The sequence below is a fragment of the Thunnus maccoyii genome, chromosome 12, assembly GCF_910596095.1.
Source record: "Thunnus maccoyii chromosome 12, fThuMac1.1, whole genome shotgun sequence".
Lineage (NCBI taxonomy): Eukaryota > Metazoa > Chordata > Actinopteri > Scombriformes > Scombridae > Thunnus > Thunnus maccoyii.
The window spans coordinates 2,962,274-3,106,452 of NC_056544.1; the positions used below are offsets into that span (position 1 = coordinate 2,962,274).

Genomic DNA, 144,179 nt, shown 5'->3' on the forward strand with positions numbered 1-144,179 from the left:
TATTTATTTGGATCCAGACCAGAGTCTGCCTATTAAGTATGTTTGATATACCCATTCTCACAGATTTTAGACTCAAAATCAAATTCAGTTCAGAGCTGGTAATTCCTGAACACCTGAAATGACTTTTCTTTGCAAGTTCCTGCAGGCAATGACTTTATACACCTGTTGTCAGGACTGTGTGCCATGCTGCCCCCCAAGGTACCATCATTGACTTCACCTAACATATACACAGTACCAGTCAAAAGTTTGGACACAAATTTCCATTCATTTAAATGAGAAAGTATGTCCAAACTGGTAAGTGGTAATTTATGTACATATATATATATATGTGTGTGTGTGTGTGTGTGTGTGTGTGTATGTACACTGTATATACATCTCCTGTTAGTGTTTTTGTTTGCTGACTCTTGAGATTGCCTTTCATGCATGCATATATCAGAGAAGATTTATCTTAGTTCTCTTTGTTGTTTTCTGCACCTTAGATTGACGGCCGCCAAGGGAGATTAGTTAGATAGCCTTGTTGGCTGTGGTATTTTTTGTTTTGCCAAGACAATAAATTCTTTAAAAGCGTCTTCAGTCTCCTGCCTCTCACTGCACTTGGGTCCTCACTTCATCCTCCCATCTATCCACATCCTGTTACTTTTCTGTTCTATCAACTATTTATTATGGCCTTTTCATGCTACATGTATATAGTAAAACCTTGGTGCTGTACCTTTAATTTATTAGACTGTGTGTTGTGGCATGGTTAATTATCAGTTAGAGTAATTTTACACAGCTAATGAACATGAGATTTAATATGATCTATGCCAGGATCAGATCACACAATATTTCTAGACATTTAAGACTGTCATAGATCAGACCAGAGGATCAACTCTTGACATGTTGACATCTTCACATGTTTGACACAACTGTAGAGAGTAAAGAAAAGAGAATTTTGGGGAAATGGAACCAACACATCCTCATAATTAAACAATCAAATAGGTTGAGCGTTGTCTAATATGCCGCCTCTATTGGCAGCTTTCCAAAACCATTACAAATCACTATTTAAAAATAATGATGCTTTATGATGTGACAACACATCATAAAGTGGTGTGGTTAAAGTCTCATTAGGTTCAGGCACAAAAACCACTTGGTTAGGGTTGGGGAAAGATCGAGGTTTGGATTGAAATGATCACTTGAAATGTGGTGTGGGTTAGAGTTACTACTTCCTTAAAGTTAGGCAACCTTCGTCATCATGGCAACAGCAAACACCACCTTGCCCCGCCTCATGGTTGGAAACGGGAAGTCTCCTGCAGCTAAGTCCACTTTTTGCCATCTATTTCTCTAGCCATCCACCCAACCCACCACCTCCGATATAGAAGTTTGTCATCTAATATAGACGTCATCTGAACTGCGTCACTTCTCCAGGTCATAATTACTATGGCCGCTACATGGCGTCTGTCACTCAAACATAACTATATAATATGCCATTTTTCTTGGGAGGACAGGTTAAATGGACCGCCATCAAGGAACACGAAACACTGTCAGTTCACAGTTTTCCTGGAGAAAAACACAGAAAATAGCCGTGAGAAGGATGATCACACACCTCTCTTTCTTTCTTTTTCTCTCCATGTTTTCTCACTTACTCTCCGTCTCTCTCTCTCTCCATCTTTCTTTCCCTTTTTTTCTCTCCTCCTGCCCACCCACCACAGTCTAGCAACACATCTTTCACATTTTCTTTTCTACTTCTTATCTGTGACCTCATCCACCCCCCCCCCCCCCCCCCCCCTCCATCCACCCACACACACAGACACGGATACAAAAAAACACAACAAGTGTGTTTAAATAAAGGTGGATTGCTCAGCGCTCCATTGTTGTGGCCAAGTAGGTGAGATAAAGCAGAGCTATTCTAATCAATATACTGTTAAAACAGAGAAAAGCTGCATATTTTTTACTTTCAAATGGACATTGACTGGTTCAACTAAAAATGGCCAGATGGCTTATATTATCCTGATTATGAATAATAATAGAATGATAACTTTTCCTAACAAAGTTACATACAGTGGTGCTTGGACAAGAAATAAAAAAGACTGGAGGACTTAATTGTATAATAAGATAATTGTATAATAAAACATAAACAAGTGGACATATGGAAATATAACCTAGTGCTAATCAATTTAATGTTTTATAAGCAATCAACACAATCTTGAGGAGTAAGGCTGTTATTCCATATCTTTCTGCTTTACAACAAATCTCATGAAAGGACTAAAGCATTGTTAGTCTTTTCTCTCAATACTGTCTGACTTCCTTACCCTGTCTGTGGCTCTCAGCCCATTGGTTCCTACTGAAGACGTAAATCTTTATAGACAGCTCACAAATATAAAGTTTAATTTTAATTAAATAAAAGTGTCCTTCCCAATACTCCACACTTGCAGTATTTGCAAGTAGTGAAGTGGCTACTTGTGTGACGTATTTACCGTCACAGTGCACAAGTACCTGATAAGACTGCGTGTGTGTGGAGGTTTATCAGAGCTCACAGTCTAGGACACTTAAATAAGGACATCACGTCACTCACGCAAATACAAATACTGTACATGGCCCAATCGAGCTCAGATGATTTATTGGAACAAATGAATTGGATCAAGCAGACAGTGTAACAGTCACAGTTAGATGGAGCTGAGAGGACAAAGCAATTAAAATAAGACACAAAACACAATATTATTTAGAATGATTTCTGTCTGATAATGTCTTTAACATAAACAATGGAACATATTTCTCAAAATCTTTAATAATGGATGATATTTAATATTTATCTTGACACTGTCAAATATGCAGTATTATTAAGTATAAGTATTAGTCTTATGAGCCTGATCAAGAAGAATAGATTAATTATAAATTAATTATATTAATTATATTAATAATATTTTTTACACAGAATCCAACTTTCATAAACTTCAACTTTTTATTGTCTGTTGATTATTGTCAGTCCTAAACCCAGCCTGTTGCACAACAACTGGACTGGTGTAGCGCAATATACCGCAGTGAATGTGGGATACACCTGGCTCTAAATATAACCTCAAAGCACTGTTAGAGGTGTGTGTCAAGTGTGGGTTAAGTGCTGTGTGTGTTGGTATATTTCAGACATGGGACACACTTGTCTACTACCTGGTGGTGCATGAACATGCATTTAAGTGCTCAAGACTGCAGGTGTGGGTGTTGGGACGGCACAGTGGTGCTTCCAGCTAAGTGCTAATGACAATGACATTTCACAAAAATATCAACCTGCTGATTACACTACAGGAAGAGCATCATGAATGTCTGTATCAAATTTAATGGTGATCCATCTGATAGTTGACATATTTCAGACTGCACTGAATTGGTGGACCAACATCGCTAACATTGCTATGCTGTGACACCACCAGCACAGCTAACAAGGCTAAAGGTATCAGTATGCTTCAAACTAAGTGGTTGTGTGATGTGTATGATTGAACAGCATATGAAACCCCCTCCCCCTACATACTTCTGACATTGGAATTTGGGGAGCATTCATCCAACAAATTTTGTAACTCTCACTGGCAATCTGTTCAGGTTAAAACTGAACGTACCGGAGACTGAGAAGCTCAGTTTAACATTCAAACTTCTGTGACAAATTGAGACTGGGTGATCTAATTTTTATCAGCCTTGAAGCACCATCATTGTTTATTTTGTGGAATCTAACTGTGTTTTGGTCAGATGTCACTGGTCAGAGTTGATGCTCACAAATACACAGTGAGCATTTGAGCTGCTGTGAAAGCTGTGGGGAACAAATTTAAAAGGGCCTGGATAACTCCCTGCTGACTGTCTGACTCCTCTTCACCTCACTTGGTGCTGCCAGCAGAGAAGCTACATCTCCCTCAGTTTGCCTCCGTCCATTACATTTACATGCAATCAGCCGAAAAGTATTTTGTTTATGCTCTCTGTCAGAAAACAGGGTAAAAGGGCATCATAAACAAGCCAACATACAGAGTCTGAAGTAGAATGTCCTGCTGTTTATCATACAGTGTAGCTGACAGTGCTGCTGCTTTTCAGACGGTTCCACTGGTTCCACAGATTAAACCAGTCTCTTCATCTTTCATCAGGGAGCTCCCCCTTCCTATTGTGCTTTCTGAGAACTCCACTGATAGCTTCAGTTAACACACTCACACATACACATCTGAGTATTCATCTGATCTGAACTAGCAAACCTCATTTGCCTTTGTCGATCACATTTTTGAAATCTTTTAAAAGAAAAACTTTAAAGATTTTAAAACTTGTGCACTAATGTCATGTTATTATTGTTAGTTAATATTAAATGTAGTCTGTCAGTCTAAGTCTAAGTCCTGAGACCAAAAGTCTGTGTGAGTTTTAAGGTGTCAGTATGCTTCATCAGAGGGGCTTATCAGATGGTCAAGCCACATCTGAAAGTCCCCCCCACACCTTTCCAGTGTCAGAATTGGAGGGGTGGGTGGCACATCCGACAATCTCTGTAACTCTTCAAAAACTAACAACCCGACAACCACGCCCACTTCAGGCAGCGATTGGCCAGCTGTGTGGACAAGTGAAAGTAATGAAAGTAAGGTATTATCTGAATAATGACATCCAATCCATGAGCCCATTGACATCTGTTATTCATAAGAGTTCTTGTTATCACCATTCTGCCTACATTATTATAAGATTTCCATATGCAAATTAGCTGGACGGGCAGACTTGTCAACAAACATGGCGCATCCCAGGAGAGGGGAAGCAATGCCGTGGACAGACATCATTCCTTTATTGCAAGGCTTGCTAGCTATTACTATTATGACTTGTTTGCTACAGCCACTATTACTTGTAGCTTTTGCCAGGCTTGCTTAAGATAGCAGGAAGAGATGGAGTTAAGTGACCTTTCAACCAACTGGGTGGATTTTCTTCTCATGATTGTGGTCAGGCTGTACATACTGCATTAACACCTGGCTGAGACCACCTCCAGATGTGGTCTGGCTCATCTGATTGCATTCCAATCACAATGCATACTGTGTGCATTTACACCTTGCATTAACTAGCATACCTCAGCCTTTTGACATACAGTATGTAGTCGACTTTATCCTTCTTTTTAGTCAACTTCGTATCTACGAAACTCACCATTTTAGCCCTCTCTCAGTCAAAGAAAACAGTAAACATCTAGCCTACTTTAAGTAGATAAAAACACTTGACTTACTAGTCTAGTTTTAGTACAACTTGAACAAACTGCTTCCAGGTTAGAATCCATCTGACTGATTTTGGTCTAAAGAACAGGTACAAATAATTGGCCACATAAAAGAAAGTATGAATTTGGATTCTCCCTTTTTGTCATTTAACACACAAACATCAAACATAACACCTCTCTAAAATACAGTATATTAAAGTTTTATCAAAGTTTTTATTTTCAAATTCCACTGAAGTCAACTTTTTTGTCAACGCTATTATATGAAGATTTAGTCCATTTTTGTTTCATCTCTTCAGTATTCCATCGACATTGTGGAAAACGGTCATAGAGGAATATTTTTCATAGCAGCTTTCATCAACATTCTACTGTACTGGCAGTGTGCAGAAGTATGAGTATGAGTATGACAAACATCGTAGGTATTTACTGCTTAGGCGAGGCACACATTACCGTAAAAACCCTCCACTTTAGTAAGAAGTAAGTCTTTAGTACTGAGACAAACAGTCCTGTGTTGTTTTGAGAGAACACTGTTTTCAGGAAGGATGAGTGACAGGGTGTGGTAATAAATCCAAGCAGACAGGATGTTGGGTACAGGAAAAGGAAATGGTCATGGTTCAAGGTGATTGGCAGAGCAGGAGGATGGAAGCACATCCAGGTGGTTTGGACTGATAGGAGAGTTTTATGACTGCTCAAACTATTTGCACACGCGCCCATGACTTAACATCTTCAAATAACAACAATAATCATCATCATTACCATTATCATCATTAAATGTAAATGTATTTAACAAATGAGATGTGACAACTAGCTAGCTGGTAGACACAGCAACGCAGCTGCTTTTCACTGACAATCATGTTAAAACATTAGTGTTAACATTTTTATAACCTGTATTTCTTCTAAGACATTTCAAGAAGTTCATCCTTGACCTTGACATCAGTGAGATCCATGGATTAGCTTTTTCAGAGCCTTTAATCACATCTCACAGTCATGGGACATGGGATATATTTCATTTGAATTAGGTCATCTCACTGAGATCAAGATGTCTGATTCAAGAGAGAGTAAAGCTGAGAAAATACACAGCAGCAGCACAGTGCAGTTTGTCTCTTCAATCAATGAACATACACAGAAAATATCAAAATCAATACAGACATATGTAATGTGGTCCTTAATTAAAAGGGAACTCCACTGATTTTACACATCAGCGTGTTTCCAGGTGTTGGGGAGCACTACTGCATATGTGTAAAAAGTAGCATAAAGTCCTTTGTGTCTGCAGACGAAGCTGTGTGAAATCTGATAAATTGCCTCAAGTGATGTCACTTGAGTCAGTGTTGGTTGGGTCTAGGTCTGTCTGAGAAATGAGAAGCCTTAGATACATGCCAAAATAGAAAAGCAACAAAAGAATAGTAGGAAATCATCAGTTACTGTGTTGAACCACCACTACTAGTAGTAGTAGTACTACTAATAATAATAATTATAATAACAATAATACTAATGACAATAATAATGTATGAAAATGATACATAGAAAAACAATTATGATAAAGAAATTGAATAATCAAATTTTTAAAAATCTACTTAATTTACAACTAAGAGCAGAGTTTACAAAGTGCTTTACAGCTAAATAAAGAAAAACTAACACTTTGAGAAGATAAAAGAAACAAAGGTTGAAAATAATAATTAAACCCATAAATTCAATTACAGAAATAAATCAAAAGTGAAACATTGAAAGTGAGCACAATCAAAAGCAATTCCATGTAAACAAGATGATTACATCGAAATGTAAAAGCTGCTGCTGAATTGGCAGCCTAACATCTTGTCTACACAGAAAGCGTAGCGTTAGCATAGCAGCAGCAGCAGCAAGTGCTCCGTCTGTGTGTAGGTCAACCGTAGAGCCTAATACACTATGACTGTAGTTACACATGTATAACAGAGGAAAATAGACTTGAAGACTCTTCAGGTTGTCGTTACTTGCGTGTGGTGGTGTAGACAGTTTTATTGGTTAACATAGAAGCGTACTGCTCCGTCAGACGTGCGTGACAGATGACTAAAAAAATGTAGCAGAAAGGGGTTTTTTTTAGGATGTTCTCCAAGCTACGGATGTGACAATAAAATCATCTTTGAAGTTGAAGGTAGAGAGAAGACACTTAGGGCCAAATCCACAAAAGGATTATGTAGCTTTTGCGTCCGCTAAACAAGTGCAAATGAGACAAAAAGATAGCACGTAGTTCACAAAGCAACCTGCGCTGCCAAGCAAATAATGTCATGGTGGGCATGTGCCATTTGCATGAATGGTAATAAGGTAATAATCATACATTTGATGCATAATTGGCCCCTTTCTGTGCAAATAAGCCTCAGTGCAAGAACAGTATAATTCACAAAGACTAATTGCCTCATACAGTTAGGGTATAGATATTAGCGTCCTCAGAGAGTGGTGGTAACTGTGAGCACACTCACTCTCTCTCTCTCTCTCTCTTCACATCTACTTGAGGCTTGAATGATATCAAATTGATAAATTGATATTGAATGATATCAAGGGCAAAATCTTCAGTCATACATTGGGGGGATCAGGTGAGTACGGGGTGGCAGGCTTATCTCAGACTTTCAGCTACTTAAAAATAAAAATATCCTGACAGCTCTGATGGAGCTCAGGATTCATCCATAAGTGCTGCTTTATTACAAACCATTCCACTGTATAAACATGAAATCTGTGTGTAACAGCTGATCTGTAGATGTGTAGCAAAACACAGAACATTAATTACCATCAGATCCTGACCGATCTGATGTTAATGAAGTTACTGCTGCTGTGCCACGTGCGTAAATGCACACAGCCTCTTTCTCAGTTAAGAGACGCACTTATTGTTTCAGCTGCTGTGCGATGCTGCAGCCAGCTGTGGGTAACAAACAAAACATCAGTACTGATGTTTTTGATACATTCACTGACACCTGAATAATATTTTTGTGAGATTCAGACATTAATCTAACACATTTCAGACCTGCCTGAGTCACATTAATAGCTGTAGACTATTTTGATGGACATTTCAGTAGATTATGTTATAGATGCGAAACACTAGAAAAGTAAAAGAAGCAAAACTTATGAAAGTTGGTTTGTGATTGTGGACACCTGTGTGTGTGCACACCTCTGTTAATTAAAAACACAGAATTTGAGGCTTTTGTGCTCTCTGCAGTTCTCATTATGGACCAACCTGTGTGCTGAAATGTGGAGAAAAGCCTGAAACACTGGAAACCTCTCTGCTCACTCAAACAGACACAAAACAAGAGCAAATTGCACTCAGCTGCAAAACTTTACGGGTGTGTTTGTGCCGGCATATCATTAATGCAAAATCTTTTGTGAATAGGACCTTAAAATTGGGCAGATTGCGGGTGCAAATGCTATGTAATTCAGAGTGCTTTTAGCAGGCGCAATCCATTCCCTTAGTCTTTGTCTGGAGACATTTACTCACATTTAGTCCTAGCAGGGACACATACTGCATTCCTTAAAATATTAAGGCTTTTCCTTGATTCTTTGGGAAAAAACAGAAATATCCAATAAATCTACAACTATAACCATTCTGTACATTGTTGACTGACTTGTTTATTGGGTTGATGCCTAGTGGTATTTGCCCTGTTTTTAACTTTTATATTAAAAAAGCTTATAAATAGAATTAATAAAAAGCCTCGGCCACCTTCTGTTCTGTGATTGTGTGGCATGCGGTGACACCATAGCAGTGCACGACAGGGAAGTATCAGTACAAGGTGGACAGCATACCGTGCAGTTGTGATTCTAATGTGATTAAGACAGAGGTCGTGTCCCAATTCTTCATGTTAATAATATTTTGAATAATTTAAAAATTGCCACATATCGACATTTTTTATGACCAAGTACCTGCAAAACTACCTTTTTGAAATGAAATGACCTTGATTATAAAACAGAAAAATTTTGTCTCAGTCAATTTCAACCTCAGCTGTTCTTTGTGTGTAGTGCTAATGAGCAAATCACCCAACTAAGATGATGTGACCATGATAAATATTATACCTGCTAAAAATGAGCATTCATTGCAAGTATGCTAATGTTAGCATTTGGCTCAAAGCACCGTTGTGCTTTGCAGACTGTGAGTAGCTCTTTTAAGTCCTTTGTGCATTGCATTGCTTACAGGACATTGAATACTACTTAGTCATATACCTAATAAGTAAGTCGTATGGAATGGCGATACAGCTAGAGTCACTAATGGGATGGATTAAAGAATTGCATATGTGCTTGAACTGGCAGGAATCAAGTGATGATGAATCACTGGACTTCCCCGGATTAGTGTGAAAGGGCTTTAACACTGTTTAACCCTATCAGTGTGGATGACAATGTCAAAGTGACCAGAAAGTGGATTTAAATCAATCAGACTCATTTTGAATACATTTCTTTGCCCATTTACTGGACCTGGTGTTGGTTGTATGTCATAGTAGGATGATGACTTTTCACTTTTTACTATGTGTAAAAGATTTTTGTAAGTTACAATAGCACTGAAGCCAAGAAGAAACCTCTGCCTTGTAACCCTTCTATTAACTTCATTGTTTCTCTTGTCTGCTGAGCTTTGCTGTTAGGTGTGAAAAAAGTACAGAGGAAGCATTCCTGTCTGTAAATTGCTGTCCCTCCCCTGTCAGTCTAATGAAACAATGACAAAAGAATGGAAAGAATGGGGTAAAAGGAGCGAAGGAGGCGGTAGGAGGGAAAGGCAACTGGGGAGAGGGATGACTGGAGGGCGTCACGGAGGGGGGAGAAAGAGGGGAAAGCTCTGGAGATAGAGGGAGGAAGGAAAAGACGGCTGGAGGAAAAGAGAAAAGAAGGTAGGGGGTTAATACTGGGGTCTGAATAGGGGATTAACCCCCTCTCTACATACACACACTTAAGGGTGTACACCTGAAGGGCCCCACTAGACTCTTAACGACACACCGGTCATATACATATTCTCATGCTTCCTCTATTCTCAGGAATTTCAGGGATCTATTCATTTTCTATTCCATGTAATGAATCAAATCTCGTGTCACACTTGTCCAGGTCAGAGGATTTTCCAAAGATAGACAAGGCAGACAAAGAGAGAGGATTCTACTCATTGCCACTGTGAAAATTCCCCATTAACTTGGGAATAATATTACTTGGCAGTCTTGGAAATGGTGTCAGCCAGCATCATGTTTGATGAAAAGCATGACTGGATTTTCTGTCTTTGTTTTTTTTTTCTATTTTTTCTTTGAGAAATGCCCCATGGGTGACTTGCAGTGTGGCCTCTCTTGGAAAAAATTTTCAGAGGTAATCTGTGCCTGGCAGGGCTGAAAGATTAATGGCTGAAACCCAGATACTGAACAGTCATTCAATGCCAAAACTATTAAATACCGGATAATTTAATTATTGGTCAAAATGTGAGTAACTGTAATAGCAATAACATGTAATAGAATTTCCTGATGATGCAATAAAAGACTGGGAGCCACACAGCGGGTGCTTCTTTGTGAATATGTTATTTCTGTCATGTTGCTATAACTGTAATGTGTGGACAGAGTGCAGACATCTCCAATTTCAACATATCCCCAATTTATAAAATGTTACATCAAAAATTATATTACATATTTCAAAATCTGTTTTTCAAAACTAAAGGTTGAATTGCAAAAATATTCAGCAGTTAGCTAGTGGCTATTTAGACAAAGAACACAACATAAGACAAATTAAATATTAAAAGCTCCTGTAGTTAGGATACCCAGGAATGTACAATTAGGTCACTTTGAAAAGTTAATGAAAAGTTGAATTCCTAAGCAATAACACACTTGCTCAGTTCTGTATGGTCAGTGGTTTTACTGTTACAGGCTAACTCAGTAGCTTTAGCTGATGTTGGCTAATGTTTTCACACTTTAGGTATTTATAGATATTACTATATAATTGTCCAATTGTCCAAATCAGTTTATTGACTTAACAACTCTTCTCTACTTGTTCTACCATTATGCTACATTTTATCATTCCCCATTATCCTCTAATTACCTCTTGTGACCACAGTAGCCGCTGCATAGCGAAATTTACATTATCCTGGTTTGCTTTGAAGGATAGGTTAAGTCTAGCATAATACTCACATGTTATATGTGAATTGAAAGATTTATTATTTTCTGTAATTATTCCCCCTCTCTAGACTGGCTGTGAATCATACTTTTGTAGCTTGACTCATAGCCAGATTGATTGGGTATCTTTGTCATGGTGTTGCGAGTAGGTTTGTTGATGGTGTTTTGTCCCAGCAACAAACCTACATGGCTCTCTGTGAGTGCTGATCACTCCACTGTTCACTGTCAACAACACTGTTCAGAGAAACACAAAGTGAGTACTTTGTATTAAAATAGTAGGATCCAAGAATACCAATCTATCAAAAATGAATAGTCTTCATTAAATTCTAAATTTAAAATAGCACGTATTCACCAACATGTATTTTTTCACTGGATTCCAGCTGTAATATGGCTCCACTACTAGCCACCCCCGGACTGGTTTACAGCTCTGCTTTATGGACAAAAAGAGTAGTGTGTGATCTGAGAGGAATTTAATGGCAGAGGGATGGCAGCGTCCATCTGTGGAGTCAGAGGGGGGTCTCTAATCTCCATCTCTGAACCCCCCACCCATCCACCCACCTACAGCTGAGATGGACAGAGGAAATACTGTAAAATGGGAAGAAGAGAGGGGCTATTATACTCCAGCCGAGAGCCTGTTTTGATGGCTCAGAGTTATTACCAGAGCTTAAGGATCAGGGTGGGTGTGTTTCTGGATGCCTGACTGGTGTGCAGAGATGGGAAAATGGAAATGGCATATGGAGCTCACCTAGAATATATATTCAAGATGTACTGACAGGCTACAAAAGATGTGATGTAACTACACCAGCTAATATAAGTATCTAAATAGAAAATAATTTGCATTATTTTTTTCTCTTGTTTTACATCATATACAACAAGTGAGTCTCTAGAGATTTGAATGGCATAACCCCACTCTCATACCTCACACTCATCCCAGTTCTGTTTTGTACAGTTTGCATGAAACATGTTGAGGTGTATTGTCATCTTGGTAATACCTGCAAGGAGGAATAGTCACCTAACACGTATTATCATTTGCATTTTATTGAGGTTGCAAATAAAATGTTTTTTCACCTATCGATACTAGTTTGCATGAGCCATCTGCATGAACAAATAGTAAGGTTATGACAGTCAGCACAAGTCTAATTTACAGCAATCCTGTACTTCTATTACCATGACATGTGACATGTCAAAATGAAAAGGCCAAGGTGTCCTCACTGAGAGAAAGTGGAATGGAACCACAAGCAGGAAACAACAAAAATGTCTCCTACTGAGGTACGGTGTGATTTACTGACAGCTCAGACTTTGACAGAACTCATCTGACAGGAAGAAGCACAAACGTTTTGTTCAGGGTGGGACATTTCTCTTGTGGATGCATGTTTGCTTTATTTCGTGCCATCTGGAGCGAATATGAGTCTATTCACATCTACACACATCATTGCATTGACTTAGCACTGACTCAATGGTCACACAGCTGATTGGTCTTTAGTACATGTTTCAGTCTGGTCTTGAATCCATTGATAGAACTGCAGTTCTTCATATCATCAGGTAGGGCATTCCACTGAGTTGTGGTCTGGTACAATCTTTTATGGAGGATATTCTGGAGGATCTAATAGAACTTACTGAGCGTGTGTACACAAAGTCACGTAGTGGAGGAGGGGCCAAACCATTTAAAATTTTATAAACTAGGCACAAATTTGAGAATAATCTAAAATTCTCAAAGCTCAGTAAATTGTATCTCTCCAGTACCCTACAGTGATGGAAATGCATTGGCTTTTTGTCCAGAGTTTTTAGTGTTTGTTTGCATAAGGACTCAAGAGGTTTTATGGCTGTTTCTCCAGCCTGCCCCCAACATGTGATGCAATAAGACGTATGGGAAAGAATCATAGCATGCAATAAATATCTTGGCTGCGTCCAAAGGGAGATAGTTTCTAATATGTCTAAAATTTGCCAAGTTGTACATTATGGTTTTGTTAATGTCAGTTTCCCTGCAATATCTAAAGTAGCTAACATTATACACTACAAGCTACTCGTCATACCAGACCAAGTACCAGCAAAATCCCAGAATCTGGTGGTGGAGATGTTTATTGTTTATGATTTTTTTTAATTTTATTCATTAATTTCAAGAAAAAGTACATGTAATTTTTTAATTTAGATGTTCTATAGTCTTGCTTTAAGTAGTGGAATTTGTGGCAGAGAGAGCTACAAGTCACCAACAATATCTCCTGTAGTCTTACAGTAATTCTTTAATAACCTTTTGATGAACTTATAGTTATTATAGAAGCATGTGTTCACCCTTTGATACTACAGCAGTGTCAGAGCCTCATTAAACCCCGGTCAGGTGCAGGGTCACAAAGCCAGGTCTTATTGAGCTATTCAGACCAACAGCTAACATGGGTTATCCCGGGTCACTGCACTGCTGAGTGAAAGGGGTTTTAACTGGATGAAACAATGTATGACTAATGTTTACTACCCTCGGGCTAAAGACCCGTGTTGAGACCAGATGTGCATGAGGGGGAATGAAATATTACTTATCAAAAACAGTTGCAAAATTAGCATGTAATTTAAAGTCCCCCCGTGCAGGCGTTTGACACCAGAAGATTGTTTTCACATTCATCTTAAGGAGCAGGATTTGTGACAATATTCAATTTACACAGGTGTGATGAGGAAACTTGAAGCCTCCAGTGCACAAAAACTGAGAATGAACTTAATAGTGAAGTAGGAGACATCTTGTGTCCAACAGTTAAATTTCTGACATGAAATATATTTACATATTTAGAGATTCTAGATTTTTTTTTGATGAAGGAGAAGGAGTAGGTGTAATTTTAAAGATTTTAACATGGTAATTATACTTTTTTTGTGGAAAAACCATATCACACACACTATATTGTTCAAAGCAGAGTATTTTTGAATGTCTTAATACATGTCTGCAGGGGATATTTAAGTTATAAAGGGAAGTTAATACTGCAAAAACATTATTACCATTTAAATATGGTGGAAATGGAAAGCTGCAAAGACATTATTTTCCATCAAACCCCAAACTAGCATGCATCTCCATTGAGAAAACAGTTCAAAGTGTTAGACATTAAATTAATCCTGTTGTATCATTCAACCATCTGTGTGTAAACACTCCTGTATTTAAACTGTTTTCTCTCAGGAGAAATAGAGATGGGGGTTAGAAGCACAATACAAAGGAGTTTCTTTCTTCTTCTTCTTCTTCTTCTTCTCCCGTGGCCTCAGGCAGTTCAGCTCCCCTGGACACTGTGTGTGTGTGTGTGTGTGTGTGTGTGTTTGTTGGGAATCTCACAGGATATCAGAAGGCTCCAAGATGCACCACTCAGTGATTAGCTGTGCTCAGCAAGCTCCATAGAGAGCAGCTCAGACACACTCAGCCCCCCCCCCCCCCCCCAAACACACACACATTCACACACACACACACACACACACACGCACGCACACACACAGTTTGTCAGGCTGACAGAGACAGACAGACTGGCAGGCCCACTTGTCACTGGCTAAGCTGATGAACTGACAAGCGTGTGTGTGTGTGTCTGTTGTGTGTATGAATAGGGGTGGATGCATTTTGTGTATCTATGTACTGTCTGTTTTTATTCATGTGTACATATTGAATGCCAGTGTGTGCACGTTGACTGCATGGATAATAGCATGTACTGTATGCATCGTTGTGACTGTGGACATGAACAGCGGGGGTCTGGTCGTGCTTGTTTAGAGACTGGCATTGACTAAGCCGCAGCCTGAGCAGGATCTCAGGGTGGTGACTGATGCTGACAGGCAGACTGGGGACATGATGAAAGTCTCAGTATCACAGTCCAACATTTTCAACATAAATATCCTGTCACAGGGCTGCGACAAGCCTTTTTGGGAACCTAAGCAGGATTTGAGTAGCCCCCCCTCCCCCACCACCCAGCACATTTATCAGCAACATGCTGGTGCTGGTGAATCCTTCCCAGGTTGCAGTCGTCATCAAAAACCTGGCTGCTGTATTTTCTGTACTTTCAACAGACGAGTTGAAAGTACTCGTCGAATAGCTTCAAAGGAATTCAAACTGCCAGTATTCGACATAAAATCAGTCTTTATGTTGACATCTTACTCTCTTTACAAGGCCCTCGTAAATCCCTGCAAGAAGATATTAAACTTACATATTCTCAGCTCGTCAATGAATCAGGCCACATCACCAACTGCACACAGCTCACACACCACGTCATCCACAGGCAGCTTTAGGTATTTAAAACATTACCACCAAGCTGTCAGAGCCTCAGAGTCTCAAGTTCTGCTTATTATTCACATGACTCAAGCTGACTTAAACTGTCACATCCTTTTCTGATATGCTACACTTGTCCATTTGTATCAATGAACTTATCATTTGCCCATTTCATTTAAGTGATCATTAGCTGTAGAAGGGAGGTAGTTCTGAGTTTCTCTGTCCCTTTGAAAAGGGTCATTTTTAACCACAGTAGTGGCAGGGCTTTAATGCATTAGTATGCTACCAGCAAAGTGATTGTTGAATTGTCAAATTGTCAGCAACTGAAACCCCATCTTCCTACACACTTCCCAATTGGAGGGGCTGCATTGAGAAATGTGCAGGGGGTAGCATGTAACATTTCAAAAGTGACAATCAGAAAATCATGCCCACTTCATACAGCCAGGTAAAAAAATAAGGCAAGAAATACATTTTTCTCAGGTATAAACACATGACACTGACACTTTGTACGAACAAATTTGGGACGGCAATGTTAGTCAGTTGGTCCACCACTTTGATCTAGAGTGATATATCTCAACAACTACTGGATCATTTACCATGAAATTCTGTACAGACATCTGTGGTCATAAAATGAATCCTAATGACTTTGGTGATCTGAAGTTCCAATTTGTCCAATACATCAATTTGTGATCAAATACCTACAGAACTAATGATATTCCCTCAGATGTACTTGTGTTTTTTGACCTTTATTTATTCAGGGAAGTTTCACTGAGAGCCAGGCTCTCTCTTTTGCAGGAACTCCTTGATCACACTCACACTCACACAGTTTAAGTTCATTCATAGTTTCCACATCTGCGTGGGTCTACATAGCAGCGTTGGTCTGTGTGACGTCAATTTTGTCATTTGCCCTTATCTGCAAGGGCCTGCATGCAACCAAAAATTTGTGGCAGCACGGATCGTCTGCACTGCAAGTGTGCCAACTGCACATGCACTAGAAAAACCATCTCAAAGCTTGTTTTGTGTATTCCCCATCTATGGTCCTGTTCTCATAAAGTGGTCACACACACCATTTTCCATTTTGCGATTTTTCTTGTCTGCCAAATAAAATAATCTTGATGTCGTGAGATAGCTACCTTGTCTTCTAGGGCACATGCGTGGAATGCACATGCATCTGAAAACCCCTGATTGTAGTATGTATAGAAGCATGTCCACTGTCTGCATGCAAGCCCATGTACACGGATGCAGCAACCATGGTCTTTAGTGCTAATTAGCAAATGTTAGCATGCTCAACTAAGATGGTGACCATCGTAAACATTATACCGGCTACACTCAGCATGTTAGCATTGCCATTTTCAGTTGTAATTAACTGTAACCTCTAAGATTATTGTTAAGCATTTATTCAAAAAATGAATTTAGTAGATATTCTGTCCATGACAGTAAGCAACCAATTCATCTACTTCTCATGTTGCCACTTCTACCAAGTGATAAATTGTGTTGATTCTTATCATCAGTCTCAACCAATAACCAAATTATTCTGAGAAGTTAAGTGCTATGTGGACCTACAGCACAACATGTCTGTGCTTTCTGGTAAATTATTTATATTTCATTCTTTACTGGATTCATTCTAACCTGAATAAAAAGGAAATCAATATCTCTGTCCAACCATTTCTCACATCTTTTATGAAATCACACAAATGCTTCAAAAGCAGAACCATTTCAACAAATCTGAAAGCTTCGTGAAGTTTTTAAAATCACTTACTCCACTGCGAGACACTGTATACTAGGGCTGGGTGATATGGCAAAAAATATGATCACAATCATTTTTTCCATATTGATCAATATTGATATTTATCATGATATATAAACTGATAATGCTGCCAGTTTGAAGAGTATACTGATAATGACTGATAATGACTGAATGACTTAAACTTCAGAGTCTCAGTTCACTTCAGTTTATTAACATAAAAAATATAACAACGTAATGTAATATTTAACTGTGCAAACATGGTTTGGTTTAGAATATATTTTGTGATAAAAGAATATATCGAATAATATCTAAATGTAAACATTTAACTTTGAAAACATGCTTTATCTGCCATAACAAAACAAGTTAGCTTGCCTTTCAACTTTATTAATTAAATTAAAATTAATTAAAATAATGCCAATAAAACTAAAAGCTACCTTTGCATTAAATTCCTTTGACAGGGCATCAAACATCTCAAATGTTTAAAGGTTCAACCAAGACAAAAAAAAACTGCTCTTTGTGCGTGGACCCCATTCATTACTGCTTGCAGCTATATTTTATCTTTTCTTTTCTCAAAGTGACTTCTTGTTTATTTTGACAGTTACTGCACCTGAATGGCAACATGACATGCAACCATCCCAGTGTCAGAGTCAAGCCTGCAGGAGTAGGACTCCTGGCCAATGAAGAAGCCAAAGGTGGCAATGAGGGAGTTAATTTAGCAATATTGTTCCCCAGAATACAAGGGTGAATGATGTATGAGCACAAATCTGAAAGCTGGAGTATGCAGTGTGAATAATGCTTGAGTGGTTCGGTTTGTACAGACATTCTGATATTCTTTTGTTATTGTTAAGGACTTTGGAGCAGTCCCTGAATATCAAACTCTCGATCACAAGGTGACTCTGTGTGTCCAGTATGAAAACAAAGATGGATGACTGTAAAGTGACTCCTGCCTATAAACAGCACGAGCAGTGAGTGTGAGAAAGATGATCTCAGTATATGTGCACAACAATGTTTTAAAGTCTAGACTAGACTAGAGAGTCATACACATACATATTGATTAAGTAGTATGCAATTAGATATGTCCATAATTTAAATGAAGCAGAAAATCAGCATCAAATTTGCATTTGACATTCTGTGGGTGAGCCAAAAATAACCTGGAAAAAAAGAGAAAGAAATAGAAAAGAATACTTGTTGGTCATTTGATTGCAAGAAGTCTTGCTGCCTTTAGTCCATCTTGAACAGCACAATGAAAGTTCCATAGAGCATGTAACAATATTAAGAGGGCCCTGTGGTGGAAATATCAGTGCAGAGATTATGACCCCATTTCCATCTGGTATTAATATGTGGCCCGTAGTCAGATATCTTATCTGGATAAGCAATTGGTATGATTTCAGATCATACAAGACCACATCTTGAGGTGGTCTGGCTCACACTGTGATTGGATCTCAGCCTGGTATAAATGACATCTGTAAAGTGTGGATATATTATTAAAGCTGCATCAATCAATATTTTTATAAAAATAATGGATCAAATGACCACGTGTCATGTGAATTGTGTCACTCAGAGTGACCCATAGAGGATTATCACCCAACTCTACAGTTGTACTGTCTCAGCGCTACGGAGCTTTTTAGTGTCTTTCAGCTCGTTGTTTGTTGTTTTAGTCCAGTCAGTGCTCTCACCAACCTAATGTCCAGCCACTGCAGGCTGCCGTTTCCAAAATCTCAGATAAACCCACTGTACACTACCTGCTCAGCACCAAAAATTATACAGACAAATCTACCGACTAGCTGGTGAACATAATGGAACTCTCACAATATTCACTCTTCTTTTTGTTCTGTTTTGCTTTCCATCAGCTCGTACCTACCATAAGCGGCCAGAACCATGATTCCAAATGAATACTAATGTTGCCCTGTCATTGCTGAAAGTGTAACCGTTACATATTTAGTTTGTAAAACACATTCACCATAACAACTTTATAAGGTGAAAATATGTCAGTGTTGTGTTTACAGCTTGTTTTGTTGCCCCTAAGTGGCCCGAAAAAGTCAAGGTATTTTGACCGCTTATTTTATCAGATGGACACAAATGCAACTAAAAACGAATGCTAATGTTGCCTTAAAGGCCGCTGGATGTGTAGATAGGCAACACATTAAAACACAAGTTCACAATTTTCCTGTGAAGTCCTGTTCATACTGACCATTAGAAGATCCCTTCATGATGCACTTACAATGTAAGTGATGGAGGACAAAATCCACAGTCCTCCTTCTGTGCAAAAATGTATTTAAAAATTTATCTGAAGCTAATATGAAGCTTCAGCGTCCAAATGAGTCAAATCAAGTACATATCTTTCAACGTCACAGTCTTTTTAGTGCCAAAATCCCTCTTTTTGTTACTATACTTCCACTGCAGCTCAACAGGGAAACACTGTCAGGCAGTGCTTGAAATGGAAAAAAAATAAATGCCAGTACTCCCTTTATTCACATGTTGGCGAGTGTATCTGCCGGCATCAATTTTACATTATGAATTTCTACAGTGAATAAAAGACACTAGGCGGGGGTGGAGCTAGACTCTCAGCACAAAGCATTCTCAAGTACTTCATGTAAAGTCATTTAAAAATTCACACCTGTAAAATAGCTGATATAACCTATCCATAATCACAAATTGTCACTTATTGAGCCAAGCAAGCCTATGTCTAAGAAAACATACAGTGAAGCCACTTTGTCAGACAAGCTTGTTCTGAAGAACAAAAAAAGAAAACAGGTTGCCAGTCGCATTCAAATGTTTCACCGAGGACAGCGTGCAGCACTCTATGTGCATCGGTTGACAAATGGTTCAGCACCACTGCTGATAGACAGCATCTGTCTCAGTACCATGTCTTTCTTACACAGGAATAACTTAAACATAAAATAGACACGGCGGTCTACAACACTGCAAGGCCTATTCAAATACAAAGTGGACACAGGCAGTGACACAGACGGGTGTCAAGATGCAGTAAGCATGGAGTTAAACAACAGATTAATATTCTGACTGATTTCTTCATAACCAAAATGTTAGTTAATAAAGACTAAGGTCCAAATCCACAAAGAATGGATTGCGCTCACTAATAGCACCATATATTGCCATGAATTGCCATGAATTGCGCAGCATTTGCACCCGTAATCTGCCCTGTTTTAAGGTCCTATTCACAAAAGATTTTGCATTAATGATATGCCGGCACAAACACAACCGTAAAGTTTTGCAGCTGAGTGCAATTTGCTCTTGTTTTGTGTCTGTTTGAGTGAGCAGAGAGGTTTCCAGTGTTTCAGGCTTTTCTCCACATTTCAGCACACAGGTTGGTCCATAATGAGAACTGCAGAGAGCACAAAAGCCTCAAATTCTGTGTTTTTAATTAACAGAGGTGTGCACACCCACAGGTCTCCACAATCACAAACCAACTTTCATATATTTTACTTCTTTTACTTCTCTAGTATTTCACATCTATAGCATAATCTACTGAAATGTCCATCAAAATAGGCTACAGCTATTAATGTGACTCAGGCAGGTCTGAAATGTGTTAGATTAATGTCTGAATCTTCTTCTCTCAATGTCTGAATCTTCTGTTGTTTAGGTGTCACTGAATGCATCCTGGATTTTGCAGAAACATCAGTACTGATGTTCTGTTTGTTACCCACAGCTGGCTGCGGCATCACACAGCAGCTGAAACAATAGGTGCGTCTCTAAACTGAGAAAGAGGCTGTGTGCATTTACACATGCAGCACAGCAGCAGTAACTTTATTTACACTGGATCGATCAGGATCTGATGGTAATTAATGTTCTATGTTCTGCTACACATCTACAGGTCAGCTGTTACACACAGATTCAGGTTTATACATTTATACACGTTATATGTTTATGGATGAATCCTGAGCTCCATCAGAGCTGTCAGGACAAGTAGCTGAAAGTCCAAGATAAGCCTACTACCTCATACAAACCCCCCACCCCCACCCCTCCTCATCTCCGGCCTGCACACCAAACTATAATAGGCAGTAGACCCTTCTCAGCCTGCGGTAGTTTAGTGTAGTCCATTTGTGTATTTCACCATCCTCCATAGAACAAAATATGTGCTTTTCATGGCAAAGGGTTTGGAAGCTATGCTTTGGTTGATGCTAGCCTCGTTATTAACCACAGTCAGGCTAGTAGTGCTAGGAGTAATGTTAGCTTTATCCTTTCCATCATCATCGCGGTTGTGTTGAAAGGATGAGCAAGACAAAAAGAAGATGTAAGGAGTTAAACTTTTCTAATTCTCTCGATTCTTGCAGACATTCAAATTGTACTTTCTCTCCATTTTACTGCCTAGCTACATTAAAAACAAAAACACATAAGTCACGTGACATTCACCAACCAATGGTGTAACTTCATCACTCATTCAGTCAGTCAATCAGTCAGTCAGGGACAGACATTTGTGGCTGGCTTGCTGTTTTGGGTGGTGGGGGCCCGATGAAGGGGGTACCAAGAGGGAGGAATCAAACAATACAAACAGGCCACAGTGCCCCCGCTGGTGCTGTTTGCTGCATAAGACGAGAACCCCTTGGCAGTGGTGGGGGCTCGTCTCTGCTCTGCAGAAGACAAAGATGTGGTCTGACTCTGACTTTTTATACTTTTTAACCAATAAACAAATAGTGCAAGCTTAACAAAAAAAATCTGTCCTAATATTTTGATTGGTCACCTAACTCTCTTACTGCTATCTCATGTTGTCCCTTAAGTTACAGATGACCCCTTCCTTGGCAAATGAATAATAAATAGAGGCCATATGGCAGCACTACTTGGTCAGTCTCTCCATTATAACTTGTACAATGGGAGTCACATGACCGATGGAGGTAGCCAAGCAAGCACTAGTGCTAGCAAGCTTCTCCACTGGCTTTGATTTCCTTTTAACTGGGCACTCACACCAAGAGCTTCATGAGCAGCAGCAGGCGCTCTGCTCGCTGGCTGCTTGCTGCCAGCCCTCTAGCAGACGCTGGCAGGGTTCAAGTTTGTAGTAGAGCTATTTGGCAGGCCGGCCGTGAACTTGACAAGGATGATAAAATTTACTATTTTTCTTGCTTCCACTATGTAGTATTTAGTAAGAAAATTGTATCTAGTCTATATTTCTATCATTTAAAAAATAAAAATAAAAATCACGTTGTTGACCGAGTAGCCTATGGAATAAAGCATTATAGGCTACTTATAGAATACATCTAGAACAATAATTGTAGAAGTAGCCTAATATTAATACATTAGTAATAATAATAATAAAAGGCTGTCTATACATACATTATTAAAGAATAGCATATTCCTATGGCTATTCAGTTTCTAATATTTATTAGGCCTAATATAAGCCAATTTCTACAATTATTATTTAAGGTTTATTCTATTGCCCCTCTGAGGTTTCTTCCATTTTTTTACTTTCTTTCTTTCTTTCTTTCTTCCTTTCTTTCTTTCTGTATTGGGAGTTATCTTTATGAAGGTTTAGGTCAGGGGGTGTTGTAATGTGGACGTGTAAAGCCTGTTGAGACATGATGTTTGCCAGGAACTTTAGTACAGCAGTTGCTGTGGAAAGAAAATCAAATCCCGATCTGCAATTGGTTGCTGCTTCAGCAGCGTCGCTGCTAATTTGCATAAAGTTAAATTCTGGTCAACTTCAACTGGTCAGCACTGGCACTGGCATTACACAGCTTGCTGCTACCAAGGCATCTGAAGCCTTTGATCACCAGCTTTCATTGGAAATGAATGACTGCTGGCTGCTTTTGTCACTTATGAATCTTGGGTGTGAGTGCACGGTTAGTAACATAAGCCTAGTTAGCAAGGCTACCAAAAAGTAGCCTTAGGATGCCCTCAGCTGTTGCCGTCTGTCACATGACCACCACCTTGCAGAACATAGTGGTCCCCACAGAGGAGAAGATGTTCTTCAACAACTTTCCTAACTGAATAAAATGAAAAAAACAAAGAATGAATGGGTATCGATGGATACCAACAGTGTCACAATTCTCAATTTAATTTTTAAGGAAAAGATTTACTGAAAGTGTGCCATCATGCTGTGGAAAATGCCCACCCCCATGTTCATATATCCACTGAAAGAGCCCAATTGAACAGCAAATTTTCCTGCCTCAATCCCAAGATCCTTATGCAGTCATAGCTCCAGTTTTTCACTTTGTCTTGGCAAGCCACAGTAAACAGCACTGCCAGAGCCAGCCAGCCAATATGGTGTAACTGATTTAAGGCGGATTAGAGATTCCTGCGCTAAGCCTGAGAGAATCCTCTCAAATATTCACAGACGGACTGAATTAGTGAAAGAAACAATAGCCATTTTCAATGCATCTTATGTAAAATGTTTACGTCCTGTGATACTTGCAGCCACTGTAGGTGGCTGGCTTTAACTCACAAAAACATGTGACATGATTAAATTTTAAAGCCACTCAAAGCCTGACATTGCTTTATAATATTCTAAAGCCTCTGAAAATTTTGCTTGAAATAGTAAAAATGCATATATGACATGAAAGTTGAATGTCTGATTAAGCATCCACACAAATCTGAGTGAAAATAAACATTAACTATTAGAAAACCTAGTTAAAAAAAAAACAGCTAATTTTGTTGTTTAGACCATTTCTCAAAACTGTGTAGGCATGGCAGATCACGTTTTGATTGACTGCTGGGGCTGGCTAACTACAGTAGCTAATGACTGGGTTTCCATGGTGCGGAACTCATTGAGCCTCACCTCCAACACAGAAAATATACTACATTTCTTACATTACCAATATCACTAAATGAGGCAGAGGAGTAGCTGAACATAAGACACACCAAGCAAGAGAGAGCAGGAGAGGGAAGCCATCGCTAACTGCTAAGCTAAAGTAACTAGCCGATCTGAAAAGTGTGTAAACAACTGTGTGATTAGCAAGAAAGTCACTACAGGAAGGAGAGAGCTAAGAGTGCTTGAGCAGAACTAGTGTACATTTAAATGTACAGCAGGTAATTACCTGCAGTAATGAAGAATATAGCTAAATTAACTGGGTTGAGATGCAGAAATGCTACCAATGACACAGAAACTCAGACAATACGCTTACATCAGCACGTTGCGTCATTTATAATTGGTTTGTGGAATTTATTGTGGAATTTTCATAATAAATGTCCGAGCATAACCACGCCCAATTCAAACCCAATATCAGGAAGGTTTTCAAAAACGTATTTTAGTAATACATTACTATATTAGCAAAATAATATTTCAAGTTTGGATTGAAACTAATCTCTAATACTTTTGAGATGCTCACTATTATTTACATAAGACCATAAAGGACACAGTTAGAAGGCTGTTGTAGATTTGGGTTTCCAGTGGCTTTAACAGAAACAGAATTTAAAAATACACATAGTTGGCTTTACAAGGCAAAAAAAACATGGTGTTTTTCCTCAAACCTGAAGTTCTTGCTCTTTAGGTTTGCTCCTGCTTTTCCTTCACTTTGGCATTAACTAATAAATAATAATAATAACTATTTTCAGATAAGCCTTTCAGATATGAAAACAGATCAAATCCCATTTTATTGTTTGTTGGGTCTGTGGTATACCCAGTGTTGTCTGTCTTCCATCTGGACAGGAAGTCTCAGAAGAAAACAATTGACCAATTAGTAGATGTGTATTAGACAGACAGACTTCTTCTGCTAAATACAAGAAAAAAGTAAGTCATCATTTCAATTTCTGGAGAACATGTATGAAACGTGTCCACATATAGTGTGTGGACACCAAATGTAGTAAGTCCCCATCTCCAGCTGTCAAGACTCTCACTATGTGTTCAGTGGAAAACAACGCAAATTTTAGAAGCAGCGCAAATGCATATAAAGTCAAAGGAAAGACGTGAGTAAAAGAGAATTTGGTTTGGAAAAAAATTATATGTTATTATATTATACATGTATTTTTACCAAAGCCCTTAAATTAACATCTGAAAAGACGCAGAAAGAAAATACAAAGAAAAAGCAAATGATTTACAAAATCCATCACAAAAATTGAGCATTTTTGGCTGTGATGATGGCAAAAATCATGCTGAAGGCACTGCTTTGAATCAGTGTTGTTTTAGGGTTATGAATATTTCTCAGAGGCAGAGCTTGTCATGCGGCAGTAAGTGATGTCAGTGGTTGAGCCAAACCATGTCATTATTCAGAGAGCAAGTGAGACAACTGGCAAGACTGCATGGCAGAAATAGAACTCTAATCAAAATTTAGATAACACATATGACTGGTGTGACCCAGAGTATTGTTTCTTTCTGTGATTTGTTAGTTTTTTTGTAATTAGTGCCAACTGCATCATCAGGAAGAGTTAGAAGAATGTAAGTATTAGACAGTTTTACAGGAGGCTTACCATCATTTCAGACTGTAGTTTTAGTTGGTCTTTGCGTTGGCCTTCACGCACTCAGTATACACTCAAAACTAGAGCAACAGATGTACCGTTTTGTCCTGAAAAGTCTATTTCTTCACAGATGTACAGGCACATAATGGTCCTCGTGAGAGCAGATGTGTACCTTGTGATTAATGTACTTTTAAGGTAGAAATGGTAAATACAAAAAATGTCGTGCAAAAAAGAGCACTTAAGCAATTATACTCCAGATTCTACTATTCCTCATTCAATGTCAGTAAACCAGGAAGGACAGGAAAATATTATGTTACTCTGACTTTGGAGTTTTCACGCATTATTCCCAGAAAGTACCCGAGTGCTTGAGTCACACCATTTAAATAGCCTTAGAAAGCATTTACACTTCAGCATCTAACTTTGAAAATGCCTTTTTGGTTGCATCCACACTTTTTTCAAGTCATTTCAGTTGAGAGCTGTGCCCACAGTAAAACACCTTACATAACAACATATGATGCCTAAATCTCTTCTTCTTCACATTCTTTAAGTTAGCAAACAACAATGACTGCATCAAAGCCAACATTTAGTGAGCAGTTGGACAGTTGGATCAATTCTCGATGTTATATTCACAACTTGGTGACAAAATCAACATAAATACAAGTTAACGACAACAGCTGCATTGTATCATCAGCTACATCTACATTGAAAATGAGAGATCATGAAAATTAGATGACAGAAAGTTGTCTTCTGAACTTTGCTGCCCCACAGCCCCACCTGTGCCGGGCAGCTACAGACAGTCTGTTACTCTTCTCAGTGAGATAGTGATTTAATCACGTCTCATAAATGGTGTTAACCAGAAGTCATATTCAAGCTGCTGCACTGCAGTGATTAAATCATTGTTGTATAATCGCATGTCGTCTTACAAAATCAGCAGAAATCCAGGTTAATAACAAAAGTTGTGCTGTGTTTTCGACTATACTGACATTTAAAATGAACGCTCACATAGACGGGTTGAGGCAACAAGAGTCTTTAACTTTACTGCCACACGGCCCCATGCAAAAGCTCAGTTTTCCCACCAAACACTGAGTCTGTTTTGGAAAAGGTCAGTTTTTATCTAGAAAAACAATCAGTTTATACCAATTTACCTGGCTTAGTATGGACATGAATTAGCTGTTTTTCTTGTATTAAGTATTTGTGGCAGTGAAAGCACAAACAAATAGACAGACAGTGTAAAGCTCCTTTTTAATTAGCTCAAGCGTATGTATTATTACTGTAGCATTAATATTGGATTTTACTTAGATGCAACTGTCAGTGAAGAAGACATTGCAGCCATAGTGCCAGCAGTCTGCTGTTGTTGCTCCTGTAGTTCTTTTCACCAAGTGAAAAATTCTTGATATCTCCTACTTTCAATTACAACTAGGAGGCTGACTTAAACGGTTTTTCTGACTCGGCTGCTCATAATTATGGCCTGAATTAAATGACGTGAATGAAGCATAAATATGTAACAAAGTCATCTAAGCTCAAAAGTTCCACTTAATAGCTTTCTGAGCATTCAAGCATATGTCACTTTTCATCCTGCAAATGAAAACCGAGGATGAAAGCTGAATGAAGCTGCTAGCAAGTAGACCTTTGATCTTATGTTATTTTGTTACATATACTCCCCCGAAAGGTCAAGAATGAACTTCCATGCTCAAATTCTGCAAAACTTTTTTCTACAAATATTCAATTATTAAAGTGATATATTCAAAGATCTTGTCCATCTATTTTCCAACAGAATTTTTTTCCTGTCTTTGTTCAATATTGCTGATGATATTTTTTGTTCCCTGTACAATGACTTTCAATACAACTGCCCCTCAGGATTTAATAAAGATTTAACTAAGCAATCATCCTCATTCACAGATGTTTTCTCTCTTGTATTTGTTCAAAAGAAAATGTAAGTTGAGAAATAAGCAAATCCTACATCTGACTTACAAATTTGTTCATTCCCTCATGAAATCTTATGAATTTGCAAGTCAGTGTTGTTCTTCCATCGGATGTGTGCTCAGGATTTTTTGTCAATAGCATAAGCAGATACCTGTACAATCCATTAGGAGAACAGCAGACTCATAGCTGTGTGCTAACTCTCTGCAGGCTGTTATCTTTGGAAAGATGAACATCCAGACAAAGACACAAAGAGAAAATACCCTAACAACCACCACAACAACAACACAAACCCTTTCACCAGTGCAGTTAATGCAGTATCAACATCAAACTGCAGGAACCGTCTGAGAACTGATTCTGAGGGTGTTCAGGCCACAGGGGCACTGACAGTTGTTAAAGAGCTGAAATGAAAGAGAGTAGTGAATCCATAACTGGAGAGGTTGTGCAGTCTGAAGTGGCACTAGACAGTGAGCTGGATATCATGCCACCAACTCTAGACATTAAGGATCAGGGTCAGGATTGTTTCAGCAATCAAACTCTTTCCTGCCATTTTCTGTGAAGTAGACTGTTGTGTGGCTATTTTATGCCACAAGATATCTAATAGCCATCTATGAAATAAAAAGCTTGTAGGTATGTATCAGTTTGTATCAGTATTGTACTTTTCCTGGCCATGTTATGTAAGGAAACTGTCTATACTTTTCTCTTTCACTAATGTAATTCAGAATAACTATAAGCTACCACAGAGGTCTAGTTGGAGGAGAGTAAACCTTAATATTTATTTCCAGCACAAAAAGGTTAATTTACATAAGTTTGACACCTGCAGCAGTAGGATCTGTGAAGATGGAGTTAACTGACTAAAAATAGTCACTGATGTCAAACTTTATCATAAGCAAAGATAACATTTCAGATAAATAAAGGTTTCAATTCAGTCACCATACTGTTGATGAAAACATGTAATTTTACCCACCATTAGTAACCTGTCTTAAGGGTCTCACTTGATAAACTTTGTGTGCCAAGCATCAGGCTGGGGGAAACATTGTTTGAAGGATACTGGGGGGAATCATAAGAGACACATTTGATGTTGATGAAACAGAGGCTGAGATATCCTGCCTTTTAGTCTCTAGTATGGTTCAAACTCCAAAAAACCCTAAATCCTACACTTCCAATAATGCAACTTGATAGTCTTTTCATTAATCTTTCAAACTCCACATCCCCGGTTTGTAATCCTGGCTTTTTGTTAAAGACATTAAGTTTCCATGTCCTAGCTGTGAAAACCCCGATGACATCACTATGACATCATTAGGGTTATTTTGTCAGAATTGAACAAGCTCCTCCTGAGCTTCAAAAGACATCATACAGCTGAGGAATAAACTAACCTTTGGTGCCCTTTCAACTGTTAGATTTGAAAAATACAGTTTTATTCCAAAACACCACTTTCATTTACGATTTCACTTGAATCCTTGTATTGAATTCTGTATTGTATGCCCTGTAATATACTAATATTCCTATAGGTACTAGTAGTGTCTGTTAATGTATAATGAATTTACATTGTCATGAAAATGGCCGGGGTGGAGTGAATAGAGCTTTTTCACAGCGGTACATGTCAAGCACAAGTGTAACTAATAACATTATTAGGTGCATTGCAACATCATTAGTGTTATTGGCTCTACCTGCCTGCTGTGAAAGACGCCCATGAATCTGATTCATTTGGAAATGATAAAGAAACAAGAGGGCTCTGATGCTGGAAAGGCTATCAAGATTCAGGTTAGCAAGATCTAGTCAGAAAGCAAAACGACACATACAGTACAAGACGGATAGATGTTTTTTACAGCGAAGAAAAGGAAATGCTCACAGAGCAAGCACATCAGTCAAATGCAAAACACAAACAAGTCTGTCTTGCTCTGGTGTTCACTGTCAGTATAGCAGGAGAGCAATGTGTCGTGTGTGTGTAAAAACCAGCAGTTTAGACAAAGTGTCACGTTGACATAAGATTATTTCGATTAAATTCCATTTGGCTCCCTCTTTGAAGTTTCCCCAGTATTGTTACCAGCCAATGCAAATGCAATCTATTTAAATATGCACTTACTAAGGTAAGTTCAGATGCTATATGTCAAAATATTTTTTTACCCAGTGACTTTATCAAACCTATGAACTGCTATACCTTTATATTATATCATATTACATGTTATAGTAGTGTAGAATTTCCTTTGTACTCACCAGTGAGTTTATGGTATTGTTCTCATATAATATCAATATAATAATAGTGTAGGGACTCTTTTGGCCACTTGGAGGCAGCAAAAAAAGCTGTAACCACAACACTGACATATTATCATATTATAAAGTTGTTATGGTGAATGTGATAGTAAACTATAACACATTCAGCAGTTACAGAGCAACATTCATTTGGAGTCATGTTTCTGTTGACCTGGGGCACACAGCCTGCATGAACCTCAGCACTACGTGTGTGTCGCTGAACTGCTGCGTCTCGCATGTTTGCAGCGTCCACACAGACAGCTGCCGGCTCTGTCTTTCTACGTATAGTCATGGGATCAAATAATGATCATTAATATTTTGAGCTTGTGAAATGGTTTGTGAATGTGTAACAAAGTTTTGCAGCTGTAGAAATAATTTGTGTGAAAAAGGTTTGTGCACACATATAATTTGCACATGTGTAAAAAGTTTTTGTAGCTGCAGAAATATTTTGTATATGTCAAATTAAAATTTGTGCAGGAATTTTTTCAATTGTTGAGATTTCACAAAGTCTGATAGACGGACACACAGATTTCCTACCTGTTACCTGTTCCTACCTGAATTTACAAGCCACAAACTACAAGTTAGGAGTACGAATTTTGACCCTGTTTTTACGTCTGAATCTGATTGGTCAAACTCAGAGTCAGTCTGTCCAATCAGAGGGCAGATTGTTCCGTTGGGTTCACCCCCCCTACAGGTCCTAATTTTTAAGATGGACAATGGTGCGGGCTCTCCTGACACCCAGGTGGGTTTATGGTACTTGTGGATGCTGTAGATATTAATGATAAACATTTAACATTTAGCTTGTAGTTAGTTCACTGTTATTGTAAGACAACACAGTTGTCTAAATGCATATTTTAAAGTTGAGGGAGGCTGCTTTATGTAACCAGAATAGAACAATAATGTAGCTTTCTGTTAGCAAATGTCTGCTAGCGTTACCAAAGCTAGCAAGAACTTTCAAGCTGAAGGCAAACCAATCACTCGGCTGTATTACATACTGTTGCTCTGCATTACCATGTTTGATTAAATAATGTAAGCAATGCTAGGCTAACCATTAAAACATGCTTCTGAGAAAAATTGCCCCTAGTTGTATCTCCAGATGGATTAGTAGTTGACGTTACTGTATGACTATAATGTGTTGCTCTGCCATTGATGATGTTGAAACGTTATTTCTAAGATCTTTTTAATATATCCAGTCTTCTCTTGTGCCAATAAGTAAAATAATTAACTTTGTGTGTAGTTGTTGAATACATCAGTGAGAAGCAGTGCTGTATTAGCAGACATATCATTGGTGTGACCTGATAATAACACTTATTTGCCTGTAGACATGAGATCATATTTCAGATACAGAAAGAGGCCAAAGGCTACAACTCCATCCCAAAAGTTCAGAGGGCCATGGTAATAAAATGAGTGTTATCAGGGTTTAGGATGCCACAGCTTTGATCCAGAAGGCCAGATGATCCACATCAACCTGGTTTACAGTCTGCTGTACCAGCCTCGACCACTCAGGAGTCATTGTAGACACAGATCAGCAGGAAGCATGACATGCACTGATTCCACTGCTGTCTAAGTGGTGGTTGTTACACTGAAGTCATACATAGAAATTATGAATATTGTTCATCCAGTTAATCTATTTGACATGAGCGTCAGTTCTGGTCAAACTGTCAGTGCTGCTCTCTGAAAACAGAAAAGTAACAAACTATTTCACAACAATACAGGCAACATCTGTGTATTATTAATGTTTCCAAACAGTCACTTTTTATTTTTCTGTTGGCATGTAAGGATTCAATACGGGGATTTGAGATTTTAAATGTATTTTTTCCAGAGGCCACAGAGACAAAGGATGCCCCTGCATCAGATGAAGACCACCTGTGAAGTATCTACAGTCACCATATCAAACTACATATCTGCCATATTAAATTACTCTCTCTTAAGCTGTTCATTTATATTTGTGACTTGTAATCCAACCTTCTGTATATATTTATTCTTGAGCCAAATAAATTCTTACAACTCTAAAAAGTCATAATTCTTTTTTTTTTTTTAGCTTCATAAAGACTTCATGTGATGATTAATTGTTAATGGATTTGTCCATGGTAATAGTCTAAATGAAGGTGAGGGTCTGGTAAAAACAGACTGTGGTACAATAATGTAACAAACATGTATTTGTTCAGAAACAATTCACTATAGTCACTTTATTGTACAAGAAACAATAACACAAGAGATATTACACTGCAAATAAAACGTAAGTAAATAACATATTTACAGTATAAAGCACCTCAAACTATTTATAATTGAAAAATTGAAATGACAGCTTTAGTTTCTTTAAACTCGTTTTGTTCAGTCATGGAGTAACAGATCAAACCAGCAGGGTTTTAACTGCTGAACGTATGGAAACCTGATCACTGTACTCTCAAAAATGTTAAAGAATATTTGTTAAATATTGTTCAGAAATGAAATCATTAATTTTAATCATGTAAAGAATCATTAACACAGTTATCAGGACTTGATCAGCTCTCTAAGGTTCTGATCCTGCTGCTGGCAGCAGCTAGAAGCTGTGCAGATTTATTTCCTTCCTTAGTTTAATCATTGTTTTCACCTCATTTATTTCCTCGTGTGTTCCTCATGTCATCATGTATTGATGCAGCAGGAAAGTTGATCTGTGTCTGACCCGTTGTTGTCTGTCTGTTGAAATATCTACGTGTTTTGCCACGATTTGGTCAAATAATTAGACAGTTTCATCCATCATCACTGTGATGAGTTAATTCTGATAAATATTATGACTAAGCATTATGACATGTATTTTTTTAAATATGTTGATGGACACAATAATAATCTTTCTCATTGTAATCCTTTTATTTGTAATCTTTTGCATGTTTGTGTGCTGCTGCACATCCGTGTGTGTGGTGCATATTACTGTCTTGATAATGTGCCCTTAAAATAACAGTGAAACACTGCGCCATTGACTTCAGACCAGGTTGTTGTTGGTCAATAGTGCAATCACTCTCTGCTGCCTCAAGATAGCAATGCACCAACAATGCGCCTGACCACACCTCAAAGACCAACACGCCCATGGGTGCTCTGATGGGCGCAAGTGCATTTGCTATTTAAACAACGTGGGTGCTGGACGGGAAAATGACAACTGCGTTGGTCTTAAACTTACAAAGACACTTGCGTTGCACTTGGCGTCGCTTTGTGCCGGGTGTAAGATAGGACCCTTTGTCTTTTGAAACAGAACTAATTGACACTTTGGATTGCAATGACATAATCAACCTTTTCAACAGAAAGCCCAGAAGACTCGGCCTTGTGTAGGAATAGTAGCCTCAGGTAAGCCAATGTTATTTTTATTCTGGCCCGTCGTGGCATGTTATGATTGTGGTTTCTGTGAGGAAGTTCTGAATTGTAACATATTCATTGCTCAATTTGTGTTTGTAGCTGCTCTCGTTACCAGGGTTACGCAGTGTTTATTATTGTGTTGTTTCCTCTTTTATTTATAGATAGCCATTCATCTGACTGACGCATTGATATGGGTGTGGTATTCTGATATGAGTACTAGGCATACTAAAATTCACTACTGGTCCGCCAGTTTTCCCCCCTTATCATTTTTATACAAATCTAAGCTTAAAAAAACTCAGGCCCATCCAGATTTTTCCACGTCCCGTCATTAGCCACATTCTGTATCCGTCAGTGCCTGGAGCCCTTTCACAGTCGAAAGTCGTATTCAGACCAACTCAGGCAGTTGCGGCGGTGTAGGCGTGTTTATTTGTGCTCTAGAAGTTAACTGCTGTGAAACAACCAGAAAATAACATTTTATTGATCTGATTCAACGGCTTTCTCACTACCATTCAATCTCCAGCTCGCTTGACCACAGTTGCTCTCGCTCTCTCTTCCTCTCTCTCTTTCTCTCTCTCTTTCTCTCGCCTTTTTTAAAATGAGTCAGGAAGCCGACAGCAAAGCCTAACTTTACTTACTTACTTAATTACTTTACTTTTAACATTATCAAATGAAGAGAAATGTCTTCCCCTCCTCCTAGCAGCGTCTTTGTGCTCCCTCACGGCAGAGTTTACAGCTCTGATCAGTCTGATTGGCCACTGCAGCCTTCAGCCGCAGTGATGTCGTGTTGCGTTTCTCCAAAAGTTGATTCTGGCTCAACTTTCCGGCTGCAGTGTGGTGCGGCGCCGCAGCTGCCAAAACGCACTAGTGCCGAAATGCACTACCCCCATTCAAATGAATGGGAGGACCAGCGTTTTCGCTGCACCGCCTGATTTGGTCTGAATACGGCCTAATCCGGCCATGATTCTGAGTAGCTACTTGATCCATTGTTGATATAAAATTTTTATTACATTTCAAAATACAAACAGTGAGCTTGGAGACAATTTAGATACGTAGGGTAGTGCAGTTTTAAGTGGCCATATAACTGTGCCACTTTTTAGTATGGCTGTCCTCAAGAGTCTATAGGCCTACTGTAGGCTATAGGCTAGAACAACCACCTTCAGCTGTGACACCTGCAGGCTGTAGGTGTTGGTGGGATCTCTGTGTTAACTCTGATCTCCCTGCCTCTGTTATCACAGTCCAATCAGAAACAACACAGGCTGTATTTCATGTGTTCTTGCTTCTGAAAGGTCCTAAAATAACCCAGAGTTCTCCTTTAAAGAAGCAGCCAATTGGCCTCTGAAAATAAGGGCTGATTGAAATGTGTCTGTTGGGTGGAGCTGGGATGAAGATTGAGTGAACGGTCTATGTGTGTGTGTGTGTGTGTGTGTGTGCGCGTGTGTGTGTGTGTGTGTGTGTGTGTATGTGTGTGTGTGTGGGCGCGCGCGTGTGTCCATTTAATTGCCGACGGTACTGTAATGACCAATCAGCGGCCATTTCAACTCTTCAATTTGTTGATTTGGTGAGGGAGGGGGGCTGTGGGACGGGGGGTTGGTAGAGAGAGGCAGGGATTGCACGAGAGAGAGAGAGAGAGAGAGAGAGAGAGAGAGAGAGAGAGAGAGAGAGAGCGGCGGAGGGAGAGGGGGAGAGAGAGAGGCAGTGAGTACGGGAAAGAGGGGACAGGCAGAGAGAGCAGCAGTCCGTCTCCGTTGGATTCACTGTTGGTTGCTCTTGTTAAAGCTCCGTCCTCAGCACACAGCGGTAAGTGGCTCCACACTGCTTCTACTGTCCTTACCGGCGGTTTTAGACCACAATAAACAACTGTTTAGATGCGCTTTATTATTAAGCTACATGTTTATAGTGTTGAGCGGGAGTCTTCATAATTTCGAAGCTGTTCTGATAGGAGATGCGTAGTTACTAGCAGCCTCAAAGTGGCCAGGTGCTGACAAGAGGGCACGCGGGCACTGAGTTGGGCTATTTTACGGTCAAAGTGAGGAAACATTCGGGTGAGATGCTAGTCAGCAACTTTATTACACACGAGGCTTTCTGCAGCCGCTTCTCGGGTGAGTCTTTAGACATGCGAACCTGTGTGAATTCTTGAAAAAAAAACCCCTAACCCTGAGAAATGAAATGATTCCTAATTAATTTTGTCTTTCCACCGGTGGTTGGTGGATGTGAGGGACTGCAGCATCTTGTCCTCGTGCAGCTGACAGCAGGGAAGCCTGAAACGGAAACTTCAATGGAAGTATAAATATTAGACGTTTTTAGCAGAAATGAGTGACTGGGGGTTTTTTGTAAATAATTTACTCGCTTTTTAATCTTTAGTCAGCCGATATTTGGATTACGGTCACCGCGTAGCCGCTGAAAAACACAACAAAAAACCAACTTGTGTTCAATTTTTAATTGTTGGCAAAGGTTTTCTCTTCTTGTGTGGTGATTTGTCTTTGGTCAAAATGTCATTTTGTGTTCTCATATATCAGTGGCTATCTAGTAAACTTGATGTGTGAATATTTTGGCTTATGTAATAGTATATTGCTGGAGAAAAAAAAAGTTGAAGAATTTATGGCGTGGTGTTAGTGTTCTATTTCAGTCTTTGTGGTTTCTTCATCAGCGCGAAAGAGAGAGGAAGAGGCAAAGAGACCTAGAGAGAGACGGTAGCAGAATGAAGCGATGCTGATCCGTTCCGACTGATTTTCTTCTCTCTCTCTCTCTCTCTCTCTCTCTCTTTCTCTCTGTCTGTCTCTCTCTCTCTCTCTCTCTCTCTCTCTTTCTCTCTGTCTGTCTCCCTCTCTCTCTCTCTCTCTCTCTGGCTCCATCTTGGTCATTTTTTCTCATCCATGTCCCCACATCTCTTGTAGCATCAATCAGAGAACATTTTCAACTCACTTTTTTCTTACTTTACACTACATGTACATGAACAATTCAACATTTTTTTCGCTTCCTTGCTTTGTCTTTGTGTGAATTCAGATTCATTCCTTGTCTGTCGGCCTGCCTGCTGTATTTAGGGGCTGGTAATGAGACCACAGCCTCTGTCAGATTGTGGGTTGAGAGTTTGTCTTTCTAATCTCAGACAGGACAGCTCGTGTGGTCGTGGTGGCAGGTTTGGGTCAAACGGTGGCGGTAAATCAGGCTGTTCAGTGCTGGGTTTGACCTGCATGGAGAGCCAGATGGGTGGGGATTTCCACATCTGGGCAGTTGTATAGCAACAGCGTTGTTACTAGTTTTGATAAAGTGACATGACAGGCCAGTAAAATTGAGTGGGTTTTTTTTTTCTTAAGATTAACAGTATTTTTATTACATTTTGGATTGAATTTAATGAATTTTTCTATATGTTGTTTGACCATCTGATGATTTGATGACCATATAAAGAGCAAAATATGTATAAAGAAATTTCAAATTTACCCCGTGATTTTATTTTTCTTTTGGTGGGAAAAAAGCATTTATCACCATTAAACTCTCTAAAAGAATACTAATGAATTTGTTCAGTTTGAGTCAGCAGCTTTTAATAGCAGGTTTGGCAGCTGATTTAACAGACTGACACCCCTGAAAGTACTCAGTCACAACAACAGGAATATATTTGGTGTTTGACTGAGTTGTTTTTTTTAATTTTAATACCGACAAATTAATATGGGAAGATTTTAGTTGTTAAATTAGTCATTCTTATTCGTTCTGTGGAATAATAAGGAATTGTATTGTGAATTCAATTCTTAACTCCTAAAATTGAAACCGTGGAAACCCTTAACGGACCACTGGAATTCAAACCCCTGGTCGTATCAGACCCCTCGTTGAGATTCCATTGATTTATAGGATTCTGGGATTTCCCAACATGCATGTAAGTGCCACTGAAATGTACTTAGCACTGGCATCCATCATCCCTATTACGAGGCCTGAGTCAGTGCTCACATTAGACGTTCCTCACTGACTCAGATGTGACCTCTACGTAGCCTGACGGCCCATCTGGAGCAAACTCGTTACTTACATTTTTCCTAAAAGCGAGAGTCTAAAACTAGTCTGCCGGCTAGTAGGAATTTTTTGTAACTATTAGCACGAGTTAAGAATCCAATCCCACTGAATAGATTTTTGTTAGTGTGTTATTTTAATAACACTCTGTCAGGCAGCAGTGACCAGCGTGAATTTGCTCAATAGATTATAATTAAATTCAAATAACAGTTATTTTGGTGGATGATAAATATGCTAAATTTTTCTCAATGTTCTTTCCAAAAGGCAGGAATATTAATAGATTATTTTCCTGCTAATTATGTAGACCTCCAGTCAGTCCTGGTGGTCTGTGTAGTCCATTAACAGTACAGGCACTTGGGTGACATTGAAACTGACACAGAACTTGGTTCAGAAAGCTTGTCTCACAGTGCCTGCATGTACCAGGATGTATTGTTTGTGACTATAATAGGCAAATCTCATAATCACAATAGGGGGCTCTGTTTCCCTGAATTTAGCCTCTAAGGCAACACTGCCTCTCAGGCTGGATACAACTCCCAGGGTGGTCCTGACCCTAACCTTACTGTCTTTAGTCTAAAGCTAATCATATCCTGTCATTTGTGGAGCTTGTTGGAGACAGAAATGCTGTTGTAAACTCTGACAGCTGTAGTGAGCTGTAGTGCATGCCCCCAGGCTACCTGGATGTGGAAAAATAAAAAATCAGCTCCATTTAACTGCCCGCATTTGTAGGACTTTCACAGGGTGTGTCCTGTGATTTAACACTTCATCAGCATGTTTTCCAGTTCACAGTTCAACAAGATGCCAAAAATAATGTGAGAGCACGGTAGAAATATCAGAATACGAGTAAAAACTAAGAGCATAAAAAGATTTGTTTGAAACATTACATAAAATAATAAAACAAACACCACTCGGATAAAAAACAGTTATATTCTCCCACTTACTAGTATTTTCCAGAGCTTTCAACTACATCAAAATTCCATCCACTGCAGAAGAGCGTGAAACACGATTGAAAGCTCCCAAAAACATAAGCAGATGTAAGATTATTTTTGTCAAACAACATTTGCAGTGCTTCACTAAAGAGAAATAAAAGATGACATAGATCAATACAAAGGATGAAAGGAGAATAAGAGCGTCTGTAACAAATAATACAAGAAAGAGTGAGTGAAAAAAATAATGTAGGAAGATACAATTAAGTAGCAGACGAGATAACATTATAACACATTAGTAAACAAAAGAAAACAAGATTTCAAGGCTTTCAGATAAAGTAAATGTCAGGTAGAGATTTATAGAGGAAGATAGTGACACTGCCAGCTGTTGTGAGTTGTTCAGGACGGCCAATCCAAAGCCACATGATGGCCAAAGCTCAGTCACCTTTAGTCTTTATCCTGGACACAGTCACAGTCAGGTCAGTCATGCAATATGTAGTCTGTTAAGCAGTCAAAAGTTCAGAGAGATAACCCGGAGCCAAGCCAGGAAAACATTAGCACATAATCACTACAAAAAATCAGTGAAGCCCATCAGTGAAGAGAGGAAGATATTTGGCCTCTCTCTTTGTTGTAGGTAAAAGCCTTGCTTCAGCACTCTCACCACACTGGAGGCGTTCTCTTTTTGGTTAAGGCAAACAAACAGGGCACTGCAGCAGTTAAGGCAAGAAGAGATAAAGGCGTGTAATCCTTTGTATCGCTGAAACTCAGGATGGATCTAAGTTTAGCAATACTCCTGAGATGAGCACAAAAGCCTGAATAAACAAGTATTTTAGTGTGTCATTCTGAATTAGGCCTCAGAAACAAGCTTAATGTGTTAATAAAGTTGAATGAGGGCAACTTCTATTTGGCTGAATTTTTTTTTTTTCAGTTTTTCATGCTAAGAAGACAATTTATAAATATCACTTAGATCTACTGGCAGGGTGAGCTGGATATATATCTATCAAACAAAAACAAGGAGATGCCAGTTATGTACCCCACTCTCTCTACAGTCATTTGATGTCTATTGTTTAATGTGAATGCTCCCATCACATTCTTCATGTAAGTTATCCATCTGTATATAATTCTGTTGTCGTTTGCTATTTTGGTCAATTCTGTACATACAACATCTGTTGCATGTCTGTCTGTCCTGGAAGAGGAATCCCTCCTCTGTTGCTCTTCCTGATGTTTTCTTACTTTTTCTCTATGTTAAAGGTTCTATGGGAGGAGTTTTTTTGTTGTTGTTGCTTATTTTAGATAGAAGGCACCCTAACCCTAATGCCCTAACCCTAACCCTAAACCTAATGATAGAGGATGTTGCTTGTCGACTTCAATTATAGAAAATGGGGGTAAAAGATTAGAAAAACTTCCTTTTACTCTTAATTTGTAAATATGTAAATATCAAATTAGGCATATAATGTACAGTATAATGTATCTGAATACTAGCAGACCTAAAACTGTTGGTATGATGTTAAAATAACTGGAAAACAGTTTGGTACGATGGAAGGATCAGCCTCAACTGGCACAAATATCAATATGAGGACAGGACAAGAGAATTGCAGGGAACTGATGACCTTAATTTGATCAGCAGTCAGTTTTGCAGAAAACAGCAGGGGATGAGGTCTTCCCAGTGCAACTGATAAGTACTAAATAAAAATCTGGGATTATATGGGCTCGCTCAGAGGAGTTCAGAGATATATTTAGGGCTTACATCTTCAGTCTTTTAAATATGAGATCATATGTCTTTCATTAGCTGGTGATTATCAGACACTCTGAAATTCTAGCTTTTTTTTTTTATTTAGCTGTTAAAATGTTTTCTTTCATTCTTGAATTCTTTCATCCTTAAAGAGGACGTACTGATGGCATCTTGTTTTTAGTGGAGGAACGTTATCTAAGACTGAGGAGCTGTTGTTGACAAAGTGTAACAGAACTTGCTGGTGGGAGACCAAAATGTGAATACAATTTACAATTTTTAATGACTTGTAAGAAGTGAAAACAAGTGGATTATTATTGATTGTTAAACCCTTGTGATGTCATTGAACATAACAATTTCAAAGATTTATGACATTGTTGGACTTCCAGGCTGCTTTGAAAATAGGAAGAAACCATATTTTTAAGGTTTCTATTTTCAAATCCTCACACAGTATACAATATTTATCCTGATATAATGTTATGAAACATTAAATATATTATGAAACATTAGTTGAGAAATAGTTTATGAATAAAATAACCAGACAGGTATGTCTGTTTTTACACATTACGCTGTTTCATCACATTGAAATAAAAAATATGGCAATAAAACCATTAACCTTTCCCGCTCTTTGACTTGAAACACTGCACACAGTGGTTTAATACAACCAGAGATGTTAAAAGAAGAGTTACCACGGTATAAACAGTATGACAAAATCTCTGACGGTAGACAAATGTGTACCGTCGATCGTCATATCTCCTACCGTGCTTTGATTATTTTTATGACAGGGACTACAACTAAAAGACGAGTCTCATCTACTGCTACATATTACATGTTCATATTCATGTAACCTTCATTGTAATAGCAGTTCATACTGTGGGCCAAACAGCTAATGATGACTATGTTGACATGCTAACATTTGAACATCACGGCTGGATTACCAACCAGAAAAACTGCTCTTGGGGCCCAAAAGTCACAGGCTGACTATGTGTCAGTTGTTTTAGATAATTTGGTTAATTAAACAGTTGGAAGGGAATTCACACCATTAGTTCATGCTATGTGCTCATGGTGCATATTCCTTAATAATATTGTGTTTAATCGCATTACTGCAATACTACAATACTACCGGTTGTTCATGATTACTCTGTATGTAAAGTCATTAGGGAGTTAACCACACAGAGCTATCTACAGAGAAATGGTGCAAATGCTATTATCACATATCAGTTGTAGTGAATAGTCTTATTAAGGCGATGAGTTTTAAAAACAGTCAGTACATGATGTCATCTGACAGGCCAGCCACTCACACACATTTAATTATAGAAGCTCTGGATGCTAATGAAGCCCTTAAACTGCTCTGTGTGCTAATTTACGTTGATGTCCGACAACTGCCCTGACAATGGTCTTTGTGCTCTGTATGCGTGTGTGTGTGTGTGTGTGTGTGTGTGAGTAGAAGGTGATAACACTGATTTGGTCCAGGTGCATCGTCAGGTACATTAAGTGGATTAAGCAGCAGAAGTGTGGCTGAGGTAAAGTTGTGTGTATATGATTTCCCCATGGAAAGCACATTTACCGTCCATGTTTTCCCAGACGATTTGCTGATTCAAACATGGACCAGGTTTTTTTAACCTGTAGACCTGCATCATCACCAGTGTGTATAATCGCATGGAAAAGCATGGACTGAAGGAATCTGTTAATACAGTATGTGCATGGTTGGGATATTAGACAGCCATAACAGTTAGCTATCACCTCCCTGTCCATAACTCCAGGCAACAGCACATACCAAATTGGTGTGCATGTGAATAGCATCAGCTTTTAACACACTGCAGAAAGCATTCACATCAAATGAACAGTTATCCTCTGACAGGTGTTCAGCTGCATCTGTCTGGAAGAGAGCCGCTAAATTGTTGTTTGAAGACAACTTCAGCCTTCCTCTCGGCTGGCTTGACAGCTTCTCCAATTACAGCTCTCTGGGCCCAATGTGTTGTGTTTGCAAATACACTAGATTGCTGTTCATCAAAGCCGGGTAAGAAAGAATGAAAAGATGTGGCAGCATGTCGAAATGCTGGAGACTGATTTACCATTTTGACTGAAATCAGATGAGACGCTTTTTTTGATCCTACAGCAACTTTCAAGCTGTCTAATTAGTGTTAGATATAGGGTGACTATGTTCAAACCCCCAAACTGGGAGCCTTAAGTGTACCGCACATTCATGCACGTGCACATGTATGTGTTTATGCACGTAGGCATTTTCATCAGGATGGGGGACACTTATTTCAGGGTTTAGCACACCTACCAAGCCTACCTTTCAACACCATGGACAGCACCTCAGCAGATGAAATATTATGTTTTGTCTCCCAAAATCCACCAAGGTATTTGTCAGTTTGCACAAGTGCAGGCTGCTGGCTAAATGGCCGACAGTGACACATTCTGTGTCAACATTTTTTTTTTCCAACAAAACAATCTCTTTGTGTGTCCTATAAATAACTTTTAGGCTATAACATACAAATAACCTTGACTTACATCTTCACAACACTATGCCACCAGCTGATTGCAAGTTTACAAAGATTAAAACATCAGAACCTTAATCACAATTCAAGATTCAAGATTAACTTAACTGTCCCATAGAGTGGGAAATTTGTCTTGGGCTCTTCACCCATGCTGCAGCCATAAAAAGACAAGATTTCATATTCAGAAAAGAATACAAATGAGTTAATAAATAACAAACAAGGTTCTAAAACCACATTTCAAATACAGAAAATAAACAAAAGTGTTAATAAATAACCAAGTTTATTGGTAATAAATACCAAGGTTGTAAAAGTACCAAGGCAAACAGAGAAGACAAACACATCAATCAAAAAAAAAAAAAAATAGAAAATCCATTTTTCATTGAAAATCTCTTACATAAAAGATCTTCCAGTGCACATCCCAGGCTTATCTGCTACTAGTTAAAAGTTTTATTGACACTAGGATAAATTAATTTTTAAATCTATTGTCTTCTACAAGGGACTCTGAACCTTCTACCAGAGGGCAGTAGCTGGTATTCAGTGTGTAGAACATGGGATGGGTCAGTCACTATCCTCTTAGCTTGCCTTAGGTAGTCTGTTCGTAAGTAGACTGCAGGGATGTGTGTTGTTTTACCCCTATAATCTTCCATGCAGTCTGCATCAGTCATCAACATTTTAGGGTTCTACAGATATTTGTTGGGACTCAGGACACCCAGCTTGAAACCGGGACAATCTGGTGACGTCTGGTCACCATAGTTAGATACAGTAGCTGACCCGAGGTAACAAAGAGGAGAACTTTGTTGAAAATAAAATATCAGCAGTGAAGGGAGGAATACTCGCACATGATGAGAACACACTATAATCTCACTCAGGAGCTTTGCCAAGGTAGTTCCTGGTTCAAAGACTGTTGTCACACTGATACAGCTAAAGTGGAGACATTTTAAGCTTTGAGGGCCGCATGCTTCACAAAATGCTGCCACCAAACCTCAAATAAACTGAAATAACTGAAAAAGTGCCTCACCTGGCTTCAAAACCTTGATATTAAGGTCTATTGTGTAACTGCAGTATTGTGTTCTATGTTGAAAGGATAGCTTAAAGGACCACAGCTCAGATTCACAATAGTTACAGTGGATTTCAACAATGACAGTACAAAATAATCAATCATCTTCAAATTCTCTGATTCCAGCCTCTTAAATGGGAATATTTGCTGGTTTCTTTAGTCCTCTATGGCAGTAAACTGAATATCTGTTGGTTGTGGACTGTTGGTCGCGACAAAACAAGACATTTGAGGACATCCGCTTGGGCTGTAGGAAACAGTGATTGATATTGTTCACAATTTCATGGGCCAAACAACAAATCAATTAATCAAGAAAATAATTGACAGATTAATCAATTATGAAAATAATCATTAGTTGCAGGACTAATGCTGATCATATGGAACATACTGAACATAATGGTGGACAAATGGATTATACTGCAGGAGTGGTCTCTTGAAGGTTTGTTTTTTGCTATGACAGGTCTTCATTGGAATCAATCATACCTGCTGCGTCAACAAGCCAACCGTAGCTGCCATCCTTCACATTCGTGCAAGCTTTACACCTTTCAAAGCACCTTTTAAGCCCACAGGCGGTGAAGATTAGTTACTCACAAGATACATTTTTGGGTGCTGTATTCCTCTTTTTTTAGGTTTATGTGATAAGTAACTGTCAACACCCTCATATTTTAAGCGAAGAAAATCTCCAAATAGAAGAGGCAATTTAGATTGAGAGAGTTGGTTAGACTTTGGAAAATGCAAGGGGATGGTATTAAACAGAGTCACCTAAACTTGCACATGTACAGATAAAGGGATTTCTCTGAAAAGAACAATTAATATAGCTGGAGGTGTGGGTACTTGACAGGGCAGCTGTGATAACTTCCATATAGGAAGAGTGAATAGGAAGAATGTGTAATCTCTTAACTCACTTATTTACCCACACCTTGTTTCACAGGTTGTAAAAAACACAAAGGCAAACATGAACTATCTTTCCAAAAGGGACTGTCTTATTTGTTTGGTGTGAAGTGGTTCTCATCAGCCTTTGTCTGCTTTAATTGGAGGTAAAAGGAGAAGCAGAAGCACTTGATACAGAGTATATGTCGGCAAAAAGTAGTTTGAAGTCGAATAGTTAATTAATTGACTCCCTCACAAACCAACCACTGGTGTGAACTGTATTTCACAGAGAACTGCTGAATGGTGTAAGAGTACAAAGACAGAGGCTAAGTTGTTCAATTTTATTAGTTTTTTGATTATGGTTCATTGGATTGAATTGGACAGGACATTCTGCTGTGATAAAACAGTAGAGTAAAAGAGGCTGTATTTCAAAGAGAGATTTTATTGCATTGCTCTAGATGGGTTGTCAGATTTTTTTTTTTTACATGTTTTCTGGCCCAGTTTTTATCTTCAGCGTATTCCTCTGTGAGATGCTTTAAATAGAAAATACTACATATTTTGCCTGGAACAGTAGAAATAGTACCATGAGTCATATATCTGTAATTTGTTAATTATTGACTGGTTAGACTTGTTGTAAGGGAGCTGCAACCCGACTGGCAAGAGCATGACTAGTAAGGTTATTAATGTGAGTTACTGACAGTGCTTCCCTGAGGACAGTAGACCACATAAAACCAAGTGCTCTCCACTCGCCATGCCCTTGTACATCATATATACCGCTCGGTTAGATAATGTACTGTAAAAATGCTCCTTTTTTAGCCACCGCCCACTATCAAGGCTGTGAACTGCTAACACTGAACTTCGGTCCATCCATCCATTTTCTGCAGCCACTGATTGTGTGCAGAGTTACAGGAGGCGGGGTGTCATTGGGTGAAAGGTGGGGGACACCTTGGACAGTTCATCGGGGAGAGCTTGATTTCTTAAAGCTGAAATCAGTGCCATACCATCAGTTGCCCCAACTCATTCTGGAATGTAAAAGATTCTTCTCTCAAGGCAAAAATGATGGATGTAAACGGTTGGTAACCAAGACCTAACCCAAGTCATGTTAGTTCATAATGATAATCAGATTTAAACTAAGTGTCAGTACTTCTAGTGCCACAGTGGATCTGAGCAGATATGTATTGCTGCTTGTTCATTGTTGATGCATCATGTTGTTGCAAGTATTATTGATCTCTGCCTGTTTGGATCTGTTTGGGTTGACCACATTTTGGACCCGGTCCAATTATCTCTGGATGTATTAAGATCATATCTGACTGATCTCTTTCAGATCAGGTTGGTTTTTAAAGTATTTGTTGATCTAGTTGTAGTTTAGATCTAATTGTCAGTTTAGATGATAACTGAGCACACACACATGCTACCAACATCTTTAACAGCCGAAAACAATCATCTTATGACAAACAGTAATTCCTATTATTACATCATTCATTCAAACAGTAGAAAATGAGTGCTTATCATATTATGAATACCTTTTATAATATATATATATGGATTTGTATCTCTGAGCACAGTGTTGAAATGGTTACTTTGTGAATAAAGACTTATACTCCCTCTATCTTTATCAGCTGGAGCTGTAGTTTGAGCCCAAAGAGTGCTGAAATTGGTCACTTTTGGACCTGACATAGAAAAGAGTGATGTGGTAGCTGGAGCTGGCTGAACATAAATATCTGATTGTGGTTTCTGAAACGAGTTGATTTTTCTCACTCGACTCCTAAACTGCTTCCAAATTGGATTCATCCCTTGTAGAAGAGATTAAGATAAGAGGAAGCTACACTGATCCCCACAGTGAGAAGGAGGATGTAATGTATAGAAAAAGGGGGTGAGACAAATGCATGCAATTGGGCAAATTAAAGTGGATGATTAGATCAGGGCTGAGATGTTCATTTCAACAGGAAGCTTTTTATGAACTGAGCTTTGTCTTGTTTGTGTGTTTTTACACTCTTTTAACCATGTCCTTACCCCTTACAAACTCATGTAAACACACACTAGTTTACAAGGGTAGATGTTTGCTGATTTGCATAGTAATGGTCTTCTACATTCCAAAGGCGAGTGACAAAAGCGTTGTCTCTGTCTGTGTGTGTTCCTGCTGTTTCTCAGCTCTCTGGCAGCCATAAAACAGGGGTTCTCATGATAAAATGTCCTTGTGAATGACAGAACTGCAAACAGAGCACCACTACAGACCCCCGTAAACACCGTCACACACAAAGCAGCTTTTACAATGGCAGACAAAGTCAGACTGAAGCCTTTTTCCAGAACAGAGTTGAGTTTTCCTGTTTCAACCTTAACAAGTAAATGTTACTTCTCCATTTGCTTTCTTAAGAAAAACCTTTGTTGAAAATGTTAGTATAACACATGATAAGACTTTTTGTTCTGTTATTGTGTCCAGCAGAGCCCCCACATGCCCAGTTGAGAGTAAAGTTTTATGAACTGAAGCATTGAGCTGGATGAAAATTTTATTTATTTGGGGTCTTTAATGATCCCTGAAAGAGATTGTTGTAGCAGCTGGTACTACTGTAGGATTAGGGCAAAGAAAAGAAGGTATACATCAGAGTAGGGGTTATATAAAAATTATGTGAACACAGCCAACAATCACAGCATGAGAAACATAACTGAAAAAGACTGTAGGAATGGCAAGTAGAAAATATGGAACCCAGTGATCAGGAGAATCCCTGTGACGGTTTGCAAAGACAAGTTAAAGTTCACTTAAGTTACCTTTGTAGGAAAGTACTGTAAGAATTTACTTTTCTTATATGAACACACCCACTTCAATTAAATTAATAGGTATAATTAAAGATATATGATAAATTTATACTTAATGATGCTGGTATGACTGAGCTTTTAAGGATTCTTTAGCCTACACACATTTCCAAGTATTATCTACATGTAAATCTCCACTTAATGCCACTCCTTGAGTCTTTCACTCAGGTATTTTATCCAGTTTAATTCAGTTGTTGGTTTGCCACTTGTGAATGAAATCTAACACTATCTAACTCTGACTGATCCTTTAAGCCATTGATCAAGAAGAAATAACAAACATTTGATAGTTCCGGCTTCTAAAAACGTGAGGATCTGTTGCTTTTCTCTGTTTGTCTGCACTATTACATTTTTAAAAATTACACATGTCTTTCCTGTCTTTTGAGGCTGATTCTGGTATTTCTTAGACTTGGTATCATCAAATCAGATGTTTTACACTAAAATATAAAAATAGAATTAAAGGATTTTTAATTATTCTCCTCCAGAAGTAGAAAAAAACCTTGAAGTAGCATTTAGATAATCATGTAGGAAGATGTTTAAAAAGTAAAATAATTAGATAAACATTCTGGCTTTTTAGTTATTAGTGACTTTTTGTGACTGGTCACATCTGGTCACCTGCTTTGGGAAAACATTATGGACATTCTTCACTATTTCGTGGCAGTTTATAGATTTATTTGACAGATCAATTGTGATGAAAATAATCATTAGTTGCAGCCCTAGAAAAATATAAAAGTGTCCCTCTGTCCCTCTGTCCAGAGAAAGTTGGACCACCAAAGGAAGAGACTGTGACGTTCCCTTGCAGGATTTCAGGTCAATGATTTTATAAAATTTCAAACTGTCTCCCGCTGTGTTTTGGGTCTGCTGGTGTGTGATAAAAGCTGCTCATGTTGTGTCAGGTCTCTCATCTTCCTCAGTCCTGCTGACCCCCCACCCCAAGCCCTCTCTCTCTGGTTACATAACACTGTAAATCCTAAAGTACCATCTGGTACCGACAACACTATCCATCACTAATTGTTGTTGATGTACATGGCAACAGTCATCAGAGCTCACACAAACTGAAACACGAACTGAAACACAAACTGAAACATATTCTTGTGAGGACCTGCCCAACCCAAAGAAAGACAGAAGAGATTAAACGAGCACACTTTACTTTCTCTAAAGATGTTAAACTCAAACTTGGTTTTGAATGATAGTGAAACCAAATGCATATCTCTCACGCACACTCTTACATTCATTTCCTGGAGACTTACCCTAACCCTGACCTTAACCACTCACCCAAAAATCATTTGGGTCCCCAATTGGACAAGCCATCTCCAAGTCTGAAACGTGTCCCCAAAAGTAGGATAAGTCAACGCCCCTCCAGCCCACCCCCCCCCACCCCACCCCCCCACCCCCTCACACACACACACATTTCAACATCTATTATCTCCCCTTTGTTAAGATTAAAGCAGCTCAGGTTGCATGGTGGATTAGGTTGGTTGAGGCTTTGTAATTGCTGGGAATGGGTCGCCCCACTGAGTGTTTGTGTGTATATGTGTGTGTGTTGGGGTCAAGCATAGGGGGCAGGGATTACATGACCTACGATGTATATGTCCTGTTGTGTGCTTTGTCAGTTCCTGTGAACCGTTACACACCACTAAAAGCCTGCTTGTAAATGGCCCCAGTATAATGCAGAAAGAGCTCAGAGCTTTAAATCGTATGTTTACGTCCAATTCAGATCAAAGCCTGGATGTTGTTTAGTTTGCATGTGGTGCAGATCTTAATATGCATTAACTCTCATTGTCCAAACTACTTGACTAAATACCATATATGTAGGTCACTGTAAGGACACACACGGTTGAGAGCTTTTGCATATACAGCCCCGCCCCCACACACGAAATACATTTGTACCAGAGGGGACAGGCTGGACATGGAAGACTAAAGGTCTGCAGGTTTTTATGTAAAATAATGTTACTAAGCTCTGTGCTTGAGGTAGAGACACTAATATAAAACCACATTCAAACACGCTGTAATAACAATTGCAGTGGCTGCCTGGAAATGAGGTGTCAGTGCCAGTCAACTCATTCCAGTCACTAACTCCGCTGTCACATTGTGAGCAACCCCATCAACAAGGTCAATGATTTCCTTAAACACTGAGTGACCTCAAAACGTGGCCTGAACTCTTCATTCTGATGTGGTTTTGTTGGATGAACAGTGGTTTTAGCTAGCGTGAGCTAAATGGACGAGCTGTTTGTTAAAGCTATTCAAAGCTACCAGATTGAAGTATCTGACTGAGATTAAAGCCTTTTCGGCCAATTGGAGGCAGCGGATCAACCTGTAAACATAACATTTGATAGATTACCACCTTACTAAGCAGACAGAGAGGAACATTAACATTCACTTAGTCATGTATGTGTCCACCTGATGAATGGAAGTCCAATGTTCACCCTCATTTTGACTGTGGTTTGATCTCCACCAACCCCTGAGAAGTATAATGGATACCCCTACAGTGTAATGGAAATAGCACAACACCTGTCTGTTTATAAAACTAGTTTGAGAAAAAGGTTTTGTTTGGAAGGTGTGAAAGCATTAAAATGGACGGACAGTCTGTGGAGTGGCTGTTAAGGCTTTACAAATAACCATTTTACTGTTTGAAAAGTGTCTAGGCCCACTCAGCCTTATTAAATGTGCATAAAATTAAATCAAACTTGGTTTGTAGTAGAAAAAGTAAATGTACCAGTTGTCCAGAACACCATCCATTTACAGCTTCTGTCTTTGTATTTGGTTTAAAAAGTTTGCTGCACATTGTTCCACAGGTGATACTTGTTGCTGTTTTGCTGTGTGTTCATGTGTCCTGGGAATAATCCTTGAAGGCTCTCCTTTTTAATTAAATAAAATCCAGTTTTTTACATTTTGCTTGTTTCTTTTCCATGTTTGATTTTCAGACAAGATAACTTGTGAACACAGTGCTTTTTGGTGGCCAAAAATTCAAGTTTAGAGTGTCCACAGTTATACAGCTGCACATATACAGAGCAGCCTGTGTTATTTTTCATACTTTGACTTTGAATATGTTCACAAGTACTATTGCATGACTTGTGGACATGAAGCTAGATGTGAGTGTGACTTGCTCAGCACAGGCTTACTATATACAGTATACTGTATAGGAGTCCAGGCGCTACATGGTGTTTAGAGCAAGTCCTCTGTAGATGTGTCTGCAAGCAACAGATTCTTTGAGATTCAGGGCTGTGTTTAAAGTCAAGTCAGCGACTCCCTAAGCCAAGTGAGAATGTTGTGTTGCTACCAAAAACTGAGACATTTTGAGGTTGCAGTGCTGATGTGCAATATTTGGAGATATCATATGCATAAGACAGTTTGTTTAAATTGGAAGTACTTTGTAATAATCTGCATCTGCAATGAGTTGTGAGCATGTATTTAGGAGAGTCACTTTCAAACCACAGTATAATCATCCTCTGAACACAGAGAAATGATTTCTCCTTGTACAAAATAATTTCAAATGAATATATATATATAAAGTAAAGGTGAAAGAAGTCTGAGCAAAAGAGTAATAACTATAGCCATATCAAAGACATAAATTATGCCATTTTATCAAAATTGTATGTGGCTCCCTGTGTGCACTGGTGCTTTAATGATATAATGACCTGCCTGAACTTTCAGTTTATAAAGAATGAGACAAATATTTCTTTCTTATTACTCTATGCAACATCAAAGCAGTTTAATGTGATACTTTTTAACATTTAATATCATATTTTAAAATGTAATTTGATGTAATGTTTATAACTTTTCTATGTAATTTCAGTTTTTTTCCAGATAGGGGAAGCAACAGAGGCCATTTCTAAGGTGTGTCTACTGCTACATCAAATCTGCATTAGAACTGCAGGCTTTACTAGAAAATTCCCTCAGGTGAAAAACAACATCTACACCTTCTTGATATTACTAGTAGGAAGTAGGTAATGACTTTGCAGTGTAAGGAAGCACTGAGCTTCTTCTTTCTATACTCTGATGTTATATAGTTATACTCAGTGATCTTTTTAAGATGCATTTCTGTTTACACGTCTGTATCTAAAGTATTTTACTTTTATTCAGTTCACATTGGTGCACTCTGTCCTACAGTGAATAAATGACTTTATGGATTAAAGACTTTTAGAACTGAAATCAGGTGATTATATTTCATCTGCAGTTCAGAAAGACCCATGAGCTCATAGCTGCCCCTTGTGGTCAATGGTGGAAAAATGCACTCCAACTGGAGTTCTCAGCAATTACCAGAATCGACAGCCGTTGCAGTGGATGTTTTCCCCCATCGGCAACAGTAATGTCCAGTCCAACTTGGTGCATCAGAATGAGACAGACAGCTTTACTTTGCTTACAGCTACACTCTGAAAACTCATGCAAGAATAACTCCTATGAAACCAGTGCGAACGTGTAGCTTCTTGTGCCTTTTAAATGATAGCAAAATGGGACTCATATTCTGTATTCTGGTTAGAGAACTCTAAGGTGATGTTAATTTAGTCACAGAGGAACTGAGAGACAAGCAATGACCCATTTCCTTCCAATCAAGAGTGTCTGGGAAGTGGATATACATTTTAAAATCTAGAAAACGTTGTTGAAGATGATCTTCTTTACTGCAAATTATGTGACGATAGCAGGAATTCGACATGCCATTCTCTCTGTTTGTAACATAAAACTGTGTGCTAATGGTTAGAGTTTGGTGAATAAAACAAATAAAGCTACAGATAGGTTTAGGGTTCATTGAGGGTTATGCAACTTAAGCAACCTAAATTAAGATCAGTGTTTGAGATTAGTCTCAGATGTTGGTTTCACTGCCCACATCTGAGACTAAGGTTAGGTGCAGTTTCAGTTAGGAAAATATATTACTGTCAGTTTTCTGGACCCATCATGTTATTTTAATTGGAAACCTTTGTTCTCTCACAAAACATTGTGAGACTCAAACTAATGTGGACCCATGAGAATTGTAGGTCTTTGCTTTCGCATTCCCCTCCACAGGTTAATAAACCTGTTTTTGGATTTTTTTTTTTTTTTTAAAGAAAGAATTGATGTGCTGATTTTGTATTCTTTGCTGTATTTGGAAGCATCAGAGAGCCTGGTGATGATAATAAGAGTCTTGATCACAGCAGGAGTGTTGAGAGCAGAGTCAGGATGCTATGTGATGGCCTGCGGACCACACACTGGCTACACACTAGCTGCCCGTCATACACAAAGATCACTGCTCCTGCGTGTGTGTCTATGTGTGTATATTTAAGTCAGTAGTATTGATCCCTGCTTTATAACAAAGGGCTGTCGAACTACCTGGACACATTGAATATTGAATAGCTGAGGTAGCTGGTGCTGTCCTTAGAAAACAGAGACTGGGCCAGTGTGCACCTCATTCATTTCATCAGCATCAGCATTTATAGACACTCTCGCTGAGCCTTGTAGGACTGACTTCAGCCCACACTGGTAAAAAATTTGTCGTTTCCTAGTAACCATTGAAAATGAATCAACCACAACTCTTTAGTAATCTGTGTATGAAATTGACTAGTCAAGTCATGTGTGTGCAGTGTCTCTGAAAATACTGACATGCCATTGGTCTTCTCTTGCCCCCCCATTGTTTTCCTGTTCTCCTGCTGATTAGCTGTAAAAGAAAATAAGAAGCTATACTAAACTGGCCATCAGTAGTTAGTAAACACAAACAGCTTTGTTAAAACGTTGGGTAATATTAACGCATATTCTTGACTATACCTCATTGTGGTTAAGTGGTTTTGTCCATGTGAGAGTAATGATCAATAACAATCAATCATTATTTTCATGTTAACAGCATTTCTCCGTTTTTGCCTGACTAGGAGTGGTTAACTTTAGTAATGTGATGTAAAGAACTGCCGCAGTTACCGGATTACCGTGGTAACGCAATCACATCATGCCAACTGCAGAGTCAAGCTGATCTCTGCTTCACCGCTAAATGAGCAGCTCAAGTGAAGGGACATCAGTTATTCTCTCAAGCTTGACATGAAGAATGATGCCAAATGCCGACCAATATTCCTGCTGCAAAGTTGGCCTTTTAATGACAACTCTGGAATAAAGATAGACATTTAGACTATAGAAGCTATAAAGAATAGACAGGATACAGGAATAAATGCATTTGAAAAGTTTACCGTATTGGTCCAAATATAAGTTTTTCTTGGAAATATGATGAAAAAGCGGGGTTGTCTTATAATATATTATATTATAATATATATTGTAAAACCAACTCCTACACAGAGTGTTGCATTATGGGTTGTTTGTGGCATTAATGTTGCTAGGCTAGCGAGTGTCTTAAAATCTGTTTATAGTGAGTGTGTTAGAGTCAGTCAGCACTAAAAGTGTTTCATTCGTCTAGTTTAACCTGCAGGAGTTTCTGAAGGCTCATGTCATGTGTTTTTCTGCCACGGAAGAAATAAATTAATGAAGCGTGAAAACGAGTCCAAAGCATCTTCCAACGTCTCTACTGCAGTAATGGAATATGTCAAGCTGCCAAATACCACTGAAGCAGATGATATGGAGCTCAAAAAGACAAAAAGGCAGTCTCCCTCAGAGTTAGACGTCCGTCCTCCCTGCTGCTCTCTGCTGTAAACACACGTAACGTTAGCTGTTAGCGAGCAGCTGCTCTTATGTCTCTCCAGGTCTCAGTGCTTGTTTTTGGAAGCTCTCTGACAGTCTCCTCTTGATGTGTCTCTCTCCGGATGGCAGACAGGCTGCCACAGTTCTGGTTTGAAGCAGCGGCCGTCCTCTGGCTCATCCCCGTGTCTGTGTGCGCTGCAGCCCGGCTGTACACAGAGGAGGACCTGCTGGTCATCCAGAGCAGCAGCAGCCTGAAGCCTGCTGTCACAATGACATCAAATCAGGCATTGTGACACCTTCCCACAAGGTTGTGCGGAGGTGATTAGTCTGTTGTTTTTTTTCCCTGCGATTAACTAACCAATGAAAAGTTGGTCGACTAAGACAGTTGGTTGACTAAGAACTATTAGGGGTCAGCCCTACATTAATCAAAGCTTATGCTTAAAGAATAAAGTAAAGTATATCGTATTCTTTTCTTATTGTATAGTTTAGTTGTATAATTTGAGTCAATTATTTGAATCGGTTCTTTCATACAAGTGTCATAAATAGAAGTAATAACAGTAACACTAGCAACATAGCAGTTGTGTACCAACTGTGTATTAATCTGTAGCTGAAAGTAGTCCCCAACAAATGTCCTCCTTTTTTAGTAACATTTGCTAAAAACTAGCTTTGACCAGCTGTTTTAGGAAATTACTGAAACTATAGGTATAAATAAAATAAAATATTTTATAAATATTTCCACTTTTATAACAGTTTCATAAGAGCTAAGACACAGTTTGGGAACAAATTGTTCTCATGAAGTGCTGAAATCAAGCCCAGCCAAACTGCAGCTAGATACAGAGGTTCTCAAGGGTTAGCTGAACACACACACAAACAAGTGATTTTCACCTAAAGCAAGGCCAGACTGACCTTAAGTGTCCACCAGTATATCAAGATAAACTGAGACGGAACAGAAACTCCATCCAAGAACGAAAAAAGGTTACTCCAGTACGTAAAAGTACAGTCAAAAGATGATTGGCAAAGTACAGCCTCAGTGTCACAACTGCAGCTATATTGTGTCTGTTTGAAATCCAAGAAAGAGCAACGAGCACTGACTTGCACGACTTTTAATCCACAAGCCTCAGATTTGAACAGTGAATACCTTTTAGAGAATTCAGAAAGGTTAGAAGTCTGCTTCTGCTGGGAGTCTGAGATGCAGTTGAAATGTGCTGGAATATTACAGAATAATAAGAAAAGTGAATAAGAAATGTTAGAGTGCATGTTGATGAACTCAAGCAAACAGTTCAATAAATACTGTCAGTCTTTTTTAGCCATACTTGCATCATGGCTCCAGGGATAGCAGTGTTGATTGATTGGTTAGTTGGTTGCTTGGTTTTTCCTTTGGTCCCAAATAAAATGGCCTATCTGGAGAATCATTGCATGGATTGCCATAAAGTGTGTGGTCTCTAGACTCTTCATCTAGCATCGACTGTAGACTCTTAAGGTGTCAGTATGCTTCAGAGTGCTTGTGAAGTGTTGGATACCCCCTCTCTCCAAACTGCTAAGACAACAGAATTGGAGAGGGCTGCTTCCAAGCAACTAAGGAAGATTTGAACTTCTTTTTTTCAGTCTTCACACAACTACTTCTGTCCCTTTGTGCAAGCAAGTGCAACACTGCGAACGCTTTTGAGGAAACATGCTTTTTACCTCGTCTTTGAGTGCGGCCATTCAGAGCAGCTACAAACTGTTTGCCTTTGAAGCGATCAAAGGACTGTGAACAAATTGATTTGTTTTGACCTTACTCCAGCTTTTAGCACTTATATTACTAAAAAACTTATGCAGACTTTTGGACCCCATTTTTTTTCCAGCCAATGAAACCAAATGATGAAGCTGGAAAATTTGTGATACAACTTCAAAGTCTCTAACATGTATGTTAATATGTACTGTGAGAAGATATACATTTCTCAACCAACAGGATTTTCATCATGCTTTTTATATTAAGGTAGCTATGCCTTTAACATATTTGGGTATACTGCCATTGTGTTCAATGCTGCAGGTCACTGAGCAGGCCTCTTTTTGGCAGTATTAGATTTTTGTATGATTTTTGGATCAATGTGATGAATTACTGTGATTTATCACATATTTAATTTGCTGGATAAACCAAAAACAGACATCCCTGTTTGGTTACTTTATACATGGTCATTTCACCAGTATTGGTAATATTCAGTTCACATAAAAATGTTTGAATATACAGATATGAAATGTTGGAACAGGAAGTTGTTTCCATGCCACTGTGACTTATTTTAAATGAGAGTTATCTAGGTTTCCCAAACAAATTCTAACCCAGTTATGATGTTTACATCCTAAGCTAAAAACTGGGTTACTTACTGACTGGGCTCTGCATGTTTCCTCAGACTGAATATCTAATGAGACGACTGACAGAATGACTGACTGACTGAGTGACTGGTAGGTGGATTAGGAAGACATGCATACACTGACCGTGGCTGGCTAACAGACTGTCTGACTGACTGACTTCTAATATCTGTTCCGTATGAAAGAGAATGATTCATGGCAATGTCATGTGGATCACAAAAAAAGTTGCTGAAAAAGTTTACTCTTTAAAAACTTGCAGTCAAGTCTCTAAAGTCAAGGTGCAACTTCTGCACCTCGTCTATGGTTTATTCATAATGAGACTCACACTCCCAAGGACCAGGGACTGGACTATCTGACGGCTCTGTGAGAATGTATGTGTGTGTGTGTGTGTGTGTGTGTGTGTTTCACTGTTTGTGTGTGTCTGAGGGAGAGACAGCGAGTGTGAGTTAAAACTGGATAGGCGGTGTGGATGCTGTTGGCTGCCTTCAGATGGCTGGTCTATTCTGATGGAAAGGGGTGGCTGGGTTTGTGCTTCTCTCTCTCTCTCTCTCTCTCTCACACACACACACACACACACACACGCACATAACACGCACACACACATAAGCTGCTCGGTGGCTGACATTCTCCTTTTTTCACCTCTAATTGGTCCTCTGGGAGTTGTCAGAGGTCTCAGTGGCTGTCTGCAAGGTGGTAACACACACACTCTCACACACACACACACACACACACACACACACACAGAGCCATGCTTCAGGAGAAGCGGGAGATGGAGGCGACAAAGGTAGAGAGGCACCGTGATTGTCACCTGAAGGTCATGAACATTTATCACTGTTTGTAAAGACAAAGGAGGGGAGGTGGGAGAGGAAATATCACGTTGGCCTGTGCTGCTGTTCTAAAGTGGGCAAGACTGCTGTATGAGTCCAGACTGCTTTAATAACACTCTCACTACTGTTTTAGGCACACCAACTCATACAGGCCACCTAAATGCATTTTGTGTTTGTGTGAAAAGGCCACCAAGTTTCATCTGTATTGAGTTGGCTCCAGCATATAGAAACTTGCAAGTGATATCTGGCAGCTGTTGAGAGGTGGCAGCATGTCTTGCACAGCTTGAGTCTCAAAATAATTGAACAGTCTCAGTAGTTCATTTCTGTGCTCTTTTTAAAGAGTGTTGGAAGTTGGAAGCCTCATTATATCACATTATGTCATTTAAAGTAGGTTGTAGAATTATGATTGACAGTTCTTTCTCCACAATGCATTCCTACACCAGACTGGACATTATAATGCATCACTCATTTGGTTGCCGTGGCTGGAAAAAAAAATATGGTAGTTGTTTTGGAAGATTTCTCTCTTAACTGCTGATGTGCAGTGTAGTGCAACAGCAGGGAGTCTGACACCTAAACTATACAACAATATCAGTTTCTGAGTAAACTTTAGTTGCAGACATGTGACATAACGGCCTAAATCGCAGGTTCTTCCCAACATCTTTTTTCTTGGGACTCCAATATTAGATCAAAATCTTTGCAATCCCAGTATTTACAATGTAGACATTTGTTTGCTCCTGGATTCTTTAAATGACACAGCAATTTTTGATGAAAAGTTGGGTTTCTACTAGCAATTTCTTTCATTATCAATGCCAGATATTTTCTCATTTTATTGATCGTTTGTAAAATGTAAAAATGTGGATCACAATTTCCAATGTGATGAAATGAAGCTGAACTTAATATAAATTAATTTAAACCTGCAATAAATGATTTTGGCCACTTAGGGGCAGCAGAAACAAGTTGTGAACACAAGTCCAATATTCACTCTGTTTTAGCTCTGTTTTTACTCTCTACCAACTGCTGAGGGAAATATCTGGCTCTTTAGCTGCTAAACAACATCTGCTCTCTGATGTCCAGCTCTTCCTCTCTGCCTCCTCCTGTCATCGACCCTCTTTCTGGGAGCTCGCCATCTCTACTCCATTTTACTGGCGTCAGGCAGAGTCACATTGAGGAAATCCTCAGGAAGATGAAACCCTGTACTTGTGCCCTGGACCCCATTCCCACAACTCCGCTCAAATCATACATCCCCATTCTCATGCCCCTGACCAAACTGTCAACCTCTTCCTTCAAACTAGTAGTGTTCCATCTGTCCTCAAGGTCGCAGTCATCCGCCCCCTCCTCAAGAGGCCCACCCTGGACCCAGAAGTTCTTGCCAGCTACAGACCTATCTCCAACCTCCCTTTACTGTCCAAGGTGTTGGAGAAGGTGCTCTTTACAGGGATCCAGAAGCTCCAGCACATTCAGAACAGCGCTGCCAGGATCCTGATGAGACACAAACATATAATACCAATTCTGTTTTCATTGCACTGGCTGCTTGTCTCCTTCACGACTGACTACAAAATCCTACTACTCACATACAAATCCGTCAACGGACATGCTCCTCCCTACCTACAGGAACTGATCATACCAAAAACCTCCACCCGCATCCTTAGATCTGCCAGCAGCCTGCTCCTACAGGCTCCCAGCGCCAAGCTCTGCACCATGGGGATCAAGCCCTCTACTCTGCTGCATCACGCTTGCGGAACAGCCTCCCTAATTATCTGGGGGCAGCACAGACCCTAGACTCTTTTTAAAAAGGCCTGAAAACCCTTCTATTCACGGAGCATGTAGCAGAGATTCACTACGAATGAAAAGTGTGGTACAAAGATGGTTTAATCAGTTCTTGCCACATTCTTCGTTTAGCTTTTCCTTCTATAATCTTACAGTGAAGGATCACTGTAATATCAGTCTGCTTTGTTTACGTGTAGTTAATGCAATGGCTGCATTTGTGGAGTTAAGCCCTTTGAGCAGATGGTGCTCAAGTTCATCTGCTGGTAGATTTAAACAACTGTCAAGAGTTTGTACAGCAACACCCTTTCAAAGTGTTCAGAAGCTACTCTGGATAAGAGCACACACAAAAGAGTATTTTGGAAAGTTTCTGATCTAGGAACCAATCTGATAATCACACACATTTAGTTAGGGAAATAAGTATGTTACAAGATAAAGTCGATGTTCTGATTTAGCTGCTCCCATATCCAGCACAAGACTTCCACCAGCACTTAAGATTTAAACATTGCAGTCACTCTCTCAGCTCATTCATTTATGAATTAGTGCAAATGAAGTTGTCCTGTTAGTTCTAAACCTGTATTGCTATTCACCCAGTAAATTAAGTTTTGTGATGAAATCCTCCAGTTTTTTAATAAAATATATATATATATATATATATATATATATTTTATTATATATATATATTTTTTTTTTTTTTCTCCCAATACTTTAGAGAACTGTGAGAGCAAAGAAAGACCTCAGTCCCCCGCAGCTTTCTGGCTTGCCTCTGTATGACAGTTTTGGCTTTTGTGTTCACAAAGCACATTACCATTATCAGACTGTCCTTCCTAGGAAATGTATGGCAAGCTGAAATTGCACGGGTTTGTATTCACATTTTGGCTTTGAAAGATTTGAAGTACATGCTTTTCTAAAGAAGCTAATTCACTCAGTAGGGCGTCTTCACCTTTTTCCCCACTTATAGCCCTGGCATATGTTTGATGTCTTGTCTCAAGTCTGCTTATAATCAAATCATGCAAGAATATTGTTCCGGGTGATCGACATGTTGCTCTAGATCTGCAGTTTTTCTGTCCTCTTTGGTAGATGACTTGAGCTTCCAGACCTCCTACATTAGTCCAAGCAGTTTTGCTTGTTGGTTAGCTATCTTACTAAGCTCTTCCAACATCAAGTTAAGAGACTTTCTGATCTCCTCCATCTTGTCCTCGTACACAAGGCACTGAATAGAGAAGTATGTCATAGGTGGCTGATTTTGGTTATAGCTTCTTGAGGGCTTTGACATAGGCTAGCACAACAGTGCTTTAAGCATTTTGGTGACTTTAAACACACTCAGATACTCACTAGAATAACTAGGCGATGGGGGGAAATCCCTTTGAACTGGAAAACTGGAAGGCTCCAGCCACTTTCACTGCACAATAATGGAGCTGTAAGGCTCGTTAAAAACAGAGTAAAGGCGTCCAGCCAGAATCAATAAGTCTCTTGTGTGTTGTTCACCTGATTCAATTAAACCCTTTTCATAAAGCACGAACTTAATGGGACTAATGCAGTACTTGGACAGAGAGGGAGAGGAAACATGAGACAAAGAGACAAGGAAGAGAAGGAGACAGCGAGGTAGAGAAAGGGTGAGGATGCTTTGTGATTCATCAGTTTAGGGTTAGGGTTAGGGTTAAACAGGGAAATATGAAAGTAACGTGAAGTAAGTGTATTTCTAGTGTCGCATGTGTTAAATGTCATGGCTGTTTTGTTCAGGACAGTCATAGGTCTTTGATTTTGACTATGTCAGGATCTCCTAGTCTCTCTACAATGTAGGACATATAGTTTTAATGTCCATTTTCAATGATTAGAATAAGTTGGTTTTATTGTGGTAAAGGAATTGTGCTGTTTCACCAAAGCTAATGAAGCTACCTCCACAGTCATGATGTGATGGCTGATGGTTAGGAACCACTGTTATATGTCAGGGCTGCACCCTAGTGCTGAAAACGTGAATTGATAAGGTGGTTTATCCTTCAAATCAAGCACTGCAAGGCTAGTGCACAATGAGGGTAATTTGTTGATTAGTCACCGAGTCATTTTAATCAGTCTCTTCACGATCACGCCTGCTTTTCCTTGATGAGCAGCCTCAAAGAAGCACATCCTGACTCTTTTTTGTCCTAGAAGTCTTTCAAAAAAAACATCTGACATTGATCTTGTGTGAACAAAATGTTGCCATGCCATGTCTACGGAATGAAATGGGTTACATTTGTATGGAAAGTACCTCAGATAAAAAAGAACACTATTTTTGCTTGTTGCAGCAAGACACTGACCGAGCTGTGTGTGGGAAGATAAAAGCACATTTCCTTTCAGTGTCGTAATTGCTGTGTAAGCGTTCCTTCCAGATCCTTCAACGTGAATGTGTATGGATTTATTGATCCAGTGCAGTTTTTAAGTGCACAAAGACAGTTTTTGGGGACGTGTTTTTTTTTTTTTTTTCCAGATACTACAAGCACTAAGTTAGTAGTCAACTTGATTTTTGAGGGAAATGTTTATTTAAAGCCAAGGCAATTTGTCTTCCTGAAATGATGTCTGCAGGAGAGAGAGGAAGGAGATGTGCTCAGTCTGCGTATGTAGTGAAGGATCTGTGTTGCTGCATTTATATTAGTTCCTGTAGGGACACATACAGTACCTCACATACCACAGGTGTGATTCTCTTCTCCTCCTACACCTATAGACTGCAGACAACCAGTTCACAACAGTAATGACATGTTATTTCTCGTGAGCAGACTTGAAATCTGTAAAGCTCTCTAAAGGTTCTCATGGTTTTACATTTATACCCACCTCAGTCATGATGTTGAGGTGGCGATTAAACACTTAATCATTGAGAGAAAGATGACAGAAAAGGAGAGAAATGTTCTGTTAATGTGGTTTGAACATTACTGCCTGGTTGAACTAATTAAAATGATTAAGTCGGTAAAACTCAACTTAAAACTTTGCTTGCTCATAGTGCCACACAACATGCTAATTATTTAAAGAATTATGTGGGATATTATGTGGGTTTCTCACTACAAGTGACTCCTTTTACATTACACATAGCTGTTTGATCTACTGTTATTACTGAAAACGTCATTTAGTTCAGCTTTAAAGAGAAAGGTATAAAACTGCAGCTATTAAGGAAAAATTGAGGTGAAAGACAGTAGAAGCTTAAAGAAAGAGTTTTATATCCTGACACAGAAGATACAGATTGTGCAAAAAAGGAGGTGTTTGGTTTTACCTTCATCATCACCAGTCAGTGAAAGTACATTCATGAATAATTCATTGCACTCATTGTGTAAACGCATATCTTGATAAAAGGCCTTTTCAAGCATTAGCCTTCAGTAGTCACAGATAGTCAAGATTACATGCCACTTTTTTCATATATCCTCAACCTTGTCAGTGGTTCCAGTAATGCTCTGTCTCTGCTGTTATTACAGTCTCTCTGTGGCCTTTTCAATGGATTCCTGCCTTTGTTGTGTTAATACAAAATGATAGCCTGACTCTATTGCTTTTGCAGAGCTTTCCATAAGAGCCAGCTGACAGCCAAACAGCCAACTACTCATTTAAGCCCAGCCGGCTAGTTTATTATATTCATTTTTGATTCTAATAAAATAGTTTTGATTAAGTTGCAATTAGCTATGCGCCTACATTTACGACCATTAGCCTCCACTTCAAAACAATGCGAGCATGATGATAGAAAGACGTACCTACAAGTCTCTATATGAATGTGTGTGTGTGTGTGTGTTTGCTCTCAGCTGAGAGGTTGCGTCCTGCCGAGCAGAGAGTCGCCTTCAGTGTTTGACAAATATTAGCAAAATAACTGATGACAAAACACATTAAGAATTGCATTGATTGCACAGACAGCGGACATCCTCATTAAACAGGCTACTTCATTAAACAGCAGCAACTTGATGATTGTATAGTAAGTATTAAAAAGTCCAATGAAAGCGCTGCATTTTCCATATACGCCACGTAGATGTTTATGGGCGCTTTTTGCAGCAGAGCCGTCTCTTAAGACGCATTGCAAACAAACAGTAAAACAGGCGACATTGTCAAAGTAACAGGCCTGTGTCATATGAGGAAAATGTAGACTGTGCCTCACACTCAGGATGATAGTGAAGATGAAGATGACTAGAAGTTGAGTTGATTCAGTAGATTCACATGATTTTAGAGTTATTTTTGGCATAGGTGTATTTTTATAAATAATTTAATTTAAAACCAATACATAGGCTAGATAAGATTGGGATTACAAACGTGTTCCCCCTTAAAACAACCTTGTTTACTTTCATTGAATAAGAGTGCATTTATGTTTATAGTAAAACAATACATTAACCATCATTGTGGCATGTCTTGATAAACCTTACAGTGAAGGTGTCGATAAATAAATAAAAAATAATAAATGAGGTTTAATGATTCTTAATTGTTAAAGTTCTGATCAGTCTGGTTTTAAATATTAACAGCTATTTATAGACTGTGTGGGATAAAACACAAAGTGAGTTAATTAAGATCAGTGTATATGATGGAGTAGTTGCATTAGAATGTGCCAGAAGCCACCAACTTTGGGCTTTTACAGCCATAATTTTTCATGCCCCCGGACCCCCCCCCCCCTAGCTGGCTACTTTTTCCCACTGGCTGGCTGCTCCATATCCTGGTGGAAAGGATGCTTTTGTTAAACATCTTTCTCCATGTGTTACTAATGACTGTTCAGCTGGGCGGTGGAAGCGTTGAGTGCATTTATATGCCGCTCTCTTTATGCTAGGCAAAAATAAATCTTTGTTTATCATGAATGGGAATATTCAATGTTGCCAGGGGAAAAATGGTTATGTGTTTATGTAGATACAGATGCATTTATATGTAGATGCAAATGCCTTTGTACAACGTCTTATACTTAACATTGTTCCACAGAATTAGTGTGGAGAGACCTTGAATTAGTTTATGTATGCTAACATGACGTACACAAGTACAGTTCCACTGTCACTGCATGCTTAGCATTTTTAATATACTGATAGTGCAAACCATGAAATACTATGTCAAGTTGAGGTGACTTAAATTTGAAGTTTTTTGATTGGTGAAAGTGGTGTGTATCAGTTACACTTTTATCTCCTGTGACTAGTGCATTTCTCCTTTAAATTAATATGCATGAAGGAAAATGGCGCATTTCACTAATCACACACAAGGCTGGGTGCCTCCTCATCAAGTTACACACAATCTTCACAGAATGCACCAGACAGGAGATGCAAAAGGTTTAGTAAATCATGCAATCATCAATTAGATGAAAATTCTGCACTCCTACATCAAGCAGATCAGTTTCCAAGAAATCACCAAACTGCCCTCACAATGCAGTCTTATTAAATCTTGACTTAAGTGTTGCAATGTTCAGCTGAGCCACGTACTCATCCCTGTTTCTCTGCCTCTTCTACAGCTTCTTTCCCCAGTCAGTCAAAACCTGAAGGACTATGACTGATCGACCCATCTCCCAATTCAAAGAGATCCTACTGGGAAGATAGAACATTTGTGACCAGTACATTATACGCCTCTGCAAAAATGAGGACTATCTTACCGGGCCTTGTATGGTTCTGTCTTGGCCTGTACCTGGATGCATTTTCTCTGACTGGACAGAGGACAAAGACAGAAGGTGGAGGTGGAACTGAAGCAGCAATCGGAGGAGACAAGGTGCTCAAGAGAGTGAGACGAGGCTGGATGTGGAACCAGTTTTTCCTGCAGGAGGAGTATACAGGCAGCGACTACCAGTATATTGGCAAGGTAAGAGCTGTGCCAGTACCTGCAAATTCTTTGTTGCATAGAATGTAGTGCCATATGTTACGAAATGTAATTAAGTTCTTGATTAGGGTTATCAGTCATGTTTGTTCTTCTCTCCTAAATTGCTGGCTTTGTTAATATGAATTTATGCTGAAGTTCACGCTTTACCCATTTTACCCATGACTCCTGTGGCTGCAAGCATAATGAATTACTACTGTTAATGATCATTGCTTAACAAGTGCACTATAATTCAGGGATCATCTACCATTTAATAGTTTCATTACACACAAAAAGCTAACTGTTATCTTTTTGACCTCCATGTGCAGCTACATAAAAACAGTGTAAAGACTCTTCCTCTTACAAACAGAAAGTTAAATACATAACCATTAAACACATCCTCACTTGGTCTGGTATGATCGGTTTTCAGATGGTGGCTAACAATAGCTGATGTTAGCAAACTGCTGTGTAACTGGTATTACTGTGTCAGATTGCTGACTTTATGACTTGCACTACTGGTACACTATGATTTAGCATTAGCATTATCCTATAACTATCAGTTGTAGTCACAGTGGCCGATGTTCAGCAAAGGTTATGTAGGCTAGCTTTAAAGCTGCACTTTAGCATCTTTCAGCTCATTGTTTTGGTTTTACAAGCCCACAACTTTACTTTTCTGGTTTAGTCTCATCACTTTCATTCGCCTCGTTTTCAACCACAGCAGGCAGCTGTTTTTACTGTATGACAACATGTTAGCCATATTAGCTTTATACATTCATAATTTGTCAAATGTGTGTGTGTGATATTTAGCTTGTTGTGAATTTCTCCTGTGGCCATGTTGGAAAAAAAGGTATCTATGGTTGCTGTGGAGCAGAGAAAGTCAGAGCTCTGTAGTGTGGAGTAGAGAAAGCACCGCTGCCGCAGCTCTGGCTCCTCTGTCTGTCACTATGGCAAGCTTTCACAACAGAAATAATGGAATCTCTAAAATTGTTATAGTGTGATATTTTTGCACTTGCAACTGTAAAGACTTGTGTTGATGTTTTGTGGCCCAGTGGCTGCATTGAGCAGTACACATTCAGGACAAAGAGGCAGAAGGGCTGTCAGCAAGGAAATTGCAAGATAGGCATGAAGACAGAATGTGCAAAGTGAAGCGAATATATGAAGAGTGTAGAGTTTTCTCCTCTCGCATGCTAAAAGACATCTGTACGTATGTAGTGACTGCTGTGGTGGATGTGTTGATGCTGATACCATCCTGTTTATCTCTTACATGTGCTCTTTTTTCATAATCATCTCATTGTTATATACAGCCTGTTATATGTTGCATTTACATATCAATACATATCAATCCACCTTTTCCATAATATTCTCTGGTTTGTGTCTCAGTGTGTTCCATTGCAACTTTATGCAACTGCTGCTCCTTTATACCCTGTTATATCCCAGTTCTTGTGTTATGTACTTGTCAGTATATGTAAGACTGAAACATTCACAAAAATAGCAACTTTTCACTGCAGGAATATAATAAGCACTAACCTGAGGTTTCACATAACTCTAATCAACCTTTAAGAACATTGTGAGGCTTTGGCGCAAGGTTCTTCGGTGCATTTCCACTGATTTTTACAAACCAAGATGTTCTGGATAAACAGTATGTCATTAAAAAAAGGCAAAAGCAGGACTGAATATGTCAGTTTTATTCACTGTTTGATACACTGTTGAAATAAGCAGTTGTGGGACAGACAGTAATGCAAGATTTAAGATGATGTTCTTTCACATTTTTGTGAACATGAGATACAAGTTTATACACCTGCAGGAGAATCCAGGACACTGCTGGGCTCAATACAAGCAGGTCAGTGGACCAAAACATCTGTAGCTTTTCAGTTTGTTTTATAACTGCTGATTCAAGCCCCCTCTGATAACCATCTCTATTCAATTCAATTGAATTAGGGCCTTGATATCATCTTAATTTGTCCAACAAGCATTTTATGGAGGATTAGTTGTAAAGATGCAGTAGTGAAATAGTGGTTACTGTGGTGTTTACAGTCAACAACATTTCCAGCAACCCCTGAAAGTACCTAGAAGGTGTAGTATCACCTCTCTTCAGCAGGGTCCAAATATCTCCAAAGCAGGTGGAGAACAGTGGAAACAAAAGTAGAAACTGTGACAATAGCTACACACTACATTATGTTTCAGTGAATTCCTGCAGTGGAAAATGGCCAAAGAATGTGAGTGTGTGAGAACACAAAAGCTCCAGTGTCTGTGCCTGAGGCCATTTTCTTCATATTGACTAAAAGAGCCAAAAAATTACTAAATAAAATTGGTAGTGCAGAATAATCAAAGTTTTGTGAAGTTATATTATCATACGCAGGGTTCAAATTTTAAGCTGGGTCTTACAAGGCCACCTTTCCAAAAACCTGAAGCTACACATATGTGGTTAACAAAACAATCTCTGTTCTGGAGCTTTCAATCATAAGATGACAAATTAAAGAGCACATAAGTAGGCTTTATGCTGTTTTAAAGAACATACTCTTTGCATGTTCAACCTCATTTATAACCTGTAACTGATTTATACCACTGCTGTAGCTGTAAAATAGGATGTCTCAACTAGTTTTCTCACTGACAATTTTTTGCTGGGAAGATTATAAATGTGGGTGTTCTGCTTTGCTGAGGCAGTGTCGTTATGTTAATTAATAGCTGTTACAAATGAATGACTTGGATCCATCAGCATACACAAGTGAATACAATGAACTCAATGTGCCTCATACTAAATGTATGAAGAAACAAACATAGTTATAAAATGACTGTCTTACGTGAGACAAACTCTCAAAGGGCAAAAAAGGTTTCATCCATTCATTCATAAATCAGACCCTCAGTGGAGCTGTACATGAAACATGCTGTTTGCTGATGTATTATTGCACACATAATAAGGTGTTTAATGTCCACTTACCTTGTGCAGAGATAGCAGGGTTATGCAGGGATTTTCAATCTAACTGGCTGCTCTGTTTAATAACTAGAGGAGATTCTCACTCTAAGGCCTATTAGTGAAGTTAATACACAGTGCAGTGTGATGATAGTTGGAGCTGTGCTGTTTGATCAGTAGCCAGATGCCTGGAGGTATTGTGCTGCTCTGTATGAGGCCTGCTGTCTGACAGCAGAAAAACAAAGTAAGCTGTGAAGCAAACAAGAATTTGCCATCATTGAGGTAAACATAGTGAGAAGCAAGACAGTGTCAGCAGACTTTTCCTCCCTGCTGGGGTGTTGTCTTCACAGCAGGGGACCCGCTGGGTGCTTCATATATGCTTTAGTGATAACAGTATGGTTCAGAGACAGATTAGCAGGGACGGGCATGTGTTTGGCAATATGGTCAGACAAACATTAATACCAGGTTTTTACTCCTGATACCATGATGTGCTGAGTCTTCTGATCTAGAATATTTATCCAATCCTGATCTGATTTATTAATATAAAGTTACACAGCCGCACAGTAAGCATTTCCTTTTGGATGCACTCGGATTTACATCATCCTTTTCCATGTGAGAATAAAAACAACAGATAACAAATAAGTTAATCAAACAAGTACGTCGTACACTGACCCAAACCTCAGTATTCAGAGTTTTGAGAATAGCTAAATAACCAAACACCAAGTTTACTGGTGCCAGTGTGTTGTGCTAGAGTGTAATCCTGGACATCCCAAATTGAGTGCCACTTGCTTAAATGCGTAAAGAAATAAAATCTGGGAAGCATAGTCAAGCATAGCCAGAGTCATTGTGGATGCATAATTCATAGAGATGGTGATAATTGGTCATGTAGTAAAGAGACAGAAACAGACCTTTTTTCACAGCAGACATTCTGACATGCAAAAGCAGGAAAAGCACAGTGCAATTAATTATATTAATGATGGCTGATCCCAATTAGTTTTTACAAATTCATGACCCTGTAGTGGTTCACTACTATGGCTTCCTTGGACACTTGAATGGAACTGAGCCATCGTTAATGTTATCAGTCCCACCTGTGCTTTTCCGATAACAAACCTGTCTGCTGTGGAATAGCAGATAGAATAATGTGTGTGTGTGTGTGTGTGTGTGTGTGTGTGTGTGTGTGTGTGTGTGTGTGTGTGTGATATGTATAGACAAACTTTCTCATACAATTGAATGGGAAGGTGTCGTTTGACTGCTACTGTATATACTGTATATTCTGTATATATATACTGTATATATGTATTGTGGCCCCCAGCACTGCTAAAACAAAAGCTACACCCCTGCAAATATCACAGAGTTTGCTTCATTAGCTCCATCTCAACTTTCTCTTCCACAGTCAACTTTTGCAGAGTTTATTCTTTCTCTAATACAAAAAAACAGAAAGGAAAATAACCATACACTATCTATCCCATTTTTCCTAACATGTCATACAGCGTTTAGTGTTTTGTGGACAAATTCTTAAAATCTTTTGTTCACTGACATCACTTTTGTCTTTATCATCCCCAAAGTCAAGTAGACATCCTACAGCCCTCTGGCAGATAGTGAAACATTTCTAACTCCCGGATAGAAGAATAGACATCTCATGCATGATTTATAATGTGTTTTTACAGACATGATACTGTGTCCAGTCCAATGTTTGTGACAAAGAATGCACTTACCCTTGTGTTTGTTTTACAGCTATTGTTCAAATGCCAGTAATGAGTGTAAAATGATACGCTATATGTCTGTTATCATCCAATTCCTAAGAAGAATTACCTGCAAAAATATTCTCCAAAAGGGTTTGGTTAAAAATGCTCAACATGGGACTGTGACTGCAGGAATGTAGGATCATTCATTGTTAATAAATAGCATTTTTTTCTCTACAGTTTAGTCAAAATGCATTCCTGGATCTCTGAATATTACCACTGCAGTAACTGGTGCAGAGATTTTTTATTAAAGGTTTGCAGTAGCAAGGAGCAGGAAAGTCTTTCTTTGGTATCTAATGAAAAGGTTGAGGATGTTTTATCCACATGAGCATTGTCAGCATGGAGGTGATTATACAAAACTCTAAGAGACAGCAGTATGGTGGAGGTATGGTAGTGAAGACAGTGATCTGGGACATATAAGGACTCCAAAAAGCATACTCTGCTCTGGAAATGTGCTGTGGTGAAATGTCTGCAGGCTTCGTCAGCTCGTGTTAGGTGAAAGCATGGAGGTGTTGCAGCCCTGCAGACTGACAGATCAAATCAGACTGAACACCGCTGGAGAGAAAAGGCAGTAAGGATCAAAAGGAGAGAGGGAGAGAGAAATGGATGCACAGAGTGAGGGGGAAGGGAAGAAACAAGCAGATGAGGAAAGAAGGGAAGAAACAAAGGAGAGGTACATCTTATAATGCTAAGAAAATGCAGAGAAAATATGTTTTTGGAAGCAAAATAGAAAAGATAAACAAAACAACAACAAGAAACAATTGGACAAAAAGTCAGCTTTAAGAAGACAAAAAGGTGAGGTGAGTATACTGAGAAGCAGAGAGTAAAAGGTGAAAGACAGCAGGTCGACTCCAGGAGGAAAAGTGAAGGCATAAGCTGAGTTTCCATTCAAATAGAACAACAACAACATTTACTATAGTTTACTCAGTGCTGGACACTGGACAGATGGATGGATGGATGGATAGATGGATGATAAGTATGAATGTAAAAGATGTTTATTGTTGTGTCATACAGGCTTTGGAAGGGAGGGAGTGGTTGTTTTGTGGCCATGAGTTGATGCATAATCAGAATATCTGTGCTGTGTAGTGCTCAAAAGTTATTTGACAAGACTTGGTACGTTAGAATATCATAGAGGTTTCACAAAACAATCCCAAACTCAAACCCCCCCAGAGAGTCTGAGAGTCCACCACAGTCTCAGAAAATCCTCTGGGAAACACCGTGGGGGGATGAGAAAATAACAGTTCAAATCCATTCACTGTGAGCCTGTTTTACAAATGTTTTGTGATTATTATTTCTTTTGGCACACAGTGTGTTTTTTAAATAAATATTGTAATGATAATAGTCCAAAATTATGTGAAAATGCATCATTTTTTGTCAAATAACATCAAATTTTCTTCAGGGAGGACCCCCAAACCTCCCAACCAAAACTCGCTCTCTGCCACACTGCTGCAGATCTATTTAATCAACTGGATAGCATCATAAAACAATAATATCATATCAACAAAATGGCGCAAAACAAGAAAAAATGCTGTCAGTACTCTATTGAAAACCTTATCTATGGATACATATCCTTCTGCTTTTTTCCAGTAGCCTTTTTTGCTCCTATAGACTTTTTTTCTTGGTAGGCTGCTCTTGTTTTCTGTTGGAACAATTAATAAGAACGCTTCTTGTTTGGCACTGGCACCAAATTACCACTTTCTGATTGGTTGCTGTTTGTGATCAATAATGAGATCTAATTAAAGTTTGGCTTTTTTGCTCCCTGGGAAACTAATGATAATGATATTCGAACTGTCCATTTAAACAAACCTGTTATTTGGCATCCAATGACATGTTTTTTTTAAATGATATAACACAGAATTATAATCAACATTAATATTCAGTGGAGACAATTAGCTTACATTTTAATTGATGGGGGGTAGTAGGGACCTGGTTAATAGATAGGAGAAGCTGGCCCAAAAAAGGTTGAGAAACATTGCCTTTTAGTACAACCAAACACTGAACAAGGCTTTTGTAGGCAGCCAAAATGTTACAACTAACTTTCCTGAACTGAAAACACACTGTGAAATAGCAGCAGCTATGCCTATACTCTGTGAATCTGGGGTTACGCCATGGTTACGTTACATAACCAACGTTGTCGCTGTGGTAACAACTTGTCAATCACAAGGTAGCCACGCTCTAAAGCATACCCTGCTTTATTGTCTTTTTTTTTGAAGGCACTTCTGCATTGGCTTCACTTTTTTGACCTGGTAATATATAAGCTTTTTACTGAACTTTCAACCATATCACATGGTCTTCATCAGAGAATGGAATTTGCTCAGTTGTTGTCTGTACTTCATGTACTTTGAGAAGAGATCAATGACATTATCACCTTTATCTTTACGCTTGGTAGTGTTGAATTTTCATGCAGTCCTCATGTAACACTCACCCTGCATTTGTGCTGCATTATCACTGCATCTTTTCAACAATCTCTTCAACAACTCCTTTGGCTCACTGGCTCAGGAAAAAATAACTGCAGAATTTTCCAAAATAATCCCCGTCAGAGGTGGAGCGAGAAAAGCTGCAACAGGGGAGGAAGAGCTGGGAATAATGGACATTGTGAAATATTGTAACTCAACATGTTTTCATGGCACACTACTGGTTTCTGAAGACACAGAAGAAGATTTACATGTTACATTGAGTCGGTGACACAGGCGGACTGAAAAATCCCAAGTTAAACAGATGCTGTTGCTGTGTGGCCTCAGTGACAGAGTTCTTCCTGTGCATACAGCAGAACCAGGCAGATGAAGTGTGACCCATCCCTCCACATTGCTGATTTGCTGTGTTGCATTGTATGTGTGCGTATGGTTAAGTGGGGGGTTATCAGCAGTGAGCCAGGAAGACCCTGAGGAAAAAATAGCTTTTTGCTGTCTTTGAAAAGTGGTGCAAGTGTGGAAGAGTCTAATTATCCCCTCAGTCTCATCAGAGTTGTGCAAAATTTTGTTTAGAGTGGTTTAGTTGTTCCTAGAATCATCTATCACCAGATATTTTTATTAAAATAATTATTTTCCACTGGAGGAATCATTTTAATTCAGTTTTGGGCATCGTTTCAGTATTTGTTTTACACAATTATAATACTGCATTCTCATAGGATTTTTCTCGCTTGAGAAGATGTTTTTTTAGCCTCTACGGCTTTGTAGTAATTTTTTCGTCATACCATCCCTCCTCATTCACAGGGGCACTACACCAGTTTTACACATCAAAGTAAGCTTTCTTGTCTTGGGGAGTGCTACTTAATACTACTCTGTTAAAGTAAGTTGTTCTGGGCTTGGAGATTACACATTTAGAAACTGGGGTCATCATTTAGTAAGATGTAGGGTCTAACAAAAAGACACAATTGTGTTGCATTATGGTAAGTGTAGTAATAGTGTTTTAGGAGCTTCAATTTTGACCTGTCTCGCAAGTCTCCAAACCTTATGGACCAACTTGAAGTGCAGTACTAAATCTTTGGAGTGCCCCTTTAATGTGAGTAGACTGGGTAGACGTGAAGAGGGCATTGAACTTTTTACAAAAGTTACATAGTCTTGCCTAAAAAGGGAAAACCTGACTAAATGAGTATAGAAAGACATTGAAGACAGATGCTTCGATACAGAACACTGAATGGTTTTGAGTATGAAAAGGATGTGAATTATACAGCCTTTACAATCATCACATCTCAACACAACTGGAGAATCTAGCCTGATAATCACTGAATTGTTTTCAGTTCAGTCTGGCAACATGTTAGCTGATTTCTGTGGCCAACTCTCTAGCGAGTGACATATCCATCACATGGACATAATTTTTACTTGACAAGAAAGCTAGAGTAGTATTAGTTTTTAACGTTTTTAAAATTGATTGAAGAAATCCGCAGATTTAAGTTGTTATTTCTGTAAGTTGACCTACAACAAACTGTAAGTCTGCATCTGTCTCATCAATGCTTGTTGCTATATTCTTGAGCTTTTTTCTATCACTTGCTATATGGCTCTAGCACAAGAAGATTACATTGTAAATCTATTACCAGTGCTCTCTTTTTTTCCAACCAAGAAAAGAGTTGTCAATGAGCACAGCACCAAACCAGTTTGAATCACTGAAAACTCAGATGTGGGCAGTGTTTCAGAGGAGCAGGGCTATGTAGAATCCTTGCCAAGGAGCATTTAAACTGTTCTGGCAACTTGTGTTGGTCCAACACTTTACACTTCATGTTTGGTTTTCTTTTCATTTGTCACCCATCTGTTTGGCACATAGGCATAAGCCAACTGAAATCAATGTCCACCAAAGAGGAGGAACGGTGAGGCCAGACATCCAGACAAAAACAGCTAAAATCAATTCTCAGAGAGGTGAAGAGGGGCAAAATTTTGAGGGCGTTTGGTCAGATCACATATTAAGTATGTGGAACAGACAGTCCTGAGCAGAACTGAATTTAGCTACATTTATTTCAGAGGGTTCCTGCATTGTAATAATATCAATATCTTAGGCAGACCTTGGACTTGGCTTTTTTGCTTCAGAGGAGTAGGACTTCTGTGGGGATAGAGATATTAAGTTGAAAGGAAAATCCTCTCATTGACAACCCAGCAAAACTCCAACAGGACAGGTCTGCAGATTTAAATTTTTTTGAAGAGGAAGAAGAAGAAGCTATGAGTCAGCACTCTTGTTTCCCATCAAGGTTCATTGGTATGGGCAGGAAAGTGAGTTTTAAAGGCCAGAAATCTCAGAAACTGACCTAGTCATTGAGTTGTTGGTTATGATAGCAACCCAATGCTGTAGCGCAGTGCAGAGCAGTGCAAGTCCCACATAACAAACTACACATTCTTTAACATGTAAAGTCACTGAATGAATGAAACATGCATCTACTGTTCCCACTGTGTTCAACACACATCATCACAGTGTGTTGGATGATGATCCTGAGATAGGTCTGTAATCCTATTCCACATACAACTACTGCAAAATGTTGAAGTGTTTCAGTATTTGCCAGGTCTCTTTACACCTACAGCACTGTGGAGCAGTAGTGTGTCACCCAAAAGATGCTGCAGGCTGTCTGTCACTGAGGTTTGGTAGAAGAGATGAGTCTCTCTAACTTCACTAATATTGTTGTAGAAACCAGCACTCCCATATGAGATATGAGATGGTTTGTCATGAAACCCACATCATTCATATTCATCTCTGTTTTTAGTACAGAAATCGGTGTGGACTTAGTTTAGCTAGCTTGCCAACCATGGGCTGGCCATGAAGGCTCTCCCTGACTAGTGTAGATGTAGTGACGGATCTCAGAGTTGCTGATAGAAGGATTAAAGACGATTGATGGACCAGTTGCAACCAAATAATGTAGCCACAAGGCTGTAATCAAGATAGTAGATATGCTCAGGTCATGAGTCTAAATCCCCTTTATATTTTATTAATTTAGCTAGCTGTTCAATGTTGTGTGTAAAAATATTTTACCAACATAAGTCCCTGAAAAATTTTGATTTAGTTCCTTTCTTCTTTGAGCTATGCATTCAAATTTTTGACCATAGTTTGCCAAAGTTTTCCGTTCTGTCTTTGAAATGATATATACTAAACAACATGAGCACACACCAGGGTAGCAGGAAAGCTGGACCTGACTGTTTGAGTAAGGGTTACATGCAGTATATTAGACACTGATGGGGTTTTGCCTACACCCAACTACAGTAGGAAGGACTGTCCAAATATGCCAGAAAGCAACAGTCTATAAAGAGTGCAGCTAACAGTTTCACAGTATACTGTACTTCATACACCACTTCGTCTTGAAATCACCAAAAATCTGTTGGTTATACAGTTCCCATCTGAACCATGATTTATGAAAATATGCTCCTAAAACAGGTTGGTATGGAATTTAACCAAAATATCACATTAGGGCTCCTCAAAAGAAGTACTTAGTACATCATCAGATTCTTATCTAATCCGCCATATAACAGGTAGACAACACTTTATGAATAAGGTTTGGATCAGTTGTTTTAGAAAATAATAATATTAGACTCTTATATAAATCTATCCAGAGCCAGTAGGTCACACTTTCCACAGGTAGCGGGAAAGGAAAGGGTAGCAGCTATAATAGCTCTCACTCACACACACGTATAATCAAAGACTTCACCTTAACACCTGGCCTGAAGGAGTAAAGCAGGGATGAAGGGATGAAAGGTGAACAGCGAGCCACTTGAGGTCAAGATATACAGACAAAGACAAGAGGCGAGAGCAAGCGAGCCGGGTTTTTGCTGCAGGTATCAGAGTATAAACAGCAGATCTCACAGCAGATCCGATAGATGTTTACTCCTTCAGGCGCAACACAAACTCTGGCTTTCTGCTGCACTCTCTTCATTTTCAACCGTGTTTTTTTTGCCTTCAGAAGATTCTTGTTTTGTTTCTCAATCTGTATGTGACTCTTGGTCTTTCTTTTGTTTCTGTCTTTGCTCTTCTTTGCTTTTGTCTTATATAAACCTGTCACTATCATCCACTAGCCTGTCCATCCTCTTCTCTGTCTATCCATCTACCAACACTGAGCAGTATCTATAGATAGATAGAAGGACTGCGTATTTGATAGTTTGAACTCAACAAACTGAACAAGTAAAAATATCTGTTTGGTCAGTGTACATGTCCAGAGGTCCAGATGTTTTCTGATCTGCCACCAATTTAGACACAATCCTATTATTGTCAACATAATATCGTTAAAATTGTCTCCTAAAACATCTGGTCATTGTAGTTTTTAGCAAGCATTACTCAAACAGGAAGAAATAGTGCTGGGGACTGTTTTCAGCAGCAGATGAATCTACATTTGGTGCTCTAGTGAGTATTTTTGGCAGCAGGATGGTGTGTGTGGGATTGAGTCAAAATAAACCACAGTGTGTTTGTTCATTGTTACACCCAGTGTAACAATGTGGCTCATTGACATGTTCTTAATAGTTTTTGGACAACAACAGAGCTCTGTAGCACAGAGGAACAAGATATATCACGCTTTGGATACACACACAATACTTGTTAGTAGCTTCATTTATTCTTGGTTTGTGTCTGCACATGGGATTTGTTAACAACAAGAAAAAAATAGAATACCACCAGACACAATATACTTTAAAGTTACGAAAAAATCATGGTAATGGTTAAAATAAACCAACACTGACTGTCACAGGAAACAAAGAACATGCTTTGTTGACCGAACCTTCCACCCTAACCTCCTCCCTTAGATGTTTTGCAGGTCTATGACGTCATTCTATTTCCGAATTAGTTGTCTGATAGACTCACAGTCATAATTCACATGGCCACCAGAGGTTCTTGTCAGGAAAATACAACAAAGGTTATTTTAAGTGTTTGACCAAGCATAGCCAACAACCAACAGTGGTTGGAAAAAGAAAATTACCCATAGACATGGAAAATAAATTAATAGGCACAGTTAATTATGAATAAATAAAGAATATTATACTACATCTCTGCAGCATTCAGAATGATTATTTGGTGTTGCAGGAACAATGGAAACAAATGGGAGTGAAAAATCTTTTTGTCTAGCCATTAATGAGAGAATATAAATTATTTTTTGTTCTGTTAATACAGGGAACATTGAAAATTGGCCTCACATCCATAATACAATGGCTGTGGGTGTAACCTAACGTAATCATCAAATCACTGGGCATTGACATGGACATCAGGCTTTGTGAATACCTTTAAAGGGAGTTTATATTTACTGAAAGAAAAAAAATGTGCAAGAGAATATATATTTAAAGGTTTAGAGATTAAAGTACTGAAGTCTTTGTATCTTACAATGTTATGGTATGTTGAATCTCTGAAATACTGAAGTCTGTTCTAACTTTCAACATGTGTGTTCATCTGCAGCTCCAGTCAGACCAGGACCATGGCAATGGCTTAGTCAAGTACGTTCTCTCTGGTGAGGGGGCCGGCACCATCTTTGTCCTTGACGAGAATAACGGTGACCTGCACGCCACTCGCCGCCTGGATCGTGAGGAGAAGGCTTTCTATATCCTCAGGGCCACAGTCGTCAACAAACGGACAGGTCAAAAGCTGGAGCCAGAGACCGAGTTCACAGTCAAACTCCACGACATCAACGATAACGAGCCTCAGTTCAGCAAAGAAGTTTACACCGGCAGTGTACCTGAGAGGTCTGATATCGGTAAGGACAACTTTTACTGGACTTCTTTGTTTTGATTTTTGTCTTATGCATAATTCTCTTTCATTTTCTTATTGTGACACAAGGTTTAATTTGTCCTTGTCAGTGATAGTCATGTAAATGTGTGTTTCTCAGGTACATCAGTCATCCAGGTGACAGCTACAGACGCTGATGACAGCATGTATGGAAACAGTGCCAAACTGGTCTACAGCATCAGCCAGGGACACCCGTACTTCTCTGTGGATCCAAATACAGGTATTTTTGACAGAATCATCCTTTAAATTCCAATCCCAGTGTTGTACAGTAGTTAATGTTTATCACTTAAAGAGAGAGCAATAAAAGAATAAGAGGCAGTTTTTTAATTATTCAGAAAATGCAGTATCCAAACATACAGAGACAAACCTTTAGGAAATGATTTACGCATTAATACAAACTATGGGCAAAAAAGAAATACTGTTTAGACAAAATTTAAGTTTAGTGTCCAGAGAATACTCCATTTCTCCTCTAAAACATTTGAGTTAATAAGCAAGCAAGCAAAACTTAATGTATATAGCACATTTCATTCCAGGCGGAAGCACAATTAGCTTCACACAGAGCATGAGCTACCATAGAAGTTGCAGCCACAAAAACTATGTGTATAGTGTACAAGATACAACATTAGATATAAATAAACACAATTAAAACAACCACATGAATAATACATGTGAGTTAAAAACCATTAAGAAGGTAGAAATAATAATTTAAAAAAATTAAGACCAGCAGTTGATCAGTAAAAATAGAAAAAAAAATGTAGTAGTAGTAAAATAAAGGAAGAAAGAATCTTAAGAATATACCATAGATTTTAATTACTTATTTATCTCCACCTCAGAGAGAAGCAGGCCTTTATTTGTAACAGGCTTATATTAGAGACATGTCTGCTGTTTCATAAATACATGTAATCATATTTTAGTCAAAAGACTTCCTGTTGCCTGATCTGTTCCTGTTCTAATTTGCTTTTGGTACTTTTTTGCTATTAATGCTCACTGAACAGTTCCTCTGGTTTACAGGTTGTCTTGATTAATTGAGTTTCATGTACATTTCCACAACAACAGAGACATGTCATACTCAGCACTCTGCTGCTCTCAGTTTCTCTCCTCTAATAGAAATACTGTCCTCATTCACTTATTATTTCCAGTTCCTTTCATTTTGCTTTTTTTCAATTATTGTTAAAGGCCCTGAAAACCTATTTTCTCAATGAGCTTCTTCATATGAGTGATGGCGTCTTACATGAAGACACAATTTTCTGCAAAAGTTGTTGCACTTTATTCAGCAACTTCAGTTAATGAAACCTGATCAAACCCCACCCACACAGTACTGAAGAAGCAGATTAGCTGAGCTCTTGACTTTTAAACTCTAAGAAATAATAACTACACATGATTTGTTTTTTTGCTTATTTAATCATGACTATTTAGTGTTGTAGAGAATTTGAAACCAAGGCTCTGGGGCTTTAAGTTATCATCAGTGAAACACAGCACTCCTGGCTCTTAGGTTTCACAGTGCAGAGTGTTAAGTATGATGGGACTGTTGCTGTGTTGATGAAGTGAAGAAGCACATTATACTGAATTTATCATGTGAGCTATTACAGTACCCCTCATCAGTGTTTCATCAGTTTTTTTTAAATGTACATAAGATGGCATCTTCTCAAATATTAAATGTTATCAAAACACAAGCAGACTTACAAGAACTTTGCCTAAAGAAAATATGGTTTAAATTTGATAATTTAAATGTGGATAGTATGAATCTGTGCGTCAGAATGTCCCTTTGAGCTAGCTTTTGCACTAAGCTAGGCTAAACACAGCACGGACCTCTATGCTTGATGCACAGAGATTAAACAGATATTGATATTTTCATCTGACTCTTTGTAAGACAGCAAAGTAACATATTTCCCAAAATGTCAGAACACTATTTTAACAGTGAGTGATCAAAGCAGTTATTGCTGCAGTGCTAGCATGACAAAGCGACTGCTAACACTCAAATACTGTAGGTCACAAAACACCGGATTACTAACTTACAAATTTCAGTTTTCTCAGTTTTTTCTTACTCCCTCATATCAAATTCAATCTATCAGATCCTCAGGGGAGGAAATATCCAAGCAGTGATCATACCACCATCAGAAGTTGGGTAAACAGAGTGAATCTCTTCATTGTTACAGCTCTGCCATTTTAAGCCAATGCACCTGTTCACTTCTTTTACTTAAAAAGTTTGAAAGAACTAGTCATGAAAAGTAAAAACACACTTTTAGGACCTTAACACTGCCCCATTTATGTTCCTTTTAGACTAAAAAAAGAAAGAGAAGAGGGTTTGTTATCTACTATCATAAAATAAAAACACAGCTCATCTCAACCCTTGCCTGATCTTATGTACTATCTCTGTAAATAAAAAAGTCAGCCATCCATTTAGATAATCAGCACAGTAATCTCGCTTTCTCTCTGCTCATCTGTTTGTCTCTAACAAATAGATGAGTCAGGCCCATGGTCAGATTACTGCTGTCTGTCTATTAAGCTGCAATGATAGACCTTGTTTTCTGATGCGGAAAGGGGAATGTGAAGAGAAGCAAAAATACTGAAGGAAATGCGACATTTTGTGAACTAATGGCACGTCAAGGAACAGTTCCGTAATTTGGAGAGCGTGCGTATTTACTTTCTTTCTAAAAGTAAGATTCAAGTCAAGTCAATTTTATTTCCAGTCTTTATGCCGTTTCCAGTCTTACTGCTAAGCTAGGTTAAACATGTCAGAGAGTAAAATCAATTCAGGGTAAATTTCAGTCTTGAGGTATTCCTTTAAGACCAATTTAAGCTCTGTTATGTCAGTCACTTTTGATAGTGTTAGCACCTTGATCATACTGACCAAAAGATATGTAAATTCACTCCTAACTTTCAAGGATTTTATGTGTTTTTGGCATCCTTATCAGGTGTTTTAAAATACCATTGCAGATTTGTCTCATTTTATCTGCAGAACCTGTGTAACAACTTGTGTATTTTTTGGAAAAAGAAAATAGTCTAACAGATGGCAGATTCTTCTTTTAATCAACCATAAAAGAAACTAGAGCAAAATACACCTGTTTTAGTAGAGAGTCAGCTGGCTTTGCCTTGATATCGCTTCAAGATTTTAATTGGAAACAGCAAGTTCAGTGATTCTTCTATGAGCCTATGAAGTTTAGTTTTTATGATGTCACTTTTGTTCAGGTGTGATCCGGACAGCCTTGGGCCCTGGTGACATGGACCGTGAGCAGAGGGAGCACTACCAGGTGGTGATCGAAGCCAAAGATATGGCCGGACAGAGAGGAGGGCTCACTGGGACCACGGTGGTTAACATCAGCCTCACTGATGTCAACGACAACCCTCCCCGCTTCACTCAGAGTAAGACGATGGCACTGAAAGAAGGCAGATTGCATACAAATGATGCAACACTGAGTCACACACACACACACACATTAATTATAGAGTTCAGAAACAGAAAAAGGCAGAATCACTGTTATGTTTTTCCATACCTTGTTAAATAAGAACAATTTATTCAGAAGAATCAAATGCTTGTCGTCGTGTCTGCTAGAGTTTCTCTCTGAGATTGTTTCAGTTAACCTTTAACATCTGCTGTTAACTTTAAATTGAACAACACTTACTTGGCTGCAGAAATAACAGACAGAATGTGGAAACAGAAGTGACAGAATTACCGAAATGTCACAGAGTTGATATTCAGAAATGAAATTCCTCCTCTAGAATCAATAAGATGTTGCATTCAAATGGCAGCACAAGCTACATTATTTTAAAAATGAGCACTAGAGGGTACATCACAAGAAAACACCTTAAACACATAACAGAAAACATTTGATATCTTGCCATTTCATGAGAAAAAATAACATTTTATGGATTTTAGCAGAGCAGCTAATGTGTAGACTCTAATGGAAATCATAGCTAGTTTTAATGACAGTACACTTGTGAGAAAGACAAGTTTATTTACTATTTTTGAAGTGGAGCAAACATTGCTAAGATATTGGTGCATGAGGGAATTTCTCTTTGCTGATTTCACTGATCTAGAACTAGACAGCTGCAGATTGTTTTTTTTTTTGTCATTTACTTTTTATTAGGGTTTCTTTTAAAGAACACATATTAACAAAATATGAGCAAAAAGGACCCTCCAGACACAACACACACGCCTTAACAAAAACAAGGTGAGGATCTCTTAAACAAGTAACAAAATATGTATATGTACATGTGAGTATTTTATTATTACATAAAGTCAGGCCTTATTGTTGACACATGGGTAAGCCGTTTTGACCAATTTTCATCAAAGACATCAATTTGAATTCTTAGTTTAAATGTAGTTCTTTCCATAGTATATATATATTGTGATCTAGGTCAGTCCATTCATTTATGGTTGGTATGTCCTTCTTAAGCCATTTTCTGGCAAAAAGTCTTTTTGCCCGCCACTAACAGCAATCTCAACAGGTATTCATCTCGCAGCACATCCTCATAAAAAAAACACAGTATAAGTCTAAAATTCAGACTGGCAAAACAACCTATAGTTACATTTAAATGTGGAAGTGATTTGCCACAGTACCTCCACAGGACCTGCTGTAGACGGTCTGATTATAGTAGTTAGTCTTCTGATCGGGAGTACAGAAGAACTGAATCACATTCTTCCAGCTGAATTCTCTCCAGGAGCTACAGTCTTTTTAGCCATGTTAGTCCAAAGTTGAAATGGAATCAGCTGCTTTGCTGTCATCACATACTCCCTGAAGCATAAACAGAGAAACAGTCCTTTGCTAATCGCAGTGGGGATGCAAAAGTTCAAGAAGCAAAGTCGGTCCGCCGCGCCTCCAAAAAGTCCATCATCTCTCAAGTGCATGACCTTGGAAATATAAGGCTATCTGCAAGTGAGTGAGTTTCACATCTTAGATAGCAAAACTGACATGCAGGAAAGTTCTCTTCTATTGGTGGATATACCAGGCGCCCTGAAGGTACTTTAGATATACAATATCAAAATCGTATTACATTTTAAATGGTTTTCTAAATAAGCTGGATTGATTTTTGACTGGACAAGCTGTGGTCACTCGCTTGAAATGTGTCTGCTGCAGTACACAGGTTGTAAGAGTTAGCATCAGATCACTGAAATGCTCAGAAACAAGCCCCTAGAAACCTACATGTTAAACATTTGGCATTAATTGTTGATGATTGTGATTGATACCACCAATCACCACCAATTCATGAACTTTAAGGTCAGTCATAAAGCAGTGAGGCATCATGGTAAAGAAACAGAACTTGATTAATCTAGTACATCCTGAGAACTGATTAGACCAGAACCTTATAAAACCAGAACAGGGAATGACTGTGGAGTGACTTTGGGATATAGGGACATTAATGCATAGAGCTAAAAATAAACCCATATAAAATGTTAATAACTTAATGAAAAAAAGTGAAAAAAGTTCCTAACTAACTAACTTGATGTAGATCAGCGGGGGATAGCGTTGGTTAGTTTAATTCTTGTTCTGCAGTTCCTTATTAAACTGATTCAAGTGATGTATCACAGTATGTCTCTCACAAACCTCTTTCATGAATGCCTCATTCAGCATGAACTAAAAGTTTTTACTTACTGCTGACTTTCTTTCTGCTCAGAATTACCACTCACAGAACTGCTACAGATCAGTAAACCATTGTGCTCAGCTGACACATCAGACGTACCAGTAGACTTAATGAAGTTTCTTACAGACTTTACAACTGTCCGTCACAGCAGGAGTGCCATTCATTCCCAGGATGTTGATCCATTCAAAGTCCAGCCCTTTCTGCTGGAGAAATGAAACGCCACTTGTCTGGAAAATGATTTCAGCAGCTGTGAGTGTCCTTCCGGGGGAATTAGTCCAAGTAACATTAATTCTTCCTGAAAGCCTTCTTAATTAATTAAACTTAATTAATCCGTAATCACAGGAACAGTCTCACTGTAAACATGTGGGCTTTGTACCAAGAAGCACGAACTCTCCAAAGATCCCTGCTGTAGAGTGTTAGTTAGAGAGAGACAAGCTGTGGATTCAACATCAGCTCTTTCTATTTATAATACAAACCTGGCTCCCAATCATACTTTAGACTGACACTGTTTTACAATGGGTATTTTCATGATCAATTATTCTGTTTTCTGTCATTTAATGTGTAAGAGGTCAGAAAATAATGAAAAATTTCCCATCACAGTTTCTCAGAGCATAAGGTGACATCTTCAGAATGAGACTGAAATGTTATTCTTGTCCTTGAAAAACAGTTGTTGACAAAATAATTTTACCACAAGGTCCATTTAGTAGCTCTTTCCATTGTATCACACACTATTTTTCAACAGCTGGAATTGTAGATTTTAAATTTTCTTGTCAATCAACCAGAGATATTCAAAAGACAATGATACAAAACAGAGAAAAGCAGCACATTTGAGAGGCTGGAACCAGAGAATGTTCAGCATTTTATAATGATAAATAACCTTAAGTTTCTAGCAATCAATGAAGCAATTAATTGACTAATGATTTCATTGCTATGCTGTTCAAAATTACCTCATAACATGAACTGGAAACATTCTGGTAACTTCTCTATTCTAGAAGATGAATGACTTAGCAGTTAAATATTTTATCCTCCACTGATTCAAGTAACAGGGAGCAAGATTCATTAAAAGATAATATGAAATATAGCAAACTCAAACTAGGTAACTCAAGACCCAAGGGGCCAACGTAGTCACTTCTGACAGCAACACTATTGAAAGGACACTCCAGCAGCTTGTATTGTGTTTAAGTTGGGGAGAAAGCAGCAGAGGCTGAGATATCCTAACTTTTAATAGACTTTTGAATATACTTTCTGGCACTTATATCTATGGTAACAGATCAACGTGGTCTGTGTTAATACATAAATAAATACATTTATGGATCTAACATAGTTCACTAATTAAAACTGGTGGTCATAGTGAGAGCACTGATACAATATGAGCTTGTTAGATGAGTCACAGCTAATCCAGTAATGCAGATAGAATGCTGCAGAGACAATAGGGTTGTCAATAATGACGAGGCATTAGAAATGTGAAGTAGATGTAGCTTGTTGTTGAAATACCAGTTGGTAGGGTTTTCTCCAAATACTCTTTAAAGGGTCATTTTCTCCCTCACTGTACCTCTTATGGTACTTCATACAGCCATGCAATTAGTTTTGGTTTTACCTGCCTGTTTTATTTCCTCTCCTGGTTACACTGAATAATCCACAGACCTCTCTGGTTTTTACTGGAGCTACTTTCAGCTGAAATCCCTATGAAAACTGATAGCATGTTTTATGGATTATCCAGACTAACAAGAGTCTCTGGACAGCAGCTTCCTGTGTTGCAGCTTCATTTTCTGTAAAATTACTAAATTCTATCTCCTTGGTCTTTTAAAGTTATTTGAAATTTTGACCTCTCCTCCAGCCAATCAGAATAGGTGGTCAATAATAATGCAAATGTAAATAGCTTCCAAAACAGCCTACTGGAGGACAGAGGAGAGTCTGGGCTGTAAGGTAAGATGGATTTAGAGATATCTAAACAACATTTGGTGAATAAAATGTCACAGACATGTTGAAAATACACTCAGTATTTATAGAAATGAGTCCAAAAGGCCCATAATATCAGATCTTTAAGTATTACAGAAGGTGTACTGGTTGCTTTCTGGGCTTAAAGGCAACATGATACATACACAATGCAAAGAGAGTGGGATGACCCAGGAGGTAAATAGGAGTCCACTTTTCAATTTTGCCTTGGGCCCCCCTAGCGGGTCAATCTGGCCCTGCTGTGAGCACCACAGATGAAATTCCTCCTTTGTATTGTAGTGGAGGCATAAATCTTAGAGACAAATATCTAAAACCTGAAAAAATAAAACCCAAACTTAGCTGCATGGATAGATACCACTAGATGTCAGTGAGAAAATTAGTTTTTTATTATTATTATTTGGATGAAGCAACACATGGTTGTGTTGTTATTTCATTCTTCTTAGGTGTCAAGATAAAAGAGTTTCATCTGTGACATCCGTCAGAACTAGTTTGTGTGGTGCATCTCAGTGTAATTAAGTTCCAGTCTCTGTTTAGTAGATGCATTATAACAGGGGAAGTTTGAACTTAGCAACAGCTGGTGCGAATATGGCAGCATTTCATCAAGAGGCTGTATTGGAACATGGCAGCATTTGTATGTGTGTGTGTCCATCAGCAGTGTTGTGGTGCCCGTAGCAGTGAGAAAAAAGTGAGTAAATTGCTGCTCTGTTGGCCTCGATCACATCAGTCACATCAGTCATCAGTCGCCTAATCCTTAAGAATTGACATGAAGGCAGAACTTCCTCCCCTTCGTTCTCTCGCTCCCTGGCTTTCTGTATCCATCTCTTCATCTTCTAATTGTTTTTCCTTCTCCCTCTCCATCTCTGCCTTGTTCAATCACACTCACTGTATCTCAGTGTCGGTTTCTCCCTCCTCCTGTCCACCCAGCATTAGCACCCATTCACCCTATGTTTCCGTCTCCAGTGCAGGGTGCAAAATGAGCTCAACCTCAGATCTGTGGAACAGATTGCATGTGGCATTATCATTCTGTTTAAGTCCTCACACTTAACACACATGCTTGTATTTCTACCAATATGTGGGCAATCTGTTGATCACATAGCACTGTGTGTTCCCTGTCAGCTAACACAACCCCCCCCTGTCCTCAGTCTGAAGGTCACGACCTGGTCCTCATAAAGGTAGCTGAACATATACACGGTCACACACACCTTGGTCCACGCATGTCAATTCATTTTTACTTCACACCAGGACTCCAATCAGTGCTGTCAGTGTCAGAGCCAAGAGGCAACATAATCTCCAACCAGCCAGAAAGAAAACTGAGTGGAGATGAAATCTGCTTCTCCTCTTTTTTACCTCCGGGCTCTTCAGGGTTTCACCAGGCTCCCACTTGTTTGTTTTACTATTTTGCTAAGAGACAGGTACTTAATTAGACTACCATAAGTATTCAAATAGTAAAGTAAAATGTTTATTTTAAAACTCTGTGATTACATGGTTTTATATGTTTGCAGGGCTTAAATGTGACAAACGCCAAATGTCAGTCAAATTTGTCTTTGATGAACAAATCGGTGAGGAACAGTGTCATACAGGCTGTAATCTCTAGAGACAATAACACTTGAGGCTGTTGGCTGAGTCTGTGGTCTTCTCCTGCCACTGGACTTCACAGCCTTAAGGAAACCAAATCAAAGCATCAACTAGGCTTCTGACTGGCTGCTTTTTACACCAGTCTGGTGTAAATATATAGACCAGACTAGACCATGTAAATTCACCTGGAAGCATTTCATACAGTAGAAGACACCAGTAGTGTCACACATACTGTAGATATTGTAATACTTTACCCTTTGCTCTTACTTATACATTTGTTTGATTGGTTTACTCTTTTTTGATAGTTTGATTTATTTTAAAGATTTATTTAAATAATTGTATTTCATTTTTTTATGGTGTTGTAGATTTGATTTATTTAATATTTATTTGATATAGAGTTATTTTAATGGCACAATATTGTTTGCAAAATGGATGTCATTTTTTTGTCTATGTGTTTGTTTTTGTCAGTTTTTTGTTTTTACTTGGATTGGTTCGGTTAGTTGGTTTGTTGGGGTTGGCTTAGCTTGGCTTGTTTGGGTTGGTTATCTTTGCTTGACTTTGAATTTTTTGGTTTTGCCTGTTTGGTTTGCTTTAGGTTGAGTTGGTTTTGTTTTCTTTTATTTGATTGGCTTTGGATTGTGTATTTATTGGTTGTTTTTTTTCTTGGTATGGTATGGTATGGTACTTGGTATGGTATGGTATGGTATGGTATGGTATGGTATGGTATGGTATGGTATGGTATGATCTTTGGTTTGGTATGATTTGGTTTGGTTTGGTTTCATATTTTCAGATTACCACTTCATACCAGTCTAATCCATAATGTTTAGCGTGCTGCAAGTATACAAAAAAATCATGTGACGATGTTCTACATTTGTGGCTCACTGATCTGCAACACAATTTTCATGAGTCCATTGTTCCAATATTTTTGTTTCTCACTGTGGACAATCAGCTGGACAGCTAGCTTGATACAGATGTCATGCCCTGTTCTTTCTAATTTCTTAAAAGAAACACCTGAACGCCTCTTGACTCACTTGTTGAACAGTCCAAATCATAACACTGCAATCGCCGATTCTGTTGCATTTATTTGTCTAGATTTATTCTCACTTTTAACAAACAAAGATAAAAAAACATTTCAGAGTCTCACATGAGGTCAAAGATTGTACCGATGCCCCGTTCTACACACATTTCCTGCATGTTTGCTAAAAAAGACTCAGTCCCACCCCTTCCTTCTATCACAGCTGATCATCATTATCTGATTAACCACAATAAATCCAAAAATAACTGCTCAAGATATTAAATTGACATCAATTCATACATGAAAAGAAAAAAAAGTATATTATTTCAATAAATTTGCAAATTGTGAAAAAGTAATTCGCAACTAACAACAGTAAATGACTTTAACAACAGAGATACAGCTAGCTTGATAAGACCTATGTGTTTTGAAGTTTGTGAAATAATCCTTTGTTAAATAAGATAGTGGATTTTGACAGCTGCAGCTTTTGCAGTATGTTGCACCCTCTCCTGATAGTATGTGTGTAGTGTATACACATGAGCACATCCTTTATCTCAATCTCGCTGTGTGTCTACACACACACACAAACAGACATAAATATACCAAAACAGTGGCAGGTTGAGTACTGTCTAGCTGCCAGGGTGCATGACGCCTGCTGTGTCTCAGCAGCATATAATTACTCACTCAAGTGGTTTATACACACCACGAGATCTCTTGAGATGGAGCACACGCACACACACATACACACACACACACACACATCCAGAATAAAGGAGGTATTCTGATATGAAACTGCCTCAGGTTCATATAGCAGAATGATATCTCATTTGCATTAATTTAGGTATGTTTCTGTGCTTGGACTTTAGTCAGTGACTCGGATGAGCAGCTTTTTTTTTTTTTTTCACCCAGGCCGGGGCTGTGTTTGTCTCACAATGAGGAAGAAAAATCTTAGCAATGGCCAGCTCGCCTCTGCAACAAACTGATGGCAAAACACAGTGTTAGCACTTATGTCAGAGAACAAAAGGATACATCACACTCACAAAAAAATACATTGAAATGCTTTTTTTAATGATCGTCAGCATTCTGGCAGAGAGACATTGTTCCAGCGCCTGCCTTCCATCAGCATTTACACTACTTTTTTCAGGCCAAGAACACTTCTTTTGTTCTTGCTGTCTACCTGTCTAACCTTCTTTATGAAGTTTGAAGACTAAGGAAAAGATGTTTCTTCGTTCGGCATTTATGCTGTCATTTTTTTTTTTTTCAAGGAGAGACAAACTTTCCTGATGTCTTTGTTTGAGTTTATGCATTCATTTTCTATGACACTTTAATAGTGTCAAGACTGTACCAGGTCTATCACTGACTCACATTTTATCTGGGCAGATTAAAAGGGTTATTGATCAGTACCAGTTACTCGATGTTTATCTACTGACTCAGGTGGTAACGCTCAGACTTTCATGCTAATTCAGATTTATTTGTGCAGGTCTTAACCCCAGTAAATGTCTCAAAGGGCCTAACAAATAACCTGCCTTAAGTGAACAATGGAAAATATTGCCTACTGGGAAAAAGCAAAGTAACCTTTAGAAGGATTACATAAAACAAACCCCCCCGTCCATTGTTAAGAGGAAGCAATGAGCAAATGACAAGGTTGTGGATCAGTTGTACAAACAGACATTGTTGTATGTCACTAATATAAAATCAACAAAAGCAAGAACATACTGTAAGTTTCAAGGATGGGAAAGAGTCTCTTATGAAGCCAAAGCACAACAGCCTTCAGGGCACCAAGCAGGAAACACAGTCTAATAGAAGATGGAGCTGTTGTCAGTGCAGTGCAGGTCTCAGTGAAGACAATCATGATTCACATAGATTACAATCTAATAGATCAGCATAGGTAGAAAGTAGGAATATAGTGGCATCTATAATGTGCACTTGCTATCAGACAATTGGTTTGTAAGTTCAGTGTCAAAGCATATTTTTATCAGCACAAAGAAGACCCTAGAGTTTATGGAAAAAATGAAAACCAGTGTGTAGCATTTGAAAAATGTCTTACCATCTGGTGGTAGTATTAAGAATGACTGTCAACAGCAATGGTTGTTGCTGTGACTAATGACAACAGAATAATAATTCCACATATAGTGACATTTAAGGTTTACATCACAAATGATCTGATCTACCCACATTAAACACCCATAAGTATGTTGCTGAGTTTGTTAATTACCTCATAAGCATCATATGGATGTGCATAATCTGGCAGATATCATGCAGCTGACTGTCAGCGTTACTTTCTGTGTTGTCAGGTATATACCAGTTCAGAGTTCCTGAATCCTCCAAGTCTGGAACTCAAGTTGGGAGGATTACAGCCACCGACAGAGACATCGGGAAGAACGCTGAGATGTATTTCACCATCGTCAGCGGAGATGGCATGGACATGTTCGACATCTCCACTGACAAAGACACCCAGGAGGGAATCATTACCGTCAGCAAGGTGAGAGGAAACAGGACTCAACTGTGGGCTCGGAGTACTAATTACATTTATAAAATTGATGTGTGGCACTAACCTGAAAGCAAGATTTACAAATTGCTTTTAGTGGAAGGCACAAAACAACAAAATTAGGAGGAGGATGAAATAGAAAACATGTCTAAAAAAAGTTAAAAAAAAAGCAAGTAAGATACATAGCAAGTAGTACATTCCTGTAATGTATATTGAATAGCACAGAATGAAATGCACACATCAAACTGTATCTATTGTAAATAATGTAAAATCTAATGCCCACATTCAAATGAGACTGGCTTTTAATTATCTTGATATTTTTCTCACGGCAGTGGTTAAATCAAATTAATTCTAAAGCAGTGATTCAGCAGATCCCACACTTTCGACTCATAAGGATCCTGCCCACGTAGTCTGTTTTACACGTACTGTTAAATATGCAAAGCCTGGGCATGCTTGACAGATGAAAGAAACCAAATTAAACTTATTCATCTTTACCTTCACAGCCCCCAGTCCTAGCCTCTGCAGCAGGCACAAATACACAGGAACAGAGCTTTTAATGCTGCTGGATTTTTAGAAATTCACTGTCCCCATAGAGTGTGTTTACTGATGTACAATCACAATTGATATTTAGAAATTCTTTTCTTCCTTTCGCTGACACTACCTAAGGAAGTCTGTAAGGTTCAACAAAGAAATAACGACATTCTGTCAGCAGGAAACTAGATGAGGACAATAAATAGACTTCCTTTAACAAAACCCAAGCAGCACATGTAGAGTTGTTCAAGTAAATCTGAAGCTTTGTTCTTCTTACATTGTCACAGCTGATAAGGAACAGATTTCATCAATATCATTTACATTTATAGTTATCTGTCAGCTGCTTTATGTCACATTTTTATCCGTGCTAGACTTTCCTCAGCAACCTTTTCATTCTTTTATCATCCAGACAGTGAATGGAGATGCGTTCTTACATACCATAAATTCTTTGATGCTCGACTTCTCAACTATCAAATTAAATAAGATATGAAATCAAATTCTTCCCTTGCTGGATTACATGTGATGCGCTGCATGGTATCAAGCCTGCTGTCACTATGACTATGTGGGAAATCCTGTGTGGAGCATTTAGCGGCTAGATATTTTTTTCAGGAGTTTGGAAACCAAAACAGATCTACAAGGACAGTGAATATTGAACTCCAAATAATTACAAACGTTGCTCCATTTATGTGAATGTGTAAGTAGGCAATTAATGCAACTTATATACAGTCTATACAGTATATATAATAAATGAACGTGTAGCCTCAGAGGAAACTCAACTTTGCAGAGCAGTATTCTATCAGTTTACTGTAACTCTACCAGCAGAGACAATCCTCTCACACTGATCTTGTGTTTCCTGTTTCTTAATATTGCCTCCTCAGCCTTTGGATTATGAGAGGAAGCAGTCCTACACAATAGAGATCCAGGTTCAGAACACCCAGGTGGACCCTCGCTTCATGTCTGCAGGCTCCAAAGACATGGCCACGGTTCGGATCGGTGTGGAGGACGTGGATGAGCCACCGCTGTTTGACAAAGCCAGCTATCTGATGGAGGTGAAGGAAGACGCTGCAGTGGGCGTGGCCGTGGGCTCGGTCAGCGCCATGGACCCCGATGGAGCTCGCAGCCCTGTCAAGTAAGGCAAAACCTCAGTCGGACTTGTTGTTTTATTTTTTAAATATCTTTAAAAAATATCTTTTAAATATCTTTAAAAAATAGGTCATGGACTACCAAGACAAGAAAATGAACTGATACCAGAAAACTCATATATTCTTTAAGGTGACATCGTCTGATTTTAGACTAAATGTACTTATAGGAGACACTTTATGGTTTCAACCTTGACAGGCACCTCCAGTGTAATGCAGTTTCTGTCAATTTGCTAGATCCCTTGACTGTAAATGAGATTTACAGTGTTTTATCACCTTAAATATCACCTTAGATATTTGTTGATTTATGTGATTTAATGTTTTTTCATACTGTGTACAAGCTTTAGTTTCTATTTACAGACTACAGCTTCTGTCAGCTGTATTATGGGTGTTACCTTGTAAACACAGTCGGTTTCAATTACAGAGAAACAAGGTTATCAGTGTCATAGCTAGTGGTTTCCAGATGGGACCTGTTGCATGGTTACATTTATTTAATAATTCAAAAAAAAAATCTAATCAAAAAACTTGGCCTTATATTAGCCTGGAAAAACTCTTAGTGTGGAAATGTCTTGCCAGTGTTGTTTGAGTAAATCTGGATTATGGTCAAGCCATGTCAGTCAAAAAGGATGGCTAACTTTTAAAACAACCATAGCTTATATCAGACTGCAAACAGGAAGCGTGTCTCTCTGCAGAATATCTGCTTTTCATTCTCTGCTATTTTCAGTAAAAACATTGAAGTTGGATGAAGTTTGACTTCAAATGGACCTTGATGCTCTATAGGCTTGTGAGAAGCTCTGATAAAAGTCTGAAAAGAGAGAAAACAGAGGCAAAATGTGAAGTGGGGTAAAACATAAGTGGTAACAGTAATCAAACAGTCTGTGGACTGTCGGGCTGTGTGTGAAAACTGCTGAGTACATAGACAACAGAAACCTGCATCTACAGGCTATATTTAAACCTCACTGCAGCACTGTTCATTATTGATGCTTGGCATTAGGATGGTTTGAGCTCTGATGCTTTGCTGTTAGAAACTGTCCATTACTCAAACGGCAACAATACATCCTGGGAATTTTCTGATGTTTACAGAATAAAAATGCCCAAAGCCTGAAGTAATTTGCTCTGCTGCAGCGGATATTGATCAGGTACTGTAAGACTGTTAAGATAAGTTGAAACTTTCCTGATCTCTGTGGGCAGTCTGAGTTACTGCCAAAAAAAGTAATAGGACACAGCAAAGAAGTTAATGTCAATCAAGAAAATGGTGCAGTGTAAAAGTAGAGAACTATAGGATAAGTTGAAAGGAAATAATTATGATGTATGTATGAATAGATGACAGCAGTAGGAGTGTGTTAGACAGACAGGAGATGAACTCTGGCAGGCAGGACAGAGCACAGTTGGAGGCTGTAACTGAGCCCTTATTTCTCTACATTTTAAGCAGTGATGAGGAACATATTCCAATTAAAACAAGCATGGAACCATGGAGTGCTCTTAAAATGATGTGTCACAAGGGGGCACACACACACACACACACAAATACACACACAATCACACACAATTCCAATTATTCCTGTGTTTGTGCATTTGTGTATGTGACTGTATCATCTATTCACATTGTGTCGGTGAACTATTATTTTACTGTTGAGTGCTTTCTAATTATGATCAAGCCTTGATGTACCGAGGCAATGTTTTCTTTTCAAATAGATTTATATATCTCTTTATGGAAAACAGTAATTAAGATTGAATGGCACATAATTAACAGCTGATAGCAGAATGATGTTATATTTTGAGTGGATAGTGAAACCGGCTTTAATCCAGGCACTAAAGATGTTCATATACAGTACAATATGCAATTTCTGTTCACGGAGCAGTTTGTCTCCGCTTTGACAGGCAGGCGAAAAAGACAGAAGGCAAAGGCATCTCAGTTCTATTATCTATGGAGTGCTGTGAAGCTGTGAATAGCTGCATTCAGCAACTAGTTCAAAAATAGAGTAATGCTCTGTGAGCAGTCCACAGACAACGGGAAGATATTTTCAAGTATCTGTGAGGTTTTGAACAGGCTACAGTAGGGTTGAATAGGAGAGGACAGAATGCAGAGGCTTCCAGTGCAGCACAATTATGTGATTCCAGTAGTTAGAATACCAAGGTTAGCTGTTGTTCACAGTCTGTTCTTTTCATCCAACCTTACAGATCAAAGATTATGCATCGCTTTTGATTTGGAATCTACATCACAGTTAAAAAATGATCAATTCTAAAGGTTTCCACAATGGCCAACAAAGGCAAATGTGCTGCAACTTCAGAAAACGCATGCAAATAGACAAAATACAAGCAAATTAAGAAAACATCTTCATCAATTTAACAGCACATGCACAGCATTTAGAAAATACACTGCAAATACCACAAATGAGGCCTCTTTCCTACCATAGTAAGGTAGACAACGTCACCAAAAGGAGCTGTCCTCCGAGCTGGACAAATAACATTGTTCTCTATGTACAGCTGGCTGTGGGACAAGTGTGCAGGAACCTAAAGTGCAACACCGAAAAGAAATACTTCAAGCAATATTCAGTAACTACAATCTTATACCGTATAGAGTCCCCAGAATGACTTCACACAACAGTCTGTTGTTGGTTATACTACAACACTTAGTGTGGAAGAAAGGGTTAGGGGTTACTGATTATTGTTTGAAGTGTCTCTTTTTGGTGTTGCTTTTTAGACAGTCCCTGCGCACTCGCCTCACAGCTAGCTGTACATTTGCATGTGTTTTCTTAAGTTGCAGTGCGGTTGCCCTTGTCAGCCACCGTAGTTTTCAGATTCAATATAAAGGGATTTTAACCTCATTTTATTCATGCAGATTTTTATTGCTGAAGTGTTTGCGGTACATGTTCATACACTAAATATTAAATTTAGTGCTTTTTGAATGGGAATCAATTGGAGCATCTAGTGACTATCGGTGGCATTGCACTTGTACTTCCGCATTGGTGTCAGCCTCAAGCTGTGGTAGTTGTCGCTTGGTCAGGACATGTTTAGTCTAGCTTTGCATAGAGATTCAAAGCAAGGAGAAACAGCTAGCCAGACTTTGTCCAAAGTTAAAAAAAAAAAAAAAAAACAAGCAATAATTAGCTATGTAAATAAGAAATAGTTCCACATAACTCCCCTTACAATCACAAATTGTCATTCTTACATTGTGTATGTATGTGTAGGGTTAAAGAAACATAACTCAACATGTTTATTAGTAAGCTTTAGAGATGTGGGTAGGTTTATTTTTGAACTGGTAGGCTATCATCTCCAACTCCATACTAAACTCACAGACAGATGGTATTGTCCAATACAGTGTGTCCCCCATATGCTTTCACCACTACTGAAATTTCACATTGTACATAATAATCACAACAAACACAAACCACACGCACTTTCTCTGCTTGGAGCAGCTGACTGGAGCAAGTGGGTAGAGAATGGGAACATGTACAGCCTCTCCTCTCTAGATGAACCAGGTGAAGTGAAAGAATTATTGACTTCTACACTCGTTACTGTAAGTGCAATAAAACTTTTGTGAGCAAAAAGCCAATAAGTACTTTATCAAACCACCTGTTCAACAAGCATAAACATGTAGAAAAGAGATATTTTCAACTGCTTTGCCCCAATGTCCCATCCACCAGCAGTATGTGTTACACAACCACAGTACTGGTTAGGCTAATAGCGAATAACATCAAATTTTCTTGGGGGAGAACCCCCAAACCCCCGACTGTGTTAAGACATTTCACTTTTGACATTTATTACAATAACACTTATCTAGACCTCCAGAGCCCTTCTGGCGTCAAAAGCTCCAGTAAATTATTACACACATGACTCTATGGACATGGATAAACGTAGCTGGAACAAATCTAAGCCAGTTTTAACTTATTCCACTGCCAGTGTGTGCAAATATGGGTCCCGGCTTCATGGGCTCTGTGGGGTATTCAGAATTTTGTTCTCTTCCGTTTCATCTGACCACAGGACTAGTGGAACACTTTACACTATAAAACCCTGTGGGAAGCAATAAAAACAGCTTCACACAGCAGTTTAGACCCTAAGTAATGCAACATTTATGAGATCACATTGTTCTTTCAACAGATTTAAAGACTTAAACATGTCTGCAATAACTCTACAGTCTACCACATCCCTTTTGACTGGGCTCTATCATCATGCACTCTCCTCCATCATAGATTCAGAGAAATCAATTATTCTGCCTGCTGCTGTGAATCCCTGGTGGGGCTGCAGAGGCACAAGGGGCGCTTAAGTTCATCCCACCCACTGGCTTAACTTAGCACTTTCTCACCCTCTCGTTGTTTGGCTTGTTACAGGTACTCTATTGACCGGCGCACAGACATGGACCGGCTGTTCAATGTCCATCCAGGGAATGGATCTGTCTTCCTGCTCAAAAGCCTGGACAGAGAGGAGACTGCCTGGCATAATATTTCAATCATCGCCACTGAGTTCAGTAAGTCTAGCAGGGGCCTGGACTATTTGCAGACATGATGTGATATATTGATGTAGACCACAAATGTATGGAGCCAGACAGAGTGTCTGGTACCACAACAAATCAGTCAGTCACGGAGGAGAATTCAGTGACAAGACATAATACCACTAAAGATAGTATCCAGGACCGGCTGAGTGGGAAACGGTAAAGGGTTGATTCACACAAATGACAAAAATAATTTCAACAGCAACTTGTCTTTCCTGAAACAATGTCCTGCTTACACTGGATAATCCATGGACCTCGACATGAACTATTTTCACTAAAATTACTTTCTCCAGAGGAAATAGTTCCTATGAAATCTGTTCATAGTGATGTCTCTTGATTACCAAAGTAAAAGGGATGCCTAAGGGAAAGAAATATACTTGTTGAGTTTCATGCATTCCATGCAACTACATTGTATTCGGAAATGGTATAATGCATTTTTTGGGGGACTATTTTCAGCAACAGATTAATCCACATCTGGTGCTTGAGTGAGTATTTCTGGCAGCGGGATGGTGTGTGTGTGTGTGTGTGTGGGATTGAGCCAAAATAAACTACAGTATGTGTGTTCATGATAATGAAGGAACATGTCACCCAGTATAACATCTGTGGCACAGAGGAATAAGATATATCAGGCACTGATAGACACAACATACTTGTTAGTAGATCAACTTGTTGCTGATTTTTGTCTTCATATTTTGATTGAAAAATACAGAATATCCCCAATTTCAAGATTCCAAAATAAGATGTAACTTGAAAGTTTGTCAAATTTTTGGTCATTTAATTTGTGAAAATGTACAAATTCCTATCCATACATACAAGAGATAGTGAGATAGTATTTATCTCAGTAAAAGTTACAAAATCAGATCATTAATTTGAGATCTTACTAGGATTCTACTGTCTGTTTGAACTGTTATGACAAATGATCTGTCCATAGAGGTACATGAACACAATAGATCCACAGCAATTCTCTACTTCAGTATCATAAAGAGAGGAGGAAGTAATCAAACCAGGGGCACCTCTGAGACACTTTGATCGTAATGCTCCTGCCTCTATATCCTAATGACAAACCAAATGTATGGAGCAGAGGGAGAGACAGTAAAGCTAATGCTGGACAATGTAAAGAAAAAAGAAAGATCAGTGTAAAGAAAAGAAACATAAATATGTCATTAACTGGCATTAGGTGTGGTGGAAACAGCTACCCTCAGAAAAATAAACTACTAACATGAAGCAGCATGACCCATCTGTACCATTTTATATCTATAAATCTGTTGGTGGTTAATGGGAAACAGAAAGCAGCCTTGTGTATTCCCAGAATCTCTTTGAAGCCTAAAATAGAAAAGGAAGATAAATAATCCCCACCCAACTCAATATATATATATATAGATACAGTTATGGCTTTATTTTAATTATTGAATTTGTTGGGTTTTCTTTTTTTTAGTTTTAGTTTTCATTATATCAAATAACCTCAGCTTCCACAAACAATTTGATTCAGACACTAGTGTGAAATGGAAACATGATTGGTTTCCCAGCTTCAACTGAGACATGCTGTGAAAATTACAGAACTCTACAAACTAACTACTCAGACACAGACTCACAAAATGTGGCTAATGTGTATGAATTCTCTCATGAAAAGCTAATTTGTTTTCTTTCATGTTTTCATATTTTATATTTAATTTGAGTGAGTTGAGAGGTTAAAGAGACAGCTTGTGAGCAGAAGGGAAATAATGGAAAATATTGTTAATGGAAATTGGATGGCAACACTCTACACTAACTTCCTCCTTCATCAGTGATTGACAAGGGGCTTTTAAGCAAGGCACTGAGCTGCTCAGTGGGAGCTTTCAGTACCATCACAGTGAAAGGCTGAGCTTGTTCTGGATAGCTCATAGTCTGAATGTGTACACTGGAAGTAAAGCAGCGTGTTAAGTTTTGAAGCATGAACCCTTTCCTGTGTTTACCTTCCAGATAATCCTCGTCAGAGCAGCCATGTTCCAGTCTACGTCCGCCTGCTGGACATCAATGACAACGCTCCTACCTTTGCCACTGTGTATGAAACCTTCGTCTGTGAGAGGACCAAGGCTGGTCAGGTACAAGCTCTTTATCGCTTTATGCTTTTGCAAAGAAATAATTTATTGAATCCATGTATCAAATCTAGATCCTTTTAAATCTCTTATCAAATCCATTTATGTTGAGTCTAATTTTTGTAGTAAGTTACAAAAGATTCAACTGATACCTGAATTTTGTTGGCTAAAAGGTGGACGCAATAACCTAACTAATGTTCACAACCAGCTATAACCTGAAAAGGTTCAGTGGCCCTGAGGGTCAAAACACAACACACTTCACAAAAAGGAAAAGGTAAGGACGACAATTCTTCTTTGTGATTGGACAGAACTCAAGTCAATCAAGATTGGTCAGTGATAGCCTACTATAGGAAGTAAACTGCCACGGATGCACTGACTGGCAGTGAATGTATAGTAGGGTGCTACTGGGCCTTTGTCTTCATTGAAAATGCTATCAAGAGAACCTGGCTGCAGACAAGTTGATGTAAACCAGAGGTTCCCAGACCCTGGTCCACAGACCAGAACATTTAGTACCGAACTACTAGGGAACCATGTGATTCAGTAATGTAAAACCCAAATTAACAATTAACAACAGATATTACGTCAATGTCCTCAATAGTAGCTACGGTCTTGCCAGGTTCTTATAAACAGAGGTAGACAGGCCTCTTCAGAAATACATAGGTTGCTCACACAGACACATACAAATATATAGAAATACAGTACTCATACATGCATAAAGTGGCAAATTACTGTTCATAATGGAAGTGGTCTGTGACATTATTTCAGTGTGCAACACTGAACTTGAACAACCTCCAATACAGAATTTGCTCTGACTCTTCAGCCTGCCTGGAGCGGGTGGCACTGTAGTTATTGTGCAGTGATGTGCTTTTATGAATCACTTATGGGACATGCCAAGTGCAAGGGGCTAAACTGAGCTGGTAATCCCCTTTTATGAATAGAAAAACATAGCATTTGCATGGAATCATCCGGCACCACCACACTGACCTTTGTACTGGGTTTGATAAATATAGGCCAACATGTCTGCTGGTTTTATTTAAATATTTTTAGTACATCACTGCAATCTGAAAAAAATCTGAAAATCTTCTACATGAATCAGGAACATTTTGTTTTTCATGGCTTGGAGGGTTTTTTAAAGACTTTTTTGCATGGACAACTGACAGTATTGATGTTGAAAGTATTGATATTGATGATTTTTAATTGCCATTCTCCTCAAGCAGCCTAATATACTGACTTCACTGTACAATCAAAATGACTTTGACTTTTGAATATTGACTACTTTATTAACCAAAAGTCTGAATTTGAATGCTTCAAACAGCACTTAATGTAATTGTAGTCTGCTGTAAAACCACTTGATATGATTCATCACATACTGTATGAGATTCAACTAATATGATTAAAGCGCACAAGCTTATTCATACACACATAATGTATACATACTCCTCCAGCTGTAAAGCTGATTGGCTGTGAGCTCGGTTTCTTCTTTTGTGGTGGCTGATGAGCTGATCTGTCATGGACGCTGACAGGAGCTTTCACACATCCAGTAAATAGGGTTTTACTCACACACACACACACACACACATACACACAAGACAAATACTTGTAGATCATGCATCTAATATCATGCAACAATTAATAGGATAAAAACACAAATCTGTATCTTAACACACACACACACACACACATACACACAACAGGTTAAATATAACACAAAACACAATTAGGTGCAACTACAATACACTGACGCCACACGCACACACACCCAGCATCATCTTGACATTCTTCAGTATGGTGGCTTGCTGCCATCGGTCCCCTCACATCCCTGTCATCCTGCCACCCTTTCATCCTTTAATTCCTCTGCCCTTTCATCTGTCCATCAGTGTTAATCATCTGTATTTGTTCACTGGATATCCTCTGCTGCTTCCCTCAGGCTCTGGATTTGTTCAGTGTATGTGTGCATGTGCACGTGTGTGTGTTATTGGCACAGATCTTTTTTTAAAGCCTTTAATCCCTCAGCTAGTGTCTCCCATTCAATTAAATAAGGCTGTAGTTAAAAAGTATAAACAAAAAATGTATAGTCACCAGCTGAGAAATGACAAGAATATACACCTCAACAGGGTTCGACAATACCTCGTCACCCAGTGCCCCTGCAGTGCATGTGCAATTGTATTTGATTTGATATTAAATTATTATTATATTATACATTTCTTTTGAGCTGTGGAACAAGCTAAAACACAACAGTGACATACTGTCACCTTATAAAGATGTTATGAAAATAAATAAGAATGTTGCACAGGGCTGGCTTTGAAACTCAATACAACCAAAATGCATCCATAGCATTGAGTAGCAAAAAGTATTGAAAGTTGGCATAGATTCTTCAACACGTTCACTTATTCTTTGATCAGATATCACCTGACTTTGAACTGTATTTTATACTATACTATGTTTATTTAACACTGGTAGTAGGTTGGCATATCTTCTTAAATGAAAAAAGGGTTAAAACCTGTTCAAATTCCAGACCAAGTACTGTTTCCATCAATATTGATACCCATGTCTAATGTTGCCTTTTTTAATCTCAGAAAACATATTGGCTTTACTAGCTTTTCATTTTTATATTTGTTTCATTGTCATGTGTGTTTATTTAATTTTTGAAGCTCATATTCCACGTGTTGTTCATGTTTCCTGAATTTAAATCCATCCAATACCCTAAAATCCATTGAGATCTGTTTTCAGCATTTGTTGGCTTAAAGCAATTCCACACCCAAAATCTATCTTTGGAGTATGAGGCTCTTACCCCCTGTAGACTTGAAAGCTAACTGTAAAAAGTTTGTAGTGTGCTTCTTCACAGAGTACAGCAGCTGTGCTCAGCTTGAAGTCAGTCAGTTACAATGGATCCCAATGGATTACACAGTGAGAAATGAGTATCAAAAACACCCACAAAGCTTCTCCAACCATTGCTGCAGCATAATCCACTTCTCATGCTGTCAATCCATAGACTCAGTGTGATCCATAAACTCATTGTTTGGCTAACATAGAACTAAATACACTGCTTCACATCCTGCCGTCACACTTCTCAAAACTCCACTGGAAGCAGGCTATTTGGTCACATTTCACAAAGGGATAATAGGAAATTAGAATATAAAAAGAAAATATCACTTATGGTTACATAACCATATCCAACTAATAATTGTGCATAATAGAAACCTGTTAAGTATGATGACAGGAAAAAGAAGAGTATTGATTAATAGTACTGTTATATTGTGTGAAACAGCAGCAGACAAACTTGGAAATGCATAATATAAGTAAATCAGAAATCTGTCATATATAGAGTATGTATGTATGTTTGCATTGGATTGGTTGTTGGTGTTCATAATTTAGTAAACCCAGTTATTACAGTGTAATATATTATTTTAGGAGTTGTTTTGTGTACAGAAATATCGGTGGCTTATTTAGCAGAGACCAGTGATCCTGATAATATGCAAACTGCTCCGTTGGCAACTTCACAATACATTCTGAACAGGACAGAGTGTGTACTGCCACTGTGAAGGAAACCTCTAACACTGCCAGTCTTTTTCCACTTATTGACTGCTCTTAATTCACTTAACTCCTTTGGGACATTCAAGTTAATTAATGTTGGTGTCTCTGACAGCGGATCCAGACAGTGAGTGCTGTTGATGCCGATGAGCCGTCAACAGGACACAAGTTTTTCTTCAGCCTCGCTCCTGAGGGGACCCACCGCAGTAACTTCACTGTTCGAGACAATGGAGGTAGGCAACACCTAGAGGTACAATGTTGGCCCAGTTGACTGTAATTTGATTTAAGTGCATTTAATTTATTCTGTAAATGATATGGAGTATAAAACAGAGACATTTACTGAATGTGAACTGCTTCAAGTCAAGTCAAGTCAGTTTTATTTATAAAGTGCCAAATCACAACATAAGTTATTTCAGGGCACTTTTCACATAGAACAGGTCTAGACCGTACTCTTTATTTTAAAGCGACACAACATTCCCCCATGAGCAGCACTTGGCAACAGCAACAAGGAAAAACTCCCCTTTAACGGGAAGAAACCTCGAGCAGAACCAGGCTCTAGGTGGGCGGCCATCTGCCATGACTGGTTGGGTGTAGAGATAAAGAGGGGGACACAGAGAAGCACAGCAACAACAATAATAGCTATAATAATAATAGACATATGACTAATAATAATATCAGCAGCAGTGAGTATCAAGCTGCACATCCATCAGTCCATAGCCAAAGGTGCTGCGAGATGAGAAAGCACAAAACTACTGGGAAAATGCCAAGCTAGTAACATGCATTAATTGGACATGAATGCGTACAGATGGAGAGGGGGAGGAGGAGAGAGGAGCTCAGTGCATCATGGGAAGTCCCCCAGCAGTGTAGGCCTATAGCAGAAGGGGCTGTTTTAAGGCAAGCCTCGCCGGCCCTAACTATAAACTTTATCAAAAAGGAAAGTTTTAAGCCTACTCTTAAACAAACAGAGGGTGTCTGCCTCCCGGACCGAATCTGGAAGATGGTTCCACAGGAGAGGAGCCTGATAGCTGAAGGCTCTGCCTCACATTATACTTTTAAAGACTGTAGGAAGCACCAGTAAGCCTGCATTCTGGGAGCGCAGTTTTCTAGTGGGATTATACGGTACTATGAGCTCTTTAAGATATAATGATGCCTGACCATTAAGGGCTTTGTAGGTGAGGAGAACTTTTTTAAATTCTATTGTGTATTTTACAGGGAGCCAGTGCAGAGAAGCTAAAATGAAAGAAATATGATATCTTTTTCTAGTTTTTGTCAGAACACGTACAGCTGCATTCTGGACCAGCTGGAGAGTCTTCAGAGACTTGTTAGGGCAGACTGATAATAAGGAATTGTAATAATCCAGCCTAGAAGTAACAAATGCGTGGACTAGTTTTTTCTGCATCTTTCTTAGACAGGATGTGCCTGATTTTTGCAATATTATGTAGGTGAAAAAAGGCAGTCCTCGAAATTTGTTTTATGTGGGAATTAAAGGACATATCCTGATCAAAGATAACTCCCAGATTCCTTACAGTGGTGCTGGAGGCCAGGGTAATGCCATGTAGAGTAGCTATATCATTAGATAATGTGTTTCTAAGGTGTTTAGGGCCAAACACAATAACTCAGTTTTGTCTGAGTCTGATTAGTTTCATCTGGCTTCATTGATAGATATAATTGGGTATCATCTGCATAACAATGAAAGTATGGAATGTTTCCTAATAATATTACCTAAAGGAAGCATATATAAGGTGAATAGTATTGGTCCAAGCACAGAATCTTGTGGAACTCCTTGTCTAACATTTGTGTACATAGAGGATTCATCGTTAACATGTTCAAACTGAAATCAGTCTGACAAATATGACTTAAACCTGCTCAATGCAGGGAAGGTTAGATATATATATCTATAGGTGGCTAAAATGCCTGAATCAAGAGGAGGCTTTCTAAGAAGAGGTTTAATTACTTTAAAGGACTGTGGTACATAGCCTGTTACTAAAGACAAATTGATCATATCTAGTAATGAAGTGCCAACGGAGGATAAGACTTCCTTAAGCAGCCTAGTTGGGATGGGGTCTAAGAGAGAGGTTGATTGTTTAGATGAAGAAATCATTGAAGTTAGTTCAGGAAGGTCAACTGGAGAAAAACAATCTAAATATATGTCAGGTTTTGAAGCTGTTTCTAAGGTTTCTGTTTTTGTGGATAAATTGATGCCTGTTCAGGGCGGGAGATCATGGATTTTGTCTGTAATTGTTAGAATTTTATCATGAAAGAAGCTCATGAAGTCGTTACTGTTGAGAGCTATAGAAATACATGGATCAATAGAGTTATGACTCTTTGTCAGCCTGGCAGAAGTACTAAAAATGAAACCTGGGGCTGTTTTTATTCTCCTCTATTAATGATGAGTAATAGTTGGCTCTTGCATTACAGAGGGCCTTCCTGTATTTTTTAAGACTATCTTGCCAGACTCAGCGAGATTCTTCCAGTTTGGTGGAAAACCATATCCTTTCAAGTTTTAACGATGTTTGCTTTAATTTGCGGGGAGCTAACCTGTTATGTTTTATTGTCTTCTTTTGTAAAGGGGTGATGGAGTAGAGTGTCATTTGCAATGAGCCTGCGGCACTATCAACAAGATGATCTATTTGGGAGGGACTAAAGTTAGCATAAGAGTCCTCTGTTGTATTGAAACATGGCATTGAATTCAGTGCTACTTGAATTGCTTCCTTAGCTACAGCACTATCAGATAGATATCCAGAGAAGACATTTTTGTCTAATTGCAGTCAGTTAGCAGCTAGATAGCTAATTAGCTGCTCAACTGCAGCACATTAAACAGCATGTAAACATACCTGCAGATGTCACTACGGGCCCGCTAGATGCTGGTTTGGTCGTTGCTCTTCAAAATCCCTGTTCGCGACGCACTGTCTGTCCATGACCTGTACTTATAGCATTATAGCTTATAGTTTGTTTACTTTGTCTTAAATGAGACATTAAATTCTGCAATTAATCTGCGGTTCACATGCGTGCCAAACTGTGGGGGGGCGATCCGTACGGATCACAGATCAACTACGATCCGTTACACCACTACTAACTATAGTAGCTAACAATTGGTTTTCCATGGTGCAGAGCCTCGCCTCCAACACTGCAAATAAACTACATTTATTATATGTGCCATTATCACTAAAGGAGGCAGAGGAATAGCTAAACATGACACACCAAGCAAGAGAGCAGGAGCGTGAGAGGGAGAGGGAGAAGCCATCACTAACTGCTAAGCTAAATTAGCTGCTAAGCTAACTGCTGAGCTAAAGTAACTAGCAACTGTGGGATAAGTGAGAAAGTCACTAAAAGAAGGAGAGAGCTAACAGTGTTTGAGCAGAACAAACGTAAGTTTAAATGTGCGGTGGGTAATTATCCGCAGTAATGAAGAATATAACAAAATTAACTGAGTTGAGAGCAGCCAAAATGCTGTCAGTAAACACAGCCAGCCACCAGAAATGAGACAATACCCTTACTGCAGCCCGTCAGCAACACGTCAGCACCCAGTAGTGGGAGTAAGAATGTACTAGCTGACGAAGAAACAAGAACATTTAAACAAGTAATCATGCTCAAGCTACTTGTGACTCATATAGGGCTGGGTAATATGGCAAACACGTTTATCCCAATTTATTATACATCAATATACAGCATATTGCAACCTAAATTAGGTCAATATTTCTATTGAGTGTCCTACATTCCCCGGTAGTGAGAATCAGTGAAACATGACTAAGAATTGTCTGAGCTGCAAGCAGTAAATTTACATAAGTCATTCAGAACATTAAGATAAACAGAAATCTTCAATCTTGTCAGTATAAATACTGATAAGTGTTATAAATGGTGTGTATTAGGCAGCAGGGGAAGGACCAAAATGCAGCCTATAGAGGTAAGCAGGGACAGTTCAGTGAGTTTATCGTCATAAGTGAAGATACAGAAGCTCACAGGCATGGGTGGCAAGTCTCAACAGTAGTAACATTAAATCCTTAGAGTTGCAGGGATGAAATACAGAAAAGTCCAGACAGGCTGACAAGCAGGTGCAGATATGGTACAGGTCCACTGAAAACAGAAGCTCAAAAAGCACTAACAAAAAGCAACATGACAACAACAATAAACTGACAAAAGAACAAAGGCTCTGGTCTGGTATATGAAGTAAGTGGCTGATAAAGGAATGAGTTGCAGGTGAGGAGTGGGCGGAGTAGGCCAGGTAACTGCAGAACTGATGAGAAGTGGGAACAGGTGTGTAGATAGGGAAAGGAGGGAAAGTCCGAGAGCATCTGTTGGGCAGCTTGAGGATGGCAGCTCTGGGGAGCTGGAAGAAAATACATAGCCTTGGAGAAGTGAGCAGGGGCTAGAGACAGAGAGCAATGCAGAGGGCTGAGGATGAGAGTGTGGTTGCAGAGGAGTACTGAGGAGCAGATTGTGACAGATAAATCCCAGAGTGTGAAATGAGTGTGGACAGTAACACTTTATTTTATAGCTCCATTATTTCCTATTAATTTCTAAGTTTTCTGTGAAGAACTGTAGGATATGGTAGAAAAAAAGAAAAAGGGACAATACTGACAAAGTTTTGAGACAGTTACTTTAATTAGTTCCTTCAGTCAGAGACACTTACGTCAGTGAATTAACCAATTATAGCAAATGGTTATACTGTAAGATTCATTGGAAAAAGCTCTTCTTTGTGAGGGGTTTCTGAAAGGATGCAAGCAGCGATGAGAATTCTGCTCAGAGAAATAATCCTCTAATAAACATACAGTACATGAACATTAATCTCAGTCAGATCAACAATATGAAATACCACACAAGGGGGAGGAGGTTGGGTGGTGGAGAGCTGCAGCAGCAGACAGTGTTGGCAAGAGCGTAATCAGCAGAGTGAACTGAGATGGTGTCAGGTTACACCTGCAGGAGCGTGATTGCATGTTACCATCCACACAGCTGTGGATGAGTCAGTGATTGTGAAGCATATTGAAACCAGCTGAGACCAATCCGCTGAAACAAGCACATCTTCAGTGCTCTGCCTGAACTAATGCTATGCTCCATTTGTGTTGAGTTCAGAAGCAGTAGATTTCCAGAGGAATTTCATAGAAAATGTTTCAGCAGTGTCCAGTTGAACACTGACTCTGTTTTATCTATAGTCAGTGGCAAATGACATGATTCCTCTATTTTGCCATCTATTATGTAGCTAAAGTTCACTTCCATCACAGTACCTTGTTTCCTTGTTTATCCACAACAGTTCTTTCCACATAATGTTGCTTTTGATGTTGAGCTGTGGCTATATTTACAGAATTTAATTTTACTCTTAAGGAATACTGGAAGGCATCTCTTTTGTCTTTCTATCTAGTTTTTGAAATGAAACCAATAGCATGTGGAGGGTTTGGCTAACTCAAAAAACCCTGCTGCATATTGTTTTAAAGAAGTGGGCTGTCCAGTACTGCCATATGGAACAGGATATATGAAACAGAAACACGATTGTGCTTTTTCAGGAAATGTACCACCAGTATATCCTTTTCCTTCATTTTCATATCTGGAAATTGTCTTTACTGAGATGTATTTCTTTCGCCCAGCCCTGCTTTCAAAGATAGAAAACAGATTCATCCTCAAACTGTGTCTCCTCAGTGAGGACGAATGACTGAATCCCACCTTGTTGCACCCACATTTCTTTTTCAAACCTGGTAATGAAGTGATTTTTTTATTCTCACCTCTGCTGTGTGACAAAGTGTGAGACACACTGTGAACTGCTGGTGTGCTACATGGATCTTCTAACTGAACTTTATTCAACCCAGATAACACCGCCGGCATCCTGACACGTCGAGCCAGCTACAGCCGCCTTCACCAGAGCATCTACCTGGTTCCTGTGGTGATCACCGATGGCGACTACCCCATGCAGAGCAGCACCGGGACCCTCACTGTGCGGGTGTGCACCTGTGACCATGAAGGCAACATGGAGCTGTGTAACGCTGAGGCTTTGAGCAGCTCTCCTGGCCTCAGTACCGGAGCACTCATTGCCATCCTCCTGTGTGCCATCATACTGCTGAGTAAGTATGCGAGAATGTGTGTGTGTGTGCGTATTATTATCCAACACTGGCCTTTTATTAAGAAAGAAAGAAAACATCCTTATATCTGCAGATAAGGACACTCAAGAAGGTAAGTAGAGTAAAAATACATAATGCTGTACAGGGATAGTGCAGGTTGCAGTAGTAGATGGTAGATAATGGGCTGTATTTGTACAGTAATGTTATGACTGCACTGAAATGACATAGACATGTGCTTTTTCTGGAGCTCTCAGGGGATGGAGTTTGATCAGTTTAAAAAAAAAAGGGGATGATGGAGTTTTCATGTCATATTTGCATATGCTATATGGAATTTTAAAACTAAAAAATCCATTATGAACCACATGTCAACAATAACCAAATCTCATATACATAGTATCTTTATGTTTCAGTTGTTTTTCTTGTGAAGCAACTTCATGTCAATCTAACAATGCCATATAAAATGCTTCTTTTATAAATGTCATCATATACTAAATAAATTGAACAGAACCTTAACACCCATATCCCCTTCCCTCCCTCATTAGGAGTGCTGTTAATGACTTCTAATATGAAAAATCCATCTCAATCTTTGCCACATTTTGTCAAATACTTTAAGCTTATCATCGAGGATACTGCAGATGCAACATGTTGAAAATGTCCAAGAGGAAAAAAGAAACTGTACAACTTGGGAGAAACTTAGATTTTAAGACATCGACCACATGTTTGAAGACTTGAAGATACTGTCAGCTGAGCCTCTGCTGTTGTACTAGAACACCAGTACAAACAGTAGTTTTTTTTCTTTTCAGTTCCATAAAATCAGTCAAACAATACTAACTTTTTCTACTCTGTCACCATGAAAGTCCTGGTCCCCCTTTACACAAGGAATGGAGCTCACTGGCTTGTACAAGATGCTACAAAACACACTCAAAAGTCTGTGCGTTAAGGCCAAGCCATCAATTTTTCATCAGAAAGAATAAAAAAGAAAGCCAACAGTGATGAAGAGAAATATTGTTTTAAGGAACAATGCACATTCATAAACGCAATTTAAAAAAAAAGAAAAAAAAAAAGCCACTGTAGAAAATGATGAAAAAATATTTTGCACAAAATCAAACAGCATAAAAACAATTTTGACAGAAATGAAATGTGTGCACACAGCATGTAACATGTATGATCATGCATCTGTTTGCTCAGTGCAGTGGTTCCACTTGTACAGCATCGTAAAACGCTAGCGACCGTCGTGCTTTCTCATTTGATCTAATGGAAAACAATGTTGATTCAGAGCTCCAGTCTGCCGCTGCTGCTCGTCAGAATCAAACCTCATATGGAAATGAATGCATCTCATCTACCACCACATATCCACTTATCCTCTTATTCATGCAATGGTCACAGTCTAGTGGGCTGCTGGGAAAATGAATACATATTTATGCCGCTGAATGTGCAGTCATTGCAGGCTTAGTGGACACACACACACACACACAGCAACACACAGAGATGTATGGAGACACACACATGAGGTAGGCAGGGCTGTAATGTAGTGTCCACACTTACATGAGTGCAGAGAGATGAGAGCAGCCAGCCATCAACAGCCACCACTCTCTCTCTTTCTCACACACACACACACAATCAAATTCACACACACACCCCAAGCAAGTTTACATTTACCGTAATAACTCTTTCATAACCCAGTTAAAGCAACACTCTTGTCTGTAGACGTTGTCATGCAAAGGCCTTAATCAGATTATTTTAATCAGACAAATGTTATAATCAGAACAAGCACACTCCACTTCAACACAGATTTCTGCTCAGTGTTTTATTTATCAGGGTATGTAAACAAGGGCAGATTCAAAACATTCATGATTCAATTGAATATGTAAAACTAATGTCACAACTTAATCATCATTCCTGAAACATCCCTATCATTTCCCTTTCAAAGATCCCCTTCAGACATGTCTTAACACATATAAAAACACTTTGATTTGAATAATATTGTGTATCTGATGTGGGTTTTTTTTTTCCACAAAAAAGTTCAATTACCTCGTTAAAGTCCTTAAAATGACATCTCGCTCCATGGAAACCAGAATCTATAAATATGCAAATATTGTTCATTTCAAAAGCTTAACTGCCTTACACAAGATGTCTTCAACTGTAAAGTCCATTTTCAGTGTTTGTGTGCTGGAGGCTTCAAGTTTCCACATCACACTTGTGTAAGTTGAATACTGGACCACGCCTAGCTTCCAGGCTAGTTTTAATGTCAGTTGAACTGCTGCTCATAACTCAGCTACAACAGCTCTTCTTCTTAGATATTACAGCAAAGAGTGCAGACAGGTCCATCATACTCATCTATAGTTGATGTGATTACAAGTCCTGTGCGCTTATAACATGAACCAAATACAAAAATACATCAACTTTTCAACTAATGCTTGCAGCAAAGGGGGGAAAAAAATCAGTGTGATCGCACCCTAACAGCCAATCCATACTGAAAGTGTTTTTGGAAGTGTTTTTGAGCATCTCACAGCACAGATGTGCTTCCATTTTATTAAATGTATCAAGGATGCACGTCTCACGGAGACGTTTTTTTAATCTATTTTTTAGTCTATTTCTGTCATGTTTAGTGAAGCATAATCTGCACAGACAGCTGTTTAAATCACACAAATATCCCTCTGTATATGTGTTTTGACCTTATTAACCAACCTGGCCTCACAATCTGCCTGACTTTATACTTTCTTTTTTTTTATTGTGCTTTAGTAGAGTTCTTTGACTCAGCGGCGACTTTCAAATTGTGTGCAGTGCATACACCAAAGTCCAATTTTACATGCAGGTGATACGTCAATTTGTTGGTTAGGTTTAGGCACAAGAACCACTTGGTTAGGGTTAGGGTTATGTCCCAACGTGACACTAACAATCTCTGGTTAAAATGCCCAACGTGACATTAAGGATGTCTGGTTGGTGGTCTCCAACAGTGTTCTCCTGCTGCTTTTGCAACTTTTCACCAACAATTTATCTAGTCATCCACCCAACCCACCTCCTTCTAATAAGCCAAAAATCACCTTATAAAATAAAATAAAGTCACATGATATTGACGTCACTTCCCGGGGAAGGATTGGCGTATCACCCGCACACAAATGTGCACTGCACGCAATTTAAAAGTGTAAAGTTGTGTTATTTGTACGCAGATTGAAGAGACTGGGCTTGTATTACCTGTATCTACATGGATTGATCAAGGCTCCCAGTCTGTGAGCTCATCTGTTTCAGTACAGGCAGATTCCTTTCACTCACTACGGTGGGCAGGGAAATAAGATCAATGAATCAATACATACAAACACTGTCGATTTCTTCCCATGGAGCCAACATGAAAACTATTTTGGTTCAGTAAATTTCTGCTGTCAGTCAGCCTGGTGAAGGCAGGTTAGCCAGCTGCTGGTGCAGAACGGATAGAACACACTTATGCACTGCTCACGTCTAGCTTCCTATGTGGATTCCCATTAAGAAAACTGCCTTTAAGAAAATGTGTGATAATACATGTAGACAGAAAATATATTCAGACATGTTTATAACTGAAAGAAGAGCAAATAGTGAAGCCAGTTCTCAGTCTGGTTCCTCAGAGAAAATTCTTTGTGTTGAACTGTATTTAACATGTTAATCAAAACAGCCTTAAGCTGCAGTATTTCAGTAGCACTGATATAACTATGAATGTATTCATCATCCCTTCAACCATTTCTTTTCTGTTAATCCATCTTCGTCTCTATCTCCTCTGTACATACAGCAACTGCCTATCTATCTGATTTTTTTTTTTTTTTTGCTCTGTCTCTCTGTATCTACTTTCACTTCTTCTAATTCTTTCAGCATCTGATATTCTCTCCTTCACATCACAGCTCACGTTCTCCTGCTCCTTTGCAGACATTTCATGCTGTGATCTTTGGTGCTTCCGTGTATGCATTATCAGTTATTTCAGTTCCCTGACCTTAACTCCGCCTCTGCTCTTTCTTGTTGCTCTTACTTGATTTAAATTCAAACTGGCCTGCATGAGTTTAGCCAATCAAATGTTCTGCATGATTATTTATGACTGAGCCCTCTGAAATCAAAGGCTGCTGCCCTTACTGTCTGCCGGGCGGTGCAGCCTTCATGTTTGTACAGGAAGAATAGTTGCTGCCCTGGTAGCAACTAATGTGGATCCAAATAAACAAATATAGTCATCTTTCCTTTTTAGTAGTCATGACATTATATAGTTGGAGTTTAAAGCTGCTATAATAAATGTTTTTATTTTAATAGTGGATCAAATGACTTGAAACGTGAAAGGTGACAGAGAATTATCATGTGACTCTTGAGGTCCCCTCAGCTCTACAGAGCATTTTAGTCTCTCATCGGTGCTTCCAGCAGTAGCAGGCAGCTGTTTTCAGTGAAAAAGCTCTGATGAACCAAACAGCAGGCAGACAGTTAGTGACTTACTGGTGAACTTAGTTAAGCATTTAGCAGCTCTCTGGAGTTAGTGGAGACTAAAACAGAGCTAAAAAAAAAAAGAGTGAATATTGGACTTAAATATGTCAAGTGGACAGCAACATTGCTCCGAATGAATGATATTGTTACTATCTGTCTGTTGTATATGAGAATATACAACTGCTGAAATGATAATATGCTAATGTTGTGTTTACAGCTTGTTGTGCTGCCCAACTGGCCCAAAAAACAAATGAATGCAGGATTAAAGGATAATACTGGTTCATTGGGTCTCGTTTCATACTTTTAGTCATTATTTCTGATAGTAATAGTAATAGTTCTTATAGTAATAATAACATCGCAAACACCAAGTTAATTGATAAGCTCTGGGAACAAAGTGACATCACTAAAAAGAAATTTGAATTCAAGCGGTACGACGAACAGACTTTTAAATCCGACTTATTTGGTTAAGAAATCGAAGTTCACAGAAGTCCTTTCATTGTACTTATGGTTCATTCACACATACAGACTCAAATACCTTGAGATGCAACAACATGTCATCTATTGTTGATTGAACACTGTAAAATGTGGAGAAAGGTACAACTCAATGCAAATGTCTTCTTATGGGAGTGACTTCCTAAGACCAAATCAAATAAATCAAATACTCTCAGTGTAAATGTTGTGCTTGATGTACCATGCACACATGCTTCAGGGATGCTGTCACATCGTGCAGTGTGGTGGTACATCCAAATAAAGTGGTTGGCTTGTTTATAACCTGTCTGCTTCTTGCCACATTTGACGTCATTGTACTGCTGTGGCTGTGTTCCCAGAATTCAGTAACGAAATTGTTGAAAACAATGTTATCATAGCTGATAGAAAAGAATCCAAACAAACCAAAATAGGACTCAAATTGTGAAGAACTTGAATTTCCCTTTGATTTATTATCTGTCTTCAGTGGCTGTGTGTTCTGATGCTTACTGTTCACCGTCTAATCATTTATCTTACTGCTGTTTTCTCCCGCAGTGATCGTGGTTCTGTTCACCGCATTGAAACGCCAAAGAAAGCAAGAGCCTCTGATCATCTCCAAGGAGGACGTCCGGGACAACGTAGTGAGCTACAACGATGAGGGCGGAGGCGAGGAGGACACCCAGGCCTTCGACATCGGAGCGCTGCGTCACCCAGATGCTGCCGCTGCCTTGGAGGAGTCCACCAAACAGAGGCGCGACATCATCCCCACCGACACCCTGCTGTACCCGCCACACCGCCGACCCGCCCCCGCCACCTCCAGCCTCATCATGCCGCCGGTCAGCATGGCATCACGGGATAACGGGGACGTACGTGAGTTCATCAACCAGAGAGTTCTAGAGAACGACTGCAACCCAACAGCACCGCCGTACGACTCGCTGGCCACCTACGCCTACGAGGGCGCGGGCTCGGTGGCCGAGTCACTGAGCTCGCTGGGCTCGGCCTCATCCGAAGCTGAGCAGGACTACCACTACCTGAGTGACTGGGGGCCCAGGTTCAGGAAACTAGCTGACCTGTATGGAGCCGAGGACAGCGACTTCTCCTAACAAAGACACTCACAAATTCAACACACACACACTCACACACATACACACACACACAATTCCGCATCAAAGAAAGGTTCAGGAAACATTATGACCAGTGCAGCAACGTTTAACTACCACAAACTCAATATTAGAGATTGTGATGAGCTTTAAGAAGATGTAAAAAAACTTTTAAAAAAAGAACAAACACTCCACATGATGAACTAACAGATGCGTTGGCAGATGTTAGTTCCATTTAATGGAATATTCAAGAACACCACCAGATCCTTGACCTGCCATCACTACACATGGATCCAAAAATGAAGCTTAGTCATTTACAAAAGTCCTAAATATCTGTTTTTGGGAGCGGGAACTAATGGATGTAGAAATGTAAATCAACCAGCACAGCGGTGGAGCCCAAAGATCTGTAGTTCCACCAGTGTTAACCTCTTCAAAGACTCATTTCAGGCCTGAGTGGAGTTTTGAATCAAAATTGGACAGTATTTTTATTGAGAATTGGATTTTTCCTACTTTCAGGCTTTGCTTTAATCTCTCCAGGGTTACCAAATAACCACTGAGTGTTTCCTGTGGCTTTACATGTGCCATTCAAGGCAAGCTGAATGGAGGGAAGTGTTTTCCAGTCAGGTCATTCAACAAAAACCCTGTGTAGTTATTTCAGGACTGGACCGGAGTTCTTTTTATTTCTTTTTGACTAAGTGCCCTTCTGCTGCCCTTCGAGCTGAACTGTGGACGCCTGTTGGCTGGCTGAGACTGGAGGGGGCTAATGACTCTTACATGATTGCTTTCTTTGTCTTTTTTGCTGTCTTGTACAAAGTGATCATTCCAGAGGAGCTGTTCTGAAGGATCCTCACTTGTAACGCCTTCTTCGGGACACAGAGTAAAAAGAGGACAACTCATATGACTAAATGCACTGATTTCTTTATGTTTATGCAGGTTTTTAGATTTTTTTTTTTTTTTTTTGGTTGATTTCTTTGTGCTGCACACAAAAAGATATGTGTTCAAGGCATCATTTCTAGATTTTTAGCTTCTTGATTAAGTGTATATTGTGTTAGAAATGTGGTTTAACTGAGTTATATCGGAGGTATAAGTTCTATAAATCTTTCATTTTACTGCAGCCTTTTTTCTATAACAAAATACGTCATACAGACAGTTTAAAACAACAATGTTGAACAATGTTTAAAAAAAAAAGTATTTTGATTGAGAATATGCTCTATCTTAAAAGAACGTGTGGAAGCCCTGTCTTATCAGTGGGGCTGTCACTTTTTATTCAAAATTCAAGTATTTGAAGATGTGGAAAAAATAAATAGTTGATCTATAATGAACTTGCAGCTCTAAATTCAGGCCAATCATAAAATGCAGCGTGAGTCTGATCTTTTTCCCGCCCTCTTGCCCTCTCAGTAAACTAGGTAGTTGTAGTTTTCTCCGTTAAAGCGGCCCTAATCAATATTTTTGTGTTAACAATTGATCAAAATGACCATTTATAATGTGAAAAATGTTGCTCGTAGTAACAAACACACAGAAATTATTAGTCTACTCTGCAGTTCCCCCTCAGCTCTACAAAGCATTTTAGCCTCTTTTAGCTCATTATTTTGGTTTTTACGTACTGCAACTTTACTGTTTTGGTTCACTCTCACAGCTCTCATCAGCCTTATTTCCAGCAGCAGCAGGCAGCTGTACAATACCTGCCCAGCACCAAACAGTAGACAGACAAAGTTAGGGACCAGCAGATAAACATTTAGCAACTAAAGTGCCAGACATTTCCCTCAGGAGTTGGTGGAGACCAAAACAGAGTTAAAAGTAGAGTAAATATTGGACGGACATTCAGCAGGTGAACTCTCCTGAGTGATATCACCGCTCCCTATCTGCTGGACATGTAACTAAGCAACAGTTTGTTAACATCAATAATGTGATCATATGTCAATGTTGTGTTAAAAGAATATTTTGACATTTTGGGAGATATCCTTATTCACCTTCTGGCTGTGAGTTAGATAAGAAGATCAATATCAATGTCATGTCTGCAGGAAATATGAAGCTACCATCAGCAGAGGGTTGGCTTAGAAGTTTAGCATAAAGACTGGAAACAGGGAAACAGCTAACCTGGCTCTGTCCAAAGATAACAAAATACACCCACTAACACCTCTGAAGCTCATTAATTATTATATCTCATATTTTAATGTTGGTGCAAAAACCAACCTCACAGAGACTGCAAGGCTCCAAGTATTCACAAAAGCTATCAATGAAGGCTTAACACAAAACAGAGTAAGCAAGATGCGCTGAACAGATAATCATGACACCATCTGAGGAGGAATGCGCAAAAGTATATCAGATTCAAAACAATAGATGGTAAAATGGTGAACAAAGGTAGGGATGTTTGCTGCCTTTAAAAGTAACATCACCACACTAAACCCGAAGGTCTCTCCAGAGGCAGAACCACATCAACTCTACAACGTAACATTAGTTTAGAATTTGGCTACATTTAATTACAAATTATGTGTTAGTTCTTAGTCGTTCAAACGTGACTTTTTGAAAAAGTGACAGCCCTACCTCGCAGCCAGCATTGCGGCTTGAATGTCTTTCAGTGACTGGTAACCTCATTTTAAGCTTGATATTATTTCCTGCTCTTACCTGTTTTCTCCCATGTACTTGCATAGTTTGATTTGAGGATATGATCCAAATGTTTTTACCCAAAGGTGTTCTGACATAGATATCAGTCGCTGCTTTGTCTAAAGCAAAACAAACAAACAAACAAAAAAAAAACAACAACAACAATAAACAGCTTTTATTCTTTACTTTACAGTTTTGTTCAGCCCACCTCCGTGTCTTATCCCGAGGCATGAGGTTTTGTTGATAAATGTTGTAATTAACTAACACTGGAAGGCAGCGTATTTGTCATTTGCTTTGATGTTATACTACATTACATTGCTGAAGCAAAGGGTCAAAATCACAACAGTCAACCTCAGTGCAATGTGATCAAAACATTATTTTCCAAGTGAGGAATGAAACCATGAAGTCGGGATCGTTTAGGGATTCAGACTTTTAGTCGTCCTGATTTGATATCAGGAGTTTCTATTATGTGTTTTGGCAGTTCCAGTGAAAGCAGCAGTTTGTTCCAGTTGTGTTTTGTGACCGTTGTGCTTTGGAGGCTTAAAACAAAAACGTCCACATCTTTTTCTTTATATTGTGATTCATTCTTTTTGTACCAAATATTTATAGGACACATGGTGATATTCTTGGAGGGGAAAAAAATCCAGATGCCGTCCAGCTTCACTGTTTTTTAATGTAATTTTGGAGGTGTGAAACTTGCTGTGGGCAGTATACCGTCCGTATATGATGATGTATTCAGTTGTTTAATTTTATCAAAATAAACTTTTACAGTTAAACTGTTGTTTTGTTTTTAATTTATTGACTTACAGCCATGAAAACCATGTTAATCCTCATCATCTGTTACATCTGTCTCTTCTGCTAACCTCACTCATTAACAGTGTCTTTTCTTAAAAGTAATTCAAAAATAGAAAATGAATTCTCCACTTAGAGGTAGCAGAAACAAACATTTCTCTGATGCTCGGTAAAAGTATTCCCCATGCATCTTTTTAAAACTTCCAAGTGAAGTTTGTACTGACATGTAAATCTGTAAAGATGAGGATTCTCTGGCTTCTACTGGATACTTTGGTTTCCTGCTCACACAAGACCTGTTTGTCCCAGACTGTCATGTTGACATGGAGGACATGGCCCAAACCAAACAACTGATTTCAGAAGTGATGTACTGATTACAATATTATTTTGTCTGGAGAGAGGAAATGATCAGACATTCAACAGAAACATGGGAGGAGTCACTGTTAAATCAAATTAATCAAACATGTTTGGGTGTCTGGGGGAGATCACAACCAGATGTGCACACTCCCCAGAAAGTGAAACAAGCATAAATTCTGTGCTGATTCAAAGTTTTGTGTTTTGGATCTAAAACCTGTGACTGGGACAAGCAAACTGTAGGAAAGTCTTGTAGTGTAGACTAGGCTTAAAAGGCAGGATTGGGTTTTATCAAGTCTCTTTTAATACAATACTGATGTGCCATTATGTACGTGGAAATAGGTCTTGGATGCTGTAACAATTCCTGTGTTCCATACTAACCCAGAAGCTATCCTCTCTGAACACAACTACAATGTTGGAAATAGGGGACAAAATTCACAGCCCTCATTCCAAAGCTCAGCTGAGGCTAAAATGAGGGTTCAGCAGTCAAGAGTAGAGGTGGATCCAATTCCGAATACAGTATTCGGAAAAGCACAAATAGTGGATTGTTGTAAATATTTCTTTCATACAAATATTTTAAAATGAAAAAAAAACCATATCAAATAACAGTGCACAGGTTGGTCGCTATCTCAGGCTCTCTCCTCTGCTCCACTGTGTTTATGGAAAGACCTTTAATTCAAAATCCTACCCAAACTGTACACCACCTTTCCAGTTACTAGACACCCAGCATCCAAACTGTACACCACCTATCTATTTACAAGACACTACCTATCCAGTCATCCTGCGCTGCCACTCAGTGGACATCACACGCAACCCAGTCGACAGTGCAGAGCGACTCAATTGGACATCGTGTGCCACCCATTCAGCAGCACACATCACCCAATTGACAGTGTGCAATGTCCAATTTGACATTGCACGCTACCCAGCTGGATAGCAGCGATTGGACAGAAATTAAAATGGAAGTAGAGCAAGAAAGGCAAAAGCAAACTCTGCAAATAAGTGAAAATCTTGGTATTATTAATCTTAATGTATGCTCTCCAGTCTGTTGGTCAGTTGTACCATCATGGATAATCCTAGAACCTGAAGTTGATGTATGCATACTGAATAATAACAAAAGATAGAAATCAGGAGATATGGTCAAGGAAGTTAAGTCTCATCTGCAACAACCATCTGTATTTACAGAATACAGATGGATCAAAGGATCCACAGAGTGGGAAAGTGGCATTTGGAGTAACCATTCCTTGAATTAAGAATTAAAAACAGACATAGAATTTCAGATCAGATGTCATATGCAGTGATTCAGCCACAGCTTTAACTACAATAAGAGATATCAAATCCAAGTCCAGACCTGATATATTAGCAGAGATTTATCAAACATACAAAATTCACAAGGCAGGGTATTAAATCCATGTACCTTTGTCCTCCATCCATCCATCCATCCCTCTATCTATTTATCCAATCTATCTAGGCTATAAGCATAGCCAATGAGATGCAGTAGGGGCAGATAATATAGATATAACAATAAAAAAAGTGTGTGAATGTCCATTTTTTCAAGTTGTTTATCCTGTTATCAAACAAGTTGAACACGACTTTGGACACAGAACAGCTACCTTCGTCTCAATGGATTAGAGGGACTACGGGACTGAAAATAGAAAGAAATCCCATACTCGTGTCAATGGGAATTCCCAAGTGACGTCATGCAGGGACGTAGGGATCATAGACTGTATGTAAATATGGACGTAGTCACCATGACATCAGCCATTGGTTTGTGAACTGCCATCTATAAGAACTGCTCAGCTGGCACATACACCAAAAAAAGTTTCTAGCTTCCGGGTTTGCTTCCGCGTTGTGTGGGGGCGTACTTATAATACATCCATGGTTTAGCGATTTGACCATCACCATCTTGGATTTGACCACTGCAATGTTTGATTTTTGGAGCCAAAAGTAACCATATTTGGACGGGAGGGTGGAGCTGACCATAGCGCTAGCTGCTAGCTTGGTTAGCATGGTGCATTTACAGTCTATGGTTAACAGTAATAATGCTAAAGCTGATGCTAATTTTAGCAAAAAACAGGCCTAAAACCATTAAAAGTGGGTGGAATGGAAACTAAGTTTGCTCTTATTGTAGAATTAGCAGAGCATCTGTGTCTATAGGTGGCACGGTTTTAAGTGACCCTGATAGGTATAGCGTTGGTGGAGGAGTGTTCAGCAGGACGCAGGGAGAGATGCTCATCATTATGGACAGGAGTGGTTTCTATAGTGGGGTCACGCTGAGGTAAATATCAGTCAGAATTAAAAGCAAAATATGGTATGAAGTTCTGAGTGAGCTAAATCAAGTCAATATTTTACAAAGTTACAATCTGTTTAGAACCAGATTCCCTCTTTTTGTTTCCACAGAATGAAGTTCCTCGCTGAGCTGTGGCGGAGGGATACATTCTGGTAATTGCTTGTAAGTCTGTTGGCTTTACCTGGCCTTTACTACTCTAAACTTTAAAGTGATTTTTTTTTTTCTTTGCAGATTTTATTGCTGGAGTATTTTTGCAGTCTGTTGTTTCAGACACAAACATTTTCATAACAACCTGCTCCAACTCTTGTGTTTTGGTGTGTGCGCCTCATCTCAGAGCCCATGCTCCTACCTCTGCACTTGACATAGAATATGGTTAGTGTCTGTGTTTACCTGCTGTCTTCTGAAAGAAACAAGTGATGAGCAAATGCATTCCAGAGATTTCCTTTGAGAGATCCTGAAAGGAGCGAGTTGTGGCCACAGCTGTCAACATGGACATTAATACACCGTTTGCAGCTCAGTAGAAGAGGAGCTACAAGAAAATGTCTGAAGAACACGTTCATGCCATCACCATCACTGAGCTGACAACAGTTGACGAGGGGGTATATGTGTAAACAAATACATAGGATGTGGGTCACTCTGTAACATGTGAATAAAACAGCAGTTCCACATCTACATGTGACTACTAGAATATATCCCTCCACCACAACTGAGGCTGCTGAAGCCTCATTTTAGCCTCAGCTTAACTTTGGAAGTCATTTTTACACTGAATGAGGGCTGATTGCATTTTGTCCCCCATTTCTTACAATGTAGTCACATTCCAAGTGAATACCTTCAGGGTCAGTATGAAGAGTAGGAATCGTTACAGCGACGAAGACCCATTTCCACATACATAATGGTACATCAATATTGTATCAGACAGACTTGAAAAAACCTGAACCTATCCTTTAAACTGGGGTTCTCAGTCTGTAGTAATCTCACACTGGAAAAGTGACAAAAATAAGTATACTCAAAAAAGCCATTATGCATAAATCCTTGACTTCTAAAGGGCCTGATATAGTCTGAATGTAGTTTATACTTCATGTTGTGTCTGCATACAGGGACGTGTGCATGTTTGCCTGTGTGTAGGACATGGGCAGATGTAGATGCAGATGCAGAGTTTAAGTATGCTGTTAATGAGGAATAGTTTCCCACAATGTGTGAAGGGAAATAGAGGACTCACAGTCTAATTATATATGGAAAGGAAAAAGTCCATCTTCAGCTTTGTATTTTGTATTTTGTATTTTGTATGGTGTGTTCTGTGTGTTTTTTGCTTTGTACTGTTTGTTGTTGTGCTGTCGTATGTTTTGATTGTGGGAGACTGTGGATGTAAATTAGCTTTGAGCTAACTCCAGTGCAGTGCATCTTTAATGTTAAAAACTGTACACATAAACAAATACAATCAATCAATCAGAGAACAGAGGAAACAGGAGGCCTTTAACGCAACATTTCAACTGTATTTTCAGGCTTTTCAGGCAGTTTGGTCTGATAATGGAGAACAAAATGGCACAGACATACTTCTGTTCTTTCTCTTTTAAGAACATTCTCTCTCTTTCTCTGTCTATATGTGGAAAATCACCATCCTCTACCTTGGTGATATTATGGATTGGAGAGGCTGAAGGTCATCGTCATCTTCAGCTCATTCTTGTCCATTATGTTCTTACAGCTTAGATCCCATTAAAACTACTAGATCATTCACTTAATGACCAAATTAACACAAGACTCAAACATCCTAAACATCATCATGTCTCTTTTATCTATAAATCTAGACTGAATAAAACATTCTTGCCTCAAGGGATTACTCGATCCCAAAACACAGACACATAAGTGTCTGTGTAGATAATGAATATTAACTTTATCCACTGGTTTTACATGGTGTTATTTTATTTGAAGTATCAAAAGCTAATTGGCTCACAGCAAATATGGGCCATGTAGTACTGGTTCTTTCTGGGGGTTCAGACTAAATACAGTCTGCAGTTTGAACTCAGTGGGTGTTCGAGGGGTGTTGGGGTACATACTGCACACAATGCAGAGAGAGCAACAGAGGCCCAGCAGCTTATTTTGCCCACATGCTTTGATATTTGATCCCACTGGTACTGGATTTATGTTTCTAGGGGATGCAGGGTGATTTGAACATTACCTGTTGATCGGTGTTTTTAATCCAGTCTGGAGCATGTATGGGAGTTATTTCTCCCCATCACAGCTGCAATTACCTACAGTCTTTCAGTGAACTCACCGCTCCTCCTGTAATTTAAATCCCATCCACAGTACCCAGTATCCAACCCGCATCCTTAAATCATGTCCTTAAAGCAGATGTATTTTCTATGTGAAGAGCTGTTTGTACTTTTTTTCAGTTTGGTGTGAAATATGACTTTTGTATGAAATTGAAATAAGTCAGAAATGTTTCTACTAATCTGATAGATGGAAACATGCTCACACAGACATATAGGTATATTTGGGAACCAATATGGCAACAAAAAAAGGCCTCTTTTTAGCCTTTTGGAGCCGTTAAAGGACAGGTTCACAGTTTTTCAAATGTGTCTTAAAACAGCAGTCAGGTGTCCATATGAACAGTGAAAGAGGTTTTCCTCACTGTAATCATTCCTCCTGTTCATTAGGGCTGTAGTCTGCTGGTCGACTGGTCAATTAGTTGGTTGATATGCTCTCGTCCGACTAAACTCTCATTGGTTGAATAATAGCTGTGTTACTTACATAAGGAGAAAAGTGCTACATCAATAGCCTTCCAGGATTAATCCATTATTTCCTGCGGCGGGAGGAACAGACTAGCAAATTACCTGTGAAAACTGGGGTGTATTCAAAACACCCCCGTTGTTTTCACATCTTTGAACTCACCCAACCTAACGGAGACTGCTGGGTCTAACTGTAATCAACATTTACTGAGCGTTTACTGAACGTACTGAGCATTTACTGAATCAGTGTTTCTCCTATAATTATAAGAATGAGAACCCCCACTTGGCCAAAAAAATATTTTTTAATGCCAAAATTAACACCAAATATCCATTCATTTGGAAATCAATAGCGTTTGGGAGTCTCTGTGCAGCGCTGTTCCAATACATGAGTCGACCTCTGTGTTGTTACCTGGGAAACTATTGGTAGCTTAGCTCCGTTGAGGAATAGGGCAGTGCGTAATATGTGGGCGACGTGAGCAAGCGGCAGAAAAGTGACGGTGAATGCAAGCGGAGCAGAGGAAAAGGTTAGCAGTAAGTTGTCAGTCTGGCAGTAAGCGTACAGTACAGACTGCAGTGTGTCAATTAGTAAATGCTGAAAAGTCTCGTCTGTTGTTTCCCAAAGTGCTGGAAAAGTGAAGGGGGTTAACTCCAAAGTTAGCAACAATGGGTTAGCATGACCTGAAGACGCTAAACAGAGAAATAGAGAACGGAGAAATGTGTGGCTGCTGAGTTCACTGTGCACAATTTCAGTCAACAAAGGTTTTCTTTGGTTGACTACAGCCCTACTGTTCACACTGACTATTAAAAGATCTCCTTCAAATGTCCTTTCAATGGAAGTGATGGAGGCCAAAATCCACAGTGTGTCCACACAGTCATTTAAAAGTTGATGTGAAGCTTATATGAGGCTTCAGCAGTCTGAGTTAGTCATATCAAGTGGATATCTGACACATTTACATTCTTTAGTATTAAATTCCCTCTTTGTGTTTCCTCAGACAGTGTTTCCCCGTTGAGCTGCGGTGGAAGTATAGTAACAAAAAGAGGAACTTTGGCACTAAAAAGACTGTAACATTGAAAGATATCTACTTGATTTGACTCATTTGGATGCTGAAGCTTCATATTAGCTTCAGATAAACTTTTAAATACATTTTTACACAGAAGCAGGACTGTGGATTTTGTCCCCCATCACTTCCATTGTAAGTGCATCATGAAGGGATCTTCTAATGGTCAGTATGAACAGGAGGAATGATTACAGCAAGAAAAACATGTTTCAATGTTCAACTGGGCTCCTGACTGTTGTTTTAAGACAGACCTGAAAAATTCTGAACCCATTCATTAAAAGTAGGCTGAATTAGCTAGCAACAGTTCCTGTTTGTACTGGAGACATAGATATACAGACGGCTATGACTCCTCTGGCAAGTTCTAAAGTGTCTTTTCTCCCTGACTTCTAAGTGGATTTATAGAGGTTTATTGGCAATGGCGGTTATTTTCAAGAAGTGTGAGTCACACTGAATGTTATCAACATGTGTTTCATGTCTGTGTGTTCAGATTTGACTGAGTTATGGCTCTTCTTCAACTCACGCAGTATCTTTGCGTCATCTTCAACTCTCCGGCGCCCCCCTGGGGAGGCTTTTGGCTCTCTGTTTTGGCTTTAACCTGCTGAATGTCCATGTCTATTACAGACCAGATCCTGTCATCTCCCCATGGTTCAAATGCTATCTGAAAGGATGAGTTAAATATACAGAGAAGCACAGAGAATATTTCATTCCCACCTCCCACTGTAAAGTTTATCCTGTTTGAATGGATCTTGAAGCATTGTGACACTTTGGACATTTTGGCTAAAGACAGAATATCTGTGGCTGCTTGTGAGCTGGTTGGACATTATTGATGTGTCCTTTTGGTTTTTTTTTCTTTGTTACCACCAATTCTTAAACAATATCATCTTTCAAAAATGGGCCAGTGTTGCATTGATATGAATTTTTAAACAGGCACGGCCATGTTTTTGTCAGTAAATGAAACAGAGAAATGAATAAATAACCTACATAGTTAAATAAAACAGAATTACATTAAAAATTCACACATTTTATTCTGGGCTAAAGCGATAACAGAAAAAGATGTGGTGTAAGCTGCTGACAGAATCATTTTGAACTTTTTTTTTTAAAAGACTTTTTTAATGGGAGTGGACAGATTGTGAAACCTTTAACCCTCCGTCCTTGCTCTGTTTTCTGTTTCACCATCTGTCAGCAGCCGATGGACAGGAGACAGTGAGGGAGCATCAGTCACTTCAGTCCAAGTATTGTGCATGTGTGTGCGTGCGTGTGAGTGTGTGTGTGCGTGTGTGTGTGTGTGTGTGTGTGTGCATGCGCGCGTGTGTGTGTGTGTGGTCACCCAGTGGCAGCATTAGTGATGACAGCTGTAACTTTATCATGCTACGAATACACCGCATGCCTCCATTAGTGCTTCATATTTTTTCTCACTGTTAATCTTTGATGGAGCTGTCGTGTAAGGAGATGACTGGAAATGACTGTCAAACTCACTGACCCCACCCCCTCACAAGAGTACTGTACACACACACACACACACACACACACACACACACACACACTCTTACTGCATATTCAGAAATGCACACACAGATTCACTCAAAAATGCATGGCCATTCATGGATTGAACAAAGTACACTGGGCTGTGTGTGTTCTGCAGGCTTTTCCCTCATCAGGAGGCAGAACAGAGGTTGGAGCAACCAAGTCACACTGGGAAATCTCTGTATTGTCAGCTGGAGTTAAATAAAAGTGGGACAACAAAAGAGAAGCCAACAAGGTATAAGCCATCAAATGCCACCTTGTGTCCTCTTTCACAGGAACAGTAGGCCATGAAAAAGTGGCAGAAAGATTTAGTCCAGATCCAGATTTAGACGACTGGAGAGACAGTAAAAAAATGTATACAGTAAAAAATAAAACCAGATAAATGACATGGATATTAAATCAAATATTAATATTGTAATATAAATATTGTAATATAATATATATAATCAGATTTGTCACCAGAGAAAACTGCACATGCGTGTGTGTGTGTGTTTTCACAATTTTTCATGTCTGTCTTAAAACAACAGTCAGGAGCCCAAATGAACATTGAAACATGTTTTTCTTGCTGTAATCATTCCTCCTGTTCATACTGACCATTAGAAGATCCCTTCATGATGCACTTACAATGGAAGTGATGGAGGAGGACAAAATCCACAGTCCTCCTTCTGTGTAATAATGTATTCTTCGGCGTCCAAATGAGTCAAATTAAGTAGATATCTTTCAACATTACAGTCTTTTTAGTGCCAAAGTCCCTCTTTTTGTTACTATACTTCCACCACAACTCAACAGGGAAACACTGTCTGAGGAAACACAAAGAGGGAATTTGATGCTATTTATTTTTGTCCACACTGTGGTGACAAATGGAACAATCAGGGGAGAAGGGCCAAGGTGACCAAGAACCTGATGGTCACTCTGGCTGAGCTCCAGAGATCCTGTATGGAGATGGAAGATACTTCCAGAAGGACAACCATCACTGTAACACTCCAACGATCTGGCCTTAATGGCAGAGTGGCCAGACAGAAGCCTCTCCACCGTGAAAGACAGAGAAAAGCCCACTTGGAGTTTGCAAAAAACACCTAAAAGACTCTCAGACTGTGAGAAACAAGATTCCACTCTGATGAGTTTAACTGTTTGGCCTCAGTTCTAAGCGTCATGTCTGGAGGAAACCAGGCACTTCTCATCACCTGCTCAATAACATCCCAACAGTGAACCATGGTGGCAGCATCATGCTATGGGGCTGTTTTTCAGCAGCAGGGACTGGGAGACTGGTCAGGTTTGAGGGAAAGCTGAATAGAGCAAAGTACAGAGATATCCTTCATAAGTTTTGCTGCTGGACATAACATGTCTCCTACTTCACTGAAAGTCCATTCTAAGTGTACATGCACCAGAGGCTTCAAGTTTCCACATCACACTTATGTAAGTTGCATACTAGACCATGATTGGCTCCAAATTAGTTGTGATGTCACAAATCATGCTTGTAAGTACATGTGTTAAAGTGAGAATTAAGGTGAGCATGTCAGATGTCATTTTTTTCAGTCTGTCTTTCCTATAGTAAGACATTATTAACAAACATTATTTATATCTGAAACAAATCTACAATCAATGCAGTTGGCCAAGATTTGACATGTAACTGCTAAATCTCTGTTGGACCAAACTATATAGATGAGAAATATTAGAAGGAATAAATGAGGAGGAAATGGAAAAGAAACAAACATTTTTTTAAAAAAAGTAGAGATATTAAAACTACAAAGGCAGTGAAGTGAAAGCAGAGACAGATGAAACATGAGATTAAATTAGAGACAGATGGCAGAGGGAGAGAGAGAGCAAATCCTTAATCTTAATGTTAAATACACAATATTTAATCAGATACCTTCTAATTAATTACAAACTGTTTAATAATATTTCCCAATGATTAAAGGATTATCCTCTGCTTTGATTATTATAACCTCCAAACATATACATGATTAGATTTTTTAATTAATCTCTTCCCTCGTCCTTACTGGGGAGCGCACTTAAAGACACGCTTTTAATGATTCGATTCATTGACCTTTACTAAACGCTGCTGTTCGACTTCCAAGTTCAAACAAAGAGCTGCAAGTCAGATTCCTTGAACTTTTACACTCAACACATTTAACAGTGTACTTAATGTGGTGTGTGGTTTCGCACACTATATGTGGGTGGTTTTCTTCTGATGTAGCAGCACCAACTAAACCAAAATTTGCTTTGTGTCAAAATAAAGTCAGTTGCATTTTTGCACCTCACAGTGATTCATCAGATTACCATGTTTCATTACAAATACCACAAGTTCTGCTCGGTGCTGTTGTTTGAATGAGCAGTGAGTGACAGTACAGTAACTGCAGAGTATATGAGCTCTTAGTTTAAAGTTTTATTTTCAGTGTTGAAAAGTATCTAAGTACATTTACTCAAGTACTCTACTTAAGTACAAATTTGAGGTACTTGTACTTTACTTGAGTATTTCCATGTGATGTTATTTTATACTTAAAGTCCAGTACATTTCAGAGGGAAATATTGTACTTTCCGCTCCACTACATTTATTTAACAGCTTTAGTTACTTCTCAAATGAAGATTTTACATGAAATATATTTTAATATTCTCTCTGTAGTTTAAATTGTCTACTCTTTTATTTTCTTTCACAAAATGTGTTATGCACTTTGGGCTGCATTAGTGTATGAAAGGTGCTGTAAAAATAAAGTGTATTATTAGATAGAAGAAACAGGATTGGACCACTTTCTTTATATGACACTCAAAGTTTATGTGTCGGTCCAAGACTTTTTGGAGGCTTGCTTAACATTTTCTGCTAAAGGACCAATACACTGCTGTACTTTTTCAGAAATGCTCTCAGGGCCTATAATAAGGACTTCTGTTTTGTCAAGGTCAAGTTGGAGGAAGTTATCTGACATCCAGTCCTTGATAGCTGGATTGACTAATTAGGAAACCAAGGGGGAGCATGTACAGGGAAAAAAGAATTGGACAAAGGATTGAACCTTGGGGTACACCACATGACAACTGAGCGGATGAGGACACAAAATGATCAATTGCCACAGAAAAGCTCCTGTCTGACAAATAGGAGGCAAACCAGTCAAGGGCAGTCCCAGTTATACCTGCCCAATGCTGGACCTTATTAACGAGAATAGAGTAGTCAACAGTTTCAATTCTGCACTTAGATCAAGAATCACCAAAACTGAACATTCCCCAGCATCGGCACGCATTAAAACATCATTTGAAACCCTAAGCAGAGCAGTGGAAATAAAAGGAAATAAAAGGAAGTTTGGATATCGGTCTGTAGTTATGGGGCAGCAATGGGTCAAGGCTTGGCTTTTTTAAGAGTGGCTGAACAATTGCATGCTTAAAATAGTCAGGCACACAGCCAGAGCTAAGAGAGCTCTTTACAATCGAAAGTAAATATGGTCCTAATGAACTAAAACATCTTTAAAAAAAAGAGGTTGGAACAATATCAAGAGAGCAAGAAGAGGGGCACATTTGGGAAACTATGGCTGCCAGATCTTCCAATGATATTGGATGGCTCAATAATGAAGCATGAGCCCAACAGTCTACTCCAGCAGCACGAGAAGGCAATATGTTTGACCTTATATCAGTGACCTTGTCTACAAAAAAAGATAAAAACATTTTAAAGTCAATATTTGAAAAGACGAGTGCAGGTGGAGGGGCAGGGTTCACTAATCTATTAGTGCTAAATAAAGCTCTGGGATTCTTTTAGTTGCAATCAATTAGAATAGAAAAATAACTAGTTCTCACCTCTTTCACTTTCTTATTAAAAGATGAAAGTAGTTATTTCATATGAATAAAATGAATCTCAAGTTTAGTGTTTTTCCACCTCCGGGATGAGTTAACTGTACGGATAGTTTTGTTTTTAAGTGGAGCAACAACGTCTAGGGTTGATAAACAGAGGTTATTAAAGGAGCAGACTTAATTGTTGGTCTGAGCAGGCAAAGCCATATCCTTACTGAGATCTGCAAAGACAGAAGCAAATTTGTCTGCAGAATGGCTGTTGAGAGTGCGAGAGCAGGTCATGCGTTTGATGGATTGGGTGTCAGCATTGAAGACAATATCAAAAATAATATGTTTGTGGTCGGACACAAAAAAGTCATCAATGCATATAATATTCAGATTCAGACCCAAGGTAAAAACCAAATCAAGAGTGTGACCATGATTGTGGGTTGGCCTTGATACATGTTGCGTTAGATTCAAAAGCGTTGAACTCGCCTATGTCCACAGAATGGCAGATAAAACTGTTTGGAAAAAACAGCAGCTAGACCTCCTCCTCGACCAGACATCCTGGGTGCACTAACAAAGTCACAGTCCGTGGGATGCAGTTCAGTCAAGGCCATGTTGTCACCACATTTTATCCAGGTCTCAGTAATAAACAAAAAGTCCAGATCTTAAGAAACAAAAAAGTCCCTTAGGATAAAAGTTTTATTACACACCGACCTAGTGTTGATTAACGCCATCTTAATCGGAATGGATTGCAGTGAAGATTTATGATAAACAAACACTCTAATATGATGATGATGTTGCCTCATGTAAGCAACCTTGTAGTAGAAAATAAGTTATGGGCAGTGTGACTGAATTAAGAAAATAAATGTAGAACAGTGAACTTTTTGGCTGCACTGCAACAGTGGGGCCAGCCCTACACATACGGTTGTCCGTGAGTGAGTGAGAGAGTGATGAAGTTTCCCCATTGGCCGCTGCTCTTTCAAAATGAATCAGCGCAAACAGTTTTCTATTTACGTCGTCAGGATCCATTTACAGCGCTTCAACTCATAGTCCTATTTTCATGGGACATCTGTGTTTCTGTGCAGCGTATTTCTACATTTTACTCAAATTTACTGACATTACGCCCCTGGATATGCGTGACAAAATGACAGACTGCAAACTTTTACAGTCTTGTCTCTAAATGACCTAAATACATAAGTGCGATGGGAACAGAGGATGCAGAGCAATGGTGTTTCCTGCTCCAAGCTCTCAGCTCTGGTGTTAAATGCAGAGAGGTCGGCTAAACTGGCACATAGCAGCTTCTCTCCTCCTCTACCGCCAGTCAGCAGCCAGTGAAACAGAATTAACTGGTGTTTGAAACAACTGGTGAGATCCATGTGCGTGAGGTTGTGGTTGCGATGGTGACGAGACGCTAGAGAAGAGGACTGACAAAGTAGGTGACAGTGTCGAGTGTCGCTAGCAATCATGTTTCATGTTAAAGGCCAAACACATATACAATATTTGTATACATCTATGTACTGTATCTCTCACATCACAACAATTTTCTGAACTATCAATCATCGATATTAGACGTAAAAGTCAAATGTTACGCAGGGACAGCAAGGACAGTAATTAAACTTTATACACACAGGTGGAGAAAATGATCATACGGGTGTGGAAAGGTCTATATATATATGTTTGATCAATTTGTCACAACTTTGTGGGTTTTTGAGGGTATAGGACAGTGATTAGACAGTGATTAGACCGAGATAGTGAGAGATACAGAGTGATAGCGTAATATATAGTGACAATACATGCTAGTTTGTCAATATGAGGAATGAAAGTACAAACTAGGGGTGTGCCCGAATACAAATACATTATTCGGCAAAGCACAAATAGTGGGGGTTTTTTACGAATATTTGTTTCATACAAATATTTTTTTAAATATTTGTTAGTTAGAGGTCTGTCTGCAAAGAGGTGAAGAGTAAAGTTTTAGCTCTGTAGTCAGCACAGTCATCTATGATCTGGGAGACTCCAGTTTGAGACACAGTTTGGGGACCTACTTCATAAGGTAGTTTATTCATAAACACTTATTGTAACACTTTAATTTTCTAAAATTAAAAGTGTGATAAAAGCAAACACAGGATTTGTAAGCCTCTTTCCATTTTTATTCAAATACAAATACAAATACAAATAATTTTGCTGCCCCCAACAAATACAGATACAAATACAAATACTGGACTCTCTGCACATCCCTAGTACAAACACCACAAGCATTGTTCTTAAGGGTTTTAGAAGCATTGAGGTTTTATTATCGTACAGCATTTTTTAATGAAGTCACAACAAGATGGACATGTGGATTGTCATCTCTTCTTTCCTCAGTGACATGCATTAAAAGTCACCACATGTGACTAAATACCAGGATGCAAACTTTGTATTTCTTTTGACATTTTCACATCACAAATGATGAACAACAGCATTAAAATACAAATCTTGCAGGTAAATCATGGGATTCATGTAGACTGTTATATCAGTTTAGTGTAGGTGTGCTTTATTGTAACTGCAGTAACTGGGCGGAGATGAGCCTCCTGAATTTGCACCCAATGCTGTCAAAACCTTCATTTCTAATTTCCACCGAAGCCTCCGGATGAACATTTAATATCCACGAATTCACATTGTTGACACTACTACTGACACTGTAACAAATTGGCCACACTTTTGCACATCCATATACTAGGTTTTGTTCTAGTCTTGTTCATTCATATTCAGCATGTTTAAGAAGCAGAGAAATGTTAATACTTGCTTCATTGCAAGCTGCATGAGTCATTATAGATTACATTATAAAGTGCATGTAGTAGCTCTTGCTCTTAGGTTTTAATTACCATATTTTTACTGAGTGGAATTCTGGGAAATATGATGATTGATGCATTTTCATCTGTGTATTGTAAGATTTATGAGAAATACTGTACATCATGACCTTAGCACTAGATCGGACAGAACTAGAGGAGATGTCTGACACACTTGATGCATTTAATTATTCTATCATATCAGACCATGCATCCATGAACTACCATGCTATGCTGCTAACCATGTTTAACCAAAGTTCTGAGTTCACAGGTTTGTATCGTCCAACACATATTGTGGACGATGGCAAATTTTAAAGTGATTTATATGAAAGCACAAATAAATGCAGTCCATAGCCATGGATTACAAGTTATTGTAAAGATTTTACAAATGATTTATTTGGTCCATGTGGTAATATATAATTGTTACTGTCAGCCACAGCTTTTGCTTGTTATTGGCCACATATCAATTACATATATCAAATATATCTTTAAATCTGTGAAATATGAACCAGAAAGTTTGAGTGTTGTGTTGCCTCAGTCTACCTGTGTTTGGACCTCAAAATATATCGAATAACCTCTAACATTCCTTTTCCATCACTGGCAGTTACTTTGGTAACATCTTGCATATAAATAACGTATGAAAGCAGAGTAGCAGCCTGAACTTGTAGTTTGATTTTTATAAATGTTCCACAGCAAAAACACTGAAAGGATATTTCTCAGTTATATAAAGATCAGTATTGTCTTTGGAAAAAATTGATTTGATTCACTAGTTCTACTGCTGTGATGTGTGATGTGATGTCAGTCATCTGCATTGAGAGACCAGACAGACCAGCTCTGACTATATCAAACCTCCAGTTTCACTGTGTGTATACGCTGTACAGCTTCAGTGAAGAGGAAAAGAAAAGCATGTCATTTTCCTCCTGCATGCTTCTGACACGTACCTTATTATGTAGCCTGCTGGAAACCATTTTTGTGATTGTACAGACCAATTTGCTAGTATTTCAGGTGAAGTTTTGTCTGACTGCTGTGCTTTCAGCCTCACAGCTCTGCTCCACTGCTGCTGAAATAAAGTAGCTCACAAACAAATGCAACTACTAAACACTGTACTGACTCTAAATCTCTACAGAGCAGTCATATAGTCAGAGTAAAGTTTTCACTTAGGTATATTTACACCATGACATTGAATTTATGCAGTCCTACATTAGTTCAGTGCAGCTCACTACAATGTGTACCATTCATTTCTTGAAGTGTTTGCATCAGAGACTAAATGTGGGTGAATGATTATGCAAATACTGTATGGAAGGCAAACTCAATTTATTTAGGGCTGTTCCCGACGTCCCTGCTTATTAATAATAAGGCAAGCTAATGCACATGCAAGCATACAGATTATCACCCAGTCATGGTCCATCTGCATAATCAAACAGTGGAATGGAGCGTGGAGATTTTACTGAAGAGAGAAGACTCTCCATCCGTCTCCACACCCTCGATCTGAGGGCTCTCCAGGAAGTGGGAGAGAAAAGAGGAAAGGAAGAACAGAAGGGAGGGTCAGGTGCTCTTAAGTGCTTTTTGGAAGATGGAGAAATGGTGTTTTCAGGTGTGTGTGTGTGTGTGTGTGTGTGTGTGTGTGTGTGTGTGTGTGGGTGGGTGGGTGTACTGAATCTTAATGGATTCCTGTAAAGATAGCAAGAGAGCAAGACTTGAAGAGTTTCTTTTTATGTGTGTGAAATTGTGAAGTTAAGTTTGAAACAGGAGAGAGTGTTAGAGTAACAGAATGAAGGAGCGTCTGTGACAAAAAAAGGAAAAAACTTTGTCGGTTCAGATCAGACTTTTATGTTGCTGAATATAAACAGACAGTCTGAAGCATTCTGGTTTTAAGAATCACTGTTATGCCAACTGTTGGGATACTTACCCTGAAAATGCATGAAGAGTTATTTTTAATGCAAAATTGAAAAGGTATGGAAATCTAGTTTACTCCTGGTATTAAAGTATTATCTCTATATGGATTAATGCTGTCACCAGTGATGGAAGAAGATCCTTTACTAAAGTAAAAGTAGCAATACCTCAATGTAAAAATACTCCATTACAAGTAAAGGTCCTGCATGAAAAATCCTACTTAAGTAAAAGTACATAAATATTAGCAGCTAAATTGACTTAAAGTATTAAAAGTAAAGTAGAAAATCCACCACAGTGACTGATATATTAAGTATGTTTAATAAAGTACATAATTAATACTGATGCATCAATGTGTGAGCAGCATTTTACTGATTAGTTTGAAATACTTACATTATTACTCTTACATTACTATATACATTTACCTAGTTTAGGCTAGTGGTTCCCAACCTAGGGGTCGGGCCCCTCCAAAGGGTCAGCAGATAAATCTGAGGGGTCATCAGATGATTAATGGGAGAGGAAAGAAGAAAAAACAAAGTTCTGATACACAAATCTGTTTTCAGTTTTTGGACTTTTTCTCTAATCTTTACTTGTTAGGGAAATATTGGAGAGTTTTACTCTTTGGTTAATAAAATGAAACCATGTGAGATGTTTAGAGGGCAAATGCCTCCAGTGGAACTGCTAACATCTCATAACCATCTGCAACATGAACTACAACCACACATTGATTTTATAGAAGAGCTCACAAGACAAAAAGGTCTGGAACTACTGGTTTAGTCTTTAACAATGCATGATATGTTATTTTATGTGTAATTTTAATATGAAAAGTAACTAGCTTGTCAAATAAATGTAGTGGAATTAAAAGTACAATATTTCCCTCTGAAATGTAGTGAAGTAGTAAGAAGTAGGTGTCACGTCCTACCAGGACTTTTTCTGTTTTTTGGACTCTTTGTGTTTTTGTTCTTTTGACTTCCTTGGTTTTTGTTATCCTCCTGATGCCCTCAGACTTTTTCTGTTTTTAGTTGGACTTTTTGAGGGGCTCTTTCATTTGTGTTGCTTTTGTTTCCTGGTTTTGGTTTTTTCTGTTCCCTTGTGTGTTCCTGTGTTTTTTGTGTCACCTGTTTGTTTACTTTAGTTCCTGTTTTATTTTGTAATATTTCCTCCTTGTGTCTGGTCACTTTACTTCCTGTGTTTGATTATTTCATGTGTCTCACCTGTGTCTCGTTTCCCTCACCTGTGATTCATTTGCAATCACTCCCTGTGTATTTATAGTCCAGTTTTCAGTTCGGTCTTTGTTGAGTTGTCTGCTTCTGGTTCGATGTTCTGATGACTTTTGCTTTTTTCATTAATAAATATCTGCATCGGATTGTCCCTGCCTATTGTCTCTGCGTTTGGGTCCACCTGCTCCACTCACCCACCCTGACAGTAGGACAAAATGGAAATACTCAAGTAAAGTACAAATACCTTTAAATTGTACTTGAGTAAATGTTTGTTACATTCAACCACTGGTTGTCACAACAACTAAACTTTCAGTGCAACAAATACTATTACAAATGGCTGAAATTACACTGTAAAAAGCTCATTTAGCTTAAGAGCAGGTCTATAAGCTTGCATTTCATACAGTATATGGCAAGATAATAGAGTCTGTATGTTGAGGACTAGCAGACACTGTATTTGGATTTGGCAAACCTGACATTAAAATGGCATAATCCCGCTCCCTCTGGCTGTTGAGATAAAAACAGAAAGCAACATGATTTAAACGTGTACTTGAGACTGGTTAGATGTTGCTCTCAGCTGAGTTCCTTGTTGAATCATATCCACCACAGATGGGCTGAGGGACTAGAAGCAGGAACTTCTCCAGTAAACAGTAACTGCTGTGACACAGAAAATGTTGTTATAAACAGCACCATTGTTGGCAGAAAAAGTCTTTCTCATATCTCATCAAGGTTTTGTCATAGATATGAGTGGAGCCACTTCAGAGACATTTTCCAGGATCCTCGAAGTAAGCCAACATTAAAGACTCAATGAGGGAAATATTTTAAAGGCTGGTGATTTTCAATATTTTTCTTATTGTCAACAAATCTCATGTGTAGAGCCAAACCTGCGATGAACGGATGTATTTATAAGTTATGTGTTTTGTATCTAAAATCTGATATATCTCATTCCTCTGTGCCAAAGACCTCCGTTTTCATCCAGACACTAATAAAAACACATCTCTGAGCCACACTGCTGCACTGGGTGACATGTTTTTGGACAACAGAGGAATACAATATATCAGACTATGGATACACACACGGTACTTGTAAGTAGATCAATCCATTGTTGGTTCGGCTCTGCACATACAGATAACAGAAAATGATGAATGAAGGAACTCATTACCAGGCTTATTTTCTTCTTAAAGTAATAAAACATGCTTCAGGAAAATGTAAGAAAATTGTATTTGTATTAGAAATGGAGTATAGTTGAATATACCTGTTTTGTTGTTCAAGTGCTTTTTTTGCAGTTATAAAATATAAAATTTGCTTAACTCTATCTAATATAATGTGGAGGTTTTTTGCACAGTCATTTTCCAAGTTATTGTGGGGTTTTTTTATTGTGAGATTTGATCAGAAAATAAAGTTCTAATTAAAGAAAACAATATTTATGTTCTTACAGAGCACAACAACAGCTTTTTACTTTTATAGGAACTCACACAGGGGTCTATGTTTCATAGCTCTATATTTTCTGCTTCGCCTGTGTTGCTGAAGGACATTCGAGGCTGCTGTGTGTCCAAAACGAGAGCAGCCATTCATTCATGTTTGAACAGAGTATGTTGTGGCTTCATCAGGAGGAGATGTTCAGGTGTTCACATTTACTAACAAATCTACTAACGGGGAATCCTCAAACTAAACTGACTACACTGAATTACCATCTGTAGCAGTGGAGTTCCACTCACTGGCATCTCAGCTGTGTCATCTCAGCTGTGATGGAATCTCAGGCGGTGGTGGCATGAAGGTTAAAGAAGCAAGCTTGTGACTGGAAGGTCGTCGGTTCAGTCCCTGGACCAGCAGGATAAATCTGGGTGTGGAAAGTGCCTCTCCCTCATTACCACCACTGATGTGCCCTTCAGCAAGACCCTTAACCTCAACTGCTCCAGTGGACCAACAGGTCTGACTGTGGTTGTAATGGTCAGTGTGAATGTGGTAAATAAATAAATGCATTTTTAAAAAAATGCAATAATACTGCTATTGTAGCCTGTTTCACATGAGGTACTGTTATCAAAGAAAATGTCTACTCTACCATGAACACATTGTGTAAAAAGTGCAGAATTAGAAGCTTTGAACGGTTAAATGTCATCATATTCCTTTCATTAAACATCACTTAGATTTATAGATATCAGCACATGAAAGCACAGTGGTGGGGGGGGGCAACAGAAGAGATGGGTCATTGCTGTGGTTAAACTTGGAGCTCACAGAAGTCTTTGTAGTAGTCATGTTATACATCTTGAGAATCATGTCATCATGATCATGTTTTACATTTTTACTGTCTACATTCTGAAATGTAGGTTACTTGTGGAGTTACTATTGTAACTTTAATTCATATAAAATACAATCAGTTCAGGTTTGTTTGAAACACTGATCCCTATTGAAGTGGGATTATACAGGACAGTGTGTTTGACACTAAGCCGTGTTCTAGTCATGTGAAGCCTGCAGCAGTAAGTATTTGCAGTAGAATGTGCTCATTAAGAAACAGACAGAGCATGTTGTGTTGGATGAACGTTTTTTTTTAAAATATGCTGTAGTTTCAAGTTCAATTTTACAATGACAAAATATATTGAAAAGACATACAAAACAATACAGAGAAAATAACATGAAAAAAATTGTAACATCTCAGGACAAGGTAAAGTAACACAAATAAATGAGTCGTGTTAAACAACACACCCACTCATGTAGCCACCAGTACAGGTCTGTGCCATATTCTCTAAAATCTATCTCTCATTTATTCTGTGTATTGGGTTTGTGAAGATGCAGTCTTTTCATTTCTATAATAGGCAACAGCTCCTTCAGCAAATGCACAAAACTGGGTATACTTAAGTCAGGTGAGTGGAATATGGTCAAAATCAGTCAGATGAATATGTTTCTTAGCAACCATCATTCCTGGTCGTGATTGGACCGTCTGACTCTGGAGTGGGCTTTTGAGAGCCACTCAAAAATTGCAGTTCAAAAGTAATGAGTAATTTATAATATAATGTAGCGCAAAAACAAAAAATATTTGCCAGTGAATAGTTAAAGAAAGAAAGAAAGAAAGAAAGAAAGAAAGAAAGAAAAAGAAAAAAAGTCACAGAAAAAATCTAAATTTGTGATTTCTCTGTGGTAGAAAGGTAGTCACTGAGCCATTATCCGTGTAAATCATTGTTATATAGTTATATACCCCTAGTTTGTTACTGAATAGTTTCAGTGAGCTATAGAGTGAACTTACAACTGAACTAATAACAGATGAAGCAGTACAGTACATCATGGTCTTTTACTAGCCTTTGTTTTTATGAGGAAAAATCCAAGTTACAGACACTCTGCAATTATTAGACACTATCATACAACAGGAGAAAAAGAAAAAAGTCTAGTTTGATGTATTCAACAGAATCCATGTTTTCATTTTGAACTTAATCTCTGGACGAAGTGGAGCAGCGTTGTAGTCCACTGCCTTCTTTACAAGAAAATAGAACCCTGCAATTATGAGCAATTCATGTGTGGGATGTGATGGCTGAGCTGAAATTCAGATCACTTGTCTGCAGGACGCAGCAGAGAGAGAGTTTAATGAAGCTGCTGTGACTTTTTTGAAGACAGTAATTACATCTCATCATATCCACCTCACATCACACCCCCTCACTGAAACACACCTTTATGCTCCATTCCAGTTGTCCCATCGATTGACACCGACTGAATGAGTGTTGCTGCGCCTAAAAATAGGTTGTTTTTTTCCTGCCGAAAGGCACCACTCTAACTTGATCAATACACCACTCTTAAGTAAAATGCTAGCTAAGTACATCTACACAATTCTCTTTTCAGCCATGCAACATCAAAGGCCAGGCCTTTCCACTGTAAAACTGACTACTAAATGTGATTATTTCTATGCCCTCTTTGTTCAAATTAAAGATAAACACATACATTACATACAAACCGTATGTAGACCTGCCAATGAGGCAAAGAAGATCAGTCATCTTTGTTTTCTGTGCTCATGCGTAAGCCCACAATCTGATTCTTATACAGTGAAACAAGATCTGAGGTTTGTAATGGGATAAGATGATCTATTTATGCCTGAAAGCCAGAACAACACATGTGATACTTTATTTAGCGCTGCACTCTCAATGTTTCACACACTGCTGCTAAATTGGATTTGTGATGTACTGTAAAGTTCCTCTGTTTGTCTTGGTGCCACATCTGAATAAAATCCCAAGACATCAAATGGGACATTTGCAAGATTAGAGACCTGACAATCTGTCTCAATTCTCTCTTTCTTTTTAATAAGAAAATTAGAACGCATGAATCACAAGTACATAATGACACACATACTGTACATAAAGCATGCAACATCCTGTTTCTGGGAACAGAGTAATAATAACATGTCATTGTTGTCTCTCAAAAATAAGTTTTTGTGCAGGCTTGTCATTATGGATACCCATTTTACTGTTTCATATAGCACACTCTGGCACTGAATAATGTATGTTGAGTACTCAGATAATGTATTAAAATTGAAATTAATGTGAAAGTATGAAAGTAATGCAAATTGAAAGGAAAAAAGTTATATACAGTACTGTGCAAAAGTAAAGTGAGGATACTTTCAAAAGTAATGCTGTGAATAGTTTTTATTATCAATTAGCTTCATACAAAGTTCAATAAACAGAAGATACTTTCAAGATACTTGGCAGGTTGGTTGTTCTGCATCTTGGAGAAGTTGCCTCAGTTCTTCTGTGGATTTCGGCGTCTCAGCTGCTTCTGTCTCTTCATGTTAATCCCAGACTGACTCCATGATGTTGAGATCAGGGCTCTGTGGAGGTCAAACCATCTGTTGCAGGACTCCTTGTTCTTCTTGTTCATGAAGATAGTTCTTTATGACTCTGGCTGGATGTTTGGGCTCATAGTTATGCTATAGAATACATTTGGTGCCGATTAGATGCCTATATCTATATATACAGTATATATTAATTAAAATGATTACTTTTGGAAGTAGTAATAATAAGTAAGAATAATAATGTACACTTATTCCATATTCTTTCATAATTATTTTTGTTGTTTTTCTTTTTAATTGCATTATTTTGTATGAGATTCTAATTTCATTCAGTCATTTTTTCTCGATTCCTCTGTTCTATATGGACAGACCTGATCATGGACCCATACTTAATATATTAGCCTGTATTTGATTAAACCTGGTACATCAGATATATCAAAGCAGCACTAATCAGTATTTGTCATGAACAATAAATGACTGTGTGTAATGTGAAAGGGTTGCTCTAGTGACTAAAACCAAAGAGAATTACCACCCTAACTCTGTTGTGCTTTAGCCTCTTTAGCTGCGTTAGCCATTTAGCCTTTTTAACTCACTCTTTTGGTTTTCCCACCAACAAACTCCACTCTAATCAACCTGGTTTCCAGCAGCAGCAGACAGCTTAGCATCAAACTAGAAGTTAGCAAATAGTTGGTGAACATAGTGGAGCGTTTAGCAGCTAAAGAGTCAGATATTTCCCTCAGAAGCTGGTGGAAACCAAAACAGAGCTAAAAGTCGAGTGAATACTGGACTCGATCATGTGGACACAAACATGACTCCAAATGAAAGATAATGTTGCTCTGTGTTCTGCTGGATGTGTAAATAGGCAGCTGCTTGCTTGCTTCCACCATAAAAAATGAATAAACTGACAATAAATCAGATGTTGTTTTTAATTTTTTTTCTGCTGCCCCCAAGTGGCCAAAAAAAAGGAATATGGTATTTTATATTTTCTTTTATACATGGCAGGGTATCTGGTCCCCTTCTTACTCTAAGGTAAAGCTTGATCACTGCCACAAGCACTATACATAATTTATTAGCCTGGATTTGATTCAACCCAGGTCACATAATAGGACTCAATCTAGGGCTCTTTGAACTCCTACTTATTCATTCTAGGAAAAAAAGGGAGGGTAAATCAAATAATGAATATAATTTGGGCTAAATCTCTAACTAAAAGGGGAATTAATGATAAAAAACAAATTTAAAAAATAATATGGGTATCTGGGTACTTAAACACCAGTCTTCAAGAGAAAATATAGATTGCCAAGTATGAAGTTGAAACAGAAAAACAAAGTACTGATTCAAATCTACCACGTCTGGACTTGAAAGACCACTAATGGTATCTGCTTTTAGATTCCCCAGCGGAGGACACACTGTTCTCTGCTGTGCATGTGTGTGAGAGAGAGATGGCCTCTGAGGCTAGTGGCTTCCCGTCTTCCTGCACCCCTCTGAATTCTTCATTCCTCCTTACACTCCCTGTGCTAATGTTAAATTATAGATAGTAGCTGCTGCACTCACTGTTCCAACTCACTCTACAGCTGTGCATCAACATGACCATTATCCATTCACTCCTATGGAGCCTGCAGTCCTGACATGAAGCAGTACATTATGCTAGTGGTTCTCAGAGTTTTTCACGTCAAGGACCCCTTAACTGAAACAAATTAGACCACAGACCCCCATCTGATAAGATTTTTGCTTTTACATCTTTTATTTTAAAAAGTGTATGAAACCCACAACCAAAACAGTCATACATTCTTTCATTGTGTTACTTATAGATGGAATTATAGTGAAAATAAAAAATTTTGCTGAGGACCCCCCAGAATATCACCCAGGGGTGAGGGTCCCTGGACCCCACTTTGAGAACCACAGAATTATGCACATATAGCTGGATGAGCACAAAATGAGACATTGTTGAGATGTTGGAAAGCTTGTTGCCTGATTAAAGTCTGCAACATCTCTCCGATGGTCAACTCTCTATGTCTTTGACAATAGTTTCTTACTAGCAATACATAAAGCAAAGCCTGTCGGAAGACAGCTTCAGTGGTGCTGCTCTGGATCAGTGGATGGATCAGCTGAGCTTGTGTGTCATCACCAACCGGTCACTTTACTGACATTCAAGTTCACTGCTTTATTCACACTGCTGCCATCACCCCGCTGCCGCTCCAACACCCACCTATAAGCTGTGCTCCTTCATGTTTGCTCAAGGGAAGCCTGTCTAATACAAAATATATACTATTCCTTTTGCATGTCCTACACGGATCAAGTAAGGGTGGATGGTTGGATGTACAAAACACAGAACTTTGACATGAGAAACCAGGTTTCACATCCCATTAAAACTCTTGGGTAAGGTGGTTTTAGTTAAATATTTAAGAAGTCAATGTTGACATGACAGGAAGCATAAGACAGAGCATACTGACTTTTTCAATATTGAACAAAACCACAACCTTTCCCCCTCACTAAGACCAAGAAAGTGGATCACATCACTCCAGTTCTCAGATCTTTACACTGGCTTCCTGTCTGTCAAAAAATTGATTTTTAAATACTACTGTTGGTTTATAAAGCACTGAATGGTTTAGGGCAAAAATACATTTCTGATCTGCTGCTCTGCTGATGAACTATCCAGAGCTCTCAGGTCATCTGGGACATTTTACATGTAACTATTTAAAATTCTATTGAAATGTGTCTTTTTATAATGACTTGTGTTTCTTTTACATTTTGTCTTAAAGATCTGGTATCTATTTTAAACATATTTGTGACATTTTATTCACCAAAAGTTATTCAGATTTCTCTTAATCCATCTTTTCTTACAGCCCAGATTCCCCTCCTGTCCTCCAGCAGGCTGTTTTGGAAGCTATTTAAATAACATTTGCTTTTTTTTTTTTAATTGTTTATAGTGCAATACAACTGGCCAACATGATGACACAGGACACAGGACAAGAAAGAAGGGAAACATGACAGGAAAGAGGAAAGTAAGATGGCAAATGAGACTAAGGCCGTGTTTACACCTGGCATTAACATGCATCTCGGGTGATCTGATCACAAGTGGACAGCTTTAAGCACTGAGGACGCACTGAGATCCAATCATTCAGACCACATTCGGAGGTGGTCTGGGCTGAATGTGGCTACATTCATTTAGTAGTGTGTCCTGGGCCACATTGAAGGACCACCTACTCAACTGACTCTATTTTCCTACAGACTAGGTACAGGAATTGAATTGCTGCCTCCTGTGTTCAACTTGTTTGATAATAGGGTAAAGAAATGCATTATTTTGTTTTTACGTTTTTCATGTGAAATAAAAAAATGTAACCCACCTCCCGTTTTATCCTGTTTTTCCCGTTCCCCTAACCCGTTTTCCTCATCAAATCAACAATTAGAATAGAAATTAAACCAAAACCAGAAAATAAGGTCAGGAAGTCAGGAAGTCAGGAAGTCAGGAAGTCAGGCGGTGCAGCCCACCACCGCAGGGTTGAATGGAGGTGTGTGGGGGGGTGTGGGTGTGTTTATTTGTGCTCTAGAATGTAACCGCTGTGAAACAATCAGAAAATAACGTTTTATTGTGATTCACTGGCTCTCTCACTACCAGCGCCCCATCTCTTCATTCACTTTCTAGCTCGCTCGACCACAGCTGCTCTCTCGCTGGTGCTCTTAGCTCTCTCTCGCTCTTTCTCTCGTCTCTTTTAAAATGAGTCAGGAAGCTGAAAGCAAAGTCTAACTTTACTTTTAATATTATCAAAAGAAAAGAAATGTCTTCCCCTCCTCCTAATAGCATCTTTGTACTCCCTCATGGCAGAGTTTTACAGCTCTGATCAGTCTGACCTCTGGCTGTGATTGGCCACCGCAGCCTTCAGCCGCAGGGACATCGGGTTGCGTTTCTCCAAAAGTTGACTCTGATTCAACCACTGCAGCCAAAACGCCCGCAGCTGAAATGCACTACCCCCATTCAAATGAATGGGAGGACCAGCGTTTTTGCTGCACCGCCTGATTTGGTCTAAATACAGCCTTACTCCAAACAGTTTCATTGTATGAACCTGGACTGTGTGTGTAACACCTGACCTATTGTGTAGAAGAACACAGAACATTAATTAACATCCTGACCGATCCTGTCGGCATGTCGGAGATTTAAATAATCAATGAAGTTAGGCTGCTGTGCCTCATGTGTAAATGCGCACAGCATCTCTCAATGTAGAGACGGAGCTGTGGGGAGATCACTGCATATAACTCTATATTTGTTATATATGTTCAGACGTAGCACTCAATACGATGGGCATTTGATTTTCATGAGGAGCACACAATGCATTGTATATTTGTTTATCTTGTCATCAACATGGACCCACAGTCCTCCCACCGGTTAAAAACAACAACAAATTTGGTCTTTGCAAACAGAAATGATGTACATGTTTATTTGCATATAGAGCGGGGAATTGAGATCTGATCACAAGTGGTCACTCAAGAAACATGTGGAGATGCATGTCAATGCCAGGTGTAAACAGACGTAGTTAAAGCTGTCCATTTGTGATCGGATCACCCAAGACGCATGTTAATGCCAGGTGTAAACAGGACCTAAAAGAGAAGGAGAGAAAGAAAGGGATGAAATGAAGAGGTAAAGAAGGAACAAGTGAAGTAATTAACTAATGAAGAACACAGTGAAGGAGGTACCAAGGCAGTGAGGAGCTCTAGCTATAAACTTTTATTTTTTATTATTACCTTTAAATCTTTTAACTGTCACTGCAATGCCACCATTACATTAGTTGATACAACTGGGCACCTGATAGTTGTGTGAGGTTGTGAAATTTATTGAATAAAACAGCAAAAAGCATTGACCTCTTAAGTCATTGTTGGTGATTAA

At 38.8% G+C, this 144,179-nt stretch overlaps 1 protein-coding gene and 1 long non-coding RNA gene across 6 annotated transcripts; both read left to right on the forward strand.

Moving 5' to 3' along the window:
* The first annotated feature begins 34,743 nt into the window (after nucleotides 1-34,743).
* On the forward strand, nucleotides 34,744-115,124 carry LOC121908811 (cadherin-6-like). Of its 5 annotated transcripts, XM_042429107.1 has the most exons (13): nucleotides 34,744-34,871; nucleotides 50,755-50,795; nucleotides 63,915-64,255; nucleotides 76,751-77,045; nucleotides 77,178-77,297; nucleotides 80,267-80,440; nucleotides 89,498-89,685; nucleotides 91,101-91,351; nucleotides 95,693-95,829; nucleotides 97,813-97,934; nucleotides 101,575-101,692; nucleotides 107,258-107,509; nucleotides 112,958-115,124. In XM_042429107.1, exons 3-13 carry the CDS (start codon nucleotides 64,037-64,039, stop codon nucleotides 113,503-113,505), a joined length of 2,424 nt encoding a protein of 807 aa, XP_042285041.1. In that variant the 5' UTR covers nucleotides 34,744-34,871; nucleotides 50,755-50,795; nucleotides 63,915-64,036; the 3' UTR covers nucleotides 113,506-115,124. The 5 variants fall into 5 exon arrangements, with proteins under 5 accessions (XP_042285041.1, XP_042285039.1, XP_042285042.1 ...); XM_042429105.1 differs by lacking the exon at nucleotides 50,755-50,795; XM_042429108.1 differs by lacking the exons at nucleotides 34,744-34,871; nucleotides 50,755-50,795; nucleotides 63,915-64,255; ... (6 more) ...; nucleotides 97,813-97,934; nucleotides 101,575-101,692 and adding exons at nucleotides 104,386-105,814; nucleotides 107,039-107,146.
* Nucleotides 115,125-119,323: 4,199 nt separating this feature from the next.
* On the forward strand, nucleotides 119,324-120,108 carry LOC121909430. The gene is made up of 3 exons (XR_006099432.1): nucleotides 119,324-119,524; nucleotides 119,647-119,688; nucleotides 119,768-120,108. It is a non-coding gene; the product is annotated as an uncharacterized LOC121909430 (long non-coding RNA).
* Nucleotides 120,109-144,179: the final 24,071 nt, after the last annotated feature.

Bases quoted from the DNA above. Each gene is read 5' to 3' on its own strand.
- LOC121908811 (XM_042429107.1), top strand. From the start codon at position 64,037: ATGAGGACTATCTTACCGGGCCTTGTATGGTTCTGTCTTGGCCTGTAC. The intron at 77,046-77,177 runs GTAAGGACAACT...TGTGTTTCTCAG, and splicing joins ACCTGAGAGGTCTGATATCG to GTACATCAGTCATCCAGGTG. The intron at 89,686-91,100 runs GTGAGAGGAAAC...TTGCCTCCTCAG, and splicing joins GAATCATTACCGTCAGCAAG to CCTTTGGATTATGAGAGGAA.